At 27.1% G+C, this 144,179-nt stretch overlaps 6 protein-coding genes and 2 pseudogenes across 10 annotated transcripts; 5 read left to right on the top strand and 3 right to left on the bottom strand.

The window, feature by feature from the left end:
* Positions 1–40,044: 40,044 nt before the first annotated feature.
* On the top strand, positions 40,045–41,378 carry LOC132924569 (inhibitor of growth protein 4-like). Of its 3 annotated transcripts, none has more exons than XM_060988951.1 (5): positions 40,045–40,196; positions 40,252–40,490; positions 40,553–40,661; positions 40,737–40,939; positions 41,113–41,378. In XM_060988951.1, exons 1-5 carry the CDS (start codon positions 40,160–40,162, stop codon positions 41,152–41,154), a joined length of 630 nt encoding a protein of 209 aa, XP_060844934.1. In that variant the 5' UTR covers positions 40,045–40,159; the 3' UTR covers positions 41,155–41,378. The 3 variants fall into 3 exon arrangements, with proteins under 3 accessions (XP_060844934.1, XP_060844933.1, XP_060844931.1); XM_060988950.1 differs by having other exon boundaries at positions 40,734–40,939; XM_060988948.1 differs by having other exon boundaries at positions 40,553–40,939.
* A 286-nt stretch (positions 41,379–41,664) lies between these two features.
* LOC132926862 (beta-1,3-galactosyltransferase 6-like) lies at positions 41,665–42,716 on the bottom strand (annotated as a pseudogene).
* A 7,706-nt stretch (positions 42,717–50,422) lies between these two features.
* LOC132926863 (inhibitor of growth protein 5-like) lies at positions 50,423–51,740 on the top strand. Of its 3 annotated transcripts, none has more exons than XM_060991276.1 (5): positions 50,423–50,557; positions 50,613–50,851; positions 50,914–51,022; positions 51,098–51,300; positions 51,480–51,740. In XM_060991276.1, the coding sequence occupies exons 1-5, from the start codon at positions 50,521–50,523 to the stop codon at positions 51,579–51,581; spliced, it is 690 nt and encodes a 229-aa protein (XP_060847259.1). In that variant the 5' UTR covers positions 50,423–50,520; the 3' UTR covers positions 51,582–51,740. The 3 variants fall into 3 exon arrangements, with proteins under 3 accessions (XP_060847259.1, XP_060847258.1, XP_060847257.1); XM_060991275.1 differs by having other exon boundaries at positions 51,095–51,300; XM_060991274.1 differs by having other exon boundaries at positions 50,914–51,300.
* Positions 51,741–51,836: 96 nt separating this feature from the next.
* Positions 51,837–52,906, bottom strand: LOC132926861 (beta-1,3-galactosyltransferase 6-like; annotated as a pseudogene).
* A 4,453-nt stretch (positions 52,907–57,359) lies between these two features.
* LOC132926865 (dynein light chain roadblock-type 2-like) lies at positions 57,360–62,384 on the top strand. The gene is made up of 4 exons (XM_060991277.1): positions 57,360–57,520; positions 57,617–57,736; positions 57,874–58,041; positions 61,780–62,384. Exons 2-4 carry the CDS (start codon positions 57,655–57,657, stop codon positions 61,830–61,832), a joined length of 303 nt encoding a protein of 100 aa, XP_060847260.1. The 5' UTR covers positions 57,360–57,520; positions 57,617–57,654; the 3' UTR covers positions 61,833–62,384.
* A 4,677-nt stretch (positions 62,385–67,061) lies between these two features.
* Positions 67,062–70,388, top strand: LOC132924099 (dynein light chain roadblock-type 2-like). Its single transcript, XM_060988200.1, has 3 exons — positions 67,062–67,152; positions 67,479–67,646; positions 70,312–70,388. Exons 1-3 carry the CDS (start codon positions 67,062–67,064, stop codon positions 70,386–70,388), a joined length of 336 nt encoding a protein of 111 aa, XP_060844183.1.
* A 2,837-nt stretch (positions 70,389–73,225) lies between these two features.
* LOC132924638 (uncharacterized) lies at positions 73,226–127,797 on the top strand. The gene is made up of 5 exons (XM_060989058.1): positions 73,226–73,846; positions 105,850–106,060; positions 116,663–117,287; positions 118,314–118,930; positions 124,975–127,797. The coding sequence occupies exons 1-5, from the start codon at positions 73,531–73,533 to the stop codon at positions 125,357–125,359; spliced, it is 2,154 nt and encodes a 717-aa protein (XP_060845041.1). The 5' UTR covers positions 73,226–73,530; the 3' UTR covers positions 125,360–127,797.
* A 9,045-nt stretch (positions 127,798–136,842) lies between these two features.
* Positions 136,843–142,373, bottom strand: LOC132924561 (E3 ubiquitin-protein ligase RNF185-like). Its single transcript, XM_060988939.1, has 6 exons — positions 141,998–142,373; positions 141,550–141,710; positions 139,383–139,517; positions 137,405–137,459; positions 137,214–137,328; positions 136,843–137,120 (listed from the first exon to the last, which is right to left on the bottom strand). Exons 2-6 carry the CDS (start codon positions 141,702–141,704, stop codon positions 137,029–137,031), a joined length of 552 nt encoding a protein of 183 aa, XP_060844922.1. The 5' UTR covers positions 141,705–141,710; positions 141,998–142,373; the 3' UTR covers positions 136,843–137,028.
* Positions 142,374–144,179: the final 1,806 nt, after the last annotated feature.

Here is a 144,179-nt window from a genome sequence, read left to right as displayed (position 1 = left end):
TATTAGCAGTATCTTCTATTCCATTATCAACGTAAGATGTTGTAACTTTCCCAAGTGATAGTAATGGTAATTCATGTCTCAGCACGCCTCGAGTGATCTGCTGTACTGCCATCTAAAAAAAAAGTAGTTAGGTTAATATGTATAATGGTTAAAGAAACAATTATAATGATAAGTAATAAAAGATAGTACAAATCTACCAAAATGTTTCGTTGAATTTGAATGTAAATTAAATGTAAGTAAAGAATACACTTGTACATTAACTTAAAATTGACGCTTTTCAACATGAAAAAAAATATGTGTTTGTTATACTTGTATAAATTATCTTGTATACCTATTTTTTATATTGTTTATGAAGTATCAGCATAAATGAATTATATGAATGTTAATAATGGAAAATAAGAATCATTGTCATAATCTAGTAGTCAAGGTTTCTAGACACTAACATGACAATTGAGAGTTTTATAAGCAGTTAAAAATACGACTTTGTAATATTTGTTTAAATTACCATGTAAAATCATGTTGTATTGTGTTTAAGAAGTATTAGCTTTAATGTAACATTTGAACGATAACAATGGAAAATTAGAATCATTTTCTTAATTTTAATGGTCAGGGTTTCATGACACTAACATTTTGTTACACCACTATTAATTGACTATCAATTACAATCAATATCCATTATTCGTACTTTGCATAAAACCATTATTATTATCAGTATCGTCTAGTCCATTTTCAGCGTAGGATGTTGTAACTTTCCCATGTGGTAGAAATGGTAAATCATGTCTTAAGTGATCTGCTGTACTGCCATCTAAGAAAAAAAAAAAAAAAAAAATAGTGAGTTAAATATGTATAACGGGGTGGAGGATAAAATGTCACTACTAGACACCATAAGGAGAACCAAAAATTCTATATAACAACTAGTACGTGGACGACAGTGAATAATTCAGAAATGGAAACAATCAAAACATAAACTATTGGACAAAATTCATTTTTATTACAAAATATTTGAAAACAATTTACAGTTGAAATTTAAATACAAATACCAATGTAAAATTGCAAAATATATGAAATATAAAAATTATAACAGATGATAAGAAATAATAATTATGATAAACCATAAAAGATAGTACAAATATACCAGAATGTTTTATAGAATTTAAACGTCTTATAAGTGTAACTAAAGAATACATTTGTACAACAACTGAAAATTGCTCCTTTTCAATATGAATTTGTATTATTCGTCAAAATTATATTTTATAGTTTTTATGGAGTAAAAATATCAGGTTAAGTGAAACATAAGAAAGTTGCAAATGATAAATTAGAATCGTTTTCTTAATCTAGTAGTCCAGGATCAAGACACTTACATGTGTCAACTTTGGCGTAAAATATGAACAATTCCTTTATAATATGAAAAATCTTTATTAAATGAACAACAACTACACGCAAAAGCTAAGTAAAAATAACGATCAGTCACGTTAAGCAGCCGTACGGTGAACGGCACACAACGGCGACGCACACGCCCTCTGTCGGTGTATACATTCAATAATTTAGTGTATTATAAGCAGTTTAAAATAGGAATTTGTAAGATTTGTCAAAATTATCGTATAAAAACATGTTTTTTAGTGTATTCTAAATAACAGGTTAAATGAAACATATCACAGATAATAATGGTAAATGAGAATCATTTTCTTAAACTATTGTTCAATCTTCTAAACATTAACTTAATATTTGAGTGTTTTATAAATATTTTATAATGATCATTTAAATATAGTAAAAATAAAAGATTTTTATAGCATAGGTAAATTTTAAGAATGAAAATTACAAGCTAAATGTGTTTACTAATATTTTATTCAGACATTTAACAAATCTCAATTGTTTAACTGCTATTAATTTACTTTCAACTATATTCAATACCCATTACACGTACATCGCAATAAAACCATTATTATTTTCAGTATCTTCTGGTCAGTTTTCAACATAGGATGTTGATACATTCACAAGTGGTAGAAATGTGGATTCATGTCTCAGCATGTCTTGAGTGATCTGTTGTACTTCCATCTGAAAAAGAGTATTCAGGTAAATATGTAAAATGGTTAGAAAATAACTTGAGAATACAGTGTTTTATAAGCAGTTATAAATATGAATTTGAAAAACGAGTCAAAATCATCATATAAAAACATGTTTTATAGTGATTATGAAGTGTCAGCTTAGTTGAAATATATGGAAGATAGTTATGGTAAATAAGAATTATTTATTTAATCTATGGGTCTGGGTTTCATGACACTAACATTTTGTTACACCACTATTAATTGACTATCAATTACAATCAATATCCATTATTCGTACTTTGCATAAAACCATTATTATTAGCAGTATCTTCTATTCCATTATCAACGTAAGATGTTGTAACTTTCCCAAGTGATAGTAATGGTAATTCATGTCTCAGCACGCCTCGAGTGATCTGCTGTACTGCCATCTAAAACAAAGTAGTTAGGTTAATATGTATAATGGTTAAAGAAACAATTATAATGATAAGTAATAAAAGATAGTACAAATCTACCAAAATGTTTCGTTGAATTTGAATGTAAATTAAATGTAAGTAAAGAATACACTTGTACATTAACTTAAAATTGACGCTTTTCAACATGAAAAAAAATATGTGTTTGTTATACTTGTATAAATTATCTTGTATACCTATTTTTTATATTGTTTATGAAGTATCAGCATAAATGAATTATATGAATGTTAATAATGGAAAATAAGAATCATTGTCATAATCTAGTAGTCAAGGTTTCTAGACACTAACATGACAATTGAGAGTTTTATAAGCAGTTAAAAATACGACTTTGTAATATTTGTTTAAATTACCATGTAAAATCATGTTGTATTGTGTTTAAGAAGTATTAGCTTTAATGTAACATTTGAACGATAACAATGGAAAATTAGAATCATTTTCTTAATTTTAATGGTCAGGGTTTCATGACACTAACATTTTGTTACACCACTATTAATTGACTATCAATTACAATCAATATCCATTATTCGTACTTTGCATAAAACCATTATTATTATCAGTATCGTCTAGTCCATTTTCAGCGTAGGATGTTGTAACTTTCCCATGTGGTAGAAATGGTAAATCATGTCTTAAGTGATCTGCTGTACTGCCATCTAAGAAAAAAAAAAAAAAAAAAAATAGTGAGTTAAATATGTATAACGGGGTGGAGGATAAAATGTCACTACTAGACACCATAAGGAGAACCAAAAATTCTATATAACAACTAGTACGTGGACGACAGTGAATAATTCAGAAATGGAAACAATCAAAACATAAACTATTGGACAAAATTCATTTTTATTACAAAATATTTGAAAACAATTTACAGTTGAAATTTAAATACAAATACCAATGTAAAATTGCAAAATATATGAAATATAAAAATTATAACAGATGATAAGAAATAATAATTATGATAAACCATAAAAGATAGTACAAATATACCAGAATGTTTTATAGAATTTAAACGTCTTATAAGTGTAACTAAAGAATACATTTGTACAACAACTGAAAATTGCTCCTTTTCAATATGAATTTGTATTATTCGTCAAAATTATATTTTATAGTTTTTATGGAGTAAAAATATCAGGTTAAGTGAAACATAAGAAAGTTGCAAATGATAAATTAGAATCGTTTTCTTAATCTAGTAGTCCAGGATCAAGACACTTACATGTGTCAACTTTGGCGTAAAATATGAACAATTCCTTTATAATATGAAAAATCTTTATTAAATGAACAACAACTACACGCAAAAGCTAAGTAAAAATAACGATCAGTCACGTTAAGCAGCCGTACGGTGAACGGCACACAACGGCGACGCACACGCCCTCTGTCGGTGTATACATTCAATAATTTAGTGTATTATAAGCAGTTTAAAATAGGAATTTGTAAGATTTGTCAAAATTATCGTATAAAAACATGTTTTTTAGTGTATTCTAAATAACAGGTTAAATAAAACATATCACAGATAATAATGGTAAATGAGAATCATTTTCTTAAACTATTGTTCAATCTTCTAAACATTAACTTAATATTTGAGTGTTTTATAAATATTTTATAATGATCATTTAAATATAGTAAAAATAAAAGATTTCTATAGCATAGGTAAATTTTAAGAATGAAAATTACAAGCTAAATGTGTTTACTAATATTTTATTCAGACATTTAACAAATCTCAATTGTTTAACTGCTATTAATTTACTTTCAACTATATTCAATACCCATTACACGTACATCGCAATAAAACCATTATTATTTTCAGTATCTTCTGGTCAGTTTTCAACATAGGATGTTGATACATTCACAAGTGGTAGAAATGTGGATTCATGTCTCAGCATGTCTTGAGTGATCTGTTGTACTTCCATCTGAAAAAGAGTATTCAGGTAAATATGTAAAATGGTTAGAAAATAACTTGAGAATACAGTGTTTTATAAGCAGTTATAAATATGAATTTGAAAAACGAGTCAAAATCATCATATAAAAACATGTTTTATAGTGATTATGAAGTGTCAGCTTAGTTGAAATATATGGAAGATAGTTATGGTAAATAAGAATTATTTATTTAATCTATGGGTCTGGGTTTCATGACACTAAATAAAAAATTCAATGTTTCATAAGCAGTTAAAAATATAAATTTAAAAAACGAGTCAAAATTATCATATAAAAACATGTTTTATAGTGTTTATGAACTATCAGTTTAAATGGCAAATATGGAAGTTAGTTATGGTCAATAAGAATCATTCACTTAATCTAATGGTCAGGGTTTCATGACACTAACATTTTGTTACACCACTATTAATTGACTATCAATTACAATCAATATCCATTATTCGTACTTTGCATAAAACCATTATTATTAGCAGTATCTTCTATTCCATTATCAACGTAAGATGTTGTAACTTTCCCAAGTGATAGTAATGGTAATTCATGTCTCAGCACGCCTCGAGTGATCTGCTGTACTGCCATCTAAAACAAAGTAGTTAGGTTAATATGTATAATGGTTAAAGAAACAATTATAATGATAAGTAATAAAAGATAGTACAAATCTACCAAAATGTTTCGTTGAATTTGAATGTAAATTAAATGTAAGTAAAGAATACACTTGTACATTAACTTAAAATTGACGCTTTTCAACATGAAAAAAAATATGTGTTTGTTATACTTGTATAAATTATCTTGTATACCTATTTTTTATATTGTTTATGAAGTATCAGCATAAATGAATTATATGAATGTTAATAATGGAAAATAAGAATCATTGTCATAATCTAGTAGTCAAGGTTTCTAGACACTAACATGACAATTGAGAGTTTTATAAGCAGTTAAAAATACGACTTTGTAATATTTGTTTAAATTACCATGTAAAATCATGTTGTATTGTGTTTAAGAAGTATTAGCTTTAATGTAACATTTGAACGATAACAATGGAAAATTAGAATCATTTTCTTAATTTTAATGGTCAGGGTTTCATGACACTAACATTTTGTTACACCACTATTAATTGACTATCAATTACAATCAATATCCATTATTCGTACTTTGCATAAAACCATTATTATTATCAGTATCGTCTAGTCCATTTTCAGCGTAGGATGTTGTAACTTTCCCATGTGGTAGAAATGGTAAATCATGTCTTAAGTGATCTGCTGTACTGCCATCTAAAAAAAAAAAAAAAAAAAAAAATAGTGAGTTAAATATGTATAACGGGGTGGAGGATAAAATGTCACTACTAGACACCATAAGGAGAACCAAAAATTCTATATAACAACTAGTACGTGGACGACAGTGAATAATTCAGAAATGGAAACAATCAAAACATAAACTATTGGACAAAATTCATTTTTATTACAAAATATTTGAAAACAATTTACAGTTGAAATTTAAATACAAATACCAATGTAAAATTGCAAAATATATGAAATATAAAAATTATAACAGATGATAAGAAATAATAATTATGATAAACCATAAAAGATAGTACAAATATACCAGAATGTTTTATAGAATTTAAACGTCTTATAAGTGTAACTAAAGAATACATTTGTACAACAACTGAAAATTGCTCCTTTTCAATATGAATTTGTATTATTCGTCAAAATTATATTTTATAGTTTTTATGGAGTAAAAATATCAGGTTAAGTGAAACATAAGAAAGTTGCAAATGATAAATTAGAATCGTTTTCTTAATCTAGTAGTCCAGGATCAAGACACTTACATGTGTCAACTTTGGCGTAAAATATGAACAATTCCTTTATAATATGAAAAATCTTTATTAAATGAACAACAACTACACGCAAAAGCTAAGTAAAAATAACGATCAGTCACGTTAAGCAGCCGTACGGTGAACGGCACACAACGGCGACGCACACGCCCTCTGTCGGTGTATACATTCAATAATTTAGTGTATTATAAGCAGTTTAAAATAGGAATTTGTAAGATTTGTCAAAATTATCGTATAAAAACATGTTTTTTAGTGTATTCTAAATAACAGGTTAAATGAAACATATCACAGATAATAATGGTAAATGAGAATCATTTTCTTAAACTATTGTTCAATCTTCTAAACATTAACTTAATATTTGAGTGTTTTATAAATATTTTATAATGATCATTTAAATATAGTAAAAATAAAAGATTTCTATAGCATAGGTAAATTTTAAGAATGAAAATTACAAGCTAAATGTGTTTACTAATATTTTATTCAGACATTTAACAAATCTCAATTGTTTAACTGCTATTAATTTACTTTCAACTATATTCAATACCCATTACACGTACATCGCAATAAAACCATTATTATTTTCAGTATCTTCTGGTCAGTTTTCAACATAGGATGTTGATACATTCACAAGTGGTAGAAATGTGGATTCATGTCTCAGCATGTCTTGAGTGATCTGTTGTACTTCCATCTGAAAAAGAGTATTCAGGTAAATATGTAAAATGGTTAGAAAATAACTTGAGAATACAGTGTTTTATAAGCAGTTATAAATATGAATTTGAAAAACGAGTCAAAATCATCATATAAAAACATGTTTTATAGTGATTATGAAGTGTCAGCTTAGTTGAAATATATGGAAGATAGTTATGGTAAATAAGAATTATTTATTTAATCTATGGGTCTGGGTTTCATGACACTAAATAAAAAATTCAATGTTTCATAAGCAGTTAAAAATATAAATTTAAAAAACGAGTCAAAATTATCATATAAAAACATGTTTTATAGTGTTTATGAACTATCAGTTTAAATGGCAAATATGGAAGTTAGTTATGGTCAATAAGAATCATTCACTTAATCTAATGGTCAGGGTTTCATGACACTAACATTTTGTTACACCACTATTAATTGACTATCAATTACAATCAATATCCATTATTCGTACTTTGCATAAAACCATTATTATTAGCAGTATCTTCTATTCCATTATCAACGTAAGATGTTGTAACTTTCCCAAGTGATAGTAATGGTAATTCATGTCTCAGCACGCCTCGAGTGATCTGCTGTACTGCCATCTAAAACAAAGTAGTTAGGTTAATATGTATAATGGTTAAAGAAACAATTATAATGATAAGTAATAAAAGATAGTACAAATCTACCAAAATGTTTCGTTGAATTTGAATGTAAATTAAATGTAAGTAAAGAATACACTTGTACATTAACTTAAAATTGACGCTTTTCAACATGAAAAAAAATATGTGTTTGTTATACTTGTATAAATTATCTTGTATACCTATTTTTTATATTGTTTATGAAGTATCAGCATAAATGAATTATATGAATGTTAATAATGGAAAATAAGAATCATTGTCATAATCTAGTAGTCAAGGTTTCTAGACACTAACATGACAATTGAGAGTTTTATAAGCAGTTAAAAATACGACTTTGTAATATTTGTTTAAATTACCATGTAAAATCATGTTGTATTGTGTTTAAGAAGTATTAGCTTTAATGTAACATTTGAACGATAACAATGGAAAATTAGAATCATTTTCTTAATTTTAATGGTCAGGGTTTCATGACACTAACATTTTGTTACACCACTATTAATTGACTATCAATTACAATCAATATCCATTATTCGTACTTTGCATAAAACCATTATTATTATCAGTATCGTCTAGTCCATTTTCAGCGTAGGATGTTGTAACTTTCCCATGTGGTAGAAATGGTAAATCATGTCTTAAGTGATCTGCTGTACTGCCATCTAAAAAAAAAAAAAAAAAAAAAAATAGTAAGTTAAATATGTATAACGGGGTGGAGGATAAAATGTCACTACTAGACACCATAAGGAGAACCAAAAATTCTATATAACAACTAGTACGTGGACGACAGTGAATAATTCAGAAATGGAAACAATCAAAACATAAACTATTGGACAAAATTCATTTTTATTACAAAATATTTGAAAACAATTTACAGTTGAAATTTAAATACAAATACCAATGTAAAATTGCAAAATATATGAAATATAAAAATTATAACAGATGATAAGAAATAATAATTATGATAAACCATAAAAGATAGTACAAATATACCAGAATGTTTTATAGAATTTAAACGTCTTATAAGTGTAACTAAAGAATACATTTGTACAACAACTGAAAATTGCTCCTTTTCAATATGAATTTGTATTATTCGTCAAAATTATATTTTATAGTTTTTATGGAGTAAAAATATCAGGTTAAGTGAAACATAAGAAAGTTGCAAATGATAAATTAGAATCGTTTTCTTAATCTAGTAGTCCAGGATCAAGACACTTACATGTGTCAACTTTGGCGTAAAATATGAACAATTCCTTTATAATATGAAAAATCTTTATTAAATGAACAACAACTACACGCAAAAGCTAAGTAAAAATAACGATCAGTCACGTTAAGCAGCCGTACGGTGAACGGCACACAACGGCGACGCACACGCCCTCTGTCGGTGTATACATTCAATAATTTAGTGTATTATAAGCAGTTTAAAATAGGAATTTGTAAGATTTGTCAAAATTATCGTATAAAAACATGTTTTTTAGTGTATTCTAAATAACAGGTTAAATGAAACATATCACAGATAATAATGGTAAATGAGAATCATTTTCTTAAACTATTGTTCAATCTTCTAAACATTAACTTAATATTTGAGTGTTTTATAAATATTTTATAATGATCATTTAAATATAGTAAAAATAAAAGATTTCTATAGCATAGGTAAATTTTAAGAATGAAAATTACAAGCTAAATGTGTTTACTAATATTTTATTCAGACATTTAACAAATCTCAATTGTTTAACTGCTATTAATTTACTTTCAACTATATTCAATACCCATTACACGTACATCGCAATAAAACCATTATTATTTTCAGTATCTTCTGGTCAGTTTTCAACATAGGATGTTGATACATTCACAAGTGGTAGAAATGTGGATTCATGTCTCAGCATGTCTTGAGTGATCTGTTGTACTTCCATCTGAAAAAGAGTATTCAGGTAAATATGTAAAATGGTTAGAAAATAACTTGAGAATACAGTGTTTTATAAGCAGTTATAAATATGAATTTGAAAAACGAGTCAAAATCATCATATAAAAACATGTTTTATAGTGATTATGAAGTGTCAGCTTAGTTGAAATATATGGAAGATAGTTATGGTAAATAAGAATTATTTATTTAATCTATGGGTCTGGGTTTCATGACACTAAATAAAAAATTCAATGTTTCATAAGCAGTTAAAAATATAAATTTAAAAAACGAGTCAAAATTATCATATAAAAACATGTTTTATAGTGTTTATGAACTATCAGTTTAAATGGCAAATATGGAAGTTAGTTATGGTCAATAAGAATCATTCACTTAATCTAATGGTCAGGGTTTCATGACACTAACATTTTGTTACACCACTATTAATTGACTATCAATTACAATCAATATCCATTATTCGTACTTTGCATAAAACCATTATTATTAGCAGTATCTTCTATTCCATTATCAACGTAAGATGTTGTAACTTTCCCAAGTGATAGTAATGGTAATTCATGTCTCAGCACGCCTCGAGTGATCTGCTGTACTGCCATCTAAAACAAAGTAGTTAGGTTAATATGTATAATGGTTAAAGAAACAATTATAATGATAAGTAATAAAAGATAGTACAAATCTACCAAAATGTTTCGTTGAATTTGAATGTAAATTAAATGTAAGTAAAGAATACACTTGTACATTAACTTAAAATTGACGCTTTTCAACATGAAAAAAAATATGTGTTTGTTATACTTGTATAAATTATCTTGTATACCTATTTTTTATATTGTTTATGAAGTATCAGCATAAATGAATTATATGAATGTTAATAATGGAAAATAAGAATCATTGTCATAATCTAGTAGTCAAGGTTTCTAGACACTAACATGACAATTGAGAGTTTTATAAGCAGTTAAAAATACGACTTTGTAATATTTGTTTAAATTACCATGTAAAATCATGTTGTATTGTGTTTAAGAAGTATTAGCTTTAATGTAACATTTGAACGATAACAATGGAAAATTAGAATCATTTTCTTAATTTTAATGGTCAGGGTTTCATGACACTAACATTTTGTTACACCACTATTAATTGACTATCAATTACAATCAATATCCATTATTCGTACTTTGCATAAAACCATTATTATTATCAGTATCGTCTAGTCCATTTTCAGCGTAGGATGTTGTAACTTTCCCATGTGGTAGAAATGGTAAATCATGTCTTAAGTGATCTGCTGTACTGCCATCTAAGAAAAAAAAAAAAAAAAAAAATAGTGAGTTAAATATGTATAACGGGGTGGAGGATAAAATGTCACTACTAGACACCATAAGGAGAACCAAAAATTCTATATAACAACTAGTACGTGGACGACAGTGAATAATTCAGAAATGGAAACAATCAAAACATAAACTATTGGACAAAATTCATTTTTATTACAAAATATTTGAAAACAATTTACAGTTGAAATTTAAATACAAATACCAATGTAAAATTGCAAAATATATGAAATATAAAAATTATAACAGATGATAAGAAATAATAATTATGATAAACCATAAAAGATAGTACAAATATACCAGAATGTTTTATAGAATTTAAACGTCTTATAAGTGTAACTAAAGAATACATTTGTACAACAACTGAAAATTGCTCCTTTTCAATATGAATTTGTATTATTCGTCAAAATTATATTTTATAGTTTTTATGGAGTAAAAATATCAGGTTAAGTGAAACATAAGAAAGTTGCAAATGATAAATTAGAATCGTTTTCTTAATCTAGTAGTCCAGGATCAAGACACTTACATGTGTCAACTTTGGCGTAAAATATGAACAATTCCTTTATAATATGAAAAATCTTTATTAAATGAACAACAACTACACGCAAAAGCTAAGTAAAAATAACGATCAGTCACGTTAAGCAGCCGTACGGTGAACGGCACACAACGGCGACGCACACGCCCTCTGTCGGTGTATACATTCAATAATTTAGTGTATTATAAGCAGTTTAAAATAGGAATTTGTAAGATTTGTCAAAATTATCGTATAAAAACATGTTTTTTAGTGTATTCTAAATAACAGGTTAAATGAAACATATCACAGATAATAATGGTAAATGAGAATCATTTTCTTAAACTATTGTTCAATCTTCTAAACATTAACTTAATATTTGAGTGTTTTATAAATATTTTATAATGATCATTTAAATATAGTAAAAATAAAAGATTTCTATAGCATAGGTAAATTTTAAGAATGAAAATTACAAGCTAAATGTGTTTACTAATATTTTATTCAGACATTTAACAAATCTCAATTGTTTAACTGCTATTAATTTACTTTCAACTATATTCAATACCCATTACACGTACATCGCAATAAAACCATTATTATTTTCAGTATCTTCTGGTCAGTTTTCAACATAGGATGTTGATACATTCACAAGTGGTAGAAATGTGGATTCATGTCTCAGCATGTCTTGAGTGATCTGTTGTACTTCCATCTGAAAAAGAGTATTCAGGTAAATATGTAAAATGGTTAGAAAATAACTTGAGAATACAGTGTTTTATAAGCAGTTATAAATATGAATTTGAAAAACGAGTCAAAATCATCATATAAAAACATGTTTTATAGTGATTATGAAGTGTCAGCTTAGTTGAAATATATGGAAGATAGTTATGGTAAATAAGAATTATTTATTTAATCTATGGGTCTGGGTTTCATGACACTAAATAAAAAATTCAATGTTTCATAAGCAGTTAAAAATATAAATTTAAAAAACGAGTCAAAATTATCATATAAAAACATGTTTTATAGTGTTTATGAACTATCAGTTTAAATGGCAAATATGGAAGTTAGTTATGGTCAATAAGAATCATTCACTTAATCTAATGGTCAGGGTTTCATGACACTAACATTTTGTTACACCACTATTAATTGACTATCAATTACAATCAATATCCATTATTCGTACTTTGCATAAAACCATTATTATTAGCAGTATCTTCTATTCCATTATCAACGTAAGATGTTGTAACTTTCCCAAGTGATAGTAATGGTAATTCATGTCTCAGCACGCCTCGAGTGATCTGCTGTACTGCCATCTAAAACAAAGTAGTTAGGTTAATATGTATAATGGTTAAAGAAACAATTATAATGATAAGTAATAAAAGATAGTACAAATCTACCAAAATGTTTCGTTGAATTTGAATGTAAATTAAATGTAAGTAAAGAATGCACTTGTACATTAACTTAAAATTGACGCTTTTCAACATGAAAAAAAATATGTGTTTGTTATACTTGTATAAATTATCTTGTATACCTATTTTTTATATTGTTTATGAAGTATCAGCATAAATGAATTATATGAATGTTAATAATGGAAAATAAGAATCATTGTCATAATCTAGTAGTCAAGGTTTCTAGACACTAACATGACAATTGAGAGTTTTATAAGCAGTTAAAAATACGACTTTGTAATATTTGTTTAAATTACCATGTAAAATCATGTTGTATTGTGTATAAGAAGTATTAGCTTTAATGTAACATTTGAACGATAACAATGGAAAATTAGAACCATTTTCTTAATTTTAATGGTCAGGGTTTCATGACACTAACATTTTGTTACACCACTATTAATTGACTATCAATTACAATCAATATCCATTATTCGTACTTTGCATAAAACCATTATTATTATCAGTATCGTCTAGTCCATTTTCAGCGTAGGATGTTGTAACTTTCCCATGTGGTAGAAATGGTAAATCATGTCTTAAGTGATCTGCTGTACTGCCATCTAAAAAAAAAAAAAAAAAAAAAAAAAAAAATAGTAAGTTAAATATGTATAACGGGGTGGAGGATAAAATGTCACTACTAGACACCATAAGGAGAACCAAAAATTCTATATAACAACTAGTACGTGGACGACAGTGAATAATTCAGAAATGGAAACAATCAAAACATAAACTATTGGACAAAATTCATTTTTATTACAAAATATTTGAAAACAATTTACAGTTGAAATTTAAATACAAATACCAATGTAAAATTGCAAAATATATGAAATATAAAAATTATAACAGATGATAAGAAATAATAATTATGATAAACCATAAAAGATAGTACAAATATACCAGAATGTTTTATAGAATTTAAACGTCTTATAAGTGTAACTAAAGAATACATTTGTACAACAACTGAAAATTGCTCCTTTTCAATATGAATTTGTATTATTCGTCAAAATTATATTTTATAGTTTTTATGGAGTAAAAATATCAGGTTAAGTGAAACATAAGAAAGTTGCAAATGATAAATTAGAATCGTTTTCTTAATCTAGTAGTCCAGGATCAAGACACTTACATGTGTCAACTTTGGCGTAAAATATGAACAATTCCTTTATAATATGAAAAATCTTTATTAAATGAACAACAACTACACGCAAAAGCTAAGTAAAAATAACGATCAGTCACGTTAAGCAGCCGTACGGTGAACGGCACACAACGGCGACGCACACGCCCTCTGTCGGTGTATACATTCAATAATTTAGTGTATTATAAGCAGTTTAAAATAGGAATTTGTAAGATTTGTCAAAATTATCGTATAAAAACATGTTTTTTAGTGTATTCTAAATAACAGGTTAAATGAAACATATCACAGATAATAATGGTAAATGAGAATCATTTTCTTAAACTATTGTTCAATCTTCTAAACATTAACTTAATATTTGAGTGTTTTATAAATATTTTATAATGATCATTTAAATATAGTAAAAATAAAAGATTTCTATAGCATAGGTAAATTTTAAGAATGAAAATTACAAGCTAAATGTGTTTACTAATATTTTATTCAGACATTTAACAAATCTCAATTGTTTAACTGCTATTAATTTACTTTCAACTATATTCAATACCCATTACACGTACATCGCAATAAAACCATTATTATTTTCAGTATCTTCTGGTCAGTTTTCAACATAGGATGTTGATACATTCACAAGTGGTAGAAATGTGGATTCATGTCTCAGCATGTCTTGAGTGATCTGTTGTACTTCCATCTGAAAAAGAGTATTCAGGTAAATATGTAAAATGGTTAGAAAATAACTTGAGAATACAGTGTTTTATAAGCAGTTATAAATATGAATTTGAAAAACGAGTCAAAATCATCATATAAAAACATGTTTTATAGTGATTATGAAGTGTCAGCTTAGTTGAAATATATGGAAGATAGTTATGGTAAATAAGAATTATTTATTTAATCTATGGGTCTGGGTTTCATGACACTAAATAAAAAATTCAATGTTTCATAAGCAGTTAAAAATATAAATTTAAAAAACGAGTCAAAATTAACATATAAAAACATGTTTTATAGTGTTTATGAACTATCAGTTTAAATGGCAAATATGGAAGTTAGTTATGGTCAATAAGAATCATTCACTTAATCTAATGGTCAGGGTTTCATGACACTAACATTTTGTTACACCACTATTAATTGACTATCAATTACAATCAATATCCATTATTCGTACTTTGCATAAAACCATTATTATTAGCAGTATCTTCTATTCCATTATCAACGTAAGATGTTGTAACTTTCCCAAGTGATAGTAATGGTAATTCATGTCTCAGCACGCCTCGAGTGATCTGCTGTACTGCCATCTAAAACAAAGTAGTTAGGTTAATATGTATAATGGTTAAAGAAACAATTATAATGATAAGTAATAAAAGATAGTACAAATCTACCAAAATGTTTCGTTGAATTTGAATGTAAATTAAATGTAAGTAAAGAATGCACTTGTACATTAACTTAAAATTGACGCTTTTCAACATGAAAAAAAATATGTGTTTGTTATACTTGTATAAATTATCTTGTATACCTATTTTTTATATTGTTTATGAAGTATCAGCATAAATGAATTATATGAATGTTAATAATGGAAAATAAGAATCATTGTCATAATCTAGTAGTCAAGGTTTCTAGACACTAACATGACAATTGAGAGTTTTATAAGCAGTTAAAAATACGACTTTGTAATATTTGTTTAAATTACCATGTAAAATCATGTTGTATTGTGTATAAGAAGTATTAGCTTTAATGTAACATTTGAACGATAACAATGGAAAATTAGAACCATTTTCTTAATTTTAATGGTCAGGGTTTCATGACACTAACATTTTGTTACACCACTATTAATTGACTATCAATTACAATCAATATCCATTATTCGTACTTTGCATAAAACCATTATTATTATCAGTATCGTCTAGTCCATTTTCAGCGTAGGATGTTGTAACTTTCCCATGTGGTAGAAATGGTAAATCATGTCTTAAGTGATCTGCTGTACTGCCATCTAAAAAAAAAAAAAAAAAAAAAAAAAAAAAAATAGTAAGTTAAATATGTATAACGGGGTGGAGGATAAAATGTCACTACTAGACACCATAAGGAGAACCAAAAATTCTATATAACAACTAGTATGTGGACGACAGTGAATAATTCAGAAATGGAAACAATCAAAACATAAACTATTGGACAAAATTCATTTTTATTACAAAATATTTGAAAACAATTTACAGTTGAAATTTAAATACAAATACCAATGTAAAATTGCAAAATATATGAAATATAAAAATTATAACAGATGATAAGAAATAATAATTATGATAAACCATAAAAGATAGTACAAATATACCAGAATGTTTTATAGAATTTAAACGTCTTATAAGTGTAACTAAAGAATACATTTGTACAACAACTGAAAATTGCTCCTTTTCAATATGAATTTGTATTATTCGTCAAAATTATATTTTATAGTTTTTATGGAGTAAAAATATCAGGTTAAGTGAAACATAAGAAAGTTGCAAATGATAAATTAGAATCGTTTTCTTAATCTAGTAGTCCAGGATCAAGACACTTACATGTGTCAACTTTGGCGTAAAATATGAACAATTCCTTTATAATATGAAAAATCTTTATTAAATGAACAACAACTACACGCAAAAGCTAAGTAAAAATAACGATCAGTCACGTTAAGCAGCCGTACGGTGAACGGCACACAACGGCGACGCACACGCCCTCTGTCGGTGTATACATTCAATAATTTAGTGTATTATAAGCAGTTTAAAATAGGAATTTGTAAGATTTGTCAAAATTATCGTATAAAAACATGTTTTTTAGTGTATTCTAAATAACAGGTTAAATGAAACATATCACAGATAATAATGGTAAATGAGAATCATTTTCTTAAACTATTGTTCAATCTTCTAAACATTAACTTAATATTTGAGTGTTTTATAAATATTTTATAATGATCATTTAAATATAGTAAAAATAAAAGATTTCTATAGCATAGGTAAATTTTAAGAATGAAAATTACAAGCTAAATGTGTTTACTAATATTTTATTCAGACATTTAACAAATCTCAATTGTTTAACTGCTATTAATTTACTTTCAACTATATTCAATACCCATTACACGTACATCGCAATAAAACCATTATTATTTTCAGTATCTTCTGGTCAGTTTTCAACATAGGATGTTGATACATTCACAAGTGGTAGAAATGTGGATTCATGTCTCAGCATGTCTTGAGTGATCTGTTGTACTTCCATCTGAAAAAGAGTATTCAGGTAAATATGTAAAATGGTTAGAAAATAACTTGAGAATACAGTGTTTTATAAGCAGTTATAAATATGAATTTGAAAAACGAGTCAAAATCATCATATAAAAACATGTTTTATAGTGATTATGAAGTGTCAGCTTAGTTGAAATATATGGAAGATAGTTATGGTAAATAAGAATTATTTATTTAATCTATGGGTCTGGGTTTCATGACACTAAATAAAAAATTCAATGTTTCATAAGCAGTTAAAAATATAAATTTAAAAAACGAGTCAAAATTATCATATAAAAACATGTTTTATAGTGTTTATGAACTATCAGTTTAAATGGCAAATATGGAAGTTAGTTATGGTCAATAAGAATCATTCACTTAATCTAATGGTCAGGGTTTCATGACACTAACATTTTGTTACACCACTATTAATTGACTATCAATTACAATCAATATCCATTATTCGTACTTTGCATAAAACCATTATTATTAGCAGTATCTTCTATTCCATTATCAACGTAAGATGTTGTAACTTTCCCAAGTGATAGTAATGGTAATTCATGTCTCAGCACGCCTCGAGTGATCTGCTGTACTGCCATCTAAAACAAAGTAGTTAGGTTAATATGTATAATGGTTAAAGAAACAATTATAATGATAAGTAATAAAAGATAGTACAAATCTACCAAAATGTTTCGTTGAATTTGAATGTAAATTAAATGTAAGTAAAGAATGCACTTGTACATTAACTTAAAATTGACGCTTTTCAACATGAAAAAAAATATGTGTTTGTTATACTTGTATAAATTATCTTGTATACCTATTTTTTATATTGTTTATGAAGTATCAGCATAAATGAATTATATGAATGTTAATAATGGAAAATAAGAATCATTGTCATAATCTAGTAGTCAAGGTTTCTAGACACTAACATGACAATTGAGAGTTTTATAAGCAGTTAAAAATACGACTTTGTAATATTTGTTTAAATTACCATGTAAAATCATGTTGTATTGTGTATAAGAAGTATTAGCTTTAATGTAACATTTGAACGATAACAATGGAAAATTAGAACCATTTTCTTAATTTTAATGGTCAGGGTTTCATGACACTAACATTTTGTTACACCACTATTAATTGACTATCAATTACAATCAATATCCATTATTCGTACTTTGCATAAAACCATTATTATTATCAGTATCGTCTAGTCCATTTTCAGCGTAGGATGTTGTAACTTTCCCATGTGGTAGAAATGGTAAATCATGTCTTAAGTGATCTGCTGTACTGCCATCTAAAAAAAAAAAAAAAAAAAAAAAAATAGTAAGTTAAATATGTATAACGGGGTGGAGGATAAAATGTCACTACTAGACACCATAAGGAGAACCAAAAATTCTATATAACAACTAGTACGTGGACGACAGTGAATAATTCAGAAATGGAAACAATCAAAACATAAACTATTGGACAAAATTCATTTTTATTACAAAATATTTGAAAACAATTTACAGTTGAAATTTAAATACAAATACCAATGTAAAATTGCAAAATATATGAAATATAAAAATTATAACAGATGATAAGAAATAATAATTATGATAAACCATAAAAGATAGTACAAATATACCAGAATGTTTTATAGAATTTAAACGTCTTATAAGTGTAACTAAAGAATACATTTGTACAACAACTGAAAATTGCTCCTTTTCAATATGAATTTGTATTATTCGTCAAAATTATATTTTATAGTTTTTATGGAGTAAAAATATCAGGTTAAGTGAAACATAAGAAAGTTGCAAATGATAAATTAGAATCGTTTTCTTAATCTAGTAGTCCAGGATCAAGACACTTACATGTGTCAACTTTGGCGTAAAATATGAACAATTCCTTTATAATATGAAAAATCTTTATTAAATGAACAACAACTACACGCAAAAGCTAAGTAAAAATAACGATCAGTCACGTTAAGCAGCCGTACGGTGAACGGCACACAACGGCGACGCACACGCCCTCTGTCGGTGTATACATTCAATAATTTAGTGTATTATAAGCAGTTTAAAATAGGAATTTGTAAGATTTGTCAAAATTATCGTATAAAAACATGTTTTTTAGTGTATTCTAAATAACAGGTTAAATGAAACATATCACAGATAATAATGGTAAATGAGAATCATTTTCTTAAACTATTGTTCAATCTTCTAAACATTAACTTAATATTTGAGTGTTTTATAAATATTTTATAATGATCATTTAAATATAGTAAAAATAAAAGATTTCTATAGCATAGGTAAATTTTAAGAATGAAAATTACAAGCTAAATGTGTTTACTAATATTTTATTCAGACATTTAACAAATCTCAATTGTTTAACTGCTATTAATTTACTTTCAACTATATTCAATACCCATTACACGTACATCGCAATAAAACCATTATTATTTTCAGTATCTTCTGGTCAGTTTTCAACATAGGATGTTGATACATTCACAAGTGGTAGAAATGTGGATTCATGTCTCAGCATGTCTTGAGTGATCTGTTGTACTTCCATCTGAAAAAGAGTATTCAGGTAAATATGTAAAATGGTTAGAAAATAACTTGAGAATACAGTGTTTTATAAGCAGTTATAAATATGAATTTGAAAAACGAGTCAAAATCATCATATAAAAACATGTTTTATAGTGATTATGAAGTGTCAGCTTAGTTGAAATATATGGAAGATAGTTATGGTAAATAAGAATTATTTATTTAATCTATGGGTCTGGGTTTCATGACACTAAATAAAAAATTCAATGTTTCATAAGCAGTTAAAAATATAAATTTAAAAAACGAGTCAAAATTAACATATAAAAACATGTTTTATAGTGTTTATGAACTATCAGTTTAAATGGCAAATATGGAAGTTAGTTATGGTCAATAAGAATCATTCACTTAATCTAATGGTCAGGGTTTCATGACACTAACATTTTGTTACACCACTATTAATTGACTATCAATTACAATCAATATCCATTATTCGTACTTTGCATAAAACCATTATTATTAGCAGTATCTTCTATTCCATTATCAACGTAAGATGTTGTAACTTTCCCAAGTGATAGTAATGGTAATTCATGTCTCAGCACGCCTCGAGTGATCTGCTGTACTGCCATCTAAAACAAAGTAGTTAGGTTAATATGTATAATGGTTAAAGAAACAATTATAATGATAAGTAATAAAAGATAGTACAAATCTACCAAAATGTTTCGTTGAATTTGAATGTAAATTAAATGTAAGTAAAGAATGCACTTGTACATTAACTTAAAATTGACGCTTTTCAACATGAAAAAAAAATATGTGTTTGTTATACTTGTATAAATTATCTTGTATACCTATTTTTTATATTGTTTATGAAGTATCAGCATAAATGAATTATATGAATGTTAATAATGGAAAATAAGAATCATTGTCATAATCTAGTAGTCAAGGTTTCTAGACACTAACATGACAATTGAGAGTTTTATAAGCAGTTAAAAATACGACTTTGTAATATTTGTTTAAATTACCATGTAAAAATCATGTTGTATTGTGTATAAGAAGTATTAGCTTTAATGTAACATTTGAACGATAACAATGGAAAATTAGAACCATTTTCTTAATTTTAATGGTCAGGGTTTCATGACACTAACATTTTGTTACACCACTATTAATTGACTATCAATTACAATCAATATCCATTATTCGTACTTTGCATAAAACCATTATTATTATCAGTATCGTCTAGTCCATTTTCAGCGTAGGATGTTGTAACTTTCCCATGTGGTAGAAATGGTAAATCATGTCTTAAGTGATCTGCTGTACTGCCATCTAAAAAAAAAAAAAAAAAAAAAAATAGTAAGTTAAATATGTATAACGGGGTGGAGGATAAAATGTCACTACTAGACACCATAAGGAGAACCAAAAATTCTATATAACAACTAGTACGTGGACGACAGTGAATAATTCAGAAATGGAAACAATCAAAACATAAACTATTGGACAAAATTCATTTTTATTACAAAATATTTGAAAACAATTTACAGTTGAAATTTAAATACAAATACCAATGTAAAATTGCAAAATATATGAAATATAAAAATTATAACAGATGATAAGAAATAATAATTATGATAAACCATAAAAGATAGTACAAATATACCAGAATGTTTTATAGAATTTAAACGTCTTATAAGTGTAACTAAAGAATACATTTGTACAACAACTGAAAATTGCTCCTTTTCAATATGAATTTGTATTATTCGTCAAAATTATATTTTATAGTTTTTATGGAGTAAAAATATCAGGTTAAGTGAAACATAAGAAAGTTGCAAATGATAAATTAGAATCGTTTTCTTAATCTAGTAGTCCAGGATCAAGACACTTACATGTGTCAACTTTGGCGTAAAATATGAACAATTCCTTTATAATATGAAAAATCTTTATTAAATGAACAACAACTACACGCAAAAGCTAAGTAAAAATAACGATCAGTCACGTTAAGCAGCCGTACGGTGAACGGCACACAACGGCGACGCACACGCCCTCTGTCGGTGTATACATTCAATAATTTAGTGTATTATAAGCAGTTTAAAATAGGAATTTGTAAGATTTGTCAAAATTATCGTATAAAAACATGTTTTTTAGTGTATTCTAAATAACAGGTTAAATGAAACATATCACAGATAATAATGGTAAATGAGAATCATTTTCTTAAACTATTGTTCAATCTTCTAAACATTAACTTAATATTTGAGTGTTTTATAAATATTTTATAATGATCATTTAAATATAGTAAAAATAAAAGATTTCTATAGCATAGGTAAATTTTAAGAATGAAAATTACAAGCTAAATGTGTTTACTAATATTTTATTCAGACATTTAACAAATCTCAATTGTTTAACTGCTATTAATTTACTTTCAACTATATTCAATACCCATTACACGTACATCGCAATAAAACCATTATTATTTTCAGTATCTTCTGGTCAGTTTTCAACATAGGATGTTGATACATTCACAAGTGGTAGAAATGTGGATTCATGTCTCAGCATGTCTTGAGTGATCTGTTGTACTTCCATCTGAAAAAGAGTATTCAGGTAAATATGTAAAATGGTTAGAAAATAACTTGAGAATACAGTGTTTTATAAGCAGTTATAAATATGAATTTGAAAAACGAGTCAAAATCATCATATAAAAACATGTTTTATAGTGATTATGAAGTGTCAGCTTAGTTGAAATATATGGAAGATAGTTATGGTAAATAAGAATTATTTATTTAATCTATGGGTCTGGGTTTCATGACACTAAATAAAAAATTCAATGTTTCATAAGCAGTTAAAAATATAAATTTAAAAAACGAGTCAAAATTAACATATAAAAACATGTTTTATAGTGTTTATGAACTATCAGTTTAAATGGCAAATATGGAAGTTAGTTATGGTCAATAAGAATCATTCACTTAATCTAATGGTCAGGGTTTCATGACACTAACATTTTGTTACACCACTATTAATTGACTATCAATTACAATCAATATCCATTATTCGTACTTTGCATAAAACCATTATTATTAGCAGTATCTTCTATTCCATTATCAACGTAAGATGTTGTAACTTTCCCAAGTGATAGTAATGGTAATTCATGTCTCAGCACGCCTCGAGTGATCTGCTGTACTGCCATCTAAAACAAAGTAGTTAGGTTAATATGTATAATGGTTAAAGAAACAATTATAATGATAAGTAATAAAAGATAGTACAAATCTACCAAAATGTTTCGTTGAATTTGAATGTAAATTAAATGTAAGTAAAGAATGCACTTGTACATTAACTTAAAATTGACGCTTTTCAACATGAAAAAAAATATGTGTTTGTTATACTTGTATAAATTATCTTGTATACCTATTTTTTATATTGTTTATGAAGTATCAGCATAAATGAATTATATGAATGTTAATAATGGAAAATAAGAATCATTGTCATAATCTAGTAGTCAAGGTTTCTAGACACTAACATGACAATTGAGAGTTTTATAAGCAGTTAAAAATACGACTTTGTAATATTTGTTTAAATTACCATGTAAAATCATGTTGTATTGTGTATAAGAAGTATTAGCTTTAATGTAACATTTGAACGATAACAATGGAAAATTAGAACCATTTTCTTAATTTTAATGGTCAGGGTTTCATGACACTAACATTTTGTTACACCACTATTAATTGACTATCAATTACAATCAATATCCATTATTCGTACTTTGCATAAAACCATTATTATTATCAGTATCGTCTAGTCCATTTTCAGCGTAGGATGTTGTAACTTTCCCATGTGGTAGAAATGGTAAATCATGTCTTAAGTGATCTGCTGTACTGCCATCTAAAAAAAAAAAAAAAAAAAAAAAAAAAAAAATAGTAAGTTAAATATGTATAACGGGGTGGAGGATAAAATGTCACTACTAGACACCATAAGGAGAACCAAAAATTCTATATAACAACTAGTATGTGGACGACAGTGAATAATTCAGAAATGGAAACAATCAAAACATAAACTATTGGACAAAATTCATTTTTATTACAAAATATTTGAAAACAATTTACAGTTGAAATTTAAATACAAATACCAATGTAAAATTGCAAAATATATGAAATATAAAAATTATAACAGATGATAAGAAATAATAATTATGATAAACCATAAAAGATAGTACAAATATACCAGAATGTTTTATAGAATTTAAACGTCTTATAAGTGTAACTAAAGAATACATTTGTACAACAACTGAAAATTGCTCCTTTTCAATATGAATTTGTATTATTCGTCAAAATTATATTTTATAGTTTTTATGGAGTAAAAATATCAGGTTAAGTGAAACATAAGAAAGTTGCAAATGATAAATTAGAATCGTTTTCTTAATCTAGTAGTCCAGGATCAAGACACTTACATGTGTCAACTTTGGCGTAAAATATGAACAATTCCTTTATAATATGAAAAATCTTTATTAAATGAACAACAACTACACGCAAAAGCTAAGTAAAAATAACGATCAGTCACGTTAAGCAGCCGTACGGTGAACGGCACACAACGGCGACGCACACGCCCTCTGTCGGTGTATACATTCAATAATTTAGTGTATTATAAGCAGTTTAAAATAGGAATTTGTAAGATTTGTCAAAATTATCGTATAAAAACATGTTTTTTAGTGTATTCTAAATAACAGGTTAAATGAAACATATCACAGATAATAATGGTAAATGAGAATCATTTTCTTAAACTATTGTTCAATCTTCTAAACATTAACTTAATATTTGAGTGTTTTATAAATATTTTATAATGATCATTTAAATATAGTAAAAATAAAAGATTTTTATAGCATAGGTAAATTTTAAGAATGAAAATTACAAGCTAAATGTGTTTACTAATATTTTATTCAGACATTTAACAAATCTCAATTGTTTAACTGCTATTAATTTACTTTCAACTATATTCAATACCCATTACACGTACATCGCAATAAAACCATTATTATTTTCAGTATCTTCTGGTCAGTTTTCAACATAGGATGTTGATACATTCACAAGTGGTAGAAATGTGGATTCATGTCTCAGCATGTCTTGAGTGATCTGTTGTACTTCCATCTGAAAAAGAGTATTCAGGTAAATATGTAAAATGGTTAGAAAATAACTTGAGAATACAGTGTTTTATAAGCAGTTATAAATATGAATTTGAAAAACGAGTCAAAATCATCATATAAAAACATGTTTTATAGTGATTATGAAGTGTCAGCTTAGTTGAAATATATGGAAGATAGTTATGGTAAATAAGAATTATTTATTTAATCTATGGGTCTGGGTTTCATGACACTAAATAAAAAATTCAATGTTTCATAAGCAGTTAAAAATATAAATTTAAAAAACGAGTCAAAATTAACATATAAAAACATGTTTTATAGTGTTTATGAACTATCAGTTTAAATGGCAAATATGGAAGTTAGTTATGGTCAATAAGAATCATTCACTTAATCTAATGGTCAGGGTTTCATGACACTAACATTTTGTTACACCACTATTAATTGACTATCAATTACAATCAATATCCATTATTCGTACTTTGCATAAAACCATTATTATTAGCAGTATCTTCTATTCCATTATCAACGTAAGATGTTGTAACTTTCCCAAGTGATAGTAATGGTAATTCATGTCTCAGCACGCCTCGAGTGATCTGCTGTACTGCCATCTAAAACAAAGTAGTTAGGTTAATATGTATAATGGTTAAAGAAACAATTATAATGATAAGTAATAAAAGATAGTACAAATCTACCAAAATGTTTCGTTGAATTTGAATGTAAATTAAATGTAAGTAAAGAATGCACTTGTACATTAACTTAAAATTGACGCTTTTCAACATGAAAAAAAATATGTGTTTGTTATACTTGTATAAATTATCTTGTATACCTATTTTTTATATTGTTTATGAAGTATCAGCATAAATGAATTATATGAATGTTAATAATGGAAAATAAGAATCATTGTCATAATCTAGTAGTCAAGGTTTGTAGACACTAACATGACAATTGAGAGTTTTATAAGCAGTTAAAAATACGACTTTGTAATATTTGTTTAAATTACCATGTAAAATCATGTTGTATTGTGTATAAGAAGTATTAGCTTTAATGTAACATTTGAACGATAACAATGGAAAATTAGAACCATTTTCTTAATTTTAATGGTCAGGGTTTCATGACACTAACATTTTGTTACACCACTATTAATTGACTATCAATTACAATCAATATCCATTATTCGTACTTTGCATAAAACCATTATTATTATCAGTATCGTCTAGTCCATTTTCAGCGTAGGATGTTGTAACTTTCCCATGTGGTAGAAATGGTAAATCATGTCTTAAGTGATCTGCTGTACTGCCATCTAAAAAAAAAAAAAAAAAAAAAAAAAAAAATAGTAAGTTAAATATGTATAACGGGGTGGAGGATAAAATGTCACTACTAGACACCATAAGGAGAACCAAAAATTCTATATAACAACTAGTACGTGGACGACAGTGAATAATTCAGAAATGGAAACAATCAAAACATAAACTATTGGACAAAATTCATTTTTATTACAAAATATTTGAAAACAATTTACAGTTGAAATTTAAATACAAATACCAATGTAAAATTGCAAAATATATGAAATATAAAAATTATAACAGATGATAAGAAATAATAATTATGATAAACCATAAAAGATAGTACAAATATACCAGAATGTTTTATAGAATTTAAACGTCTTATAAGTGTAACTAAAGAATACATTTGTACAACAACTGAAAATTGCTCCTTTTCAATATGAATTTGTATTATTCGTCAAAATTATATTTTATAGTTTTTATGGAGTAAAAATATCAGGTTAAGTGAAACATAAGAAAGTTGCAAATGATAAATTAGAATCGTTTTCTTAATCTAGTAGTCCAGGATCAAGACACTTACATGTGTCAACTTTGGCGTAAAATATGAACAATTCCTTTATAATATGAAAAATCTTTATTAAATGAACAACAACTACACGCAAAAGCTAAGTAAAAATAACGATCAGTCACGTTAAGCAGCCGTACGGTGAACGGCACACAACGGCGACGCACACGCCCTCTGTCGGTGTATACATTCAATAATTTAGTGTATTATAAGCAGTTTAAAATAGGAATTTGTAAGATTTGTCAAAATTATCGTATAAAAACATGTTTTTTAGTGTATTCTAAATATTAGGTTAAATGAAACATATCACAGATAATAATGGTAAATGAGAATCATTTTCTTAAACTATTGTTCAATCTTCTAAACATTAACTTAATATTTGAGTGTTTTATAAATATTTTATAATGATCATTTAAATATAGTAAAAATAAAAGATTTCTATAGCATAGGTAAATTTTAAGAATGAAAATTACAAGCTAAATGTGTTTACTAATATTTTATTCAGACATTTAACAAATCTCAATTGTTTAACTGCTATTAATTTACTTTCAACTATATTCAATACCCATTACACGTACATCGCAATAAAACCATTATTATTTTCAGTATCTTCTGGTCAGTTTTCAACATAGGATGTTGATACATTCACAAGTGGTAGAAATGTGGATTCATGTCTCAGCATGTCTTGAGTGATCTGTTGTACTTCCATCTGAAAAAGAGTATTCAGGTAAATATGTAAAATGGTTAGAAAATAACTTGAGAATACAGTGTTTTATAAGCAGTTATAAATATGAATTTGAAAAACGAGTCAAAATCATCATATAAAAACATGTTTTATAGTGATTATGAAGTGTCAGCTTAGTTGAAATATATGGAAGATAGTTATGGTAAATAAGAATTATTTATTTAATCTATGGGTCTGGGTTTCATGACACTAAATAAAAAATTCAATGTTTCATAAGCAGTTAAAAATATAAATTTAAAAAACGAGTCAAAATTAACATATAAAAACATGTTTTATAGTGTTTATGAACTATCAGTTTAAATGGCAAATATGGAAGTTAGTTATGGTCAATAAGAATCATTCACTTAATCTAATGGTCAGGGTTTCATGACACTAACATTTTGTTACACCACTATTAATTGACTATCAATTACAATCAATATCCATTATTCGTACTTTGCATAAAACCATTATTATTAGCAGTATCTTCTATTCCATTATCAACGTAAGATGTTGTAACTTTCCCAAGTGATAGTAATGGTAATTCATGTCTCAGCACGCCTCGAGTGATCTGCTGTACTGCCATCTAAAACAAAGTAGTTAGGTTAATATGTATAATGGTTAAAGAAACAATTATAATGATAAGTAATAAAAGATAGTACAAATCTACCAAAATGTTTCGTTGAATTTGAATGTAAATTAAATGTAAGTAAAGAATGCACTTGTACATTAACTTAAAATTGACGCTTTTCAACATGAAAAAAAATATGTGTTTGTTATACTTGTATAAATTATCTTGTATACCTATTTTTTATATTGTTTATGAAGTATCAGCATAAATGAATTATATGAATGTTAATAATGGAAAATAAGAATCATTGTCATAATCTAGTAGTCAAGGTTTCTAGACACTAACATGACAATTGAGAGTTTTATAAGCAGTTAAAAATACGACTTTGTAATATTTGTTTAAATTACCATGTAAAATCATGTTGTATTGTGTATAAGAAGTATTAGCTTTAATGTAACATTTGAACGATAACAATGGAAAATTAGAACCATTTTCTTAATTTTAATGGTCAGGGTTTCATGACACTAACATTTTGTTACACCACTATTAATTGACTATCAATTACAATCAATATCCATTATTCGTACTTTGCATAAAACCATTATTATTATCAGTATCGTCTAGTCCATTTTCAGCGTAGGATGTTGTAACTTTCCCATGTGGTAGAAATGGTAAATCATGTCTTAAGTGATCTGCTGTACTGCCATCTAAAAAAAAAAAAAAAAAAAAAAAAAAATAGTAAGTTAAATATGTATAACGGGGTGGAGGATAAAATGTCACTACTAGACACCATAAGGAGAACCAAAAATTCTATATAACAACTAGTATGTGGACGACAGTGAATAATTCAGAAATGGAAACAATCAAAACATAAACTATTGGACAAAATTCATTTTTATTACAAAATATTTGAAAACAATTTACAGTTGAAATTTAAATACAAATACCAATGTAAAATTGCAAAATATATGAAATATAAAAATTATAACAGATGATAAGAAATAATAATTATGATAAACCATAAAAGATAGTACAAATATACCAGAATGTTTTATAGAATTTAAACGTCTTATAAGTGTAACTAAAGAATACATTTGTACAACAACTGAAAATTGCTCCTTTTCAATATGAATTTGTATTATTCGTCAAAATTATATTTTATAGTTTTTATGGAGTAAAAATATCAGGTTAAGTGAAACATAAGAAAGTTGCAAATGATAAATTAGAATCGTTTTCTTAATCTAGTAGTCCAGGATCAAGACACTTACATGTGTCAACTTTGGCGTAAAATATGAACAATTCCTTTATAATATGAAAAATCTTTATTAAATGAACAACAACTACACGCAAAAGCTAAGTAAAAATAACGATCAGTCACGTTAAGCAGCCGTACGGTGAACGGCACACAACGGCGACGCACACGCCCTCTGTCGGTGTATACATTCAATAATTTAGTGTATTATAAGCAGTTTAAAATAGGAATTTGTAAGATTTGTCAAAATTATCGTATAAAAACATGTTTTTTAGTGTATTCTAAATAACAGGTTAAATGAAACATATCACAGATAATAATGGTAAATGAGAATCATTTTCTTAAACTATTGTTCAATCTTCTAAACATTAACTTAATATTTGAGTGTTTTATAAATATTTTATAATGATCATTTAAATATAGTAAAAATAAAAGATTTTTATAGCATAGGTAAATTTTAAGAATGAAAATTACAAGCTAAATGTGTTTACTAATATTTTATTCAGACATTTAACAAATCTCAATTGTTTAACTGCTATTAATTTACTTTCAACTATATTCAATACCCATTACACGTACATCGCAATAAAACCATTATTATTTTCAGTATCTTCTGGTCAGTTTTCAACATAGGATGTTGATACATTCACAAGTGGTAGAAATGTGGATTCATGTCTCAGCATGTCTTGAGTGATCTGTTGTACTTCCATCTGAAAAAGAGTATTCAGGTAAATATGTAAAATGGTTAGAAAATAACTTGAGAATACAGTGTTTTATAAGCAGTTATAAATATGAATTTGAAAAACGAGTCAAAATCATCATATAAAAACATGTTTTATAGTGATTATGAAGTGTCAGCTTAGTTGAAATATATGGAAGATAGTTATGGTAAATAAGAATTATTTATTTAATCTATGGGTCTGGGTTTCATGACACTAAATAAAAAATTCAATGTTTCATAAGCAGTTAAAAATATAAATTTAAAAAACGAGTCAAAATTAACATATAAAAACATGTTTTATAGTGTTTATGAACTATCAGTTTAAATGGCAAATATGGAAGTTAGTTATGGTCAATAAGAATCATTCACTTAATCTAATGGTCAGGGTTTCATGACACTAACATTTTGTTACACCACTATTAATTGACTATCAATTACAATCAATATCCATTATTCGTACTTTGCATAAAACCATTATTATTAGCAGTATCTTCTATTCCATTATCAACGTAAGATGTTGTAACTTTCCCAAGTGATAGTAATGGTAATTCATGTCTCAGCACGCCTCGAGTGATCTGCTGTACTGCCATCTAAAACAAAGTAGTTAGGTTAATATGTATAATGGTTAAAGAAACAATTATAATGATAAGTAATAAAAGATAGTACAAATCTACCAAAATGTTTCGTTGAATTTGAATGTAAATTAAATGTAAGTAAAGAATGCACTTGTACATTAACTTAAAATTGACGCTTTTCAACATGAAAAAAAATATGTGTTTGTTATACTTGTATAAATTATCTTGTATACCTATTTTTTATATTGTTTATGAAGTATCAGCATAAATGAATTATATGAATGTTAATAATGGAAAATAAGAATCATTGTCATAATCTAGTAGTCAAGGTTTCTAGACACTAACATGACAATTGAGAGTTTTATAAGCAGTTAAAAATACGACTTTGTAATATTTGTTTAAATTACCATGTAAAATCATGTTGTATTGTGTATAAGAAGTATTAGCTTTAATGTAACATTTGAACGATAACAATGGAAAATTAGAACCATTTTCTTAATTTTAATGGTCAGGGTTTCATGACACTAACATTTTGTTACACCACTATTAATTGACTATCAATTACAATCAATATCCATTATTCGTACTTTGCATAAAACCATTATTATTATCAGTATCGTCTAGTCCATTTTCAGCGTAGGATGTTGTAACTTTCCCATGTGGTAGAAATGGTAAATCATGTCTTAAGTGATCTGCTGTACTGCCATCTAAAAAAAAAAAAAAAAAAAAAAAAAAATAGTAAGTTAAATATGTATAACGGGGTGGAGGATAAAATGTCACTACTAGACACCATAAGGAGAACCAAAAATTCTATATAACAACTAGTACGTGGACGACAGTGAATAATTCAGAAATGGAAACAATCAAAACATAAACTATTGGACAAAATTCATTTTTATTACAAAATATTTGAAAACAATTTACAGTTGAAATTTAAATACAAATACCAATGTAAAATTGCAAAATATATGAAATATAAAAATTATAACAGATGATAAGAAATAATAATTATGATAAACCATAAAAGATAGTACAAATATACCAGAATGTTTTATAGAATTTAAACGTCTTATAAGTGTAACTAAAGAATACATTTGTACAACAACTGAAAATTGCTCCTTTTCAATATGAATTTGTATTATTCGTCAAAATTATATTTTATAGTTTTTATGGAGTAAAAATATCAGGTTAAGTGAAACATAAGAAAGTTGCAAATGATAAATTAGAATCGTTTTCTTAATCTAGTAGTCCAGGATCAAGACACTTACATGTGTCAACTTTGGCGTAAAATATGAACAATTCCTTTATAATATGAAAAATCTTTATTAAATGAACAACAACTACACGCAAAAGCTAAGTAAAAATAACGATCAGTCACGTTAAGCAGCCGTACGGTGAACGGCACACAACGGCGACGCACACGCCCTCTGTCGGTGTATACATTCAATAATTTAGTGTATTATAAGCAGTTTAAAATAGGAATTTGTAAGATTTGTCAAAATTATCGTATAAAAACATGTTTTTTAGTGTATTCTAAATAACAGGTTAAATGAAACATATCACAGATAATAATGGTAAATGAGAATCATTTTCTTAAACTATTGTTTAATCTTCTAAACATTAACTTAATATTTGAGTGTTTTATAAATATTTTATAATGATCATTTAAATATAGTAAAAATAAAAGATTTCTATAGCATAGGTAAATTTTAAGAATGAAAATTACAAGCTAAATGTGTTTACTAATATTTTATTCAGACATTTAACAAATCTGAATTGTTTAACTGCTATTAATTTACTTTCAACTATATTCAATACCCATTACACGTACATCGCAATAAAACCATTATTATTTTCAGTATCTTCTGGTCAGTTTTCAACATAGGATGTTGATACATTCACAAGTGGTAGAAATGTGGATTCATGTCTCAGCATGTCTTGAGTGATCTGTTGTACTTCCATCTGAAAAAGAGTATTCAGGTAAATATGTAAAATGGTTAGAAAATAACTTGAGAATACAGTGTTTTATAAGCAGTTATAAATATGAATTTGAAAAACGAGTCAAAATCATCATATAAAAACATGTTTTATAGTGATTATGAAGTGTCAGCTTAGTTGAAATATATGGAAGATAGTTATGGTAAATAAGAATTATTTATTTAATCTATGGGTCTGGGTTTCATGACACTAAATAAAAAATTCAATGTTTCATAAGCAGTTAAAAATATAAATTTAAAAAACGAGTCAAAATTAACATATAAAAACATGTTTTATAGTGTTTATGAACTATCAGTTTAAATGGCAAATATGGAAGTTAGTTATGGTCAATAAGAATCATTCACTTAATCTAATGGTCAGGGTTTCATGACACTAACATTTTGTTACACCACTATTAATTGACTATCAATTACAATCAATATCCATTATTCGTACTTTGCATAAAACCATTATTATTAGCAGTATCTTCTATTCCATTATCAACGTAAGATGTTGTAACTTTCCCAAGTGATAGTAATGGTAATTCATGTCTCAGCACGCCTCGAGTGATCTGCTGTACTGCCATCTAAAACAAAGTAGTTAGGTTAATATGTATAATGGTTAAAGAAACAATTATAATGATAAGTAATAAAAGATAGTACAAATCTACCAAAATGTTTCGTTGAATTTGAATGTAAATTAAATGTAAGTAAAGAATGCACTTGTACATTAACTTAAAATTGACGCTTTTCAACATGAAAAAAAATATGTGTTTGTTATACTTGTATAAATTATCTTGTATACCTATTTTTTATATTGTTTATGAAGTATCAGCATAAATGAATTATATGAATGTTAATAATGGAAAATAAGAATCATTGTCATAATCTAGTAGTCAAGGTTTCTAGACACTAACATGACAATTGAGAGTTTTATAAGCAGTTAAAAATACGACTTTGTAATATTTGTTTAAATTACCATGTAAAATCATGTTGTATTGTGTATAAGAAGTATTAGCTTTAATGTAACATTTGAACGATAACAATGGAAAATTAGAACCATTTTCTTAATTTTAATGGTCAGGGTTTCATGACACTAACATTTTGTTACACCACTATTAATTGACTATCAATTACAATCAATATCCATTATTCGTACTTTGCATAAAACCATTATTATTATCAGTATCGTCTAGTCCATTTTCAGCGTAGGATGTTGTAACTTTCCCATGTGGTAGAAATGGTAAATCATGTCTTAAGTGATCTGCTGTACTGCCATCTAAAAAAAAAAAAAAAAAAAAAAAAAAAAATAGTAAGTTAAATATGTATAACGGGGTGGAGGATAAAATGTCACTACTAGACACCATAAGGAGAACCAAAAATTCTATATAACAACTAGTACGTGGACGACAGTGAATAATTCAGAAATGGAAACAATCAAAACATAAACTATTGGACAAAATTCATTTTTATTACAAAATATTTGAAAACAATTTACAGTTGAAATTTAAATACAAATACCAATGTAAAATTGCAAAATATATGAAATATAAAAATTATAACAGATGATAAGAAATAATAATTATGATAAACCATAAAAGATAGTACAAATATACCAGAATGTTTTATAGAATTTAAACGTCTTATAAGTGTAACTAAAGAATACATTTGTACAACAACTGAAAATTGCTCCTTTTCAATATGAATTTGTATTATTCGTCAAAATTATATTTTATAGTTTTTATGGAGTAAAAATATCAGGTTAAGTGAAACATAAGAAAGTTGCAAATGATAAATTAGAATCGTTTTCTTAATCTAGTAGTCCAGGATCAAGACACTTACATGTGTCAACTTTGGCGTAAAATATGAACAATTCCTTTATAATATGAAAAATCTTTATTAAATGAACAACAACTACACGCAAAAGCTAAGTAAAAATAACGATCAGTCACGTTAAGCAGCCGTACGGTGAACGGCACACAACGGCGACGCACACGCCCTCTGTCGGTGTATACATTCAATAATTTAGTGTATTATAAGCAGTTTAAAATAGGAATTTGTAAGATTTGTCAAAATTATCGTATAAAAACATGTTTTTTAGTGTATTCTAAATAACAGGTTAAATGAAACATATCACAGATAATAATGGTAAATGAGAATCATTTTCTTAAACTATTGTTCAATCTTCTAAACATTAACTTAATATTTGAGTGTTTTATAAATATTTTATAATGATCATTTAAATATAGTAAAAATAAAAGATTTCTATAGCATAGGTAAATTTTAAGAATGAAAATTACAAGCTAAATGTGTTTACTAATATTTTATTCAGACATTTAACAAATCTCAATTGTTTAACTGCTATTAATTTACTTTCAACTATATTCAATACCCATTACACGTACATCGCAATAAAACCATTATTATTTTCAGTATCTTCTGGTCAGTTTTCAACATAGGATGTTGATACATTCACAAGTGGTAGAAATGTGGATTCATGTCTCAGCATGTCTTGAGTGATCTGTTGTACTTCCATCTGAAAAAGAGTATTCAGGTAAATATGTAAAATGGTTAGAAAATAACTTGAGAATACAGTGTTTTATAAGCAGTTATAAATATGAATTTGAAAAACGAGTCAAAATCATCATATAAAAACATGTTTTATAGTGATTATGAAGTGTCAGCTTAGTTGAAATATATGGAAGATAGTTATGGTAAATAAGAATTATTTATTTAATCTATGGGTCTGGGTTTCATGACACTAAATAAAAAATTCAATGTTTCATAAGCAGTTAAAAATATAAATTTAAAAAACGAGTCAAAATTATCATATAAAAACATGTTTTATAGTGTTTATGAACTATCAGTTTAAATGGCAAATATGGAAGTTAGTTATGGTCAATAAGAATCATTCACTTAATCTAATGGTCAGGGTTTCATGACACTAACATTTTGTTACACCACTATTAATTGACTATCAATTACAATCAATATCCATTATTCGTACTTTGCATAAAACCATTATTATTAGCAGTATCTTCTATTCCATTATCAACGTAAGATGTTGTAACTTTCCCAAGTGATAGTAATGGTAATTCATGTCTCAGCACGCCTCGAGTGATCTGCTGTACTGCCATCTAAAACAAAGTAGTTAGGTTAATATGTATAATGGTTAAAGAAACAATTATAATGATAAGTAATAAAAGATAGTACAAATCTACCAAAATGTTTCGTTGAATTTGAATGTAAATTAAATGTAAGTAAAGAATACACTTGTACATTAACTTAAAATTGACGCTTTTCAACATGAAAAAAAATATGTGTTTGTTATACTTGTATAAATTATCTTGTATACCTATTTTTTATATTGTTTATGAAGTATCAGCATAAATGAATTATATGAATGTTAATAATGGAAAATAAGAATCATTGTCATAATCTAGTAGTCAAGGTTTCTAGACACTAACATGACAATTGAGAGTTTTATAAGCAGTTAAAAATACGACTTTGTAATATTTGTTTAAATTACCATGTAAAATCATGTTGTATTGTGTTTAAGAAGTATTAGCTTTAATGTAACATTTGAACGATAACAATGGAAAATTAGAATCATTTTCTTAATTTTAATGGTCAGGGTTTCATGACACTAACATTTTGTTACACCACTATTAATTGACTATCAATTACAATCAATATCCATTATTCGTACTTTGCATAAAACCATTATTATTATCAGTATCGTCTAGTCCATTTTCAGCGTAGGATGTTGTAACTTTCCCATGTGGTAGAAATGGTAAATCATGTCTTAAGTGATCTGCTGTACTGCCATCTAAGAAAAAAAAAAAAAAAAAAAATAGTGAGTTAAATATGTATAACGGGGTGGAGGATAAAATGTCACTACTAGACACCATAAGGAGAACCAAAAATTCTATATAACAACTAGTACGTGGACGACAGTGAATAATTCAGAAATGGAAACAATCAAAACATAAACTATTGGACAAAATTCATTTTTATTACAAAATATTTGAAAACAATTTACAGTTGTAATTTAAATACAAATACCAATGTAAAATTGCAAAATATATGAAATATAAAAATTATAACAGATGATAAGAAATAATAATTATGATAAACCATAAAAGATAGTACAAATATACCAGAATGTTTTATAGAATTTAAACGTCTTATAAGTGTAACTAAAGAATACATTTGTACAACAACTGAAAATTGCTCCTTTTCAATATGAATTTGTATTATTCGTCAAAATTATATTTTATAGTTTTTATGGAGTAAAAATATCAGGTTAAGTGAAACATAAGAAAGTTGCAAATGATAAATTAGAATCGTTTTCTTAATCTAGTAGTCCAGGATCAAGACACTTACATGTGTCAACTTTGGCGTAAAATATGAACAATTCCTTTATAATATGAAAAATCTTTATTAAATGAACAACAACTACACGCAAAAGCTAAGTAAAAATAACGATCAGTCACGTTAAGCAGCCGTACGGTGAACGGCACACAACGGCGACGCACACGCCCTCTGTCGGTGTATACATTCAATAATTTAGTGTATTATAAGCAGTTTAAAATAGGAATTTGTAAGATTTGTCAAAATTATCGTATAAAAACATGTTTTTTAGTGTATTCTAAATAACAGGTTAAATGAAACATATCACAGATAATAATGGTAAATGAGAATCATTTTCTTAAACTATTGTTTAATCTTCTAAACATTAACTTAATATTTGAGTGTTTTATAAATATTTTATAATGATCATTTAAATATAGTAAAAATAAAAGATTTCTATAGCATAGGTAAATTTTAAGAATGAAAATTACAAGCTAAATGTGTTTACTAATATTTTATTCAGACATTTAACAAATCTGAATTGTTTAACTGCTATTAATTTACTTTCAACTATATTCAATACCCATTACACGTACATCGCAATAAAACCATTATTATTTTCAGTATCTTCTGGTCAGTTTTCAACATAGGATGTTGATACATTCACAAGTGGTAGAAATGTGGATTCATGTCTCAGCATGTCTTGAGTGATCTGTTGTACTTCCATCTGAAAAAGAGTATTCAGGTAAATATGTAAAATGGTTAGAAAATAACTTGAGAATACAGTGTTTTATAAGCAGTTATAAATATGAATTTGAAAAACGAGTCAAAATCATCATATAAAAACATGTTTTATAGTGATTATGAAGTGTCAGCTTAGTTGAAATATATGGAAGATAGTTATGGTAAATAAGAATTATTTATTTAATCTATGGGTCTGGGTTTCATGACACTAAATAAAAAATTCAATGTTTCATAAGCAGTTAAAAATATAAATTTAAAAAACGAGTCAAAATTATCATATAAAAACATGTTTTATAGTGTTTATGAACTATCAGTTTAAATGGCAAATATGGAAGTTAGTTATGGTCAATAAGAATCATTCACTTAATCTAATGGTCAGGGTTTCATGACACTAACATTTTGTTACACCACTATTAATTGACTATCAATTACAATCAATATCCATTATTCGTACTTTGCATAAAACCATTATTATTAGCAGTATCTTCTATTCCATTATCAACGTAAGATGTTGTAACTTTCCCAAGTGATAGTAATGGTAATTCATGTCTCAGCACGCCTCGAGTGATCTGCTGTACTGCCATCTAAAAAAAAAAAAAAAAAAAAATAGTAAGTTTTAACGGGGTTATAACGGGGTGGAGGATAAAATGTCACTACTAGACACCATAAGGAGAACCAAAAATTCTATATAACAACTAGTACGTGGACGACAGTGAATAATTCAGAAATGGAAACAATCAAAACATAAACTATTGGACAAAATTCATTTTTATTACAAAATATTTGAAAACAATTTACAGTTGAAATTTAAATACAAATACCAATGTAAAATTGCAAAATATATGAAATATAAAAATTATAACAGATGATAAGAAATAATAATTATGATAAACCATAAAAGATAGTACAAATATACCAGAAAGTTTTATAGAATTTAAACGTCTTATAAGTGTAACTAAAGAATACATTTGTACAACAACTGAAAATTGCTCCTTTTCAATATGAATTTGTATTATTCGTCAAAATTATATTTTATAGTTTTTATGGAGTAAAAATATCAGGTTAAGTGAAACATAAGAAAGTTGCAAATGATAAATTAGAATCGTTTTCTTAATCTAGTAGTCCAGGATCAAGACACTTACATGTGTCAACTTTTGGAAATATATGAAAGTTAGTAATGGTCAATAAGAATCATTTACTTAATCTAATGGTCTGGGTTTCATGACACTTACATGATAATTCAGTGGTTTAAAGGTGATTAAAAATATAAATTTAAAAAACGAGTTAAAATTATCATATAAAAACATGTTTTATAATGTTTATGAAATATCAGCTTAAACGACAAATATGGAAGTTGGGAATGGTCAATAAGAATCATTTACTTAATCTATGGGTCTGGGTTTCGTGACACTTACTTCATGTTACACTTAACTTATGTTGCTATCAAATACATTCAGTTACCATAACATGTACATTGCAAAAAAAACAATTATTATTTTCAGTATCTTATAGTCCATTTTCAACATAGGATGTTGATACATTCCCATTTGGTAGTAATGTGAAATCATGTCTCAGCATATCTTGAGTGATCTGCTATACTGCCATCTGAAAAAAAAATTACCTAGTTAAATATATATAATGATTGGATGATAAAATTTCTCTAATACACACTATGAAGAGAACGAAAATCTTAATATGACAACAAGAACATGGACAACACTGAATAATTAAAAAATGGAAACAATCAAATAAAAACTAACAGACACACTTCATTCATATTTCAAAATATTTGAAAGCAATTTACAGTTCTAACTTAAATACAGACATGAATATAAAAATACAAAAAGATATGAAATATAAACCTTTAACACATGATAAGAAATAATAATTATGATAAGCCATAATAGATAGTAAAAATCTACCAAAATGTTTTGTAGAATTTGAAAGTAAAATAATTGTAACTAATGAATACACTTGTACAAAAATTTAATATTGCTGCTTTTCAATATAGTATGACATCAAAAATATTTCTGATTTGTACATAATAGTATCAAATTATATTTGTTTAATACACCTATCCATGGTAACTAGAATCTAAATAATTTAAATAACTTTACTTTGGGTTATGGTTAAGTTGAATGCCTACTCGATTTCAAAATTTATATATCGAAACTGGCTAGTGTTCTCTTTGATATTTTAACACTTTGTTAAACATCACCTGTCCTTTCTATTTATATTGATATAAAAGTGTGAGCTCTGCCGGATCATGCCTTTTTAGTGCTTGTCGTATTATGTTATATTATATTATATGTATTTAACTATATTATATTAAACTTTAGTATATTATATTTTATTTAAAATGTATGACGAATTAAAATTGATTAATTAATTATTTAATTAAAATAAAAAATTATTATCAATGTGTTGAATGTTGGTGGAATTGTCGTTTTTGACTCGCTGTTGTGGTAGTACTGTTTCGGCTAGTAATTATTGGATTATTGCTAATGTAATCCTTGTAAATACTAAATTCTCGTTTGTTGTTGTTTACAAGTATCTTACACTTATTTTTTTCTTCAATAATTCTCAGCTGAATCATAAAATAACAAAAATGTCTTCTTCGCTTAACTTGGAGCACTATCTGGACAGTAAGTTTTTTTAAATTTTGCATTTAAACGAGATACTATTAGAACCATATTATAGGTTTAAAGAATCTTCCTGTTGAGTTACAACGAAACTTCACTCTGAAGCGAGATCTTGACTCCAGAGTACAAGAACTGATGCGTACCATTGACAAACTGTCAGACGATTATATCTCAAATGTCAAGGAATACACAGCAGATAAAAAACGCGAAATATTGACCATCATACGAGGTCTGTTTGACATAGCGAAAGGATATGCTGAAGATAAAGTTCAATTGTCTATACAATCTTATGAATTGGTATGTTGATTTTGAATTATTAACATTACCCTAAAAATGTTCTATTCTATTATACCTTACAGGTAGATAAACATGTTAGAAAATTTGATTCAGGTTTAGCACGCTTTGGAGATGAAATTCAAGACAAAGCCATTAGTGCTACAAGAAATATAGAAGAAAATTCACAAAAACGTAGGTGTTCTGCATTATGTCATATTATAATTCCAATGTATTTAGCTATTTCTTTATGTGTATTGCTTCCAGAAGGACATGAAAAGATTAATGACAACCCTACAAATAGTGTAACCAGCGTTACAGTAGAAACTAGTTCCCTTACTGGTGCATTAGTTGGTGCCGGAATTGCACACTCGGCTGAAGTATTAGATATGCCTGTCGATCCAAATGAACCGACGTATTGTTTATGCAAACAAGTACCTTATGGTGAAATGATTGGCTGTGATAATCCAGATGTAAGAATTTTAATTTATTAATTGTTTATGTATTTATTGTTTTTATTTTATATAAATATTTTATTAAAAACTTAAACCATTGAAAAAATAATAACATTTTTAATTTTTATTGTAAATATTGTGTTTCATTTTTTGTATCATATTTAATTAGTTGTGTACTTTTATTATTTTAGTGTCCTCTATTGAATGGTTCCACTTTGCATGTGTCAAATTAACTACCAAGCCTAAAGGAAAATGGTTCTGTCTTAAATGTATAACAGACAAGAAGAAAAAATAACACATATTAAAAATTATATAAGTTATTTTATTTTATTTATACATACATATAATGTATAATGTTATGTTAATTTTCTTACGGCATAAGAACAAATGATTGTAATTTGAAATATTGTCATGAATTGAAAACATATTAAGAATAAAATTTAATTTCAATATAAAATTTTTTTTTTTTTTTAAGCTTCGACAACTGAGGTCATTAGCTGTAGGTTGTGGTACTGTAGGGTTTGGAACTGTGGGGTTATGGAACACGTGTGTTTGTTTTGGCAGAATTTCGAATGGGGCGTCTGTAGGTTTCTGCCATGCCCCGGGGGTGGGGGATGGCGGATATAAAATTTGTATTGTTAATTTATTTATATTTTTTTTTTATTCAAAAATGAAAACAAACTCCAATTTTCAAATTTATTAAATTAATAATTACACCAGTATATTTATGTTGAAAAATGTATTTATGGAATTAAAGGCAAATTTCTGACACAACATTCAGATGGCATCACTGACCAGTTATACTCGTAAGAAGCCATGTTTTTGAACTCTCTATCACATAGTTTTCCAGTCTGAATAATGTTTGAGCAGTACATTCTCATCATTTCAGGACTACGTTTATGTGTTACTAAATAATCATTTTGACATCCACGACTATACCATTCTGTGTCAAATCGCCGGTCATGTTTTCTAGTAATATTTAATGGATTTAACAAAGCGCCAACCGAAACATCTAACATAAAACTGAAAAATAAAAATAGACAACAAGAATTAGGATTGTTAATCAATCATTTTAATAAAACCGTTATAATTGGTTAGCTATTACATAATGAATTTACTTAACTTAATATCAATATTTTCTTATTACTTTATATTTTATTATGCTACTATGATCAAAGCTTACCTTAGGTAATCTTGATTCTTCAATATTTAGATGAAAAGATCTTTGGATAAAACATAGCCTCCTCCCAATGCATATGGTAAATATCTACCACACGCTATCCAATCAGTTTCTTTAAATTTACCTCTTTTTTTAATGTTTGCATTACCATCAAAATATCTCCAGTAGAACCTTTTTTTTAGGCATATGTTCTAGATCATTGACTATTAATGGCATATTGACAAAAGAATCGTCATTAGACATCACATGTTCACAGATAATCAAAGTTTATATGATATACACTGGAAAATTATGCTATTATTTTATGAGTGAGTAGTTTATACTCATCCTTTTCATACCTCCAATAAGTCTTCATGAACCAGCTTTTCAGCATTTAAAGATTTGTCTTTTGATACAACAAAAAATGTTTTAAAGTCTCCTTTTGTTTGAGCCCATGTTTTATGTATAGCATCTCTACGATTTACATTTTTTACAGCTGATATGACAACTACAATTTGATGAAGTGTTTGGTTTTAATGTCATTGGATGCAAAACGAACAACGTTAATGTGCATCCTAGAGTGAATGAAAAACTTGCCAGGAAATAGTATGCAAGGCGTTTTTTATGCAGTAACATTTGATTCTAAAAAATGACAACTTAGAATATTTAACTAAAATCAACAAATATAAAAAATATTAAATAAAAAAACATTAAAACAAATAAAAATGAGGTGTTTCATAATATTGAGGTGTTTGACATAAATATTAAGTGACCAAAAATAATTAATATTAAGTATGTAAGAGTAATTAATAATTATGAGCACTGTGAAATGAATATTAAATAAATGGAAAAATTAAAATCTATTCTACTATCATGATAGGTAGTACTGTAGTAGGTACTATATAAATGTAATATCTACGAATGTTGAATACTTGCTTGTTTATCTATACTTGAATGCTCGTTATGCTCGAGAACTGTCATAATGTATTTATCACTGTTGTGACAAGAAACATTCTTCTTTAGTGTAATTGTGTATTTTTGTTTGAAACATTGAAACGCAAATGCTTTTTCTAGTAGAAAATATGTTCCCACCTTCGTCTATCAACTTTAAAAGAGGTATCTGGTAAGCGGGGATATTTTAGATCATAAGTAGACGTTTCTCAGTACTTTATAAAATAATCATTAGCAAAGTAGTTATATGCATATCAAAATCGCCAAAAAATTTAAAACTATTTTCTAGTTAGAATATTTTCTATTGAATACAAGATTTCTTATAGTAGTTCATACAATCATACTGAAACTATAATATCTAAAAAAAATATTCAGACAATTATTTTTATATAGTCATTTTAAATTAAAATTTAGACAAAATTACTTATTAAAAAGATAAATAACATTGTTAATTATTTTTATAATTAAAAACATTATTATTATTATATTATTATTATTTATACAATACGTAATGATGTTTTAAATTTATTTTTAAGGTATAAATAGATAATTATACTATGGATCTTATTTTTACTGTTTTACCTTTTATAGTACTTATAGTTGCAGATAGATATTATTCTTACATTTTGAATTACTTAAGTTCAAAGTTGATATAATATACTATAAAAATAATAAATGTTATTATAATATAATTAATAATTAATGAAATATTTTTGCAAAAAAGTATATCAACCTACAGGTTTACCATTGATTATAAATAGTACTATTTAGTTTTTATAGTCAATGGTTTTACTTATGGAAAAATTAATTACTTTAACAGCAATAGATATCATAGAATATGTATATATATGTGTGTATTATTGTAAATAATAAGTATTTATATTGTATATAACAACCATGTAGCTGCAAACATGAAAAAGATTAAAGACATACAAGATGTTTTAACTTAATATAATAACATTACTTTGGGTTATGGTTACATTAAAAACTAACAATGAAATAAACGTAGCAAAAATAAAAAGATTTTTATAGCTAAGGCAAGTTTTAAGAATGAAAATTACAAGCAAAAGGTGTTTACCAATCCTTCATTGAGATTTTTAACAAATTTCAATTCTTACATTACTATTAATTTACTATCAATTACATTCAATACCCATTACACGTACATTCAACATTGCATAGAAATATTATTATTTTCAGTATCTTCTAGTTCATTTTCAACGTACAATGTTGATACTTTCAAAAGTGGGATGAATGCCAAATCATGTCTAAGCATGCCTTGAGTGATCTGCTGTACTGGCATCTAAAACAAAATAGTCAGTTAAATATGTATAATGGTTGGAGAAATAATAAAAAATGATAAGCAATAAAAGGTAGTACAAATCTACAGAATATTTTGTTGAATTTGTATGTAACTAAATACTACACTTGTACATAAGGAGAACGAACATTTTTATATAACAACTAGTACGTGGACGACAGTGAATAATTCAGAAATGGAAACAATCAAAACATAAACTATTGGACAAAATTCATTTTTATTACAAAATATTTGAAAACAATTTACAGTTGAAATTTAAATACAAATACCAATGTAAAATTGCAAAAGATATGAAATATAAAAATTATAACAGATGATAAGAAATAATAATTATGATAAACCATAATAGATAGTACAAATATACCAGAATGTTTTATAGAATTTAAACGTCTTATAAGTGTAACTAAAGAATACATTTGTACAACAACTGAAAATTGCTCCTTTTCAATATGAATTTGTATTATTCGTCAAAATTATATTTTATAGTTTTTATGGAGTAAAAATATCAGGTTAAGTGAAACATAAGAAAGTTACAAATGATAAATTAGAATCGTTTTCTTAATCTAGTAGTCCAGGATCAAGACTCTTACATGTGTCAACTTTGGCGTAAAATATGAACAATTCCTTTATAATATGAAAAATCTTTATTAAATGAACAACAACTACACGCAAAAGCTAAGTAAAAATACGATTTTCAACTATTTTTGCACCCCGATTACAGGGTAAATAATGATCCTACGCATTTTTACCATAGTACCATTATAACTCGTCATAGCATTTATGAGTCAGCACTTAAATTTCGAAAAGATTGAACAAAAACTTAATTTCAAAAAATTCGGAAAATACGTAAAATCAGTGCTCAAAAAGTAAAAGAAAATCATAACTTCCCAACAAAACGTCCTATTTCTTCGGTTATGGTACCGTTCGATTTTTTACAATACTGTCTAAACAATGCGTAGAAAAAACTGCTCTAACCACCCAAAATATAAGTGTTCCGTGGCGCAAAGTACAAAAACTGCAAAATCCTAACTTCCGACGCTAAAAAAAGGGGTAAAAAAGGCTCCTACAGTGTCACCACACGACGCCGATTTTTATCACCGACCTACAAAAAACCGAACCTATGAATTCCAGTAACGTGGAACAAATACTAAACATTTTTTTATATATCCATGGGGGGAACAAGGAGCTATAGGACCCTCCGACCACCGAAAGAATTTATGTAAAACGACTTTAAACAAAACTTTCCGTGAAGAAACTATGCCTCTACATCAAAACCAGGCAGAGTAACACTCGATTAAAAGACTCAAATTTTGATCAGGATCCTCCAAAATACCAGAATCTTGAGTTACAGACACGTCGAACGACTACTGAGATTTTCCAAAAATATATTTGGGGGGGGGGGGGGGGGTCGAAGGTACCACAATTACGGGGGAATTTTTGGTGGGGCCTAACCATTGTCTAAGGACGTAACTTTTATAGCTGTAGAGACAATAGTTTTTACGTACGAATTTTTCAAAATCATTATACATCATATCATTGCCGCATGATTCTCGATGTGATTTGATGAAAAACTCCTTCTAAATAAACTATTTTTTATGCTGATGGCATAATTTCCAAACGTTGAAACATGAACAAACTTATGTAATAGATTTTAAATAAAACATTTATTGTATATGACGTTCATATTATAAAATAATGTTATACTTAACTATAGAGTATAGGGTTTTACTAAATATGAATGCCTTCCTAAAATTTAACAATTAATGCGAATATACAGTATACTAATAATAGTACTCATAGATAATAATAAAACACACTATAAAATTAAGAATATTTAAGCTTTTGAAAAGGTATTTAAAGTCTACCTATTGTAATTTTTACGTATAATAAGTAATGTAGTTGTTTTATTTACATCGAATATAATATGATTTTGACGTTTGCGAATACATTTCTTACAAATTGTACTAATAAGTCGTAATTGTTCACAGTTTTTTGTTGCTATTGTTAATTACAATTTAGAAAGTTCAGTATTATTATACCGTTTAGGGTAATGTTAAATTTTTATAACTGAAAAATATAATTATTTACTTCGAAACCAGATTTATTAAAGAAACTGTCTTAAGCAATGTTGAATATGCAGATATGCAATACCTAAGTAAATAAAATAAATATTTAAAAAAGTTTTGTATAGTATAACATAACTTTTTTAAAACTTCACATTCTACAACTGGTTATTTTAACACATGATATAAAATGTTGTTATTATGATAGTCATCTATAGATTTTGAGATTCAGCTTGGAATACTAACCTTTTTAATATTGGTCGTATCTTCTTGAAATCCTGGAGGTACAACGCAGTGACATCTCGAGATCAAATTTCTGTTCTAAAGAATGTTAAATTAAATTTTAAAATTAAGAAATTGCTAAAATCAAATTTCCCGCCAATTTTTTTTTTAAAACTTGTATTTAAATCACTATTTACCGTCTAAATAATTGAGTTGAAAAACTTTTACTAATTGGAAGATCATCTAGAGACGCATATGGGTCGATCCTTGAACATTTTATCTAGATGGGGCCAGCATTAAAGGATTTAGTTTTGGAGTTAGATTTTTGATAACGTAATAACTTATAATAGATTGAGTTTTATGATAAAATTTCATGAAAAAATCAGAATTTGGATGGACACTGTTACACAATTATAAATGAGTAGACAATTTTTATATATTATGCAATGGTTTGTGAGGAAAAATAGTAAATCGCGAAATATTGAACTTGTGGTAGGGTTGCCTATACAAAACACCTTCAAATCTGTATGCCAATACAATAAAATACATTATGCGCTCACTTTCACTATTTGAGGTATACAATATGATAAAATAAATTCTTTCATAGAGATAGAATAATAGAAGAATCAACCAATATTTTAAATTTCAAAAATAATTTAATTGTATAGAACTTGCCTATATAAACCCCTTTTATTGACGAAAGAAAGGATCTGACAACCTGGCTATAATGATTAAGCATTTGAATATATTATGATCACTAATATTATCAAAATTTAAACAAAAAATAGATCACAAATGTCCATAAAACTTTACCTCATAAGTCATATTTTTTATTATAAGTCTATATTTTGACATTTATCAAAATCACAAAAAAACCAACTATTTTTTAGTTAATAGTTGTCTTGCTTGTAATTTTAAGTTTTGAGAAATTTATACATGATTTTTCATAAGTAGTTGTAGTTTATAAGATTGAAATCATAAAATCTAAAAATGTACAAAGGCAATTAATGGTTAAACACATTTAAAGTTCAAATTCAGTCGAAATCACATAGCAAAATAAAGATGACTAATGATTTTCTTTTTTATAATTAAAAAATATTTGTAGGCATATAAAAGTTATAGAATATATAACTATATACTATATTTGATACATTTAACGGCCTTTACAAATCAAAAACCAATATTAAATTAACAAGTACACGCAAACGCTGATGTCGTCCCCACTGCGGCGACGCTCACGCCCTCTGTCGGTGTATACATTCAATAATTGATTGTTTTATAAGCAGTTTAAAATAGGAATTTTTAATATTTGTCAAAATTATCATATAAAAACATGTTTTTTAGTGTATTCAAAATAACAGGTAAAATGAAACATATTATGAAAGATAATAATGGTAAATCAGAATCATTTTTTTAAACTATTTTTCATGCATCTAAACATTAACTTAATATTTGAGTGGTGTTTTATAATGATTATTTAAATAAAGTAAAAAGTAAAAGATCTTTATAGCATAGGTAAATTTTAAGAATGAAAATTACAAGCTAAAGGTATTTACTAATATTTTATTCGGATATTTAACAAATTTCAATTGTTTAACAGCTACTAATTTACTATCAATTCTATTCAATAACCATTACACGCACATTGTATAAATACAATATTATTCTTAGTATCTTCGAGTCCATTTTCAGCATAGGATGTTGATATAGTCATAAGTGGTAGAAATGTGGAATCATGTCTCAGAATGCCTTGAGTGATCTGTTGTACTACCATCTGAAAAAATGTAGTCAGTTATATATGTTTAATGGTTAGAGAATAACTTGAGAATACTGTGTTTTATAAGCAGTTAAAAATATGAATTTAAAATACCATTCGAAATTATCATTTAAAAACATGTTTTATGGTGTTTATGAAGTATCAGCTTACATAATATATATGCAAGTTAGTAATGGTAAATAAGAATCATATACTTAACCTAATGGTCTGTGTTTCATGACACTAAATTGGGAATACAGTGTTTTATAAGCAGTTAAAAGTAAGTAGTTGTAGTTCATAAGATTGAAATCATAAAATCTAAAAATGTACAAAGACAATTAATGGCTAAACACATTTAAAGTTCAAATTCGGTCGAAATCAAATAGCAAAATAAAGATGACTAAAGATTTTTTATTTTATAATTAAAAAATATTCGCAGGCATATAAAAGATATAGTATATATTACTATATTTAATACATTTAATGGTATATACAAATGAATTTATTTTCTCGCAAAAATGAGTAACCAACTGCTGTACTTATGACATAATAAAATAAATTACTTTATTCATAATAATTCTATCAAATCTACTAAGTAGGCTGGTAGAATGTCTATTCAAAATTGATTTTCGTATATAATGATTGTATTTTATTGAATTTAAATATTACAATTACATTTAATACCCATTACATGTACATTGTATAAAATCTTTAATTTTATCGCAATCTTCTAGTCCATTTAAAATGTAAGATGTTGAAACTTTCCTAAGTAGCAAACATGTTAATTAATGTCTCAGCATGCCTTGAATGATCAGCTATACTGCAATCTGAAAAAATGTCAGTTAGAAATGTATAATGGTTAGAGAATAAGAGTCTCAGTATATCTTGAGTGATCTGCTATACTGCCATCTGAAAAAAAAAATTTGTCAGTTAAATATATATATAATGGTTGGATGATAAAATTTCTCTAATACACACTATGAAGAGAACGAAAATCTTAATATGACAACTAGAACATGGACAACACTGAATAATTAAAAAATGGAAACAATCAAATAAAAACTAACAGACACACTTCATTCATATTTCAAAATATTTGAAAGCAATTTACAGTTCAAACTTAAATACAGACATGAATATAAAAATACAAAAAGATATGAAATATAAACCACGGCTATAGATATCTATAGCCGTGATATAAACTTATAACACATGATAAGAAACAATAATTATGATAAGCCATAATAGATAGTAAAAATCTAACAAAATGTTTTGTAGAATTTAAAAGTAAAATAATTGTAACTAATGAATACACTTGTACAAAAATTTAATATTGCTGCTTTTCAATATAGTATGACATCAAAAATATTTCTGATTTGTACATAATAGTATCAAATTATAATTGTTTAATACATCTATGGTAACTAGATGATTTAAATAACATTACTTTGGGTTAAGGTTAAATTGAATGCTTACCTAATTTCAAAATTTATATATCGAAACTGGTCAAAGTGTTCCCTTAGACATTTTAACACTTTGTTAGCCTTCACCTGCCCTTTATATTTATATAGGTTTAAAAGCGTGAGGTCTGCCGGAACAAGTTCAAATATTTTTTCCAAAATTCGTGGTTTATCGGTCGACGGTACCGGGTCACGCAGTATTTACTCAATTTCAAAATTTATATTGTGAAACTGGTCAGTGTTCTCTTTGATATTTTAACACTTTGTTAAACATCACCTGTCCTTTCTATTTATATTGATATAAAAGTGTGAGCTCTGCCGGATCATGCCTTTTTAGTGCTTGTCGTATTATGTTATATTATATTATATGTATTTAACTATATTATATTAAACTTTAGTATATTATATTTTATTTAAAATGTATGACGAATTAAAATTAATTAATTAATTATTTAATTAAAATAAAAAATTATTATCAATGTGTTGAATGTTGGTGGAATTGTCGTTTTTGACTCGCTGTTGTGGTAGTACTGTTTCGGCTAGTAATTATTGGATTATTGCTAATGTAATCCTTGTAAATACTAAATTCCCGTTTGTTGTTGTTTACAAGTATCTTACACTTATTTTTTTCTTCAATAATTCTCAGCTGGATCATAAAATAACAAAAATGTCTTCTTCGCTTAACTTGGAGCACTATCTGGACAGTAAGTTTTTTTAAATTTTGCATTTAAATGAGGTACTATTAGAACCATATTTTAGATTTAAAGAATCTTCCTGTTGAGTTACAACGAAACTTCACTCTGATGCGAGATCTTGACTCCAGAGTACAAGAACTGATGCGTACCATTGACAAACTGTCAGACGATTATATGTCAAATGTCAAGGGATACACAGCAGATAAAAAACGCGAAATGATGACCATCATACAAAGTATGTTTGACAAAGCAAAAGGATATGCTGATGATAAAGTTCAATTGTCTATACAAACTTATGAATTGGTATGTTGATTTTGAATTATTAACATTACCCTAAAAATGTTCTATTCTATTATACCTTACAGGTAGATAAACATGTTAGAAAATTTGATTCAGGTTTAGCACGCTTTGGAGCTGAAATTCAAGACAGAGCCATTAGTGCTACAAGAAATATAGAAGAAAATTCACAAAAACGTAGGTGTTCTGCATTATATCATATTATAATTCCAATGTATTTAGCTATTTCTTTATGTGTATTGCTTCCAGAAGGACATGAAAAGATTAATGACAACCCTACAAATAGTGTAACCAGCGTTACAGTAGAAACTAGTTCCCTTACTGGTGCATTAGTTGGTGCCGGAATTGCACACTCGGCTGAAGTATTAGATATGCCTGTCGATCCAAATGAACCGACGTATTGTTTATGCAAACAAGTATCTTATGGTGAAATGATTGGCTGTGATAATCCAGATGTAAGAATTTTAATTTTAATTTATTAATTGTTTATGTATTTATTGTTTTTATTTTATACAAATATTTTATTAAAAACTTAAACCATTGAAAAAATAATAACATTCTTAATTTTTATTGTAAATATTGTGTTTCATTTTTTGTATCATATTTAATTAGTTGTGTACTTTTATTATTTTAGTGTCCTATTGAATGGTTCCACTTTGCATGTGTCAAATTAACTACCAAGCCTAAAGGAAAATGGTTCTGTCTTAAATGTATAACAGACAAGAAGAAAAAATAACACATATTATAAATGATATGTTTTTTTATTTTATTTATACATACATATAATGTATAATGTTATGTTAATTTTCTTACGGCATAAGAACAAATGATTGTAATTTGAAATATTGTCATGAATTGAAAACATAATAAGAATAAAATTTGTATTGTTAATTTATTTATATTTTTTTTTATTCAAAAATGAAAACAAACTCCAATTTTCAAATTTATTAAATTAATAATTACACCAGTCTTTTTATGTTGAAAAATGTATTTATGGAATTAAAGGCAAATTTCTGACACAACATTTAGATGGCTTCACTGACCAGTTATACTCTACTAGTAAGAAGCCATGTTTTTGAACCCTCTATCACATAGTTTTCCAGTCTGAATAATGTTTGAGCAGTACATTCTCATCATTTCAGGACTACGTTTATGTGTTACTAAATAATCATTTTGACATCCACGACTATACCATTCTGTGTCAAATCGCCGGTCATGTTTTCTAGTAATATTTAATGGATTTAACAAAGCGCCAACCGAAACATCTAACATAAAACTGAAAAATAAAAATAGACAACAAGAATTAGGATTGTTAATCAATCATTTTAATAAAACCGTTATAATTGGTTAGCTATTACATAATGAATTTACTTAACTTAATATCAATATTTTCATATTACTTTATATTTTATTATGCTACTGATCATAGTAGCATTATTATTAAGCTTACCTTAGGTAATCTCGATTCTTCACTATTTAGATGAAAAGATCTTTGGATAAAACATAGCCTCCTCCCAATGCATATGGTAAATATCTACCACACGCTATCCAATCAGTTTCTTTAAATTTACCTCTTTTTTTAATGTTTGCATTACCATCAAAATATCTCCAGTAGAACCTTTTTTTAGGCATATGTTCTAGATCATTGACTATTAATGGCATATTGACAAAAGAATCGTCATTAGACATCACATGTTCACAGATAATCAAAGTTTATATGATATACACTGGAAAATTATGCTATTATTTTACGAGTGAGTAGTTTATACTCATCCTTTTCATACCTCCAATAAGTCTTCATGAACCAGCTTTTCAGCATTTAAAGATTTGTCTTTTGATACAACAAAAAATGTTTTAAAGTCTCCTTTTGTTTGAGCCCATGTTTTATGTATAGCATCTCTACGATTTACATTTTTTACAGCTGATATGACAACTACAATTTGATGAAGTGTTTGGTTTTAATGTCATTGGATGCAAAACGAACAACGTTAATGTGCATCCTAGAGTGAATGAAAAACTTGCCAGGAAATAGTATGCAAGGCGTTTTTTATGCAGTAACATTTGATTCTAAAAAATGACAACTTAGAATATTTAACTAAAATCAACAAATATAAAAAATATTAAATAAAAAAACATTAAAACAAATAAAAATGAGGTGTTTCATAATATTGAGGTGTTTGACATAAATATTAAGTGACCAAAAATAATTAATATTAAGTATGTAAGAGTAATTAATAATTATGAGCACTGTGAAATGAATATTAAATAAATGGAAAAATTAAAATCTATTCTACTATCATGATAGGTAGTACTGTAGTAGGTACTATATAAATGTAATATCTACGAATGTTGAATACTTGCTTGTTTATCTATACTTGAATGCTCGTTATGCTCGAGAACTGTCATAATGTATTTATCACTGTTGTGACAAGAAACATTCTTCTTTAGTGTAATTGTGTATTTTTGTTTGAAACATTGAAACGCAAATGCTTTTTCTAGTAGAAAATATGTTCCCACCTTCGTCTATCAACTTTAAAAGAGGTATCTGGTAAGCGGGGATATTTTAGATCATAAGTAGACGTTTCTCAGTACTTTATAAAATAATCATTAGCAAAGTAGTTATATGCATATCAAAATCGCCAAAAAATTTAAAACTATTTTCTAGTTAGAATATTTTCTATTGAATACAAGATTTCTTATAGTAGTTCATACAATCATACTGAAACTATAATATCTAAAAAAAATATTCAGACAATTATTTTTATATAGTCATTTTAAATTAAAATTTAGACAAAATTACTTATTAAAAAGATAAATAACATTGTTAATTATTTTTATAATTAAAAACATTATTATTATTATATTATTATTATTTATACAATACGTAATGATGTTTTAAATTTATTTTTAAGGTATAAATAGATAATTATACTATGGATCTTATTTTTACTGTTTTACCTTTTATAGTACTTATAGTTGCAGATAGATATTATTCTTACATTTTGAATTACTTAAGTTCAAAGTTGATATAATATACTATAAAAATAATAAATGTTATTATAATATAATTAATAATTAATGAAATAAAACATGAAAAAGATTAAAGACATACAAGATGTTTTAACTTAATATAATAACATTACTTTGGGTTATGGTTACATTAAAAACTAACAATGAAATAAACGTAGTAAAAATAAAAAGATTTTTATAGCTAAGGCAAGTTTTAAGAATGAAAATTACAAGCAAAAGATGTTTACCAATCCTTCATTGAGATTTTTAACAAATTTCAATTCTTACATTACTATTAATTTACTATCAATTACATTCAATACCCATTACACGTACATTCAACATTGCATAGAAATATTATTATTTTCAGTATCTTCTAGTTCATTTTCAACGTACGATGTTGATACTTTCAAAAGTGGGATGAATGCCAAATCATGTCTAAGCATGCCATGAGTGATCTGCTGTACTGGCATCTAAAAAAAAATAGTCAGTTAAATATGTATAATGGTTGGAGAAATAATAAAAAATGATAAAAAATGTAAAGGTAGTACAAATCTACCAGAATATTTTGTTGAATTTGTATGTAACTAAACACTACACTTGTACAATAACTGAAAATTGCTGCTTTTCAATATGAAAAAAATATAAATTTGTAACATTTGTAAAAATTATCATATAAAACCATGTTTTTTAAGTGTTTATGAAATATCATGTAAAACGAGCTTATATGAGAGCTAATAATGGAAAATTAGAATCATTTTATTGATCTAGTATTCATGGTTTCTAGACATTAACTTTTTGTTACACTACTATTAATTTACTATGAATTACATTCAATACCTCTTACACGTACATTGCATAAAACCATTTTTATTATCAGTATATTCTAGTCCATTTTCAAAGTAGGATGTTGATACTTTCCCAATTGGTAGATATGTGAAATCATGTCTCAGCATGTCTTGAGTGATCTGCTGTACTGCCTTCTACAAAAAAAAATTAGTCAGTTAAATATGTATAATGGTTGGATGATAAAATTTCACTACTACACACCATAAGGAGAACGAAAATCTGTATATGACAACTACTAACTAGTACGTGGACAGGTGGCGGTTTTAGTTGTATTTTTTAGTGAGACGAGTTATGAATAACCCCTTCCCTATCATAACAAAAATTAAACAGTACGAATGGAATTTAAAAATATAAAAATAGTTATAATTTAATATAATTTCAATTATATATATACATAGTGAGATATTACAACAATAACAATTGATTGTTTATTTTTTTTGTTGAACGTGCTGCAATGCCCGTAGCTGCGGACTGAATATAATAGTAGATCTATTTTCAGTACGTAGTAACGTAGAGGCGATGAAAAACGAGCCTCACAATGATTATTGCATATGCGTAATTCTATTTAATTAAGCAGTCGCCTGCATTCGCGTACATACGCATTTGTGTGTAATTTTTGTACACAAGTACAAAATCAGAGGCTACGAAAACGGCGCCTCTCTGACATCATTGGAAATATACTGAAATATCGGAGTTCGTTTACGTACTAATTATTTCGTGCATTTCTTATAGGTTTATTGATATTTTTGATATTATACACAGAATGATAGGTACAATAATTGTACTTTTAATTAAATGATAAATTACCAGTTCTAAACTAACCTGTTTAGTGAATCATTAGAGCATAAGAATCATAATTTAACTATAATTTAAATATGTATAATGGATGAATAATAATATGAGAATACTATGTTTTATAAGCAGTTAAAAGTATGAATTTGTTATATTAGTCTAAATTATCATATAAAAGCATGTTTTATAGTTTTTATGAAGTATCAGCTTAATTTAAATAAATGGAAGTTAATAATGGTAAATAAGAATCATTTATATAATCAAATTGTCTGGGTTTCATGACACTAACATTTTGTTACGCAACTATTAAGTCATTAACAATTACATTCATTTACCATTCCACGCCCATTGCATAAAACCATATTATTATCGGTATCTTCTAGTCCATTTTCAACATAGGATGTTGTAACTTTCCAAATTTCTAGAAACGTGAATTCAAGTCTCCGCATACCTTGAGTGATCTGCGGTACTGCCATCTGTAAAAATTTTGTCAATTAAATATGTATAATGGTTGGAGAATAACATGAGAATACTATGTTTTATAAGCAGTTAAAAGTCAAGGTTTCATTACAATAACTTTTTGTTACAGTATTATTAATTTACTACCAATTACATTCAAAAACCATTACACGTACATTTCATAAAACTATTATTATTATCAGTATATTCTAGTTCATTTTCAACGTACGTTGTTGATACTTTCAAAAGTGGTATGAATTTCTATTCATTTCTCAGCTTCCTTTAAGTGATCTGCTGTACAGCCTTCTAAAAAAAATTAGTCAATTAAATATGTATTATGGTTGGAGGATAAAATGTCATTACTACACACATTAAGGAGAACGAAGATATTTATATGATAACTAGTACGTGGACAATACTGAATAATTCAGAAATGAAAACAATCAAAACAAAAACTAACAGAAAAACTTCATTCTTATTTTAAAATATTTGAAAGCAATTTACGGTTGAAACTGAAATACAAATACGAATGTTTAAAATTTTAAAAATTTAAAATAATTGTTATTTATCTTAAGTATTATAAAATGAAAAAATTATTATTAATAAATTATTCAAATTATACACATAAATGACAATTACTTTATATTTTTATTTTTTAACATTTTTGAAATTATATAGGTACACATGACAAATGGCAATTATCGACATTGTTAAATGCAGATGTCAGCTATACTTTAAGTTATGGTAGAGAAGTGTTACATAGATAAATGTAATGATTATATTTAATGATGTAAATCATAATAAAATAATGAATAATGTATGATGAATTTTGTTATAGGGGCTTTTTTCCCGAATACCGATATGATAAGAATAGATCTTATGCTATAAATGTGTTTTTACTTAATAAATAATAATGTATAATGTATATAATTATTATTATTAATAAAAAGTCTAAAACATATGTGATTTGTATTACCCCAAATGGTGTAGCTTAATTTTAGGCTATAGGTTATTGAAGAAATTTGATGATATATGATCATATTTGTACTTTATTAGTAAAAAGTTTCTACTTTTCTATGTTAAAGTGTACTACTTTTTTTTTATATAAATTAATTGTCATACATTGTTTCGTATTTGTACACCTGTTGTTTTAAGTTATGTTTTATATACTATAGTGTAGTGTAGTTGATAACTACTTTTGAGTTTTAATATTACGTAGGTACACTAATTATTTTTCTTGAATCTTGAATTATAATTGAAAAATAATTATGTTTATTAAAACTCCTTTTAAAATATGCATAGGCAATGAAATATACAGTATTGCGGTTACTTTCCTTATCAGAATTGATAAGTGACAAATCTACGGGAGCCTGCTAACTTCACGGATATAAAGTGTTATCGGAGTATCAAACTATTGACTGATAAATAATTCGACCATATCGTAGAAACTCCTTTTATAAATGAAAGTTAATGACATATTATAGTATTGTACAACACATTTAGACATTTTGCGTTCCGCTATTTTATTACATTATATATAGTGTAAACATTGCAATTACCTATTCTGTACGTGACGAATACTTTTATTCATAATTTCAATAGATTATTGATACTACAATACTTTTAGTTAAAACTATTAATCATTTTTCCGATTTTTCTTAGTTTGATCAAGAACAAACAAATTTATTTCAGCAATAAATATGGCCAGCGAAGTCGAAGATACTTTGAAACGCATCCAATCTCATCGTGGAGTAATCGGTACAATTGTAGTAAATAATGAAGGTTCGTATTCTTCAATCATTTTTACGCCTATTATTAGTATAATATTATTACACTTGTATTAAATATATGGTATAATATATATATATATATAATATATTTCTTTAAACATTTAATAATATGTATCTTAATTTTTTTAGGCATTCCTATTAAGTCGACTTTAGACAATTCAACTTCAGTTCAATATGCTGGATTGATACAGCAGTTGGCTGATAAAGCTAGAAGTGTTGTAAGAGATTTGGATCCGTCAAACGATTTGATGTTCTTGCGGATGCGTACTAAAAAACACGAGATAATGGTGGCACCAGGTAAATTTCATCTATTAAATCAATAATTAAATACATTTCATATCTCATTCATATATGTATAATTCTGTGTTTTATGAAACAATTATTTGCACTAAAATATTTAATAAAGGAGTATAGGATAATATTTCTTTACCTTATTTATGTTTTAATAATATAACTATCTCTAAAAATGACAATTTTTTGATATTAAATTTAAATAATATTATCATATTTAGTTATAAATTTATAATAGAAATATGAATCTGAAAAATGTATTATTTATTTTTATATTTGTACATAATTTTATTATTGACAGATTTAAGATTAGATTCTCTTAATTCGTAAATTGTTATGCAATTAATCTTCTATATTGTATAATTTAGAATATCCCCTTAGTAAATTAATTGCATATTAGTCATATTAATGTTATAAGTATAAGATTAGTAAAATATTTCAAGCTTCCATTTTTTTACATAAAAAAATGCGTTTTCTTTGATGGTTTATTTTTGAAATGGCTCTTAAAATGTTACTGAACAAGAACGATATATGTTACAAAGTTATACTTAAATAAAAAGATCTTAAACAAACTAGAAAAATGTTCAATGTATTCAAAATTCTTTAAGTTATAACAATTTATACTTTTAAGTTGTAGAAGTGTCTTAATAAATTATGTATATTGTGTATATATAGACATTACACACAATTTAAAGTGACAAATAGGATTGGGATTTTATAGCACTTAAATTTCATAAATATATGATAACATTATTATTTCAAATATTGTTAAAAATAAGCAACAAAAATTAAAAAAATATATATAAAAAAATAAACAGACATTTTTAAGTTAATACTTAACCAAAGTTAAACATTGAAACTGAAAAATTCAAAATGACGAATGCTGTTGCCTACATTGTGTCAACGTAACCCATTTAGTCTACTACTCTACTATATAATATATATAATTTATATAGACTATAAATTTGATTGAAAATAATCTAAAAACACATTACTTACATTACTTTATTTATAAAAAATGATCAAATTTGTTTAAAAGTTGCTAAAAGTGATTAATCATTTCCAAAAGTCCAAAAAAATTTGCATAATATGCAAAATTTAATTTTTAATTTTTAGTTCTACAAATTATGAAATAAATCTTAAGCTTTCTCTACTATTTCTAAGCACCTTTAAAAAATATGCAAATACTATTAAGATCCCTACCCTGATGACCAACAAAGAATTTCATTAATGAGAGTATAGTATTCTTGTTAAAACAAAATAATTAAATCTAGTTAAAAACATTATTTAAAAGCATTTTTTTGAAAATTATTTATTCATTATATTAAATAAAAACATGACATTAGTATAGGACAATTTATTTAAATGCTTATTATTTTTTGAAAAAAAAATAAAATAGATTGCAGTCAAAAAAACTATTATGTTATTAATGTATATATTCCTAATAAATTGTCTATATTTATAGATGTATTTTTGAAAATTATTAAAAAGTTTATGAATAATGGTAAGAAGTTAATTGTTACATATATCTAATACTTGATACAAAGAATTTTAAAACAACAACTTAATACCATTAAGTACAAATTACTTATAATTTTTTAAATATTAATTATCATTAAAATTTATCAAATTCTATGTAAGCATATTTCATAAATAAATGTTTTGATCAAAATTGTTTTCAATAAAATAACTTTTTTTCGAAAATTAGAATTATATAAACATATCATGAAGTAAAATAAAATATCAGTAAAAACAAAAAACATTTTTTTCTTCAAAATATTAGCAAACTAATGTAATATTTAATAAAATGTGTAATTAATTTATTAGTTTATCTTTGTATAGTAATACATTGTTTGGCTCAACGGTTCTAAAATACATGGCTCTTTAACAAATTTTGTGTAACTTGCACTAAAACTGATTTGTACATTCTAAAATCAAACATTCTACATTTTTAGAGTAAATAAAAAATAAATTTTTTTTGTGATTTTATTAAATTCAGTATTATTTATGTATTTAATTTTATTATTATTATATCTTTTAATTATTGTCATTTAAAATGTTACTATGAACTACACATTTTTATACCCGTAGAAAAAAAAAAACGGTCAACAAAGACTCTTTTATAGACATTTTTTGACAAATAGTGTGCAAATTTAAATTAAGAGGACGTCTCACTCGCATTTGTGGTCTCCGTCTTACACTCGTACGACATAGTAAATTTTCATTCACTAGTTTTAATATATAGTATATAATATATAATATAGAATTATAGAGTGAATTGACCTATTATCAAACTTTTAGGTAAGAACATTATCTGTGTTCTCTCGTTGGATTTTTAGGATATTTTAATTTTTAGGTGAGTTATGAGTATGAAAAATATTAAATATTTGAAAATGCTCATAATTCACTTAAAAATTAAAATATCATAAAAAATCAAAGAGAGAACACAGATAATATTCTTACCTAAAAGTTTGATAATTGGTCAATTAACTCTAATATTAAAACTAAAAGCACACTATTGAAACTGGTGAATGAAAATGTATTATGTCGTACGTGTGTAAGACAGAAACAACACACACGGGTGCGATGTCCTCTTAATTGCCACCCACAAGTAATTTTCAAAATTAATATTTGGCCCTTTCCAAAATCTTTATTGAAGACTGCTGGCTTATTTTCTGAATTTATAACTTTAATGTAACATACATAATAGTAATATTTAACCTTTCTTAACCTTAAAACAATTGAAAAACGTAGCTTGCGATTAGATTTATACCTTACATATAAGCTCTTCACAGGAAAATGTAAATGTCCTGAGTTCTTAAGTTGTTTCACTTTCCATACCTCTATTCGTAACATCCGGCCTAAAAATATATTTTTTCTAATCACATAAGTTACTATAATTATTCAAGCAACAGAATTATGAAAATTATAAATAAATTAAACATTGATCTATTCATATCACTTCAACTTATTTAAAATGTATTTTAATTGCATACTTATTAGTCATAACTATAAATATATCATTAATTGTATTCTGTATTTCATTTTTTTTTTCTTTTAATTATTATAACTGATTAACCGAACAATTATTGTTATTATCTAATGATTGTAATTGGGCCCATTCAAAGCTCTGCCCCCCTGCGCACCCTCCCCCCAATTTGAGCACTGATGCACATACATTTACCAAAAAATTCTTGGGGGGGGGGTCTGAAGCCCACCCAAGTTCTCCCCTTAGTTACGCCTATACCAAATACCACATGCAGCCAGTGTTTGAATTGGGAAAAATTAGAAAAGAGATGCAAGAGTGTAAAAATAATTTACATACCTCTTGAGTATTTAAATAATGTCTTATTGATTAAAGTACAATTAGAGAGGTACACATAAATACTTCTAAAAAGAAGAGGAACTCTGTTCCTTTGTGATTTTCCTCAATTCAAACACTGCTTTAGTCCCTAACCTGCTAGTGGATTGCAATCCATGGTAGATTACATACAACAAGATAGCTTTAAATAAGTACTTGTTAAGTTGTGATGCATAATAATTTTAAATTAATAAAAAAGTATTTTTTAATATTGTGTAATACATTTTAAGTTAATATTTTAGTATACATGTAAACTAATAATATATACATAGACAAAAAATATTGTAATATACTATTATACTAACATTTATTACAATTAAATACAATTTTAAGTAAATAATTATATGAGCTGATATTAAATTATTTGTAAATTGTTGTTTCAGATAAAGATTTCATAATGATCGTAATTCAAAATCCAACAGAAGCACAGTCATAAGAGAACAATTTTTTAATAATATAACAAACAATAAAATGCACTTAAATTTAATTTTAAATATTATCCAAAAATAGTAATTTGTAAATATTTATTAGTTAATTACAAATATTATTGTACATACTAAATATTGATTTTTATAATTTTATATAACACATACACAAGCTTTTTTTTTATTGTTACTCATCAGTTTTTTTTCAATTTTCAATTTATCTGCAAGTATAGTAAATTATTGCAATTTAAAAATGCTCCTAACTAAGTTAAAAATTCAAGTATCATAAAAATACAGATAATATTCTTTCCTTTAAGCTTAATAATAATCCTCACTGCTCTAACAACACAAAGTGTGTTCTAGTGACCTGCAAATTTGCTATGTTGTACCTTTTTAAGACAGAGACAACACATGCGAGTATTGTATCTTCTTATCAAAGCACAGCAGAAAACAAGGACACTGTTTGATGATGTGTCTTTTTTTCATGTTTTGTATTATTAAAAATGTTCTTTAATATTAAAAGTATTTTGCTTATTTTTGGTATTATATTGTCCATACATTTATTTTATGTCTTTAATTTATTTTGTGGTGGACGGTAGTTTAGCCGGGATATTGTAGTCATGCTTTAGCCAGTGTTGATTTCAAACCTCCTGTCCTAGGGCCTAGAGGGTATGCCATAGGAGTAAATAATAAAGAGAAGTAAAAATATTGTTCACATTTTGCCCTGGGGGCATAAACGCAATTTGAGTTTTTAATTTTGGAGGTGGGGCTATTATAATTTGCATGCATGTAGTATGTGTATGCTCCCAGAGATATATAAAGGTGGAAGGGAATAGGGAATATATACGAACCATTTGGGGGGAAGGGCTACGAAAAAATTGCACTTATGACTAGAGGGGAAGTAATATTACCCCTACCCTGTAATAATTACTGGTTTTAACCTAGTAGGGTAACGGTGGATGCATTGATAGAGAATCTAGATCAGTGATGCCTAACCCGCGGCCCGCGAACTGCGAAGGTAATCTGTGTGGCTCGTCACAAATTTATAAATAAAACAAAATATTCTAAAAAAAGTAAAATTATATTTATTTATTTTGTAATAGTAATAATAATAATAATAAAATAAAAAAAAATGTTTAATGTGACATTTCAACTAGTGATTGCTTTATTAATAATGAAAAATCTGGTTCAAAGTTGTTCCAATCCTCATAGTTGAATGTAGGTGTTCAAGTCGCTATCTATAAACTGATTTTATCCGTTTCATTCATAGAAATAAATAAATAATTGTTCACAATTAATATTCTTCGAGTCAAATACAGTTGTCATTTTCATTATAACATTTCTTAAAGCAAATAAATCTTTGTGTGAAAGTTGAGAATAAAATGTTAAAATATAATTTTTTTCATTTTTTGATATAATGATAATTGTATGTGCCTACAGTGTATACCTCAATTCGTGATCTTTTCAATAGTCAATAAAAGATAAGATATACGACATATATATTGTATACTTATTATGTAAAACAAAATTATATTATTACTAATTAGATTAAGATTAGGATTATTTGTACTTTTATATTTGGTGGCCTGCTTACTGCTTAGAGATGATTGTTTACCAAAGTGGCACGTCAAATAAAAAAAGTTGGGCATCACTGATCTAGATCAAGTATCTTAATACTTTTGTAGTATATGAATTAATCAGCAAAATATAATTGCCTCTATGAAAGCAACAAATAAAACATTGTTTTATTTTAACACTAAAATAGTAATTTAGTATGTTAATATAAAACTAGGTATTGTTTATAAGTTATAACTGTTTGTATCCATTGTAGTTAATAGTCAAACTCTTCAAGTTTAATAAATATAACAGTGTTTTTCAACCTTTGTATTATGGCAACACACTATTAAAATTTTTTATACTTTGTGACACACAATAAAAAAAAAATAAGAATAATACCTATTAATTTTTCTAAATATAGTGTCAACAAGGTTCGTACATTTAATATTAATTATTAGTACTTCCCGCTACACGTTTGGACTTACCCGACGAAACACCGGTTGAGAAACACTGAAATATAACATAATACTACAACATGTACTGATGTACTGAGGAGTATGGACTAATTAAGATTTTATTTAAAAATTATTTTAATATTTTAGTTACAATCAATTTAAGTTTACATTAAATTCAGACTAGCAGTTAACAATAGTATAGTTTTTATAATAATTTAAATTAATATCAAATTAGGTATATTATAATTTTATATGATAAAAAAAATATGTAATAACTATAATAAGTACTCATTTATAATACACCTATTCATGATTAATTGGTTTAATAAATTAATTACTGAATTGTTTAAGTACAACTTGTAAGGTCTAAAATAAATAAAAATATTAATTGTATAGTAATATTGATTGTTCATTTTCTAAAGCGTTTTTGTAGTATTAGTAAACTGTGTAATAAATAACATAGAAATCGGGAGAAAAATACAAACTTATGATTAATTTTCTTTTATATTATGATAACGTAGAAATAATTACTCATAATTTCAGTAAATTATCTAGATCCCTTATACTTAAAATTTGAAAAATGGTTGAACAATTTATGAATAAAAACATTATAATTTAATAAATTAAATAGGCTAATGCCTATTTGGACCGTAGGTAGGTAGTTAACATTTTTATTCGTTTTTATAAGTGTTTAAAATTCAAATTTTTACAAATTTCATGAAAATATCATTTAAATTATTTTATAGTTAAAAATAAATAAACATTTAAATTAAATACATTCGGCCTAAAAATGTAATTCAAAATTCATTATCAGTTGTTTATATACTACAATTAAAATAACAAAAAATTACATAAAGCCAGAAGTAATTAAAAAAAAATTAGAAAAAACCAGTTTTCAAAAAAATTGATTTTCTTATTTTTATACAATTCAATAAATAACTGTAGATACCTACTTGAAAGTAACACCAAATTTTTTTTATTAATATTTTCTCAGTATGATTAAAAATATTTTGACTTTTGTTATGCTATTTATAAGTATGAGATAATTTTAATTTTTTTTACAAGTTTTTCCAATAATTGTGACAGTCAAAAAAAAATTTAAAAAGGAAAACAAGATTCCTTATACGTTGTTTTAGATAAAATTTAAAAAAATTTAACCGTAATTTCACATTTTTTTTTTTATTATGTGTACCTGCAGTTTAAATTTTAACTATATTGAATATTCACCCATAAAATAAACATGTTTCTCATCAAACGTAGATAATAGATACTTTACATTTTCACTTAATTTTTATAGTAGTATTTTTTATTTTTCAAAATAATTTATCTTTTTTTGAGCAATTTATAAACATTTTTAATTTTTTTAGCTTATTTTTCGATACATATCGATTAAAACAATTTATTCGGTTGTTATAATGCTTTATTGTTCAGTATATTACGTAATATATTGTTATTAAATGTTATTATAATTATCTAAAAATAATAAAAGTTACATAGACATGAAATTTTTTATAAATATTTAAAATTCGAACTTTAAAAACATACGAGTATTTGGTATAATTATGAAAATTTAAAAATGATTTTATAATTAATAATGAATAAAATGCTCAATATTTGTAGGTAAGTCTTTAAAATGTAATACAAGGTTTCTCATAAGTCATAAGTAGTTAATATTAATTATTATAACCAAAATATATTAAAACCAATAAAACCTAATTGATTTTTATTGTGATTTAATGTTTAAATTTAGATGAAATTAACATTTAAGCCAAGAATAAGAATTTTAGTTATTTTTTGTTGTAAAACTAAAATATTTTTCACTGGGATTAGAAACTTTGAATCTATATCACTATATTACATATTGTGTATGATAAAATTTTTCAAATACAATGTTTTCTGCAAAAATTAATTCAATCGTCAGTATTATTAATATTGGTAATATTACTAAATACTATAATAATAGTAAAATAAATAACTGTAATAAAAATATAGAAATAAATATATTATCATAAAATGGACATGAGTAGTACTCCGAATAAATTTTTAATACTTCTGTTTGTAAATACTCCAATTAATACCAAGTATTTAGAATACTTTTCCAGTATTTTATTCCTGTTAAATAAGTTTTTAGTCCTTTTTGACAATTATGTGCCTATACGGATTATGAATTAAACTTAAAAGTTAAAATCAATGCGATTTTCGTATATAGAGTAGGTAAGTACGAGTATAATTTATTATAAAAATATAGTATACCTACTTATAATAAATGTTTTATTATTATTAAATGCCAAATATTTAGGTGTTATGCAAACAATTTACTTGATTAATTTTTCTTCGGTTAAAAATAAAAAAAAATTGAATACCTACAATATTATACATTTATTTTTATTGTAAAACTGGATCTTAGCGACATAAATATTTTAAAAATATAAAGGTAGGTAAGCTGTAATAATTAATATTCGTTATGGTAAAGAAAAAATTGAAGTGATGGCATATGTCAATATTATATAATATTACGATAAATAACTTACGCAAAAAAATATGCAGAAAAAACTAGGAATTTGGTTTGAATGATTTTCATTTTAAAAACAGATTTTGTGTGATTATCATTTTATTAAATTTAATAGATTTTGAATATATATTTTTTCAGTTGTGGTATAAACTATAAATGAATAATAATTTGATATTTTTTTATCACGATACTATATAATAGTTTTTGAAATATTAAAAGTTACTTTTATTAAAATCTATTAAACTTGTTTAACCATCACAATCCGTTTTCAGAATTTAAGTCCGTGAAATCAAATTTTTTCAGTTAAATACTTAAGTCATGGCTTTTAGGTTTAAATACCATTTTTATTTATTAGCCGGGTGTTTAAAAAACATTCAACTACTATTTGCATATTTCAATTTGATATAACACTAATAAATACTCGTTGTTTTACTACTAAACAAGCACATATCGGTCAGTAAAAATCAAAATAATTGCCTATACATAACTCCTTAAAAATACGCAAAAAAATAATATAATATTAATATGATGTTTGGCGTAGATATTATATTATACTATATGTAATCATAGAAACAACTTGTATAGTTTGACTAATATTTTCAGTCTAATGAATTAGAAAGTTTTGAATGATAACCATACTTATTAAATTATAAGTGTAGCTTATTCTCTTTTTAAAATTTGAACAATAATTATATAAATTTATCTAACTATACAAAATGAATGATGTTCATCATGAATTTGAAGAAACTGTGAAACGTATCCAATATCACAACGGAGTTGATGGTGTTATTGTCGTAAATAATAATGGTGTGTATTCTTTAGCGATGTCTAAGTGTCTTATTATAGTTGTGATAATTGTGATCACAGGCTTATTAACTTATTAATACTCATGAGTCATGATTCAATAATTAGCGTTTATGACATACAATCTTTCGTTCTTAACTTATGATTTGTTTGAATGTGTCCTATATGTTTGTAGGCAAGTGCCTACACCTTTTTTTTGAGGGGGGGTAGTTAAGGTTGTACATTTTCATATTTATATAACAAGAAGAGTTGACTTCGGAGAGAACCCATAAAATTCCTTGTGTACACGCCTGTATAGTGTATGTTTGACACGGATTATAATTTTATAGGTGATCTCATAACTTCAACTCTAGACATGAGATCGTCTGTTAGCTACTCTGAAATAATGTCAGATTTGGCTGAAAACGCGAAAAGGTTTGTCAGAAACTTGGATCCGACCAACGAGTTAACGGTTTTACGAATGGGTTCTAAAAGACGAGAAGTACTGGTGGCGCCTGGTAAATTTCGTTTAAGCATATTTTTTTAGTCAAATAATACTTCGAGTATACTTTAAAATGTACAAATGCGTAGTTATCCTCTTATTTTTTAGGATTATCTTCATCACCACTGTAGAAATTTAAGGATAATATTAATTTTTAAGATAGATTAACATTTGTTATTTGTTCATAACTTGTATTGTTGCCTTAGTTACTAAACAACTTATTCTTTATGAAATTAAATACTATTTTACTATAATTATCAAATATTGTATATAATATATTCTGTATTGTATATTGTATAATACATAATACTATATAATACACAATACTATCATTTATGAGATTAGATGGCAGTAACCGCTATAATAGTCCAGTCAAATTAGCAAAAAGTTCGGAACTAATTCCACGAAAGCTGGATTTTGGTTTTTTTTTAGTTTATATCTTACTTATAAACATATTAAAAGTCCTGACACCTACCCCTTTTGCGTAGCCGTCGTCCACCCCTCTTCAAAGAGTGGTGCGCCCCTTTCACTATTTTCGCTTATAGCTCGTCAGATTTTCAAGTTACAATAAAAATATCTATTACCAAAATTAAAGACCATAAAATGTTCTATCACAATACATTATTTTATTTGACATACATATTTATAAAATTGAAATATAAAAAAAAGTTAATTATGAAATAGCTATATTAATTACAATAATATTTAAAATAATTACAAAAATTGAAAATTATACATATATATATATATATATTTATATGATGTGTTTCTGACTGCAACAAACACATATAATGTTATTGTAGTAATTGTTGGAGGTTTCTTATTGCATCGCGTTGTATGGCCTTCAACTTTGACGTGTGCCAATATGTCAATATCATACAAAATTACGTAAGCTACGTAAAAAATGGATCTAACTGCATATAGGTAGTTGTATTTGATGGATACACTGATACACAAATAAGGAATTAAATATTAAAAATTCAGAAATGCAGCGACGAAAACATATGTATACGAGTGTCGAGTACAAACATAATTTTTGAAGAGTCAATGGCTGTACTAACAGCTCAAGAAAAATTGTTATTTAACACCGAGAATAAAATAAGGCTTATAACAATGTTGACCGAAAAGTTTTTAACTTCGGGTATTCTTGTTCAGCAAGCCGAAGATGACGTAGATTTACTTATTGTCAATACAGCTGTACGAAACACCGACGATAATATACAAGTAGTGTTCATAGGAGAGGATATTGATTTACTTATACTGTTATTAACATTAAGTCCTTCAAAAAACACAATAATATTTGAAAAACCGGGTAGAGGAAAAATAGAAACCAGATCTTATGCTGTTGGAAATCTACAAGAACATTTTAAAAATGAGATTCAATATTTTATGTTTATCTATGTGATTGGTCGATTGGTGGATGTGATACTACTTCGTCATTATCCCAGAAAGGTAAAATAAAACACCTGAAAACAGTTCAAAAACACCCGGAATTATACGATTCATTATTAATATTTAATAATGAATCTTCATCGCCCGAAGAAATTTAACGTGTCAGAGAAAAATATCTTTTAACATTATATAAAGCTCCAGCCCACATTAAATCTTTGAATAAATTAAGAGATGATGTTTTTCAAAAAACCGCCGCTTCCAACAAAAAACAAGTTCAACTAGCTAGACTTCTACCTACTATCGATGCGGCAAGAGAACATTTATACACAGAGTTTTTCTTTTGAAAGTGATTAGTTGTGCCTACACAAAAACATGTAAACACAATTGTAGTTGTCGAAAAGCAGGATTGCTATGTTCAGTTATATGTAAGTATTGTCAAGGAGGTTCGTGTTTAAATCAGCAACCGATTACAGATGATGAAGAAGAAGAAAATATTGAAGACAATTCTGATGACAGATATTTAATTGAGAATCAAAAAGAAGAAACCAACACACCAACAATAAAAAAAATAGACCCGCATAATTTAATTAATAAGGTACAGTATGATTTTATTAATTCAATACATATTATAATTTAATAATTAAAAATGAAAATATTAAGTATATTAATTAATTTTGTTTCAGGACCTATAAACCAACACCATTTAAAACATTTAATTTCATAGCTTATTGTCTGAAAAAAAAATTAATGTATAATTTTCAATTTTTGTAATTATTTTAATTATTATTGTAATTAATATAGCTATTTCATAATTAACTTTTTTTTATATTTCAATTTTATAAATATGTATGTCAAATAAAATAATGTATTGTTATAGTAAATTGTATGGTCTTTAATTTTGGTAATAGTTATTTTTATTGTAACTTGAAAATCTGACGAGTTATAAGCAAAAACAGTGAAAGGGGCGCTCCACAGTCTACCCTCTGAAGAGGGGTGGGGGGCTACGCATAAGAGGTAGGTGTCAAGACTTTTAGTATGTTTATAAGTAAGGTATGAACTATTCATATATTACAATTCACCTTTCGTTGAATTAGTTCCGAACTTTGTCGATTTTTGGTCTAATTTGACTGACTATATAATTTTATTAATACGAGTAGCTATAGAACAAATTTGGATTTTGATTATAAATTAATATTTAAAATGTTAAATACATTGTATAACAAAACAACATTAATTAACTATAATTTAAATAAAGGAGATAATATAATGTTAAATTAATTTTTTTTCAGGTAAAGATTTCGTAATGATCGTTCTTCAGAAACAAAATCATAAATCTATAATGAAAAGTATAATTAACTCTTTATAATGCGTTTATATATTGCTTTGAATAAAACAAAAATGGAATATTTTGTAAATATAAATTAGTTATATTATACTTATTCGACTATACTATACGGATTACACGTAAAATTGTTAAAGTATTGATTTTTTATGATTGCATGGAAAAATTTTTATTGGTAGCCTAATGGCTTATTTATAACATGGTTTTTTTTCTATTCATCTTGGTGACATTCATTTTTTTTTCGTTCTTCATTCTTATATAAAACCAGTTTGTCATATATTATTTTCCCATTAGTACCAAACACTCTTCCACTTTTGAGTATATACCTTATAAACTGGCCTACTTAGTACTTTGTTCATGAATATTTGCATTGCGTGCGTGTTGTGTTATGCCTTATATATAGGTAAGATACACACGAGACGCCGACACAAAACTAAATACAAGATACCACATAGTCGAGTCAATCGTCAATGGATAACAGTAGATAGGTATAAACACATATATATATATTATATACTGATCTGCTATAGCTTCTGGTAGTTTATTATTATTTATGAATAATAAATGACCCAGACAGATACAAATTGCATTTTGATTTACAAATATACATCACCTTAGGTTACAATAATGACGTGCACGATAATATTTTTATACAGAGAACATAATATATATGTACCTATAATAGTACCTACCTACCTATAATCTAATAATGATACGTTATTATGGAACGTATAACAACACAGATAATATAAATATAATTGTACCTGTATTAAGAACGATATAGGATATAATACGTGTAGTGCATTCATATTTCATTGTATATATTACGTATAATATAGATTTAGATTCTTGTTTGTGTCAACAGTTTAAAATTCGAATTGGTGGACTATTAGTTTGAGACAAAAATGTCGCTATAAACTATAAAGTACAAAATAGAAAAAGTTTCTGAGCCGAACTCACTAAAAATATGATGTATATTATTTATATTGATTGTAGAAGGTACTATAACAGATTTTTAAAATGGGTAATATAGCATTATCACTTAGGTATAAATACCCATATATTATGCGATTAGAATGACGTTTGGTTTGAACCAGTTGTATTCAAATTGTAAGTTACTTCTATTTTATAATGTATTTGAAATATCGATACCTCTACCTACTTATTATAATTACATAGGTATACTTAAACAAGTTTGATAGGAATGAAATGTATGTTTTTACCTCTTGTTTTTTTAATCTAAGTAAAATTTAGTAATACCAATACATATTTAAAATACAAAATTGTTCTGAATGAATGGGAAAGCAATGGAACGTATTCGTAAATAATACTACCGTCACTAAGTTGGGAAAATCATTTAAAAAAAGATTTCAGCAGTCAATCGTGTATTCGAGTAATCAATTTGTCTGCTGTAAATGTTTAATAAAAGATACATTTTAAACATAAATTATTGAAGTTTAATTCCGAGACATTTGGCTATCCCTACACATTTAATCTGGACACCGTAACTCTGTACATTAAAAACCGGGACGTTTGGAAATTGGCAACCTTACCAATACATCGTATTACCTACATTATTACCACGGTATAATATACTAAACATATATTATATTAGTAAATAAATAAATGAATAAACATTTTGATAATTTTTTCACTTAGAAACGTCTATTCTAACATTTCTTTTTGATATTGTATAGCAATCCAATTTCGGGAGAAAAGTTCGTAAAAGAATAGCATGATCTTGGAAAAATGTATATATTACGAATTGAATAATTATTAATATTTTTAAAAATGTCACTAAATAAAGTTTGTTTGTTGTTGTTGCCAAATACTTGGCATGTTATATATTGTATATAGATAAATAAATAAACTGTAATAAATTAACGTATTAAGAAATTTTAATGGTTTGTAGGTGAGGGGGTTAATGATTAATAGCAAGTAAGCCACGAGTGCCTACCAATATCGTTGAAGTTGAACATTACTATATATTGGAAAGGTTACGGGAAAAATTTGACAATCATCTCACCATTGGTCACATATTATATTATAAATTTATAATATTAATAATGTATTATATTTGATTCAAATTCGTTGGTCTGCATGTACGGTGCGCGGGCGTTAATGTTTCCGAGAGGCCAATATCGTATATATTCGTGCTGATAAATGTCGGTATACCTATTATTGAAACTGTACATATAGCCGCAGCGGCATCGTAGTGGCGTTGAAACGTATTTCCCGATATTTATTAGGGACACATCGCATATACCTCTAAACATAACGTTTTGGTCATTAATTTCGAACGAGAAGACGGCGGAGAGACACTGCGATACTGTATATTTTAATGTCGTCGACACTTATACCTACCCACCTATATACGCGATACGCGTACAATATTTGTTCGTAAATCTATATGTATATTTATGTTATATTCACAGGTGAGATGGGTAATGCGATAATAGTGGAAATGAAATAATTTGTTACCTATTATTTACGATTCGCAGTAACGGGGTTTCTATTAGGTCATTCGCTCGCGTTTCCCGCGGTCCGCGGCTGCAGCGAGGTGTCGACGCAGTCGTTATTATTATTTGTTTGTGCGAAGCTAATAACACGTCTATTATTTCGACAACTGGCATAGTAATATTAAATATAATAATGATAATAAAAATAAATAAATATATATAACATTAAACGCGAAATACGAATAATAATAATAATAATATATAATCGTCGCGCAGAGAAGAGAGACGGCGGCGGCGGAGGCGGCTCGCCTGCCAGCGGTTCTTCTCTCCCGCTCTCGACTCCCGGAAACCGCCGCCGCCGCGACCACGTGCCCGCGGACCACAGTCGATCGCACTCGTGACTCTTCCGACGCGTCAGTCTCATTCGGCTCTCCGCGGCACCGACGTCGCGACCTCCACACCCCAATCACGCGCACGCCGCACCGCGAGCTATACCCACGTCGCATCACAACATCAAAACACGACACGACCGCGTCTTAAATAGTATTCGATTTCGCGGCGCGCAAAACGGCGCACGCTACACAATATTATCGTTTTGCAATACACACGTTTATATACTGTAAACGGGCGATCGCGTCGACACCCTCAAACGCGCCGGAAAGAACTACTGCTGCTGCTGCTGCTACCGCGACTTTAATCGCGACGTCATGCACCCGCTGCACCCGCGGCGACTCGCCCCGCTGTCGGCGGCACTGTCGCTGCTGGTCGTCTCGGCCGTGTTGGCGGGTCGCGCTCGCCCGGCCGCCGCGCTCAAGTGCGACGGCGGCGACGTCAGCTTCGAACTGCTCACCGGGTACGCGGCCAGTCCGGCGGCCAAGCACGCGATGCGCGAACAGTTGGCCCTGTTCACGTTGCCGCAGTGCATAGACGCCTGCAGGTCGGACGACCAATGCGCCGCCGTCACGTACGAGACCGGCGCCTGCGTGTCGTACGCCGCGGTGCCACAGAAGAACGCCAACTCGGGTACGTCATCGGATACCTAAAATACCTATATTAGATTATTACACTGTCGTTGTGGTGGATATTATTATGTATTTTACTGTCCGGGCGAGTAAGTCAATCCAAGCCTGGATTAAGGGATCGAGTCGCAATGAGACGTGAACTTTTTTTAGTGGCTTCTATAATATGTCATATGAATAAAAACTGTATTTATTTATTTAAAAAAAAAAAAATTAACATTTGGAAAATAAAATACTCGATATCTCTAAATAGCCTTCTTGATAGGATTTAAAATTATTTTCATTGTAAAATGAGAAATCATTTGATACAAACGTCTGATACAAAAATGTGTTTTAGAAAAAGTTTACAAAGTAAATTAATAATTATATAGCTTATTTTTAATGATTTATGAATATAAAAAAAACAACAATCATAGACAATATTATTTTTATCAATTCATATGGGGCTCTCAATAAGCTTAATCTGGACTTGGGTATATCAGTATATATATGGATTATACGGTTAAGCGCGAACGTGTATATTAATCGTAATATCACAATGTCATAGGGACAGGGAATTAATTGTCCAACAGTTTGTGAATGAGATACGATAAAATAAAATTAAAATAAAATAATTACCCGTCAAAAATAAAGATATATATAACATGTATTTTTTACATATAATTTTACATTTTATCGATCTATTTAGATAATTTTTGAAAAACGCTAATTACAATGACATAGGGCTCATTATAATATTATTATGTGCACGTAACCGTGGCGTAAAAATAATATTGTAAAAATTACAATATATACTCACTCTTCATCTATAACATTACCATATTGTAGCTTTTGCGCACTACATAAGTAATGTATATTTTTTACCGGGAAGCTGAATAATTATTACTTGGGCATAATCTAGCGGTTTTAATTTAAGTAAAAACAAATAATTTTGTACCTTTGGTAATTTCATGAAAGACATCTGCAATGTTTAAAACATAAAAAAATAAAAATCGGGAACTTGCTTTTGCTGTATATACCTACTTAATATAGGTTATTATGGGTATTGTGTGCAGACGACTTGTGTGGACTTCATGGATTTTTTTCTTAATTCATTGATCAATCATTATTGTACTCGAATAACAGTTGTAAAGGGAAGCCGTTTAAACTTACATTTTTAAGGATATTTTATTATTTATTTATAAATTATTTTACTATTAGAATAATTAGATAGTAGTTTATTTTTCTATTATGGCAAATGGTTTAACTTAATTTATTCCAAGTATAAACCGCATACCTATATTTTATAATTCATATAATTTCACCAACTGTTATTAATTTATAAGACATAAAATACCAAGCACCGACGTATTATGATGTGTGAATAGTTTCGTATTATTTATAGCTTAAACCTTAAAATCAATCTATTTTGATAATTCTCTTGTATGTTATACATAAATAATTTTTTATATATTCAATTCTTGTTAATTCAAATCTTCAATAATTCGATGCTCTCGTGGTAGGTAATTCAAAGTAAATGATCGATACATGAAAAATCTTGCAATAATTCGAAGAAAAATTAAATTTGGTGTACACAAATAGTAATTAGGTGAACTAGTCGCACTAACAAGCAAAAATTCGAAGTTATTTCTTTCACTCAATTTTAGTCTAAACTCAGCCATATTGGAAATTTAAAGTTGTTTTCGTGATTAATCATGCAGACAAAGACCAAAGTATACATTCATATCGCCAAATAATTAACTATTATAAACTTAGCTTTGTTTTTAAAAACTAATTGTTTGTTATATTTTAAATTTCTTAGTAAGCAGTATGGAAAGGCTAGCTATAGGCAAGTTTGACTAACTTTTAAGTTTAAAAAAAACCCGTATATAAATTAAAACTTAAAATATTTTTTCATATATAAAAATTGTATTAATTGACCAAACAATTGTATTTAAATACAATTTGATACATAATTGGAAAATTAGTTGATTTTAAGACTTTAAGTAGGTCAATTAAATACACAAAACCTACATATACATATACATTTTTTTACCTATATCAAACAGCGCAAATATTTTTGTTTCAAAATAACATAAACCTACCTTTCAGCTCTCGGAAAAAGAAGGTGAAAAATATTCCTTCAGAACGGTAATTAGATCATATTGTATAGTCACGATTTCTTCAGTTAAGGTTCAACTTGTTCACCCCGTTTAATGGTTCTTATAAAGTTATTATCAATTTGCGAGTCGTTAAGACTGGTTATGCTTCCATATAAAACCCGCGCACACTTATGATACAAATACTTTGTATTTTAATTGAATATGATAAATACTCGCTGCACGGACGGCCGCACCAAGTGTCGGATATCAGTAATAATAATATTCAGACAGAATTCCCGTACTGATGAGAAATAAATGTATCCACAAAATGCATTTATGTATTTTATATTAAACTATATAAATGTTAAATGTAGGTATATATAATATGGTGAGAATAAATTGCTACAAAGATACCGATATGATTTTAAATTTAAGAAAATAAATAAAGGCTCGAAAAAGTTAATTAATTGTAAGTCTTAAATTAAGATATTAACAGTATTTATGAATATATAATTCTACGAACCGTTCACGATTATTATTATATTAATGTATTAATTTATTACACTTAAAAATAATTTCGGTCATGAAACGGAATATTATTACCCATTTATATTTGACCGTTTATCTTGACAATTGAAAATTATCAAAATTACTACAATTTCAATTATTCATTTACATGGTACCTATAAATAGGTATAGGTAGGCGTATAAGAAAAAAATTCGTAGGTACTATGAAACACGTATTAACTATTAAATAAAACCATGTTTTTTGTTTTTAAGCATGATTATTATATGTTTTTCTCGTTATTGAATTTGTGAATTTCGTTTGGAATTACGTTTTCTGACATTAATGTTATAAGAATTTACACGCGACGCCAGTTAAATAAAAGGTACTTTTTCTTTCATAGTGATGTACAAATTATTATCTGAATTACTCGTCGTGTGCACAGAATGCGAGTGAGCGTAATTTCAAGAAACTATATATACATAAACTTTTACACGTCGCTTAGTACCGTCCTTCTCGTAGCTAATGAGCCCTCTGCAGTAGTTAACCTTAACGCTCGTATAGAGTTTTCCGTAATAATAATATCGCCATCAAACCCGTAGAATCTCATGTGCTATTGCTATAATATTTATGATGATATTATAATCATACAAGATGCGTTTATATTATTTACTCAATCTCTTTTATGTACCCGGATTTTATGCAAATTTGTTTAACGATTTCGAACCGTAGGTAAACTATCCTACCGTTATTGTGGTTATTATAGCGTAACATCTGCGTAATTATTATGTTATATATACCTATACACGGGCTATACGATCTGCTGCTGTTTGTGACATTGTCTCGTACACGGCTCCACATCGAAACGACGACGTATAAAATGATAATATTATATAGGCGGCACCAACCTATACGTACTTATATACAAACATATTAATAACTGGACACCGGTTGCGGTAAGTATATAGCTGAGCGTAAATAATAAACCTAAGAATATTTCCTACTGCTGCCCGTTATTATAATATTATATACTTAATATTATTACTAATTATTATTATTATTATTATTGTATAGAATATTAGAATTTGTGTAAAAACTTGTTTTGCTGATAAAACGACAACCGCGTTTGGGCGCTATGCATAATGCATGTTAAGATGGTCCGTCGTAGTCATTCGTCCCTAATTTCCTATAATAATGTTCTCGTATAACGGAACGTAAAAAATAGGTAATCATGGGCGCGACAGTTTTCAGCGACCGGACAACCGTGTCAGATCCTAACCTAACCTAACCGGACGACGAAAATCAACGATTAATTTATAATAGTTGTACAGGTTATTAGTTATATTATAATATGAAAACACGATGACCTGCAATATGAATATAGGTAATGGGTAATTTGTCATTTGGACTGTATTTAAAGGGAACGGAGCAGGTACACGAGTAGCACATTATGCCCGATAATGGCAAAGTTAGCTATATAATTTTAAGAAATGTTATGTATATTTTTAAAATTTGAATGTAGAAATATGTAAATATTATTATATACTGCAACGCTTTATTTATATATCCAATTAATCTATAAAATATAAATTATAAAAAGGCTTAGTTTGTGAGTTAGGCCATCAATTTATCATCAATAATTGACCTATTTTTGTAATTATACAGAGAGAATTCTGTTTTTGCCAAATCCCCCCTTAAATGACGTTACTGTAATACTGTATAGGTACCTATATTTATACTATTTATAGGTTTAGCTATAAAGTATTAAACCAAACAGTATGTGAGGTATCATCAGATGATGACATTTCTAACACTGGTTAGTTTAAAGTTTTAATGGAAAAAACGTGTAACTGAATAAATTATATAATGAGTGCCCACGAACGAAATTTTTTGTTGTTATACCGATTTAATATGCGAACGCGCAGTATGAATATATGATTATATTTCGCGTGGTGCCTTGGTATATCGCTCCAAAATTATTTATGTATTATATATTATATATCATAGGATATAGGTATATTGTGAGCCGTGAGCCACAAGATCTATAATTATAGATCGAAATCACCATAAAATTCGTTTGTACTTCATAACCCACGTGTAAAATTTAAAAGAGCAATCCTAAGAGGAAATAGGAAGTAAACAGTTAAAAAAAATCACCTGCACTTGAAATTAAAATTGTATTCATAATTTTAAATTAAAAATTCGTAATCATATATTTTTTTTAAATTTTATGTTTTAATCATGCGCCTTAATTAAATTATTGTTAAAATCAAATTTAAGATAAATGCTTATCACGGTTTCTATAGTTTTTTTACGAAAAACAAAAGAACAATTTAAATTGTTAATATACCTCTAAGCAGTAGATCATATAATGATTCTTATTCTTCTTGGTATTGTGTTTAATATAAATCGTATAGGTTTACACTACGAAAAAATACATATTTTAACCTCTGACCATAGCTGCCACCACTATATTGTGCATATTATATACTATTTTCTGTTGACTACTATATATAATTTATGATTTTAATTTAATGTCGTAAACTATGGTAAAACTAAACTTTATACAATTGATATAATAATTCCTATAGGTATACAATATTCTTATAAAATAAATAACCTACCGCAGTACCACGTGATGTCGCAGGGGTCACGTCACGTTGGACTTAAATGGCTTGACTGTTTGAGTGCCCTGGGTCGCCGGCGAGTATAACAAAATATTATTAATGTACTAGGTATATTATATTATTTATATGCATTAAGAAAATGACTTTCATTCATATACGTATATATATATTTACCTTATATACAGATATTCTTTAATCAGGCCAATGACTATATTTTCTACACTTGTCTCACGTTTAACTGTCGTCTTATATTATTATTATCGTTGTAAGCATTCATCCCCGAACAATAGAACGGATGGACATTCGTGTATAGATATCACGAGTCACGAGGTCCGCGCATAGCTCCATGATTTCTTTATTAATTTATCATTAACGACTCGTTCGGGCATAGCCCATTCATGCAACCTATATAAAGTATAATACATACATTATAAACATAATATATTAATAAACAATATAGGCTTACGGCGATCCGTACAAATTGTGGCTCGAGTGCGACATTATAATTTCATTTTTCGCGGCAAGATACAATTTATTAATAAAAGACTGTTAGTATTTCTTTATAAAATTAAAACTGTATGGTGATCATATCATTAGTTTAAATGATGTAAGTTATGGTTTTAAAATGTTTAGTCGAACGTGGTATATAACAAGTCACAATATGAGAATGGGGATAAGACACATCATTGATGTACAAATGTCAAATATACAATATGAAATTGGTATAAAATATTTAAGTACTTCAAAAATATTCAAAATTGTAAATAATACGTATATTATGAAAATCAAATTCAAATTAAAGCATTTTAAAACATTTTGCAATTATGTTTTATACACCTCATGTTTTTGACTTGTCCACATTACACGAACTCCAATATGTTATCTAATTTTTGATAGGCCTATAGTTACTTATCAAGGGGTCTACACAAAAATCGCGTGACATATTTATAATCTATATTCAATGTTTAAGTTTAATAATTAAGTAATTGTTGATGAAACGAACTTTTTTCACTGAGGTAAAATTTATGACCGTAATAATCTCAATCTCCAAAGATTTTTATGCCAGTAGTTACGATACGTTGTTATTTCGGTATTACTATAATTAGGTGTTTTTTTTTTATGCAAAAAAGGACAAGTTGAAATCTACATGTGATTGAATATCTTCATCGATGAAGAAGTCGGTATAAGTGTGTTCATAAGTAAACCAGTCAACTATATTCTATAGTTTGAAACAATCAAATGTATACGTGTAGGTGTATTACTATGTTGTAATAATTAGTAGATACCTTATAACAGTTATAACCAGTAGGTGGTAATACTAAAAAATATAATATTATAACGCATGTAACACATAAATAAAAATAAGTGTAATGCATTTTATTAATATAGTATGTATATTATATATATATAAACACAAATAACATACTTGCACATCAACGTGTAAAGTACATAAAAAGGACACCGTAAAATAATTATTACTAAAAATTTGAATAATTAAAATAATGAATTGAAAAATGTATGATCTAAATATATATTCTGACATTATTGTAGGAAATAGGTGTAGTGTGTTGGTACAGTGCACAATATTATATGCGTTGAAAAACGTATAAAATAGGGTTAGGGTATATATATATATATATATATAGGTCTAATATAGTAAGTACATTCATGTATACGTTTGATACACTATAATTATATTAGAATGATAATTTAAATAGAATACAATTAGAAAAATGATTCGTATTTAATGTCAATTGGATAAAGAAAAAAACTTTAATCATTATTTCTATAATCATATTTTAATTTTTTTCTTTAAAATATTTTCGATCAGTTAAAAAACTTGAAAATGAATACAATGTTCTTCATAAGTTGCAAATAATAGAATTTTAAAAAAAATTGAGTGTAAATCTACATTAATTTTGTATGAGCATTTGAAGTTAAAATTTTGAGAAAATTCGTTAAGGTCTCATAAATTTATAGATTATTTCATAGTTATAAAACCATATATTTTTTTTATTTATACTAATTAAGGTTTGAAAATTTAACGCGATGTTATTTATAATATTTGAATACAAGAATTTTAAAGTTAAGTGGAATTTCCACAAATGTTTTATGGGTGTTTGATGAAGATACGTCTTTTGACAATATTGGCTATTAATTATATATTATTATTCACGTGTGAAATAATGATACGACTTTAAGATTTTTGATATTATTCGTAGAAACTTAAATCATTCTATTGTTACTTAAATTATCATTTTCTATATTCAATGAAATTTTCAAATTATTTTAAGACGAATTTTAAGCTATTTTTAGATATTTAGATTATTTTTCTTAAATATTAATAAAATTGTTTAGGTTCCGCCAAATAATCAATCTATTTAATATAAGATCTCTCACAAATTATTTGTATATGAACAGCAATTAAAAAATACACGGTCACGTTTTTTTTGTAAACTTCAATAATAATTTTACATTAAAAAATATGATAGATTTGATATTAACATTCAAATCGGCTTTCAATATACGTTATTTATCAATGTAAATGTATGCTATATCATAAATGCTATACAACTCTATATTTTGTAATATTAATTAATAATAAAACACGTGCTTAGAATAGTTAACTATAGATATTATCATTAATTGATAATAATTAATAAGTAGTAGGTAACTAATAATAAAATAATGTTATTTCGGATACCAGTTTGTTATTTTATAATTATTTTAAAAGCGTGTTTTTTTTTTATAGAATTTAGAATCTTGTTTACTCATTTTTCAAAGCTACTTTTCGTACCTAAGACACGTCTAAACGTTTTATTACCGTCAAAACCGAGTTCGCTGATGTTATCATCATAACATATTTCACGTTTTTGTTCGGACGAAATGAATTCTTCAGAATGGAAATTGCCTACATTTTTATTTCATTATTTGATTAATATAAACGCGGGGATAAACTAAATTTAGATCGCATATCTTTGATATTATATTAATATTATAGTATAATTATGATGATAATAAATTAAAAAACAATAACTGATTAATAATTATGAAGAATAAAATTGAGGATTTGAATGATCGGATGAAAGAACGTTATTAATTATATTTTACATAAATACTAAATTATTTGAGTAAATATGAAAATGTAATAAATCAAAAATGTAAATTAGCGTCTATAAGAACATATTCTCAGAATCGTAATATATTTATCTAAATGGGTAATCACATAATTTATAATTTATTGTGGTTGGCTTATAAACTATAGACAATTAATTACTATATGTATAACTATAAAGTTTTCTTTAAGAAACGATTTATAATATAAATTTAACTGTCCTAATATTTGACAAATAACTACTGATGATAATTATGTAATTAAATTAAATTTCATTGAATAGTTAATAGGTACTTAAATATTAAAAAAATGTATTTTTTTTCATGCGATCAAATTAGTGCCATGGTAATAGTATTTGCTATTTTAGTGTTACTTGATTAACTGCATGTCCACTATTTCATTAAGACATTCATCATATTGTGCTTGGTTTTATTAAAAATATTAACTTACTTACCTATTTAAATTTTACTCTTCTACATTAAATTTTTTATTTCATACTCATTTTAGGCATTTAGCATCTACTATATGATTTATGAAATAATATTTTCGTGGTGAAGTTATTTGTCCTATCTGTGGCTTAATGTTCGAGTCTTTACACTATTATTTATTATTTTTATTAATATCAATTGTGTCAATTATTTTGTTCCAAGTTGGACAAAATTGTTTCGATATAATTATGATTTTGAGACTTTATTAAATTAATTAAAAAATAACTAACTTTTTAACTAGATAATGTCTCCTTGTTCGATTATTATACTATATTAATAATATATATATATACGGTTATACATATAACGATTAGGACTTCATATTATATATAAGTACATAATATGCACCTTTCGGTAAACACTACTGCATCATAACAATATGTATATTGGATAAATGATAAATAATAAACGTATCACTTATTTTATTATTTGTTGAAGTACGGTACCTACATTATTATAACTTATAAGATATATTTATAGTGTGCAGTACGAGTTTAAATATATAAGTACATATTAGTTCAAATTTTGTAAACAAATATTTCCTATAACTTTGATCTCTTCTTTTCTTCAACACCGTACCAATAAATGTTGATAAATAAAATTTATTCCGAGATAATTATAAATAGGTAGATATGGAAAATAGGAAATTTTATGTCTATTGGCTTAAATCAACTTAATATTTAGATTTAAAGGTGTCACAATAACACTTAAATATTATGTACTATTTACTATTTAGGTGAAGTTGTATTTAGAGTTTAGACTACCTCACTACCTATAATCTTATAGTTTCGACATAATTTATAAATTATAATAAAGAAAAACAGTTATTCAAAGAAAATAATTCTTTTTAAGATAATCTTATTTTTTTTGAATTAGCAAATAGCAACATCAAAAAAATAGAAATTAAAAACAATATTTCAGAGTAAACGTTCTATTTTTACGGTTAAATGATTTTTCGTTTGGTTTTTTATCAATAACTATACTGTGTCGTTGTTACTCATAGTTGTTTTTTGTTCTTCACGTGAAACCTTTTTCTACATAATTTTGTTATAACTCAACAACTAACAAAATAATTACAGACAATTACGTCTTCGTCGTGAGACCACTTGTAGCATCTAGTAACATCAGCTGTTACTTTTAATTAAAATGCCAATGCAATTGCCTACATCAAACTCTTCAAAAACGAGTTGTGTCTTCAAAAAATAATGATATTGTTATACACACTCTTACAGACCCTATATATCATAATTTATTATTATATTACTATACATTAGTGAATATATCCATGTACGATATTCTGATATTCTAGATACACGGCGCCTATGTATAATGGTTATTAACACAAACATATTTTTCGCGTTTTTTTTTTTTGTATCAATTAATGTATTTTTAAAAAAACCATTGAACCGTAACTGTTAATTGTTGATTATTCATTGTTATATTAATGAAACTCGTATGTTTGGAACATAGCTAACTGTAATAGTGTAATCTTTTTAAAATAGTTAACCCAATTATAATATACATGTATACAAATGAGCATACACAATAACAATTAAGTATCAACCATGTACATAGGTATACGAAATATTTTTAAATTAAAGTATACCTATATACTATATAAGACGGCTGGGCCGAGCCAGGGGATATATGCTTCCGTGTAATAGTGTATTCGAACTGTACCTAATCAATAAACACATAATATTGGTTTACTGCTACTTTCGCGTGCGTACCTATATGTAATAAACGGAAACATAATGTGCGGCAAGTAGACGGAAAAGCAAACGCGGTTCTTCCTCGGCAAACGACGATGACGACGGATGCGGTTTGAAGTGCATTAATAATTTCATTCCGGACAGGTTTCTGAGTAAACATTCTATTATAGTATTAAAATAACAATAGCGACGTGTGCACATGTGCCGCGCACCGAACGACGGCAGTACAATGAAAAAAAATATGTAAATAATAATCGGACGGTAAACGTCCAACAAATCGAAATATCACGTTATTCCGTTATTGGGCCAAATCATGCGGTGCATTTTCCCCATCAAATTATTATCATCCCATATAGACCCATAGGCACTATATATAATATATTATATGATGCACGCGTACATATATAGGCGCCTATGCCTGTATATATATATCTGGGTGGCCAATATGTATGTATATAGTGTCACGATGCACCCATAATATAGACTTACTATATTGGTACTTCATTTAAACGGCGACCGTTACAATACTGAATAAGTATCTCTTATAACGTGCACCTATTAGGTATAATGTTATACATATATATTTTAAATCATTTTAATGTATAAATTACTACGACCGAATAACACATATTGTATATTTCCGAAACGTTTTCACGCACATGAAGTACCAATATAATATATAGGAACTTCTTAGTTCTACAAATAACTCACAGTCGTTTTAAAATAGCATAAGCAAATGTCATAAATTATTGAGAATAAAAAACAGGTTGTCTCGTAAAAATATTTATATTTAATATTACTTATTCGTATCTAAGTAGGTACCACTTTACATTTTTCATTGCTGAAAATTGAAATGATAAAATCACAAAAATTAAATATTATTGTTCATGATGGAAACTATTGAGTACTGAAACTATACATATGCCATTGTTTATACCGACCTTTTTTATTTCACTCAATTAAAATGTTTATAAAACTTTCTTCTGTTTTTAATAGGTAAAAATAAAGTTATAAAAGGTATACCCGGCGGAGATTACGAGTGTTTTGCGATACACGATAACCGACTATTATTAATTTTTGGGCTTTCCTCCGTTAATATAAATAATTAAAAACAAAATTTACTTTATGATGATTGATTTGACTTTTTCTGCAATGTATCACTTCACCTCCCTCCCACAGCAGGTTAAGAATCACTGACTACATGTATAGATGCCATATGCGATTGCAAGGGGTGGTAGACGCCAGACGATAGTCAGAATAAACACGGTAATCTATACTCTGTGAATATTTTTGTTTTAGGTGTACAAGATTATACATTTGATGGCTATTATAAGTTTTAGGTAGTACAAGTACTTGAAGAACTTTAAATAAAAGTGATATGTATATATTATTGACACCTACTCAATTAATCGTCAACGTTAGATTTGGAGAAATATGTATCAGATTTAAATTAAAATATATCTCTGGTATACCTACATAGAAATGAGATTATGGTCAGTGATAACAATATTTTACTATAGTTTATACTTGATATCTATTATAACATTGAACACAAATATAATATTAAATTTTATTTTTACGTGACATTGAAGTGAATACCTTGGAATTTGGATACAAATAAATACAAATAACTTTGTTATAAAATATGTGCATTTGATATGGTAAATATAATATAGTGACTAGTATGATGATAGATGATTAAAAATATATTACCCCTTACCCTCCTCCTGGATAGTTATTCAAGTAACCAAAGCGAGTCTTATAACCGAATGAATCTTATGGGCAAAGTGGAAAAAAAAAACAAAAATTTTAATTACATATTTATAAATTTTATTTAATTACATACTTTTCTTTTCTTTTAATCTACTATAATACACATAATAATAAACATATTACTTATTAGTAAACGAATGAAAAAATTAAAATTATTTTATTATAAAAATTATTACATATATATTAATAAAAAAAAAAAATTGTGAATGTACATATTTATTATTTATGAAAAAAATTTATTAATTTTGGTTTGATTCGAATTATATGTTCTAATATTCCGGAAATATAGGTACTACTCGTACTCATATTGTATTTTTATTTATTGCGACAAAATTTGTTGTACATATACATATTATAAAGCATGAATCAAAACTTAACGATAAGAAATATGTCATTTTTGAAAACCAATTTATTTCTAAATTTTAACCAGAAATGTTTATTTTCTACCATTTTTCTTTTTACGATGTTTGAGTCTTATAAATGATGTGGTGAGTTTTATAATCGAATTTTTTTATAATGTATTTCGTATTTGGATACAATCGGACCATTCTAGATGATCTCGAGTCTAATAATAAGCGAGTCTTATAAGCGGCATCCACTGCATATAAATTTTGAATGCTTGGTACTTACCTATCTATTGTGTATGACTATCTTGTTGATATAGTGCTGCACTGCTGCCACGCGCTTATACTATAGCTGATAATTTCTGGTGTTCTTCAGCGTAATTATACAAGGTAGTCCGGTTAAGACGTAGAAGTATTAATATATTTTAACACAGTTATTATTTTAACCTCCAGAATCTCGCACAGAAAATAATCTATTTCTTTTTTTGTGAAATTCTGTACACGAAAATAATCGATTGATCTTCGCTCGTTATTTTTGTGTATAAATTATGAAAATAATCTTGTTTAAATGGAGCGGAAAATCCATTTATTCGGTTCGATTAAAATTTAAAATAGCCTAGCGGGTCCAAGCGATAAATAAACAAATCATATAAGTACATAAAAAAATATTTGTTTATTATGTTTACATCAGAATAACTATTAAATATATTACGTGCTAATCGTATTTTTTATAACTTTTTATATGAACGTACTTACATATTATGTATAAGTATAAAATAAAATTTATGAATTATAATAACTTGTCCTATTTCGACAGATCGTATCGTAGTCTTCTTTTCTTGAATATTCAATATTTCTATTCTTTTGATCTCAATTAATTTAATCGTTTAATCGAAAAAACCTATACATTTATTTATTTTTGTTATTATTATTATTACGGTTTTTGATTATACAATACGAGTGATGTATTAAACACCTCCGCAAATCGGGTCAATTAATCTTACTCGAACTCTCCATTAGCCGACACGCATTAATAGCATATGTCGGTATACGTCATATTATTATAATATCAAGATCGAAACTATAATAATATAATAACCGTACCTCTATTGTACTTAACCGTATGGACTACCATTAAAAAAAAAATATAAATCTATGAATTCTGTTTTTTTCACTGAAATCCTAAACATTTTGTATTAAACATCTTGTATATGATACGAGTATTATGTGGTGTTATAAACACATAGTCCGTACCCGTGTAGTCACTTGTAATTAGATAAATATTAGGTATATAGATTAATAATATGTATTATTAAGATTTATTTATATTCGATTAATATACTGGTACGACAATTATCGCACAGACGTAGGTAAACTACAAAATAAATATGTAACACCACAAATAAATAAATAAAATAAACTGTTGTTTTTCAGTGTTTTCATCATTAATTATTTTATTTACGATTTAAATGTATATTTTTTTAAAGTGCTTAAACAAACAGTTAAATCCTACGATAGAAATTCTATAGTAAATTATAATGAATAAATTAGTAATAATGTAGAAGCGGGGGTGGGTTTCAGTGGTCCCCATTTTGAATGGACTCAAGCTATAATTTATTTTATTTTTTTAGAGTAAAAATTGTTACGTACGCATATATGATGTATCCAGTAAAATATTGTAATATTAAACACATAACGAAAAAGTACACAACTAATAAGGCAATTAATAACACAAACATAAGGGAAAATTGTATTGTTATCACCTGTCATTGTGTAACTTTAGTGAAACGTTTAAACCCAAAAAAACGAACTGTCTAGAAAATATGTCCTTCAAAATGAAACGGGTCGCTTTGAATATCAAATATTATTATTAAATTACCATAATCCCGCCATCACAGTCACCACATGACTATAGCCATCACTCTTCTTGATAAGATTATATTATATAAGGGGGTTCATCTGAACAGCTCCTCTTCAGATGGTTGGAGATATCGGAGGCGTTTAGAGGCAGGTCGTAAAACTACGCACAATCTCAAAATATCAGTTCTTATAATATTCACTTAACAAATTGTATGTAAATAAATTGTAATTGAAATTTTGTTTTAAAAGTGTTAATTTAATGAAGATATATTATTGCTGTACAAACAATAACTAATATACCGAATAAAATACTAACTAAATATAACTCATAAGTGTTAATTTTCACGTTGATAATATTATATCGCGAACTGTTAGGACGAACAAAATGATTTTAGCCATAAATCTTAGAAAAAACAAAATAAATTACTGGTGTCCAATTGTTATCAAAAAATCCAATTGGATGTTTGTTTAGTAGATTCTGAGCCAAACGATAAATGTAAGTATTGCTCTTTAGTATTTACACTTTTACAATGATGCATGTTGTTTTTTGTTCTATCTTTTTTATCTGAAGATACTTTAATTTGTATAGTTGAAAAAATACAATAACCTTTAACTTTGACCAACGGAGGAAGGTTTCTGGTAACAAATTGAATCTAGGCTATAACATTTTGGTACTTGAGGTTCAACTGGTTCAAGCCAATTTTTGTACCATTTTTGACAAATTTGATTTTTTTATCTTTTAAAATGTATAACTGTAAATACTTCAAATTTTCATTAAATATCATTAAATAATTTATTGATATTCATCATTAAAATTTGAAAATTTAATAAAAGGTTCCTCATAAATTGTTCTTATTGAAATAAAAAAAAAATTGAGCGCTATCATAATTTTTCGTTGTATGATAATATTATTGAATGTTTTATAACGAATTAAAACAATATAAACGATTATTTTAATATTATTCAAAAAATGTTGATCATAGAAACTTGACCACTGTTGTTTACTGCGCAGATTTTGTTTTATATTTGTGTCTAAAACTCTGAAGACACCTTTTTTAATAGAAAAAAAATACTATGAATGCCTATGATCATCAAATTTGATGAAGATTGCTGATAGTAAATTTGATTTAATTGGTACTTTTAGAAGATTAAAATTCAAAATTCTTAGTAGGTACTTTTTAAAATAATCCGGGAGAAATACCAATATTTGTTACCAAATAAATATTATTATTAAAATAACTGTTTGTTAACTTAGGTTAACAAAAAATTAGACAGTTTTCAACTTATTTTTTTAAATATGGATAAAAAATGTTTTGCCCTGTCAAACAACATAAACGTTTAATACAAGGTTCTTTTTAAGTCATTGATAATAGAATTAAACAAAAAAGGCGACCACTATTTCACAAATATTTTTATATAAGCGTTTGAAATTTAAATTATGACGACATATTTACGTGTAAAAACGATTTCCTTATTTTGTTGTAATTTAAAAATTATACTTTGACTCTTTTTATAATATTCATAGACATTTAAAATGTATTTTTATATATTATTTTGATAAAACATTGTTTGGTAAAAAGGCTTAGAAGTTAAATTCAAAGTTCCTTATAATTTTTTTTCTAAGCTATTTAAAAATATTAAAGATACATTGCCACGGGGGTTTTTTTTTTTATAGACAATTGAAGTTTAAAATAGTGACGAAATAAGATATTTCAATGATGAATAACATAAAATAAAATAACAATTTTAATAACCAACCTGTCCTGTTGTAATTCTAAAATATTATTTGTTTAGGCTTGGAACTTTTACATATTTTATATATAATACACAATGAAATTTAGATTAATTTTAATTTATCGCTTATTTATTTCACAAACATATTCATACCGTTCTATAATTATAACTTAAACAAATTTAATGCACGTCACTAATAAAAAAAACCGGATTAAAAAATGTAATAACATATAGTATTTATGAATATTTTTTATTACCTCTCGTTTAATTTACTTCTGATCCTACCCCCTTACAACCCATTACATCATATGTTTATGTGATTTTTTTCTTATTTATCATCGCCCATTGAATTTTTTTCATATTAGATATTTATTTTGTTATTTTAAAGAAGCACGAACATTACTATATATAGCTTCGTCCGTCAATGTATTCTTTTATTTTGATTTGATCGCATTCCTATCGTGTAGGGAAATATAATGTATTAATTAGCCTATTTAGATATTATATAGGTATTACTGCAGTAGTGCAGTGATAAACATTTATACCTTTTGTTTATATACGCGGTTAACCTAATCTATACGCACGCACAGGAAATGAATAGAAAAAATGTTTAGAAATGCGGTCGTTATTATAATGTTAACCGATCACGGGCTGTATATAATATATACAATAATATATAGCATACTGCATGATGCCTATCTAGGAATCATACTATAGCAGTTCATTTCCAGTAAATAACTTTCTTTCAATAAATTTTCAAAAATGTTTGCAAAAACTAGTCGCAGACTATTAGTATTATTATTTATTAGACAATATATAGGTAATATCGATAGTACAGTAATTGCCGCTAATTTGACTCACAGTTAACGGACTCATTTGCCCATTGGGCAATAGGCCTGCCCTGTATGTATATGTACTTAAAATACTAAAGAGGAAAAAAGCGTCTATTTCACTCATCACACTATAGTTAATGGGGTCAATGTATATTTTTAAGAGCATATTTCAATGTTTTTTAGTCCATTTTCCCGAGTTTATCGCATGTATATTAACGATTAACACGATTTCTTTGACTCATCACATCAAAAAGTACTTAAGTTTTTGAAAACGTATTTTTTTATATATGAACGTAAGTCATTAGTCATTATATTTAAAAAATATCTATTTTTATCGTTACAAATTTTAATGTTATTTTTTATTTATGAATGACAACATAAGGTACCTTTGAAATTAATAACAATGAATATAATAAAATTTAATTTTTTATGTCATATTTAGTATATATTTTTATTTTTAGACCTTTCGCCTTATTGACTCGTTCGGTTAACAGACTTAAATAATTTCTGGTCCCAAAAGGAGTCGCGGCGACCAATATAATATTATGTATAATGTATTTATAATCAATTCTATCATGTACCTATATTATTTTAATATAGAAGAGAATGGCTTATATGTAATTATAGTATAGTTACTTTATATTATTTTCAATAATAAGATTTACAAATAAAAGTTGCAGATGAGTATAAACACAGCGGGTCACCCTGTATAAATTACAATTATAATAATTATATATGCATACTCGTATGTGGGCGGTATACATCCATGGACTTTCTAGATGCCTTTCAATACTTTTATTGCACAAACAGTACGACACGCGACCGCTACAAATTCTTATAGGATAAAATCGACCGCGCACGCAATTCCGACATTGACAGGAACCCGCGAACACGTGCTAGCTGTATGGTACTATACATATATATAATAATTAACTTCCTTCTATCCTAACACAGTAACACACATACACACACATAGACATAAAATACATACATATATTTAATGTACGTATATTTTTTTTATGATCTCTTAAAGTCTTAAACCGTCCCATAGCTTGTGGTCATGATGCGCTAAACGTCTGTTTAAACGTATTATAATAATACACCAGTGCAGTTTACAGGTCTATCATTTTATATTATTAACCTTTTCCCGTTTTATATATATATACTGTGTAATAGTCAGTGAGTAAAGAGAACTGATAAAATCCGTAAAGATATTTCTTTTTTCTAATTGAGTTTTGAATATGACCTGAATTACTATTTTTATTATACCTTTCGATGGGAATTCAAAAAATTAAAAATAACGCCAAGTGTTTCGATTTAATTAAGATAATTACCGTTTACGATAATTTAAAAAAAAAAAATTAAAATAATAATTATATAATTATATTGTTAGCATATTACAAAAACGGTTCATTTTCGTTCAAATATTATTCTGGAATCGATAAATCACGTTTTGATCTAATAACGCAGTTAAGTCCACTTATTGTTTGTCAAAAAACTAATGTAATTAGGTCTCGGCCGATAAATCGTTTTTAGCGCGGTAATATAGTTTTGTAAAAAAATATGTGTTTTTGTGAGAAATGACAATAATAATGTAACAAGTTTGTTGGTCTCGATCTGACGGTTTATTAGTTATATACAGGTACCTATATACACGAGTATTTTACTCATAATCATCATAGGCACTCTTCATTGTTTGCACAATACTATATGTCAATTGTGACTGTGTTACATTTTTTTTTTTTTACTATTAATTTTATATATATGTAGTATTATATACCTCATCAGTAATCGCGCAGTTCGCCGCTGAAGAATGTGCATCATATTTCTATTCAAAACGCGATTTCGAATCGTCATCGCGGCAGCAAAAGGTTTAAAAAATAATTTTCGGGTGACACAGTTACGATGGAATTTTTTACTCATATTACACTCAGACAATGGACTCTGTATACGACACACGCACCAACATCATGTGTGCATCGCGGCACGTTAAAAAAATATCGAAAATCACTGCACGTTGCAGATGATCGTTTTCGTATATGTATACTTATATCAATGTACAGTTTTGTCGTAAACGAGCACAGCGATATAGGTGCAGACTACAGACACGCAAGCTCTAACGCGTCGTGCATTATTACCTATAAATGTCTAAAAACATATTATATAATATATTTAATATATATATATATTAATTATATGATATTATACATATATGTAGGAGGATTCTAAAGCATTGGCCAATCATAATGCTCACCCCCATTTTTCTTTAGTTATTATACTTATTAATTTATTTAAATTCTGTTTTTTGTGAATTTTAAATATGGTATAGGTATTTCAGAAAAATATTTTCAATAATTAAGATTTTTATACCAGTTAATTAGTATATTCTTTGGTGATATAAACTTTTTATTTTAAAATAAAAATCACTCCTTTTGTTGAGAATTGTTAATCAGATGATCATTTTGAAAGTGTTGATGATGTATAATGTATGGTAATAAATCATAATTTGAACGAGATTTTGAGATATTAAAATGTAATGTATTAAAGATATAAAAATAGTCCTTAAAAATTGTTTTTCAAAAATTTAAAAATGTGTAATATTTAATTTAATCTTTATACTAAACTTAACTTTTACAAATTATAAAATGTTTATAGATTATACTGACATTAAGTATAGGTAATTGCTATTATTTTAAAATCATAATATTATATTTTAGACATAGTATTATAACTCTATAGTCCTTACACAAAGTTAAATAATACTAAACTACTCTTTTGAATTTAAATTTAGATACGTCAGAAGTCATCTGTAGTTTAATAATTCACAAGAAAAAAAGGAAATTCACATTTTTAAAAAACAAATTTGGTGTCGCTACAGGATACTCCTTAAATAATATAAAACATCTATGGATTTGAAAATAATATGGAAACTACTATGTTTAAAATTTCCAGAAATTAAAATTTTAGTATTATAGTAAAAAATGTTGATGAGCCGTAAGCATACTATAGGTTAATCACTCTGTATTACTGTTATACTGTTATTATTAATATAAATTTATTTAGGTTGTTTATGCGTATATTAATGATAATGTACAAGCGTATTCGGCAGCCGCGTTGGATACTAATAAATAATTATGCGCCAAAACGCTTTAATTATTTAACTACGTTTCGCACGGTGCATAATATAATGAATTATAATTTATTAATTTATAATGTATTATATCGGTACATTATATTTTATATACCATTGTCTATCTATGTCAATTGTCGATCAATCGATTTCGCCACAGGATTTCGTCGATATAGTTTTTTAACGAACGTCTTCACTCACATTAGGTACCGACAAAGCCCGATTTCACGACCATTGGATAAATCTAGATTTTATTAGTTAATGCAAGGATTAACACTGTATAACGTTAAAACTTATAAAACGTTTTTAAATCAATGTATACTCGCATTTTACTGATTAGTCATTTATTGGTAAAAAATAAAAATACAATTACCCGTAGAAACCGTTATTTTAACGAAGCCATGTATAAATATAGCAAATGTTTAGATTACTAATCGCACTTGGTAAAAGATTAAAAGCATCAGGCTTTTATTAAAAAAAGTAAGTACGGTATATGTACCTAAAATATATAGAATAACGAATATAATATAATATTATTATGAATGATTCTGTAAAAGCATTATTAGTTATTGATCAATGATTTACAACGGAAAAAATATGATTTTTACTAATAATCAAAAACTAAGTTATACCTATATTAAATTTAATGTATACATTTGTTTATTTATGTTGAATTTTTTTTTTTTTGAAAATTGTATTATATATGTTATTAAAACAAATTACTGATTTTTACAAAACATCAACACATTTTTAGTTAAATCCAGAATAAAACCAAGCTTTTTAGTTTTTACCGAGTAAGATAAGTAAAACCTAGCTTTTCCTATAGTGAATTTGTGGCTTTGTTGGTAAGTGCCAATAGTAGTAACACACTTGTATACACGACACGATGACGTGATGTGTATCTACGTTTTCATTCTTTTGTTCTCATTGCAATCTACACATAATATCTTATCGATCTAACCGTACAAATCTTCATCATGCCTATATGTATACACAAAATCGTATTTAAGTAAAACAAATCAAATTACAATAATGGCGTTAACGGTAAACCAATTATTCCAGGCTAGTGTTACAGAAATAATATATTAAATACCTGCCCAGGTAGTAGGTAATCATATAACCGTGATGTATATAAGGCATAACTTAAACGTTTCATGTTTCGTTGTGCAGTGCTTTAGATTTTAAATATTTGATGAATTATTCATATATGCTTGTGAAAACTTGCACGTATTTTTTGTTAAGGTGTATACCTACTATGTGGGAAAAACATTTCGTGTGTACACCGCTGAACAGTGTTGTTATTCAGAACATTGTAATCGTTCATATATATATATATTATTCCAGTGAGATTCGTTCGTTTTTATTTTATTTTATGTCCAGCATACGGCACAATAACACTGTATATACGCGTGTATATTATATTATTTTGTACGTGAACGTCTTACAGGCTTATGTCTCTCTCTGTGTTTGTCCACCGTACGCATCACCGCCGCTAGCCTATATTAAAAAATATACCTATACCTATATACTCGTAATATTACCTGTCACCGTCTCCCGCAGTCCTACCTATAAACCTCAAGACACCACACATCAACACATATTATTTGAATGGGTATCTACAAAACGGAAGTCAATAAATACAACTCATATAATATTTACACTGATTATTAGTGTTGGTTAAATAGATTTTTTTTAAAACACTAGTACAAACCTTTTATTTTTAAATTCTGAGAGGAGCGACGAACGAATGATTTTTATTTTTGTGCTTGGTGACACTTTTTGTGATAGAAAAATGCTCTGATCGTCGACTTTGATTTAGGTCTCTGGTAGAAAATTGGATCTATATTTTGTACTTTTGGAAAGTTAAAGTTGAAAATTATCGTTAGTTTTTAAAATAATTTGGGAAAACAAACAAAATAAAAAAATACTAAAATCTGTGAAGATTTTAATATTACCTATTAATAATATAATTGTTTGATAACTTTGCCGGTTATAAAAAAGATACAGTATGATTTATTTTGTTTTTTTTCTATAGATGTTGACACAAAAATTAAATCAACTTACCGTAATATATACATGAATAGCAAAATAAATTACTTCTATAGCGATATAAAAATATATGTTTTTAAATATATTTAGTAAAATAGGCGACCGCGACTTCTTTCAGAACCAGATTTTTGATGTAATTATTATATATCATTGAGTTCAAATTTAATACATACATTACAACTGCCATTTACTGAATTACGAGGTATAATCTATACTTACTGTACATCAGAATGGTTATTCCCCTATTTTAAATTGGATTTTATTTAACTAATATGAAATACTGTAAATAATTTATTGCGTTTCTCGTTAATACATCTATATTGTAAAATTATCCGAAATAATCATTAAAAAATATTAATAAAAAAAAAGGTATTGACATGGATAGACAAGACTGTGAGACACCTGAAATATTAGTAAAACGTATAAAACGTAAGTTATATTATACTTAGGTAAACAGTTAGTCTGCAGTAAATACGAACTTTAGTGATACGACTTTTAATGCTAATTATCTATGTAAAAAAACTACAATTTTTCATTACCTACATTATTTGCGCGTACGTATTTTGTGGTGTATAATTATAATTACTGTTGGTTATATAATTTAGGTATTATCATTTAGAAACCACAGGAGGGCCTTGGCTTTGATAATCATAACATAATATATTTTGCATAAACATTTTTATGCTATACAAATTAGGTAATTTTGTATAATTTTAATGAAGTAATGACTAAATATTTTTTAATCGTTTGGCCATAAAGGGTACCACATATATACGAAATTTTAGTTTTCCTTAAAATGTATACTGATTGTATGCTTATAAATATGAATAATAATGAAATATGAAATATTTAGGATCTAGTGCATTATTATTTATTCTATATCAGATCCTCATAGATAATAAATTGATGGGGTTATTATGTCCGAAAGCACTCAAAGAGAACGCTTGTTATCAATAAGGTTTTGAAATTTAAGCAGTGATCACGGAATCAAGGTATACAATAATCGAATAATCACACATCTCAACACTTATTATGTGCTTATAGAATCTTATCAATAGTCTCATATACTCCAAACACATACGCCCAATCTTGTTATCTGGCGCAACAATAATTAACTTTTATACTAATACCATTGTGATATCTATATTACGTATAGTGTTCTTTTCCGTAGTCTCTGCGGTGTACAGCGAGGTATACGACCTAGGCATGGCCCGTCGGTATCTTTTATTATCTGCGTACCCCTTTCCCTTCTCACGCCCAGCACGGCTTATGGAATTGACCAGTTTAATAAATATAATTTCCATTTCGATGTATATGTGTATATTACAGGTGCGCGTGCTGTGGACGGTGCAGTGCATTCGATCTGCGCCGAAACCATAATATCACAGCATCCCGTGTCTGATAAACGTATATAATATAATACACCTGTATACAATACCTGCGAGCATTACGTGCATTGCACGATAATTAGTCTTTGAGTCTAAAAACGCGATGAAAACGTGCAGAGGACCGCTGGGCTGACCTAAGACAAACGCACGAGAAACCATCGCGTTAACGGTGTAGTGTATAACGCGCGTGTGTTTTCTAAAATATTATATTCTTGTGGCCGAAAGGGCGTTCAAGTCCATTATATGTACATATATATATATAAACGCCACGCGGGGTCTGTTAAGATATATAATAATATTATAACAATATAGTCCACTGCTGCTGCTGTTGCAAGTACGGTTTGTATATAGGTAAACACGAATTTATATTGTATATGTATATATATATATAAATAGAAAAAAAACCTAGACAAAGAGAGAGATGGACGGAGAAGAAGAAGAAAAACCTTCATTGTACACGGTGCGTTATTCAAATAAGATCCGATTCAGTTAAAATGTTAAAAAAAAACAACGTGACAGATGTTGCCGTAAAAAGTGGGTCACGATGATGGTCGATGGACACTGCGGGCAGCGGTAATGTTGATTATATATATATATTATTGAGACGGGATATTGTGTATATAGGTACTGTGAAAATTCGTGATTGTATCATTACCGCCGCCGCGTGCAATCGTCAATGAATTCGTAATTTTTTTCCACGTCGCGTAAACTGCAGAGGTGGTCCACGCGCTTCACCTGCAGCAGTAGCAGCAGCGTTATTAATAAAGAAATAATATAAAACAGGTATCTACGCATTTATCGTGTAAGGGGGTCCATTTTTAGTCCACGATCGTGTTTCCAAAACGTTTAAACTGTTTTGAAATTTTTTTTTTACTTAATTTGATGTTATTCCAAAGCAGAATATTTTTCAAAGCATTTATTTCGATATTTTCGAATATTTAAGAAGCTGTAAGTATTTAAAGCTTTAATATAGGTTCGGAGTATAGAGCAGCACTGCAGGAGTACCCTGTAAAATGGTGGTCCACTACAACTTTGTTCATCAAAACATTAAATGCTACAAATTAGTCATTCAAAAAAAGTAAAAATACTTAAAAAAAATTGTAAATTTAAAATAATATTTTAAAAAAAGTTAAAACTTTCGAAATAATGCATTAGGTATGTAGATATTGTAGATATACAATAAATGTATCAACAATCAACAATCAGCATTAATATTAATCGCTATCTAGTGATCGGTACAGACTACAGAAGGGGTTTTTATTTGGTGAACTCACCTTAGAAATGTGTGTGTATACATAGACTGACAAATAACAAAAATAACAATAACGGCTAATTAATCATATATATTAATTGTACAAAACCGATTGATCTACAGTGTGCCAATGTAGACTATTATTATGTCACTAGAATGATAACGATAACGAGATTAAGTTAATATAATAATATGGAAATCTCATGTATTTTATATTGTTCTAAATTATTAATATTTCTATCGTATGTTATACACAATATGAGCAGCGTCGTAGCCAGACAATTTTTATAAATTGGTTTATTATTGCATGTTTGTACTTTAAATTTATGTTAAATTATGATATATTATTAAGCAAAATGAAATAACAAAATATATATACATGCATCCAAAATTATACTAATGACAAAATGTATACGATATTTCTCTGTGTCTTGGTTGCACGTAGGAAGTTTAGTACCCAAGTGTCCAAAGTGATATAATATCATAGTAAATGCGTAAATAAACGGCCTATTTGCCTAAAATGTTTTTCGCAATTTTCCACGAGACTCGTATACTAATACATATGTATAATAACGCGATCATGCACATGCGCCTACATTCGCAGTAGACCATTAATTATTATATGGACCGATATTATAGGCGCATACAATATATATATATAATAATATCATAATAGTTGGTGCCGAGTATATTGTCATCTGAATGCGACGTCGCGGTCGTCGAAGTCTATGAGAATTTTCCATTATTCAGCACAAACAAATAAAAAAGGGAAATTTATAACGTGACAGTTTTCTATTGCGTATATATCGGTAGATACGTACACATCGGATGTACACTACAATCATATACACGATAAAACCTCGTATTTGAATATTATAATGTGTATAGGTACCTACGCACATTATAGTCATTACTCATTATCAGTTGTCAAGTGATGTTTTCCAGACGGCTATATGGCTGGTCACATGCATATTATACTGTATACTCTGTTAGCACGCGATCGAACACGTTTTCTATACCTAAACAATATTATAATGTTATTGCGTTGTATTTATTGTACAGCGTAAATAGTTACTATCGGGTAGGTACAATAAATTATAATAAACATGCGGTCGGTAAATCATTATTGCTATATACGCGTATAACAGATATTATATAAAAGACCGCGAAAATCTGAGAACATAATATTATAGGACTTAGCACTATATCCCTACCTAGCTTTATAAGTATTTAATGTAACAGACATATAATTACCGTTCGACGATACCCGCGAATAAGGAACCCGGTGATCTATATGATTATATTATTATTTGTGCAGCGGGCAACGTCACAGCTGACTTCCGAGTGCAAATAACGGAGACCCGTTGATTCCGCCGCAAACCCGCAACACGAGTGCCTATACATAGTTATTTAAAATAACCAATCGATTCTGCCAGCTACCAAATATTATGATCTGTGATCATCCGTAATGATGGTTACCTACTCTTTAATTTTATTAATTAATTAAAACATGTATATAACTTAATTATGAATCACTATATATTATTATACCTAATCGTGTAATAATAATATGATATTACACGATTACAATATTATTTATTACGCATGCTCACTTTTTTTTTTCAATAATACTACTATTATTTAAATTCTGATTTTTGAAACATTTAAATTCCCTTAAATAACATATTTTTAAAATCTTAAGAACTAGGTTGGGTTAGGTTACCATCGTTACGTTTATTCTGTATTTTTGTCAAGTCATTTTTAAGGGTTATCATTTTTAATATAAATATTTTAGTAACTAAGAAACTACTCGTTCGGATTTTGAATTAGATAAATGTTGATATATAGGTATATTAAAAAAATAAAACTATTTACTAAATAGTTTACAGTGAAAAGTGAGGTTCTTATAGAAGTTTATATCCCACAGAACACTCTTAAAATACTACAAAAATTTCGAAATATGGTATATTTAAAAATTCTAAAAATAAAAATTTGAATATATATTAATTATCAAGGAAAATAATGAAGACAACCATATGCTTGGTGTATCCTCTTGCGTGTTTTATATATACGTATTAACTACTAATTTATGAATTTTAAAAACGTTCTGTTGAATCACTCAGTTTAACTATACCTATAGTTAACTAGATATAAGTAATAAGTATATAATATACAATTATAGTACTATATAGGCTATATATTCAACCAATATAGCGTCTATGCCAATTTAAAACTGATTTTTAAAATTATGACTTGTAGTTTTTTTCGGGAAGTTCGTATATTTCCCTATACTTTCCTGGTCTACATCTACCAATGTATAGTTTGACATTTTCTCAGTAAGAAAAACTGAAAAACGGTATAGCAATCTTGAGTATTACATATTAAATTTATGACTTCGATTTGGTAATTGACGAATTGTTGATTAATTATTTGCACAGCCTTCAGAGGCGAAATCGATATAATTTTTCCTTCAATAACAAAAAAAAGGTCTGACCGAATCGACGAAATCCTCGAATAATTACTACTAAAGGTTAAAAGGTACATACGCCGCAGTGCATAAATATTCCATCGATTTTTAAGTACGATAATTTAACGACTAATGAAATTCGATAAAAAAAATAAAAAATAAAATAAACAACTGTGTTTTCAATAGATTTCAAGACCAATACGAAAGTCCGGTTTAAATATAATGGTAGGTACACATATATTATAATAAACGATATTGATCTATGAATTACGGTACTGTGTATAAAGAAAAAAAAAGGCCGCACTTGTAGCATGTTTATACATGTATGTGATTACGGTGTATCCATATGCAAATTACCCGCGTCGGATTTCAGAGTAGTAGAAATTATTATAAAAATAACGCGGTACCGTGTAGTTAACGAGGTTTCTATGGTAACCCGCAAATGTATTTATATACATTTTAAGACGTTTTACGTTGCTCCGGTATCTGCTGTGGATTTAATATAGTTATAATGAAAAAATAATAATAATAATGTAAACATCCCGGCAGAGTATGCCAAACGCATTTAATGTTATACAGGCGAATACAGATTATAGACATGGACGATAGTATAGGTAGCAATAAATAGCAATTTGCATAATGCATTCTGGCATCTAAATGTAGAAAGTTTTTTTTTATTATTGTTCATTAATGTAGTGATTATGAAAAGAAATCAATTACTTCATTTAGGTACCAACTTCTATCTACACCTATCTCATTTTAATTTTTAATGAAAATGCAAATAAATTATTATGTAGGTATATATAGGTGCGTTTATGTAGTAATATAATTATTGTATGATGATTGATGGCTTATAATATTTTATTATACATGGACACAATACTTTGATTTGTATTATGCATGCATCGGAATTGAAGTAAATACTTATTTATAATATAGGTACTATAATATAAAGGCACGTACACAAAAAAATGTACAATAATCAATATTACATATATTTTTTGGGGGGGAGGTATAAGTGTATAACCCCTAATGCGGTATGTTGGTTATCTACCAAACTAAAGAAAAAACACATAAGATTATTAATTTACATACTTATAATAAATCATAGTTGCTATAATGTAATTACTAATTAGAAATATAAAACGCATTAATAAATTAAAATGTTTTAAATAAAATTGATTTAGCTATAGAGCCTATACATAGTAACTACGATGTACAGCAAGCTTGTATAATATCAATATCCCATACAAGTATATAAATATATAATCTCATTCTATATTATGCTATATTCGCTTTCACAATAATGTCAAATTTATCAAGTATAATATACCTAACCTTGACGTGATGACATGTGACAAGCGATGGCTACCGAAGAGTGTATAAAACATACAAAGGACAGATTTAATAAAATAGATATTCATGTCCCATTTCGATTTACCCAAGCGTATAAATTATACTATGAATAATTAAGCTGTAACGGATTAAACTGTAGCCGTGGTTAATATAAATGATAAATAATAAATAGTAAATTAATATTTTGAAAAAGTATTTGAAAGACGCCTAAAAAGAACGCTCGCCAATATAAATACCAAATACCAATTATTATAAAAACATATAAAATATTTGTTTATTATCGAAGTATGAAATTTTCCCTTCTGACCTTTATGCCTATAATTTTCTGGTCGATAATATTGTTCTAAATATTTTTACGAGCAAACATCAAATATAAATTAAATTAAAAATAAAATAATTGTAATAAAATATTATTTATGATAATTTATAAAAAATATTATTATACATATATATGGACATTGCGGTAGGTAACTTAATAATAATTGTTCCTATGCTTTATCAAAATAATTATGATCGATTATTTACTATTACATAGTGCCATATTATTAAATATATTACACAGCAGTTAAGGTTATTGGTGCTGGCTAGTGGCTAATATACATAAAGGAAAACTATCTACCTGATACATGTGATGTTATAATCACACACATTATACAATATGTAATAAAGTATATGATTTGAATATCTGTCGTAAAATAGTCATCGTGATTTTAGTTAAAAAAATAAAATGTGTGCAGGATAATGAAAAGCACTTTTCTTTCTTTCTTTTTTTATTTTTATTAAAATAAACAGTGTATGTAAACGGTATTTCATTTTTGTAGGAAATTTCCATCCACAAGATCAAGCATTTTTTATGTAAACATCGTGTACTTTATCCTAGCTGGTTTAATATTGTTCATCAGACATTTCTAATTACAAAAATAATAATTGAAAAACAAGAATAGAACAGTTATTAAATAAACTAAAAAATATAATATACATAGAAGTAGGTACTATTTTTTTAAGCGTTTTCCAATATTTTCTTTTTTTAATCAATTAACCGTGCGGTGTCTATATACGTATTACGCGTGCCCTATGCGGTTCATATTGTTAATATGTATATGTGGATGATATATATATAAATATAAATTACACGGTGACACGACTCCTGGCAGTCAATATTATAGAAGGCATAGAACGTAATTTGGGTTATGTACCGAAGATTTTATAAATCGAGCCCTACTCGTAGCATTACAATATTATTATGTATAGCAAAAGAAGAAGAAAAAAAATTAAAAAGTGACATTAAAAATATTTATAAAAATATAGAGCGCGAAATTATAGCGTTTTAATTTTTAACGTAATTAATGGTGACTATACTATATAAGTATATATTTATCATTGAATTGTATAAACATACAGTTATTGGATCAATTTGCTCCGGTTAACAGTTAAAGTGGCATGAATTATACGCACTTAAACTTCTGTTCGAGCGATAAAATAGCTATGTATACAATTCCACAGTGGTGACTGTCTAATTAATTAATGGATTCGGTACAAGTCTGTGCTATTAATTTGTCGTCTCCGATGCACACCGCGAAATGCATTATCCGTGTAAAGGTATATAACAATAAAATACTGTAAAGAGTTGTTTTGTTTCCATCTGTTTCATTGTTTCAATATCGAATTTTAAAATTTGGCCGGACAATTTAGTTGGTCAAACGTGTGAATTGTTTCACTTCGCAGCTGTATATATATATATATATATATATATATATATATATATATATATATAGGTGCGCATTTTTCGTAGGTATTTCAATTGTTTCATCTGAGAATTATTTGTGGGACTCGTCTATATACCAACGCATAATATTTTCACGATCGATCCTTTATAGTTTTCATTTTTTCTCCGTATCTTAGGTAAATGGAATAAGTATAAAATATTATATCATTCATGTCCATTGTACCTAACTATTTTTATAATTTATTTAATAACCGGACTATCGGAACTGATATATATATATAATATAAAAAAAAAATATATAGATTGTTATTCAATTATTATTTATTATTGTTCTACATTTTCATCATAAGCTAGTAGCTATATATAATATATAAAGTTCAAACAAAACATAATTTTTATCAAAATAATAATAAATTTGCGAAAGAAAAAAAGGTTTACAATCGATATAACTCGTGTACACATTTTACCAATTATTAGAATATTTTATAAGCCAAAACATATGTATCCTATATCCTGATATAAACCTATCTACTATAACTACATAATATTGTTTTATATCTCTACTTTTATATCAGTCAATTGCCAACAAAATATAATAATACTACTTTAAATATAACTGTAAACGGCTTCATATACTTATAAATTATGGTATTTTTTGTATTGTTGCTTGGTTTAAGTGGTTTAACACAATTTTAAAAAGTACTCTTTCGGAAATAATAAAGAGTAGGTACTTATTAGTCATTTTTTTTTATAAATTGTATTAGGGTACATACTAGATTCGAAGACATAAATTTCCACAAGACGATACATCGATTTATCACTTTGATAAATCTAAAATCTATAAGTAATAGGTATTATTGTGAAAGTTATATTATACATTGAGTATTGCATTATATTATTACCAGAGCTAAGCATTGTTTTATTTAGGTATTTACTACTTAGTTAAGTTTCGCTGCCCAAATTATAAAATTTTCTGACGAGTTTATATTTAAAACCTTTAATTTCTAATACGTCGTTTATTATTTACCCTATCATTTATTAGTTTATTACGCAGATATTGTATATATAAGCGAATCGTAATAATTCGTATAGCTTAAGTATATACTTATATAGTTTATAGTGTAAAAAAGTAAAATTTAGTAATGACGGGGAAAAGTGCTTAATTTATAATGGATACAAGTATCGATTAATTAGAATTATTAAATTAAATGAATAATACCTTTTATTAATAATAGTTGGAGCTATTGAAAAATTAAAATTAAATTTTCGCTTATAATAAACACAGAGTGGAGAAAATATAAAGATTTACGTTCAAATAGACAATTTAAATCAAGTTCAAATTTCTAATGGTCATTTTAAGGTAAAAAGGTACCCGTATTCAATGGGCTAAAAAGTGGGCTCAAATCGCACCAATGCTCTATAATAGTTTTATGGGTAAAAATACCCATGCTATCAGCTTAAGCGAAATTGACCATTAGGTGTATATTTTAATAAAAAAAAAACATTGATTTCATGAATGCAAATGAAAAAATTGATTGTAAATCACAATTTAATGTTTAAATTTCAGATTTTCCATTGAAACGATCGCATTACCCAACACACACCGCAACAGTCGCTCGGAAAATATGTGTCCGGAAACCGAAGTCGTGTAATCAACGGTCGTGGAGTTTCGATACAATTCACGGGGAACTGAAAGTTACTTCCAAACAACATTTCAAAGCTATTACACGGTCTGGTTGTATGGACAAGTGTTTAAATGAGAAGAGCTTCCAATGCAGGCAAGTCTAGTTAACTATTATAATAATATATACTTTGTAGGTCATAATATCCATGTTTTATATACACACACGACACACATGTATTATACGCGTGTTTTTGTAATTTAATGGTTAAAAATCTTTTCCTTGGAATTTTCTTTTTATAAAATATTATACGTCTGAATTTTTTTTTAAATGCATTAAAAATAATATACATAATATTTACCTACTTAGCAGCATTTTATTATAATATGTACATTATTATAAGGCAATTAAAATAATTTATTCAAATTATAAATTGCTTTGTTGATATAACTTCTATTATAAGGTGGAATATTAAATAAATAACAATCAAGTACGAATTTAATATATAATATTACTTATATGCATAATAAATTTAAATTATGAAGTCTAATTTTTTTTTACATATAAACTGAAATATAGACAATTAAAAATTATCATACTAAAGACTTATAGATTCTTAGTTTTTACAAAACGGAAATGTAATAAAAAAGTAACTATAGGTACTTATAGGCACTATCTACATAGTATATATCTGCACATACATGGTCATAATAATAATATGGTCTCTTGAGAACATTTCGTTGCAATAGGTATAGCAATTTTCTTACATTTATGTACATTATTATAGTCCATAGGAATACGTTATGTAAACCGTATAATAACATAAATCTACGGTACGTTTGTTCGGTTATAAATAAAATCAAAGAATATTTCATATGAACAAGGATTTGTGAAAATATGAACGGTTTGATGAGAATAACCGATTTTTAGAAAAAAACGTATGCAACATATATTTTTATCAATAGATTATGCACACAGACATCGCGGTTGGTTCTTCATATGATAATATAAATATCTGTGTTATGTACGGTCATAAACGGTTACACGATTACGTTTCTATATAGTTATATATATTATTAAACATAATGGCTTATACCATTGATTTACGTATAGGGAACGCGGGGTTATACCTGTAGAAATATTTGATTATTTGTTTTCTGTTTTACTATACTCCAGTGGGATTGTCTTAATTTAAAAATGAAGGTGAATACCTTAGAGCATTTATTTTATGTAATGCCTACTAAAGGTAACCCTTTTACCTCGATTTACAAAAGCATATAGTTGGTAACTGTCAAGAAACAAATTTAAATTATTTTGATTTTTTTTAAAAAACAATTTTTTCAAAAACATGAAATAGCTATTTATTTATAGAGTAACTTGATATTGAAACAACATTTTGAAATTTTTTAAGTTTTAAATGAATCATAATAATTAATTATTTAAAAAAAATAGCAAATTGTAAAGTATTATGATTTTCGTAATCTATTAAAAAGTGTAAAAACCGTATTATTTTATAATTGTATGTTAAAAATTACAATCATCTACATTTAACAGTTTATTACCAAATAAATCCAAAGTAAATACATTATATTCATCTTGCTACATATGATTATTGATTAATCAAAAACTGTTTGAATACTGTTATATTGGTATTTATAATCAATGATCCCGAATTTATTTATAAATGATATTGATTTTTTTTTCAAGAAATATAAAAAAATATTTATTTACCTAATTAATCTCCATATAGGCACATCCATAGTTCTAAATAAAAAAATAACTCATGTCTGGTTCAAATTCTAACGGATGCTTGAGCTTAAGGCACTATGTAGTGTTCGTGGTGGTTATGGAGATGACTATACAATATTATATAGGTAATTCGATGTATGTATCGATATGGTCCAATGGTCTAAACAAATAATAAAACAAGAGGATAATGTCATTGTATAAATAATTATGTATATTTTATATATACCGTGGTTAAGACTAGCTGGCGTTAAAAAAAAATACACGCACATAGGTACGAGTAAGTGCATCGAATATATCTCATGGGATAGTCTCGGTTAAAAAGAACATCATTCCGCGGTATAATATTATAATTATGTTACATATATACGACGTATACCTATATAATATCCAACGCGAAACAATATAAACTTGACGGCCGATCGGCGTGATACGTATAACGGCGAGTGGGTAATGGTTACCGGCCCATATACCTATACAATGGTAAGTTTAAAATCATTAGAGCACGGTCATTATAATATACATACGTATACCATGTGCGCATGTTTAGACAAGTATGCATGTATATGCACGTGCGGCGTTTATTCCTTGTCAAGTGAACCTAAGGTCGTCCGCGGTCAATGCGTGTGTCGTATACCCATACGCGTATTTAATATTATAATGTATAGATAATAGACGCGCCTATAAGACCTATTACCATAAGTGTAACTATAGTCCTTTAAGTCAGGGGGGCCTAAATTCCTAAAAATGTTTTATAGCGAACATTTTTTAATCTGATTATTATTTATTGTTTCTATTGGTTTTTACAACTGATTTGAATGATAATTCGTTTATATGAAACATTATATTTTGTTATTTTGTAGGCAAAAATAAAGTTAATACTAATATGTTTATATGCACATACATTTACCCAAAAATTCTAGAGAGGGGCTGAAGCCCACCCAAGTCTCCCCCTAGTTACGCCTATGCCTATTACCTACAGCCGCTCATCGCTATCACAAACCATTTCGCTGGAAAACTCTCCTGGGGATGCAACCCTTGGGAAAAAAATAATATTATATTTATGGAGTTTTATTGGAGATCATCGATTGCGTCTCAAAATTAGAAAAACGAAATTCTTCACGCCTCACCGTTTTATGTTCTAATTGCATCCTATTGTAAAGTATAGGCAAGTATATAGACACTGTTTAAAATATTATGGAGACTTGTACAATATGATATCGGTAAATTAATTAAATCAAAAACTGTACATATAATATATCAACACTTTTGTTATGTATATTGCAGTTAAAATTAATGTAAGTTGACCAATACTGATAATATTAAAAAATATATGTATAGTATTTTAGAACAGTTGTAACAAATAACAATACTATTGAAATGAAAACAAAAAAATAAACGATGCCAAAAATCATATTTATTTTTATTTATCGAATTTCAAAAATTGGATTACAATCGCCGATCGACATGAAGCTATATATTATAAATTACGTATTTTCACCGATATCCATTCTCGTGATTATTATTTGTACCTTATACGATAACATAATAATTTTGTCAACAAATTTATTTAATTTAAAATTAAAATTAAATAAATATGTATATTCTATATACGTATAATGTATATTGTATATATTATGTAAATATTAATATGAATTAATACGGAATAATTGAAATCGATAAAAAAAACAGGATAAATAGCGTCCTGAAAGAAGTTGTTCAGAATCTGTACATATCAACCCAAATCAATTAAATATAGAACTAAAAAATTGAAAGATAGTATATTGTAATCATAGGCGTAACTAGGAGGGGGCTCGGGTGGGCTCTAGCCCCCCTAGAATTTTTGTGTAAATGTACGTGCTTATAAAGATATTAGTATTAACTTTATTTTTACCTACAATATACAAAAATATAATGTTTCATATAAACGAATAATCATTCAAGTCAGTTGAAAACACCAATAGAAACAATAAATAATAGGTAATTTAATTTAAAGAAATTTGCTATAAAATTTTTTAGTAGCAACCTAACCCCTCCTAATTTAAAAGACTAGTTACGCCTATTAATATGATTATAACCTATTATATGATTGTAATACATAAAAATTTTATTAAAAAAAAAAATGATAATAATTTCATATTATTTTATATTTCTATACATGATATGCAAATACAAATACTGCACAGTGTACGTTAAATATAATTAATAATTATTAACTATCAATGTAAAATAATATGGTAGAATCAGCTAAAGAAAAAAATACAAACGTAAATTAATTAACACGAACGATCATAAAAAAATAATTTCAACTTCAGTAGTTGCCAAAAATTTGGTCTAAAATATGGAAATATCATAATTATTCTCACTTTTGAATAACGTTTTTAAAATACGAATGGGTCAGCGTAATAAAACACATTATTTTAATAATATTATAAGGTCAGATCGACGGCACATTATATTCTAGTTTTTAAAGATAACTGTGATTTTCCACTGCTTACAAGTTCCACAGCTGGTTAATAAATTAAACAAAATGAATAAAATTGTTTGTATTTTTCTTGTATTTATATATATTATACTATATTATACTTAAATATGTGTGGTACATCATAGATTTGCATTTTAATTACATAAAATTCCGTAACTAAATATATTTTGGTACTGGTGCTTCTAAAAAATATTTTTATTGCACTTCTGCGTCCTAATAAAAAGATGATTATTATTTATTTTTTTAAAAATACCTACACGCAGTATAGTTCAAGATGTATCCCAGCTTAGAATTACCCGCAATAAACTGCATAGCACCCAAAATTCCCACAAATATTTTTTCAATTAATGTTAACTCTGATTATATTTTAAGCTCAACATATTTTATAACTTTATATTTCAATTTTTCTTTTTATTTGGTTCTTAAATACTTATCATATCAATGCACATTATTAATTATTATTAAGTAACATTTCCGATTTGACTTGCTTATTATTTATAATATTTAATAACGTAGGTATAGTATATACAAATAGTATTATTTAGAGAGCGGATTTTTAGGTCCTTAAAAGTTGAAATATAATACTACTATGCTCTAAAAAAAATAAAAACCTTAAAATATTAAAAACTAATAAAATATGCATGGTACTTTTTTTAAATTGTTTTATTATGCTTGTGTATTATTTTTTGGTTAATTTGGTTTCAATATTAGGTTTCTGGTAAACAATTTTGTTAAACTGACCAAATCATAGTCCACGAGGACCATAACTATGATCAAGATACCAATGTAATTAGTAATTAAAAATAATCAAGATAAAAAAAACAATAAATCTCAATGTTTCAAATAAGTTATTCAATAACGTTTTCCATAATTTTTTTTTGTAATTCAAATTATTTTTTTTTTGTGTTAAGATAATCCAATCTCAGAAATGAACAATTACAACTTCTTTTTAGATAATAATACAATATGTTCTAAAATATGAAAAATTAGTTAAAATTTATTCTCTAAACCCAAAAATATATAAAGTAAAATATTTTCAACGAATTTTGCAATTTGATAAATCATCTGTGCTATAGTATAATGTATGTGAAAACCTACATATTCACATATCTAGTACAGTACTAGTAGTACTTTAAATACTTATATATTGTATCTGATAGTACAATTATTGTTAATATTAGTAAATAATAGTTAATATAGTTAATATAAGTAAAATATTTATACTAATTACTCAATAACGGTAAATATTATAATATTTTATTTTTTTTTTATCGATTTTATCATCGACGGTTTTCAATGACACAATATATAACTTTATAATCCTCGGTCTTTCACGATATTATTATTGTTAGGCATTTATATTACATGGACCTGGGTCTGGTCGCACATGCCGCCCACATGCCACTCGAACAATTTACTCAGAATTACTACTCGGATGTAAGCAAATCTGAAACCCAATGAGCTGTGATGGCGACGAAGACGATAATAAAAAAATAATAATAACTGCAGGCTATATTATACAGCCTTGTTCGGGACAGTCCACGGCTACAGCATCCTGCCCGCCACAGTTAAGCCCGACGATCCGTGACGTCTTGACTTCTCTCGGGTATATACTCTGATTGACATGTCAGTCAATAACCCGCTGTACTATAATGTATATAGGTACACAATACACACTTTGCGGTCTATGACGGAGAATCGTATGGAAATGCATTCAACGCAGACCAGACCGCGGCTATAGGCAGAGACGGAATATTTGGGCGTTAAAGGTTTCATTGTGTACCTACCCTACGTGCATATATATTAACTTTAAAACGGATGTGTACGACAAATGATTATATAATGATCACATTTATACAGACAGCTGAACCGAATAATTTGTCAAGTCATCGTTCTTATGGAGAACAATAATTGAACTATATACATAATTTGTAAATATATTATACTGCCAGCAAACACGTACCATTATAACAATTTGATATACATATATATAAATAGGTATTATAATTTACAGATGTACCAGCAGATATGCCTATTATTTATCTATTATTGTAGGTAACTGTTGTAATAATGAAATTGAAATTAAAACTTTTCTCATTGGAGGAGCGCACGGAAGTACTAGCAGAGAGCTCAAAAATGTATTAGCTCGTAATTTACTATCTTAAATATTTCTTCATTGAATAATTTAGAAAACTTTTTTACTTGACAGGATCATAGTTATACACTTATATAGTACGTTATATGTTATATCTATATTGCAAAAATTTTATTATATGCGACATATTTGGACAACCAATTCACTGCGGAACGTTCATTCATTGTAATATTTGCGTATTTTCGAATAAAATATTGTATTGGCAGGTGTAGATATAACAATACCGTTTTCATAGAGTGTAGGCATGGGGAGACTCATTTTTCTAGAGGTGGAAAACATATATATGTGAAATCAACAATCATGACGAAGTTTTCAATAAAAAATAAAAAAATTACTTAAACAATAACTAATTATTACCCGTATAATACGATCGAGTATAAACTCACAAATCATGGTTAATATAAAAAACTTAATATATTGATACATAAATTAGGAGTGTCATGTATAAATTGTATTTGAAAGTGTATGCGTGTAGTGCAGAAATTCTAAATACCTCTTATAGTACGAATTTGTTTATTTGTTTAGACCATATTTACAAATATCTATATAGTATTCTATACATTTTAGTACGTGTATTTAACATGTGTCTATTGAGTATTTAGTTTTTTGGGGATGTCTTAAACTCTCCCCACTAAAATAATAATTTTAGTTATAGGAGAGGTATGACGTCCTGTACGTCCTACGTATTTTTAATCAATTTCATAGGTGACTTCTAGTAATTCCTCTCTATACAGTATGGCCTATTTTCGCTCCTAATATTATGATTTCAAATGTCGAAAATAACTACCTATAATAATAAACACTTATCAGAACTACAGATGACGGCCAGTTATAAGATTCCACGTTGTATAAATGCCGATGGTTTTTAATATACCTAATTGCAACTACCTTATACGATGAACGCCTTTCGAATGCTTATTTCGCCATATTTTGTCTTTACTTGCAATCCATCTTAAGCGCATATCAGGTAGCTGTAAAAATTACGATAAAAATTATTAAAAAGCAACTAGTGATTTAAATCGTCGGCCGGATCGATCAACTTTGACGTGGTGCGATGATCGACCGTCACGCGATGATAACAGTAACCGCGAACCGGTCGTCACGCGACGATATCATGATAACAATATGTATAGATACCTAACCGCGAGTCGTCTCACTTCGCACAAACGCCGTTTTCGATTCACCTACCATAATATTATTGTTATTTGTTATTATTATTATTTAACTTTGTATTTAACATGATAATATTATACTTAACACAAGTGACTAGGTACCTATACATATAATTGTGACGTATCCCGTATTGTTGTACATATCCGCGATTTTCTTAGAATTCATAACCTTGCAAAGATCTAAAGGAAATTGTTTGTTTTTTCGCGTTGTTCCGATACTTAACAGTTAACAATATGTACCTATACTTGTACTATCATTACCAATCTATAGTATACATCAATTTATCATGGGTGGATAGTTATTATACATAGAGCATCGTTACGGACGTTACGGTGAAAAATAATTTCAGTGTATTTTCAGTGTAATTTATCGGGATAAAAGCTCCCAAACGTTCAATTGTTTATTTTATGATTTGAATTGTAAGAGAGATACGTCTATAAAAATGTCAATATTATAGTATTATACAATAGTGTAAAAAAAAAAAAAAAATAATTATAATTAGATGGGTATTACGTACCCATTTAAATATGCATTTATATCTCTAATTTACGTATAAATGTATTTAATAGTAAAATTGTATTATTTTATTGAATACATATAGACAGTAAGCTATATTTACAATGTATAATAGTATTATAACTTATTAGTATTGCGAGATGCATTGTATGCATATTCTATATTATAGGAATTAGTAACAATAATAACGTAGGTAATCATCAACGATAAAAATCAGAGTGATATTATGAAACAAAGACATTATTTTCATATTATATAGATAAACCTTCGGGAGGGTTTTTAAATAATAGCTACTAGAATGTTAATAAATATAGCTCATTATTTATAAGCTAAAGCAAACAATATTTAACATTATTTAATATTTTAAAGATATTTTTTAATATATGTCATTATAAATAATAAAACTCTAATACTTGATAACATGGCCTAAGTAAAGATGGAATTTAGTTGTATAAATATAAACCTGAAATAAAATATATAATAGAGATGTCAAAATGTTTTTAAAGCATAATGACAAATTGACAAATCAAGTTTATGAACTGAAATTCTAAATAGCTAAATATATATATATTATATTTATATTGTATTGCAGTCTGAACCAATAACACATATTGAATTGTATGAATATGACACTAAAATTATAGTACTTATATAACAGAAACTATATTCTAAATGAATAAACATTAACTTTTTTTTTTTTTATCCTAAATAGGTTTTTATAAATTTACATATAAATGCATGTAGAAGTAAGTTGCAGTACTAATCACCTGATAAATATATACAGATTCGTGTAGTTAATAGTTATACGTATATTAAATAAGTAAAAATCTTAAATCGATATTAATTTCTTACCATCTTATATCATATTTTATTTGGACACTACTTATTAAGTCGTGCTGTGGATTTTCAAATAAAATCAAAGATAATTAGTTTCCGGTTTGTGTTGTGTCTCGTGATCAGTTGATAATAGTATAAAATAATATACGCCGACACAACACGTGCGAGATAAATAGAAAATAGAATGACCTAAATTCATAATGTTTATGTACCCTAGGTACAATAACAATATTATGTTTATCGTAATAATTATTGTTTTCTAAATTAATTCTTTTTATCGCATTTTAATGTATGAACTCAATTGTACCACTTTTGTTGATGTTTTAAGTGGCCGTAAGAATTTAGAATTTTAAGTATCCATCTTGAAAAGATAATAACTATGAATAATTGATATACTGTTCGTTCATCTGCTATTATTTAAATTGCTGTGAAGTTTATACTCCTATGTGGGATTTTTTTTTTTTAAATAATAGCTACCTAGCAAGCAGTATGTAAATAAAATATAAATACAATTTATATAAACATTAGCAAACACAATATTTAAAAAAATATTTTTATAGTTAATTATAAATATTAAAATAATAAAACGCTAATATTTAATAATATGAAACTATATAGTATATACTTAATAGTTAATAATTGAATTGTTTAAAAATAAATATTTATGTAAGATATATTATATAGATTTAACTATAAGTACCTATTGAAGTTAAAATATAATAAAAGAAATATTTATCAAATATGAATTGCAATTTGAAATAGATATTAAATGTATAAATATAATAAATTAATTTTTATAATGCAGTTTGTACTCAATACTTCACATCAAATTGTCCTAATTTGTGTTTTCATAATTTATTATAACAGTTTCAACGAATAAATTATTTTATTTATTAAAATTGTGTTAGCCTACACGTTTAAAGTATATTCCAATACGTTTTAAAAACTATTTTTAAAGTAATATTTATTACCATATTCCGTGTACTATATACACTTATAAAAAAACAAATTTGCATTTTAATATAATATATCTATGCTTGGCTATTGGCTACTTCAGCTAAGTTATATTATAACAATATTCATCGAAAATCGTTAGTTATGTTAAATTTTATTTAAGTGCAATTGATACATAATGCAAGCCGCTGCTAAGAGCCAGGACTAACTTTTTACGTTTAATATGTAATTTATAGTATTCGGAATACTTTTTCACTTTTGTGGTCAAAATGGCGTTAAAAACCACTGGGTCACTTAACATATAATTTTATGAATACAAATAAACAAAATATTTAATTTAAATTATAAAATATTTAGCGCTATTTCGTGTATTTTTTGCATTAATATTTAGGTTTTATTTTGTTTGAAAATTTTAAGCTTGATATTAGCTTGAATTATTCCAATACTTTACAAATACTGTTCTTGAAAGTATTTATTTTTTTTAAAATACGATAAAAAACAAATTTTTATTTTAAATATCTATAAAAATAGTCGAAGAGGCTAACTGGTACATTGAAACGCGTTATTAAATTTCATTTTATTAAAACGCAATAGGGTTAACTTTTTCATCTAACGCGTATACTTTTAAAGTATTCGAAATACTTTTGCGCGGAGTAGAATACATTGGGAATGCGCCATTAAAATCGAACTAGTTGTAGTATAATTATTCGAATACTTTACTCTGCACGCAAATATACAGTCGTATAGGTTGATATGTGCTTACGTATAGCATGATAATATACTACCTTCGTATATATATATATATATAACAGTGCAGTGTATGCGTGTCATTTGCAATAATAAACAAACGCTGACTGACGTTGTCGTTATGTCCGATCGGACGTGCTCGCAGGTCCGTCAACTTCAACAAGGAGACCGGCGACTGTTACTTGAACGACGTGGACCAGTTCACCGTGTCCGGGCGCCCGCCGATCAGCAACCGGTCGGCCGACGTCGTGGACTACATGGAGTCCAACTGCGTGGTCGAGCAACCGAAGATGTGCGACTTCGCCGAGGTCGGCGGTAAGCTGCTGAGGACGGTGGACGCCATCTACGAGAACGTCGCCACCGCGGACCGGTGCAAGGAGATCTGCCTGTCGTCCAAGGAGTTCCAGTGCCGTTCGTTCGACTACAACGAGACGGGCGTGAACGTGTGCCGCGTCTCGCACCACAGCACGTCCAGCCTGTCGCAGCAGCAGCTGGACCACCGCCCTTACCTGACGGTGGCCGGTGCCACCACTTACCAGATGTCGTCGTGCTTCAGCGTGAAGATCGACTGCCGCGGCGCGGACATGGTCGCGTCTGTGCATACCAACCGGCTGTTCGACGGCAAGGTGTACGCCAAGAACCGGCCGAATTCTTGCGTCAATGACGTGAAGAGCACGCTGGACTTCGACTTGAGGTTGGACTACCACAGCCCGAACTGCGACGTCCGGCAGGACCAACCCGGCAAGTTTTTCACCGAAATCATTATCCAGGTAAGGATATTATTCGTATTATAAATGACTGCAGCGGGGTGCAAATTCACCGACCGTGGTGCTATATTATTCCCTCCCCCACGCTATTTTTTCCTTTGATAATGCGTTAATTTGAATTTAGATTTTTGGAATTTTTAAATAGCTATTTATGGACCGTGTTTTGTATTATTTACATTTTTTATCTTACCGTTTAAGAAATGCATTGTGGCGATACAAAATTTGTTTTTTCAAATAAAAATTATCTTTTTTCTTGCAAATTATTAAGTATAGTTGCGGTATAAATTTTGATGCATTTAAATCGAATTTTTAACGAATATATTTTGCTGAGTATACATTAACTTTGTGTACTAAAAAGATTAAGTCTAATATAATGTGTCAGCTTCCACTTCTAAGAATATTTTATGAAATATTTATGTTACTATATGTAATTTTATGCAATGTAGGTTCAATTTTAAGTAATTTTTGACAAAATTGTCAAATACAATATTATGTTTTTATATTTGTACTAACTTTTAACTTATAAGCCAACAATATAGAATAACGTAAATAGGTTCATTCATAATAAGTAGCCCACAATGATTCTAAATTGAAAATTTAACTGTGCATAAGAAATAATAATTTATGTAATGTTTCAAGTATTTACAATTGATATTTTTTGAATTACCTACATAAAAATAACTGAAATCGTTAACTTTTGTTTAAATACATCTAATTTCGTCGAATTTAAACTTCAAATGCCTATAAAAATGAATAAGGATTAGTTTTACAGATATAAGTGTAAAACCATTTGCTCGATTACGGGTGGGTGTCGGTAAAATACTATCTCAAAGCGCGACGTAAAACGTTTTACGAACAAATTTTCGCTAGAATCGATAAATTTCCATTAAAAATTGATTTTTTCCAACGGAATTTCGTCATGATTTGACATTATCCATATTTTTGGTGAATTTACCTGTTACTGGTAAATCGTACACGGTAAATTTAAGGGACTCGTATCACTAACTGTTTCTGTATTAACGCCCGTAGCACCACGATCAGATCGTCACGGGCCAGGACATTGGGCTGTCGGTGCGGTGTTCGTACGACCTACAAAATCGGAGCGTGGGCCAGGGAATTGAGCTGGCGATGGCACCGGCCGTGGAATCCGATGACGACGTGGAGTCGGACGCGGCCGACAAAAACGGCGGCGGAGTCAGTGGCAACGGCGTAGAAGAAACGGCGTTTGTAATCTCACCCACAGTGATGATGAGGATCACGAACCGGGCGGGTGGTGATATACACGCTGCGCAGGTGGGTGACCCGCTCAGCCTCCGATTCCACATACTCGACGACCGTTCGCCGTACGAGATATTCGTCCGGGAGCTGATCGCCCTGGACGGCGTGGACACCAGCGAGATACTGCTCATCGATGCCGACGGTTGTCCCACGGATCCGGCGATCATGGGACCGATATCGGCCGTAGACACGGGTGGTGGCGGCACCGTCAAGATACTGGAGGCGCCGTTCGACGCATTCAAGTTCCCCACGTCCGACATCGTTCAGTTCAAGGCACTGGTCACGCCATGTTTGCCAAAGTGCGAGCCCATCAACTGCAACGTGGTGGGCCACAACGGGGCGGTCCGTCGGGCCGACTCCTTTGGAAGGTACATATGTTATAAATTATAAGTATATTATTAACTTATAATATACTTAAAACAATAAGATTATAAAAAAATATTAAAATATGCGCTTTTATAGAATTATTATATACAGGATGTCTCACGGGGATCTGTCAAATGAAATAATGAAATAACTTTTGCTCTAATCAATAATTTTTTTTAAATTTATTTTAAATATAAGTCATGTAGACACTTGCACTACATTTTTAGTTTACATTTTTTATTTTTTAATACCGAAAAAACAACTTAAAAATTGATTAAAAAAATGTCAAAAATATTCAAAATAACTAATTTGTAAATCTGATTTAAAAAAAAATTTAGATGGTAAAAACATTTATTTAAGTCCAGTGGTTGATTGTTTACAATTTTTTTAAATATCAATATTCTTATTAGGTAAATTACGATCTAGTTTATGTCAGAAACATTATAATTTCAAAAAATATAATTTTTTTTTAAAATATTTTATATAAACATTTTTAAATAGGTGCATGTTAAAATATAACTATTTTTTTTATTTTTTACATAAACTAGATCGTAATTTACTTAACGAGAATATTGATGTTTAAAAAAATTGTAAAAAATTAGCCATTGGACTTAAATAAATGTTTTTACCATCTAAATTTTTTTTAAATTAGATTCACAAATTGGCTATTTTCGAATATTTTTTATCAATTTTTTAGTTTTTTATTTTCAGTATTAAAAAATAAAATATAAAAAATGTATACTAAAAATGTAGCGCAAGTATCTATGAATTATATTTAAAAGAATTTTTTTTTAAATATTGATTAGAACAAAAGTGATTTCATTTGTCAGATCTCCGTGGGACACCCCGTATTTTATACTCTAAAAAACATTAAAATAAATGCACTAATATTTTCAAGTTATATTCTCTGTAGTTCTGTACAACGATATCAGTAGGCAATAATTATATTAATATTTATAACTTGAATTGATAATTAGAAATGAAGGTTTACAGTTGTGATCTGCAATGTACGATGGAACGCATATGAAGATGTGTGTGAGTTCACCATCCTATTTCCTATATAGTCTAAAAATGTAAATATTCAACATAAAACATTTTAAAATTAGAAAATAAACATATAGATAAATGTTTTTTTTTATAGAATTTTAAAAATTAGAATAACAATAAGCATAACACTTATAAAATATGACCCATATATTAAAATTTTTGAAATATGCAAAAATATTCGAGGTAACATTTCTAGTAGAAAATTGTATTGACATTTGAGATGTCAAAAGTAAATGTTTCCCAGTGTTTTCAAAAGAATATAGGAAAACAAAAAGCGGAAAAGTAGGTAACAGCTCAGCTGTACAATAGGAGTTAAATGTATCTAGTCATTGGACGTCAATGGATGTGTTGTATTTGAATTCAATGATAAATCATCGCATAAAAAAACCTAATATTCTTAACGGAGACGTTCTGTCGGTCTAATACAATAACAATATATTGATGTTAGGTATTTACTATAATAGTAATTTATTTTATTATTTATACGGTATACGTATTAACTAACTATAAATAGGCAATATTATAATATAATCAAACTAAATATTTTGAAAATGTAATTTTGTATATAAAATATACTAATATACGAAAAAACAAAGCTTTAAATCAAAATTGGATCAATATTGAGTTTCAATATTCATGAAAATTGTTAAAAATCTTCTAAAAAATCCAATGTCATGTCAAAATATAGAATTTATTTTAACAATAAAAAAATGTATATCTAAATTAAAAAGATAAAATCGATATTTTATATAAAAATAATAATCGTTTTTTAATTTTTAAATACAAATAATTAATATAAAATTTAAAAAAATTGAATGTAAATTTTAAATTCAATAATACTGCTCACCAGAATAATAAGTCCCAACTCATAAAATATTAATGAATAATTAACATTTCGTTTCTTTAGGCTTTTTTTATTGTCGCGTGTAATATCACGTTTCACGTACGTATAATAGCTTATAGGTAAATCAAAATTAAAATCGTAAACATGGGTGATAATGTGATATTTTAAATAGAAATCGATATTTTACAACGAAAAAAATTTATAATATTATAAAATCAATGTATTATTTTAAATTAATTTTAGTTTTTCCTTAAGCAAGATTGAAAAAAAATCAAAAAAATTTTATTGCAAAAGTTTGAAAAAGTTTCAAATTCCCACGAACAATATATATGTTTAAATCAAAATGACTTAAATCGTTATACTTAATTTGATTATATTGAATTCTTTATGAGTTATAACTTAATGAGAAACCTTGTATTAAATTTTCTAGCTTTAGCTATAAAAATTGAAAACTGTATAAACTTTTAACTACAAAATAATTTGTAAATTTTCACAATTTTGACTAATTTTGTCAACATTGTAACTTCAAATTGTTATAAAAAAAAAAATCATGCTTATCTTTATTATTTTTAAATTGCTGTCTATAATAAAACTTATGACATAATGAGAAACTTGATAATAAATTTTCAACATTTTTAACTCGATCAAAATTATATTTGTCATCATTCATACACTCTATATACTATATAGAGAAAAAACCAAAACATGTAAAATGTTTATAAATAAATCAAAATATTTTGAAAATTTTAATATAACATACACAAGTTGCTTATATAAATATTTAGTGAAAATTTCAAAAATTTATACTTTGATTTATTTTGGAGTTTAAAAAACAAAATTAATTAATTATTATAGTATTGTGTAAAAGTTCCTGTTTTTCGATTTTCCTGATTATTTTATAAAACACTGGATATTTTCAATTTTGTTCTCTCAGAAATATTACTAGGTCCAATTTTCTACATATGTGTATACAAAAATTACAAACATATCTATACAAGGGAAAAAAATATAATTGTAAAATCAATATATTCATCGTTCGACTCAGAATCTAAAATACGATAAAAAAAAAATCAGGAATATTAAATTATTATTTTTATTATTATTATTCCAACTAAATTGATTATGTCTTTTGTTGTAATTCTAAATTAAATAATCATAATTACTTAAAAGTTAAAACAAAGTTGTTTATATAGATATGTATTTTTAAAATAAAAAACATTTTAAATATTTTAGAAATGTATAGTATATATTGTTATTATTATACACTTTTGAAATTTTATTACTATTAGTTAAAATTTAATAAAATATTCCTCAAACATGTTTCTTGTAGCTTTTAAAAAATATCAAAAATAATTATTAAGATTTTTTTTCATAAACTTTGAATTTCAAATTCTGTCTTCAAAATATCGAATTATTTTGTTGACAAACCATCTCAGCTCACAATCGCTTCTCTCCGTGTCCAATAATTTATTATTGAAATCTTGAATACCTACACATTTTACATTATAGTGACCTACTCAATGACGAGGTCCCCTCCCACACGGTTTCTGTACAGCTCAATGACTTACTCGGTTTTTAACACCGTAGTACATATTTATAAAATCAAATGTCATTATGAGGAGCCTTATTATTATTACTATTTTCCGACCCATTTATTCGCAGCCCTATATTCAATTTAATTTACTCCTATATTTTCTCTAACGGATATTCTCAGATGGGTCCACTGCTCCAGATAGGCGCTATAGGTATACATTGTTGTATTACAATTGCGCAACGACATACAGTACAGTTATCGAATTTAAATAATAAAATTAAATAAATCACGTCGATATTTGAAGACACTAATGCCGGTGTCGTTGTTAATTCAACATAATTACAGATAATACGATGATATTATTATATTATATAATATAATTATAGTACTCGACAAACGTTCCTGAATAACACGTATAATACCGTTGACAGTTTTTTTTTGTATTATTTATTATTTATTACATTAATAGTTTGATCAAATTACACAAATTTAGTATTTTACCATAATATAAAGGCGCTATTCTACGTCTACTGTGTTCGTGTAATCGTATGAAACCGATATTACCCGATTAGTCTTAATGTTATCGACCAACTGATACTATTGATTACCGTCAAGTTGTAACATCGTAATATATAAACTATAGAATAGACTATAGAGTATAGACACCAGACAGTATAGTTTATATAACTCAACGAGTTGTAATATTTTCCAATTCTATATCGACGTGTGATTACAGCGTTTACCAATATTCTATGTAAAACAATTGTGATTAGTATATTTATATATATATATAAAACAATAATGTTTACCAAACCCGAATTACCAAAATGACGAATTATGTCACACGTAGGTAAAACAATTATTTTTATGTAGAATAAAAATAAATATATACTCATTGTTTACTGTTTAGTCAATAATCGCTCTACTAGATTATTAGTAAAGTAATTATTATTATTTTTTTTTAATAACCCGTCAAATATAATATACATGTTAGATATCTAGTATCTACAAGGCCGTTCCGAAGGGGTGACGTGGGTGACGTGGTCATGTGGATCACCCCCTCAGATTTTCATATTTTAATTTAGTCGAAAAAATCGTAATACCTCTCCAATAAACATAAAATTACTCGAATTAAAAGTAATTTAAATTTCAAAACAGTTTAAAATTATAGGCATTTTTCAAATACTTTTACAAAAATAGTATTATTAACCAAATTATCTACAATAAGTGTCTCTTAAATATTTTATCATGTGCTTATTTAAAACAAAATACAATTTGTATTTAGCATATCAAATAAATACCTTCTGTTTTGATAACTATATCTAATATTATTATGAATTTGTGTTATTTAAGGGGCAACATTTAGGCAATTGTTAATCTTGTAGACGGTCTGTATATAGGTCTGTGATGTTGCTATGTGTTAATCGTTATAGATTATTAATGTGATGCTTAGTGTGTGGTATATTTGTACAAATATTTTTGGACTACATTCTTCTCGATTTTTATTTTCGGACGGCCCTCAGTACCTACTACCTACCACATAACATATTTTGCTATTGTACACCGTGTATTGTAAAATTAGGCCGGTAAGTCGGTAATAATGCTCTCTTGAACTTTAAAAAAGTATGTTTTTAAATATTTTAATTAAACACTAATCGATCTTCTATCCTCCATTGAGAAAAAATTAGACATTGGTTTTTAAGACTTTTAGAAACATAAAATATACACGGTTGTGTACGAGGTAGGAGGAATTACCATACTAGTTATTAAATTATAACATTAGGTATACAATTTAGGTATTTATTTTACAATATACACAAATTAAGCATTTCATAATAAAAATGTGTGTACATTATGCGATTATTTACATTGGCTGGGAGTGTCTAGCACCATCAAATATTTTGTCAACATCTCCGCCGCAAAAATAAGATTAGTTGTGTAATTAACTTATACTAGGCAGTGTATTAATTAATTTAATACAATGAACAAATATTGCTATCGACTGGCTAGACGGCAATTAGTGCATGACATAAAAACGATTTTTCAACTTATTATCAGTGTTGTATATTATTAAAAAAGATATTGTAATAGATCAATAGTAAAAACTGAAGATTTTACTGATACATTTAAAAATCTGAAAAAAGCAAAATATTGCTATATTGTTATACTCACTTTTTGGCTGTTATTAATCTTTTATTAAAGTACCTAATAGATTATCGATATTATTATAAATGTTGCGAATCGAGGAAAAAAGTAATGTGTATCGTAAGCTTACTATATAATTTTAATGCTTTCAAAATGTAAAGTCTAATTATACTTTTTATACGTAGACACTATAGACACACCGTCATTAAATATTTTTAAAATATAATTTCTCGAAGATTATTCTGTGAATGGTATAATATATACATTAAATAATTTTTTTGTTGGTATAACGGGCTGCGCATAAAGTATATAAACGAAACGAAATTTAGTACTCTTATTTTTTAGTCAGCCCAATAAAACAGTAAAACCATCACTGCAGGTCTATATAATATGTATATAATAATACGGTACATCCTATTTTAAGCACTGATTTTTTCGCTAGATTTTAATCGATCGCGTTCTTTTTTTCCCCTCAGGCGGCGCCGCAGACGTAGCGTCGGCGGCGGCAACCAGACCGAAGAAGTGGTCTTCCAGGAGATCCGCATCGAGGACAAGTTCAAATTCGAAGCTCAACGGGGCGATCCCGGTCACGAGATCAACTTCTCCGGCAGCAGTGGCACCGTCACCTCCACCAACGCCGCGGGCGACCATCAGAACACATACTGGAACACGTACGCGTTCGCCCTGGTGCTGGTCGCGTTCGTCGTGCTCCAGCTGTTCGTCATATTCGTGTGTTGGCTGTGCGTGACGTACAGGTCGCGGGGAAACCGCGAGGACGCCTCCATTTACGAGTCGGCCATCAGCGAGTACGCTTCCACCGTCCGGACACCGATATCCTGGGACAACAGTTATTATAAATGATTTTCGGCCGTTGGACCTAACCGAATTACCGATTATACGGTATATCATACAGTCGCACTGTATCGCATATATGTATATTATTATGTATTATATAAATAGGTAAAGCGTATGCCACCGGTGACTGTGTCTCGGGCAGTCGAAACCACCGGAAACTCATCCACACATAGGTTACGCAATATTATTATGTCACATATCGATGTAAAATATTAAATTAAATCGCACCAGCAGATCCTATTAGATGTATTAGTAGAGCCGGCGGTGATCGGACTGTGCACCATGGGCAGTGACGAGATCAACACCGCACGGCAACGGCATAATACGTAATTCGTCGTCTATATTATATACATTATAATATACTATGCATTAGGTATATCACAAATTGTTGTATATTATAATATTACTGTGGTTATTATATTTTGGAATTTTCTCGGTGGTTGATATCTGATACGGATATATATACCCGCACGCTTTATTACGAGTATATATTATCACAATATGAATAATAATAATTCATACAGATTAAGATTTTTTTATCACTTGATGGGCGTGATTATTGTGCTTATTCTCCCACTTGACTGCCCCCCCTTGCAGAATATACGCGGGAAAAAAATTTCATGACTCCCTCTCGACACTACGATATCAAATTTTTTTCATATTTTTCTAATTCAATATTCAAAAATAAACATAATATGAGTAAGAAGGCGTTTTGCACGTCTCGTACGAACGTAGGAAATTTTGTATTTGGTTTTGAATTAGTATTTAAATATTATTCAATTTTATTAAAAAGCGTTCTCTTAAGTAGTTAAATAGATTTTCGAGTTACTTTTATCTGAGTTATTATTATTTATTTGAAAATAATAAACTGCAGTAGTCGTGTGTACAGGGATGAGTACTTTATCCGTGTAAGTGTTATTTATTCCATTTTTTAATAATGCAAAATTTTTATTACTATCGTAATAATATTATTAGGTAGTTATCTTAATAATTTCATTAAAAACTTAAAAAAAACCCTCTGAGTTCTGAATTATTTATTTTTACTTATTTTGTAACACCATTGCAGATATTAGCTACCTACAAAATATTATATAGGTTTCTATTTTGGACTAAATTGAAATTTTTTCGTAAGTATGAGTACGAGTAGGATAAAAGTAGTTCTTAATAATATTGCTCGAGATAATTTTTATAATATATATTAGGCATTTGCATGATAAATGCCTGGCATACTGTACTAAACCCACCTAATATATTAACTAAAAACTATTTGATAAATATTGTTGAAATATTCGCAAACGATAAAGCTGAGTTCTAGTTTCATTTTATACTTTTATAAGACTATAATATACTTATTTACTATGTATTAAACTAGGTATAATTATATATAACTTTTTTAAATAAATTTATATGTTTTATGAAATAAATTCACAAACAATAGTTTAATCTAATCTCCAAAATATTAGGTTTAGGCTTATTATATTTATTATAATTACGTAAACAATACTCAGTTAATTTATTGATTTTTATCTAATATAAAATATACTTGTAATAATAATACAATCTACATAATATCTATAGTTCACTTATAAATTGTCATAAGACATAAACGGATATCATTTAAGATAAAATTGTGAAATAATGGATAATTCAATACGCAAATACGTATGAAACTAGTCAATAAATTATTCATAAAAAATAGTTAGTGAAAATCATCAGATCAACATTTATATAAACTATACTATGACAATCTATAATATTAAATGTTTTATAAAATCCTTTAAAACAATCTAGTAGGGTTTTTATTATTTATTTTATTGTACTTAACTATTAATAATTATTGATTTTGTATTATACAGAATTATTTTTTTGAAATATTTAAATAAGATTCAAGTAATAAATGGTAACACTTATTTTATAGTTTTATGAAACTTAATATTATAGAACTCAGTTTTAACGTAGAAATGCTTTTATTATTGTCAAAATTAACTACTACTAAATCTAATTTATAGTTAGTCCTAGTTATAGGTATGCATGTATAATTTATTTATTCATTTATTTATGTATTAAGAACAATTATCGATGTCTATAGAATTGTAAAGTATCTATTTAAATGGGTAGGTATCTATATTATTAAATAATAATGAACTTTGTATGGTTCGTGGTACCTAAATTGGTTAAATATTTAAGGGTGATAACTGATAATAATTGAATATGGTGCTTAGTTTATAACAAGTTTTATTATATTAATTATCAATGTTTATAAATGATAATAATTTAATTAATTTAGCTATTTTATTGTATTTATCATATAAACTTAAACGGTTGTATGTTAAAATATAAAGTAGAGGATGACATACATTTTTTGATGTATAAATAAATTTATAAAACAGGTACTTAGGCTTTTCTATATGTCGTTTGTATAATAATAAAAGATATAATTACAATTTTATTAAAAATATTATTGTCTTGTCATTTTTATATTTTAATCGTTTTTAACTTACAATGATCTTCATCATCGCATAGTTTTGTAAATTAGTCTCAATGTGGTTATGTTTGATCAAAAAATACATTTCACAGAATTATTTTTTTTTCCTCGTAAAACCAACATAACCGAACCATTTATTTTTAATATATTATAATTTATAAGCAACATTTCACTATTTATCAGGTAATTAAAAAATACGGAACCATAACAACTTCCCTTAATAATAAAGAAGTATATGTTCTCAATAAAAGTTTAAAGAAGAAAAGTATTGAGAGTTTCTCAAATAAAACGGCATAATATATATCAATTCAATTCAGTAGGGTTGACTAATGGTATTTTTTCAAACATTTAAGTTTGGTTTATGTTTTATGTAAATTAATACTAAATTTAGACATTTTACTCAATTCGTTTAACGATATGTTTTAATTATGTAATTTGAATTGAACGATAAGTTATAATTCCTTTGTACGTTTAATTAAATATCTTTAATTTGTTGACGTAACTCGTAACTCAATGGCAGATATTACGTTTGAAAGTTTGAATCTATTATTCCCCTTTGTGCAGCTATTATTATTTCACATATTCAACATATTGTGTTAGTGTCAAAATTTAATAAATTGTTGGAATAACAGATTTAATAATGTGTTTATTTGTTCGTTAATATAATTTCTTGCTTCTACTATAATATATAAATTGATTATAGTTTTGTTTACTGTGGTTGCCATTCGATTATAATATTATAGTATGCCTGGTGGCTGGTTTATTAAGTTGTACTTACATTTGGTTGGCTTTCTTGAATGTATTAGAAGTTGCTTTTAGTATTATACTAGTCTGTTTTCTACTATTTTCAATCAATTATTTTAACTAGTGTCTGTCTTTGACTAACTTTTCAATATTTTTATGATAACTATTATAGGTCACTGCGTCAAAATGGACTGATTATTAGATTCTCTAATAATTACATGAACCAGTTGTTTCCACGCAGTCTTAGCATATATCTATACGTGTTTCTATTGAGTTGTTGTTAACCTATCTTTTTTTGAAATATCGTCTCCTTACCTAATTTAGTACGTTTGTTGTGATCCAGTTGTGGAGCACAGTCGACAAGGGACAAATCAAATGAATTATTTCATGGTTTAATTTAACTATTAATCGTAGTTTATTTAACTTGGTTAGTATTTAACTCTTTTAAACACTCAGAGTAACGTTACAACTTAAGACAATTACTTCAGCATGAGTACCGTCAACTAGTCGTCATACAGAAATAGTGTGTTTAGGTTGCTCGTAGAGCGCCCTTATATATTAGACACCAGCCGGATCTTACTGTCTATTACAAGGTCTCCTTTAAGTATTCATCCTATTACTTTAACATAAGCCCTCGTTTTGTGGGGTAGGTGTTGCAACGTATTCAATGCGTAATACACATCTGTACGCGAGATCGTACATGTTGCAGCTATCGTAACGCCCACATAAACATACTGGATTTATATAGGTACATATATTGGTCAGTTGGATTTACATGGAACTCGTGTTTTAACACGGGATTCTGTTGTTCTATGAAGCTCTCAATGATAATTTTCTTATCTCTTGGGGTTCATCACATTTTCCATTTTCTTTCTTTTTTTTAAAAACACGTATATACGTATATTATAACATTGTTACGTCCCGACTTAGGTCTACTCGTACATCAACGTAGGAATGAAAACTTGTCTTGTGTTCGTTAAATCTTTATTATACGTTAAACTTGATACAAAAATACAATTATATGTGAACATAAGGTGTTGGTGAGTAGTATTACGACCTGACTCCAAATACTGATACATTAGACTGTGAGTAGTGTTACGACCTGCCTCTGAATGTTTCTGAACGTGTGAACATATCTAAATGTTCAAATTAAATAGTATATATTGTTTTATTGATATCCGTCCTGGCCTGCACATGATTGTGTTAATAATATGAGCTAATATGCTCCCATAGGCACACAGGGTTTTAATACATGTTCGCCGTACGGGTCTGTTCGGTTCACGTGAAGTTCATTGTTTATCACCCTTTTGAGTTGCTCTATGAAGCTTTCGAATAATATTCTTTTACCTTGTGGTGCTTGGTACATTTTTTTAACTTTTTTTTTACTGAAATAAAATTTTTTAATTATAACTTTGTTACTTCAACAGTTCAACCCTAGGAACTACTATTCTATGATTAAAATACCTACGTTTATTTACATATATTTTAAATAAATTATATATTACTATTATCCCTAATACTGTGCTTAATATTATAATGATTTTTGTATGCGTACCACTTGTCGTCTGTAGTGAGGTCTTGTCCTTTTCCTCTTGTATGACGTTTTCTAATTCGTCGATAGTTTTAGAAAAATCGCTTATACTCCCCACTGCTTGTCGATAAGGTATTTCGTCATTTAATATTTCCTTTTCTTCCTGGTAATCAAGTGTATGCGATTTGTCAATCGGTATTGATAACTTCTTTCCGTCTAACAAATTAAAGTTATTAATAAGCTTCACTATTGAACTTTGATGGGTTAACAAGTTATTTAATTTTGTACTGTTAATAACGGAATCTTTACGCTAGTTGACATGTCTACTGGAGAAAGGAAGTCGAGATACTGAGTTGACTTCAAGTGTCTGTTAGGTGTCAACACTACATGAGGTGTATGAGCCCTATAGTATCGTCTATAATGAGTTTACCCACTCCCTTTAATTGTATATTTCCTATACATTGTTTCCCTGATCACAATAGTGACTGTTATGTCGTCCAACGTGCATATTATATAAATCCATTTATTATTATACTTAAACTTATGATATATGCTACGGGTCATTTCTAAATATTTTAAAGAGCAGGTTCTCGGAACTGTGGTTGGCTTCATGAATAATTAAATTTCACATGATGGTAGCCCCGCTGACCCTAGTCGAAGTGGATGTGTCCAGGCACGTAGTCAGAAAATATTCACTAGGTGGGCCAATGTTAGATGGGCCCCCTACCTTTTTATATTATAAAGAGGTAGTTATCAGAATATCATTACTATAAATATATAAGTATATAACCTAATAATACCATAGTTTATCATTATGCTAATTATTAATAAGTGTAATAAAAAAAAAAAATTGATAAAAATACATAAATATAAATCAAATACAAATAATGCTTTTGATAATCATAATAATTAATAATAATAAAATTCAAATATTCAATATATAGACATAATCTTTAAATTAAATACAATTAATATAATTTATGTTCTAATATAACAGTATTTTTCTATTTTTATGTTTAATAGAGAATCTATTAACAAATTCATCCTAGGTCCAAACTTTTGGCAATTTTTTTTTCTATACAAATACTTAACAAACTGACGAGTCGGTCATTTGACATACAATTTCGCATATAATTTTTTAATCTTCTTAGACATGAAAAAGTCCTTTCACATGCTAGTATACTAGTATACAGTATTAGGCTTTAAATAGCAATTATTTCCTAATCAATCGTTGACGATATTATGACTTATAAAAATAAATTATCACCGATTCTTGGTAGCAACAAAATTTAAATGCAATACAATATACATATTTTATTTCAGAAATGGACATGGATTGAATTTAGTTACGTAACTTATTTTAGATTCTAATCAAAACCCGATATATTTGGTTTTATTTGTGCAATATTTAGACAATATTAAAAATTCCATTAAAATTAATAGCCACTGTATAATAATGGGCCCCTCTGAATACTTTGGATGGGCCGGCCTACGGCCGGACACATAATAGGGTGGGCCAGGCACACCCTGGCCCCCCCTTAGCTACGTGCCTGGATGTGTCTCCGGACACAATGTCATGCTTATCAAAACTTTGCAACTAATCAAGTTTTTTATTAATCTAATGGTGCAATATTATATTTTAATCTATATTAGTAAAAATAAATATTTATGCTTATTTTTATTCATTAACTGATATTGTATTATTATCACACCCAATGTCAGCATCGCTAATAACCTGTCTATCACGATCCGTTTATAACCTAAGAACTCATACAACACCGTACACAGCCCAATCGTCACAGTTTTATAATACCGTATAATATATATAACGCTTGATAAGTGGTTCTTTATTATGATTACTAACAGATCCGGGTGCAAGGAATTATCCGGGTTTTTCGACATTTCGTGTAATTCGTTATTCATTAAACGTTTTAGCTTTTCCAAAAATGTTTCGATTGTGCCTTGGTTAACTTGCGTGGAAATGCTTTATGCCTTTTTTCTTTTAAAAAAAGATATGCATATTTATTTTTATAACGTGGTTACTTCCTGGTTGGGAATTATTATTACTTGTTTTATTTCTCAGCAACAAGAATACTGGACCCCACTAAGACTCGGTTTCTATTTCTATTTCCACATATTTTAAATAATTTATATGTCATCATAATTCATGTACACATAATAAAATATAATGACGTGTAATATTAGTAATACTGATTATTGTACTTTTTTTTATGACGTAGGTAATTTGTATTTTATATTGCTAACCTAATCGTTGTTTAATCTTTTTTATCTGTTCTAAATAATCTAAATAAATAATTGACGTATACAAATTTATGTTTTATTTTGTATTAAGGAAATAAAGTATTATTTTATTTTTATTTTGGTATGGGGGTTTTTTTAATATAATAAATGATTATCATTAATTACAATAATTATTACAATTAATCGTATATTCGTGTACTTTGCTACATAAATATATACATTTTTATATTTTGAACTTTTATTTTTACATTTGTGTTTTAAATATCAATTCAATCATTATTAAGTATAGGTATTTTATCTATGAACAGCTTATTTGAATGAGTACTATCTTCTGCAATGCAATATATTAAACTGAGTGAAAAAATTGTAAGTAATAATTTATACTTCATATTATTTACAATTTATTATTGGTATTGAGTGCAGAGTATTAAATATAAATATAAAATAACATCGATATTTATTTCTACAATTCTGTTATTCAATATTCTATTGTGAATTAATATACTATATTCGTTAATTTTATACAGTAATTCTGAGTTTTTCCTGATTGTTTATCCATTTTCCAGTGTCTCCCTACCAATATATTAACTACCTATGAACACTAGGTACTGCCGTACTGGACACGACCAGGAAGACTTTATAATATGACCGTTCTATCCACAGAGTATAATATTTTATTTTCATTGTTTCATTCAAATACGTAAAGGTAACAGATAAAACTGAAAACTTATGAATCTTAGCGTTTAAACTTTAACCACAGATAAGACAATATCTCATGATTTAACTGTCTATACTCGTCACTTTACTCTGATATTGTAAATATTTTTCCTGCTTTCTCTAATGATAGGTACCTATATAATTTTTTTAACTAAAATTTTGTAATTTAGAATAGTACAATAATTGTATTTTTTTTCTATAATTTAGTTTCCAATTTAAACTAAATATTATTACAACTGATAAAATACAGATAATAAAGCAAATAAAACAAAGTAATAATGAATTATAATATTGTAATGAGTAATGACTAATGACTAATGAGATACAGTGAAATGTCAATTATCCATGTAAATTGGGACCAAAAGCAGAGGGGGGGGTACGAATAATCAAACAATGAATAAAAAATATACAATAAACATGAATTTAAATGTAGTATATAATTAAAAATAAATATAAAACTAATGTGCTGTAGATAAAATGTTTAAGTATAATATAAGATAATTACATATGTACTGTTAAAAGTATTGGATAAAATTAATTTAAAATTCAAAAACATAAAATAAACATACATTTTCTTTTTAAAGCCCATATTACGGATAATAAACGCTCCACTGTAATAATATATTATCAAACTCCTATAGCAGTATAGCTAGATTATGATGATTTAACTATTTAATTGTTATAGTTATAAAAATAATTTTAAGGTTTATAATAAAAGATAATTAGTTAAATTGTATTAAATTGAAAAATTTATATTTACTTTCAGACTATTTTAGTTTTTAAAGTTTAAGTAACAAAATATGTACATTTTGTTATTTTCATCCCATCCAAGCAGCAAAATTTTTTAATTGCAGACTCTAGTAAATAAAAATCAGCCTTGCGTTATACAGCAATGTTAAAATAATAAAAAAAATAAATATATTATGGATAAATTTATATTAAAAATGAATGTGCTCAATTGGAATTTGGGCAGAGTATTCCGACTAGTGGCATAGTTCTTAGATAATTAACTTGATGTCATCATTTGGTATATACCTCAAGACACTGAAGTATAATAATTTTATGTGTTGGTAGATTGAATTCTTTTATACAATTAGTTAGCTATAACTACAAGTTTAATACATTAGAAAGTAGGCATTTGTCAAAATAAAATATACTCTTGTATTTGTGTTTACTCAAATAAAGTATTATTAAATTACATTTTTACTTTTAAAGTTTCTTAAAAAATAATTTCATCGTCTTACCATCATAGTTGGTTGGACTGAAATTTAGTTATTATAAACAATTCTTTTGATATTTGATCTCATAAAGTAAAATATGTTAATATTGTCAACAGCTAAATTTACAAGTGTGAAATAAATAACAAATATTCAATGAATATAATGATAAATATAAGATATTTCACCAAGTATGTTTATTACTACTTTACTTTATAATCATTTCCAAATGTTGATACATGGTAATTTTAAGTAAGGTTAAAAATTAACCATATTTATAGCATTTTATACCATTTAAAGAGTTTCAAGTAGCAACCAAGCTTTTAAATGAAAACAATTTTTTTTTAACTGGAAATTCTTAGTGAAAATGTTGATATGTATAAATTAGTCAAAATCAATATTAATATGCTTAAAAATTTAATTTAAAAAATATAATTTTCATTTGAGTAAAATATATTTTATTACCATAGGAAACTCTTTAAAGGTAAAAAAAAATGTAAATAATTGAAATATATTACAGGTATTTAAAAATTTCAAAAATCAAAATTTAAATAAATGCATAATTAAAGAGAAAAATAGAAGTGAGCATGCATGCTTAATAAATCATGGATATTACAAACATAAAATTATAAGATTACGAACTTACTTAAAACAATATATAAAACCTGGAAATGGTTTAATGAATTTTGCAATTCTCTACATATTAAACAGTTATTCTGTAACTATCAGAAAAACGAACTGTGTGAAATGTTTCCTAGAATTTCAAGAATAAAATTTATAATTTATTATAAAAGTATGAGCACACAATAATTATAAGAATAATTGAATAATACTTAATAAAATGAGTTAAGGAAGCCTGTAAAAAGAAGCTACATTGACATAATTTTGTATGGTTGGTTCAACTATGTAATTCAATGTTCCGTGTTTAAATGTAAAATGTGTACAACTTATGTATAGTAAATACTATTAACACTAAATATTATGTTTAGATAAGTATACTTGAAAAAATTATATAGATATTAATGAATCAACAGTTACTTTGATTTATAACATATATTTTATTTAGAAATAACCAATTGTCATGGCATTAACAATTTCTAAAGAATGCATAGTAATAATATTTATAATAATTGTTCTTGAAAATAATAATTATCAATAGCATAGGGTTATAAAATATAACAAGTGTTTTGTTAACCTAAGATTAAACTATAAATATTTTCGAAAACATTTTACATGACTTTTAGTATTTACAAATCAATGTAAACATTTTACTATTTTTTATTATTATAAACTTATTAGGCAATATATTTTTTGGAGTACTTAAAAATATAGAAAACAAATTTTGGTTGAGTATCCTATGTAATGAAAATATTTATAACTTACAAGAGCGAAGTGAAATTGAACAGGAATACCTCGCAAAATGTTAGCCTATTACTTCAGTTATCTAAACTTCAATTATTATTAAAATAAATAAATACATTTCTGAACTTTGATTTATGTAATATAACATCGAATTCCAAATAACAATTTGCTTCAGACTATGAAATTAAAAATGTCATCATTCAAAGCAGTACAAAAGTTTAAATTATTATGATAAAAATTGTAAAAAAAAATACAATATTTTCAATAATGTTGCTTTGTAACGACATAAAATTATATGATATAAAGATTATTACATCAATAATAGATTTTTAAAATATTGAAGTCATTGAATATGTTAAATGAATCATCTGGTATACATACTAAAAATATTAAATTAGATAACTGATAATCAACTTACACACCTTTAATTAACAACCTACTCAGTTTCTAACAGTAAAAAAAAACCAGCCAAAAATAATTAATATTCTTAATATTTTAATACTCATGATTAAATGTTAAGTTACTAAGTAAATCGTTATACCCATTGCTTATGTAATATGTTTTACTAACATAATATAACAGCTAAATTTATTTCCAAAAGAATAATCTAAATACTTTATACTTAGCTGTTTTTAATACTAGGATAAATTTACATATTATCAACTTTAAAAGTATGAATATTCTGAATAGAATTTATAACGTCTTCGAAAAATTGAATTAAAAATTTAAAAAAAAAGACAAAATAAAAAAAAAAAAAATGAATACAAAGTAGGTATTGGCTGTGGGTTATATCTTAAAATGGATAGGCTGAACACAATAATTAAAAAAAAAAAACAAATATGTTTTAACATAGGCATTCATAAAGAATTATATTTTAATTAAGTTGAAAAAAACCATCATATTAATCATAATTATAAATAATACAATAATCATAAATACATAGTTAGGCTATGAAATTTAATATAATTGTTTCAGTTATTATAAATAATACAATAATAAATTAATATTTGTAAATTTGGCATGAATTTATAACTAAAAAACAGAACTATTGAATTATTGTTAGTTTTATAAATATTCTTAATAAATTCATAGACAAAATATTTGTCAAACTGTTAAAAAGTTAATATTATAGTTTAAGTTTTTTATATCATAAAAAACATAACTAACACTATTAGTTAAAAATTTTAGACTCGGCGCCATACAATAAAAATTGAAGTATATTTGAAACTTATATAGCCAATAAAGTGAATAAAAATAATATATAAAATTAAGCCCTCATGTAGTGCTTATTGTAGTTAAATGAATGGTAAAATAATAATAATAATTAAAATTAAAAAAAACGTACTCTTAGAATAAATTATGCCACCATTAGCCAAATAATACATATTACTGCAATCCATAAGAAAAGTTTTGATAAGTATTGATCATCTTGATGTAGTTGATTAGCAACTGGAATTTATTAAATATACAAATAAATTCAATTTAACTAATTTAATTCGTTATTGAAACTAAAACATAAAAATATAACTATTATGAACTTACCTTCTTGCGGACGATCAGTAACATTAAGTGATGTTGAAAATCCAAAAGGAAATGATCCTATTCCAAACGATAAATGGAAACCTTGGCTATCACCAAAAAAAAAACTCGAGAAAGCCTAAAATGATTAAAATTAATTTTACATGAACATTAGAAAAAAAAATGATGCTATTCATTGTTAGATGATATCTTACAGAACTAGGTTCAAGTTCAGTTCTTTGACCAGCAGGCCTAGGTGGCACTTTATTTCTGAAACATAAAAATATATTTAATAATGAACACTAAGTTATTAGTTAGAATTATTTACAAATTATGATAAATAATATATATAATGTATATATATGTAAAAAATTCTATTGTGAATGAGTTTATTATAATTGCTTAAAATAGTAAGAATTAATCTGTATTAAAAATGCAATGAAAATTATTTTTGATAGGTAGTTCTTAAAATATAGCATATTACTGTTTCAAGTACTGAAAATAACAAAAAAATTAAATATTTTGAAGTAATTGGGATATAAATATATAATGTATAGGGCCCGGATTCCAATGCAAAATGCATCATTTTTTGATTAATCCTAGACAATGCTTTCCAAGTTTATAATTTGATTCATGTAACAGAGACTTCAAAGGTGAAATTTTTATTTTGCATTTTTTTGCTTTTTTTTGCATATTTCAATATTTTTTCATTTTTAGAACATATTTTAGCTTTTTTCGGTCATTTTTTCGTTTTTAATGCATATTTGTATAATATATAGACATATAGTATTTATACATTTTACTGCCAAAGATTAAATATACTAGCAGTATTAAATCTCTGATACAATATTCTTTACTCTATGGATACAACTTAATAATCTAAATATAGGTAATTCAAAATGGAGTAAAATACGATAATGTTTTATTGTTTGTCAGCGACGCAGCTCCATACATGGTTAAAGCTGGTAAAAATATAAAAGCTCTGTACTTAAAAATGGAACACGTCACATGCCTCGCACACGGTCTACACAGGGTAGCTGAAGAAGTACGAGAGCATTTTCCTAAAGTGGATGCATTGATATCAAATGTAAAGAAAATTTTTTTAAAAGCACCTTCTAGAGTTCTAAAGTTTAAATGTATGGGCCCAACTATTCCTTTACCACCTCAACCAATACTGACACGTTGGGGTACTTGGTTAGAAGCGTCGGTATACTACTGTGAATATTTTCAATTTATTAAAACAGTTATTGATGGATTTGAAGAAAACGATGCCATAGCTATCAAAAAAGCGCAACATTTAATGGCAGACAAAGAAATTGAAGCTAACTTGATATTCATAAAATCCAACTATGGAAATATACCAAGCTGTATAACACGCCTTGAAGCATCAGATATACCTCTAGTTGAGGCAATTGGTATCGTAAATAATGCCAAAACTTGTATTTTAAATAATACAAGCAGTTATGGAGAAGCAATAAAAAAAAAATTAGAAGTTGTTTTAAATAAAAATAATGGTTATACTGTAATGGAAACGATTTCAAGTATTTTAGAAGGTAACGAAACCGCTCTAAAAAACATACCAGGAGAATTAACACCAGATGACATTTGTCATTTTAAATATGCTCCTATAACATCAGTGGACGTCGAACGAAGTTTTTCAACATATAAAAATATTCTTTCGGACAACAGAAGATCGTTGGTGTTTGAAAATATTAAACAATATATTATTGTTCAATGCAATGCTGAACATTTTATAGGTAAAATAGCTTAACGTAGAATTTAACATAATCTTAAGTGTATATTTTGGTATGTTTAGAATGAATAATATTTCCCCTAAAACGGCCAAAACATGCGTGTCAACATCATATCAGTCAATATTTCAAATTTTCAGTTTTTTTTTAATAAAATAATTATTATGTCATTTATAAATTACAATTTGTATAAAAAAATATATATGGCATTTTTAAGGTCATTTTTGTGGTAAATTGTATTTTTTAAGTGCATTTTTAAGGTCATTTTTGTGGTAAAATGCATTTTTTAAGGGCATTTTTGGCTATTTTTTAGAGCATATCTGTATGGTTTTAAGTGCATTTAAATCCGGGCCCTAATAATGTATAATAATTTTATAAATATTTTTAGTGGATATATTTATTTTCAATGATTTGGAACATAATCATTTGCATTTCAATTTACCTGGGATCTTCTTGTTTAGAATTTCCATGTCCATAAATTGGTATTATTTTATCTTTATTTAATGCAGCTTTACATACGGGGCATAATACTTGATGACTTGATAGAGTTACTATCCATTGATGCAAACATGGCCAGCTGTAACATATTTTAGGTTTTAATGAAATCATCATTTTATTAAATTATACAGCAATAGTAATTAGTAATTTACTAATTATTAGGTATACCTAATAATAATAGTTAATAAATCAGCAAAAATATGAATGTATACTCTGTCTCAAAGAGAATAATCACTTTTGCACACACCAATTGACTGCTCTGGCAGAGGCGAGGCTAAATTCTCCTCGCCTAATAAGCAGACATTTCCCAAAAACAATATATAAACATATATGACTAAAATTTCTAGTTAGTAATATTATTATACTTAATTTGGGAACCACCCAATAGTATGAGTTATTAGTAGAAGCATGAAAATCGGTCGGTCAACCGATTATTCTCTTTTAAGACAGTGTAAAATTAATTAGATTTTCTAAGTTTTAGCAATTATATTAGCAGAATGTATATGAAGATATTTTAGCAATTCTTTACAATTGGTAATTGTTTTTAGTTTAAAAATATAAATAAACAATCTAACTAATAAATACCTAATTAAATGTTTTGTAATTATACTTCATAAAATATTTTATATTTTTCTATTTACCTATTCATACACATTAAAGATAATAAATAATAATTATTAGGTATTTTTGGGAAATAAGTTCAATCTGTTATAAATCATAATGGACAATATCTTAAGAGAATGTCACACCCACACATGTTGTCTCTGTCTTTCAAACGTACAACATAGTAAAAACACTCCACATGGGCAAGAACCACCAAAGGGATGTAGTCCAAATTAAACAAACCAATTTTTACACTATAAAAAGGAAAACTTTGGTTGTACAACATCGTTTTTAATTTTTTGATATCACTAATACAAAAAAGTTTTTATTGTTTCAAAATTCATTATATTTGTGTTTTTCAAACTTATCAACTTTTTTTGTAGTTCTGATATCGAAATAATTAAAACGATGTTACACAGTCCAAAATTTCCTCTTTCTAATGTGAAAATTTTGTTGTTTAATTTGGATTACAGCCCTAGAGGTTCTTGCTGCATAGAACGGAGACAATCCATGCAGGTGTGGCGTCCTCTTAATAAATAAGATGAAATAGATACTATTTTTATATCACTATATCGATTATATTATGATCAATATTATTCTAGTGACTGCAGGTGACAGTTGTTCTTATTGGTTCAATTGTTTTTCTAATCAATACTTTTTTTTTAATATGATTAAAACTATAAAAATTAGTTTTAAATAAATCTTTTTAATGAATATAAATTTTTATTTTTTTAATAAATACTTTGACAAAACTAACAAAATAAATAATTAAATAGTTTGATTTTTTTATCACATAAAATCTACGCCCTAAATAACTAATAATGATTCATGATTTTGATTATATTATTTCAACATCAAATAGTAAACAATCATACATACATGTAGGTAATATACAAATATGTATAAACTAGAGATCAGCACGGGCCATTATTTTTCAGCCTGATCCGGCCTAAAACTTAAACTTATAAACTGTCGCCATCCAGGCCCGATCCGTATTTTTTTTTTAAGTCTAACCTAATCAGGCCCATTTGTAATTTTTATTTCAAAGTCCAACCCAACCATGCCCATTTAAAAATAAAAATATACATAAAATTTATTTCCTTTCAGTATTGATATAATAGACAATAACATTTAATTAAGACAATAAATATATTAAATTTTATTAAAATTAAAATATATTTTTAAACCTGCTAATTTCTTATTAACTAATATAATAATAGAATAGAATTAAAATAATAATAAACTTATAATAATTATATTTTCTTTTTATAAAAAAACTATCAGTGAGCGAGTAGTGGTGTAAAAAAATTATTTATATAATTTAAATTAAAAACCTATCGCATAGTGTTACCAATTAAATTAATTAATTTTATTTTTGATCGACCCGGCCCGATGAATAATATTACGATCTTGTCCATAACTAACCTGTAATATTTAAATCATGGCCTGGCCCATGCTTAACTAATAAATTTACTTGTTATTAGTTTTGATTTGGCAATGATACTAACCAAAATAAATGACCACAGACACTGACAACAGCATCCTTTGCATTATCCAAGCATATGTTACATTCAAATATGTTATTCTGTTCATCTTTATTATCGTTTTCTTCATTGTTCGTGTTTTCTCGCGAAGAATCAGACTCGTTGGTAATGGTAGCCATCGTGCCCTGACACGTTCAAAAACAAACAATTGATATAAAAAAATAATAATATTGTAAAATCAAGCTAATGTAATATTTTATACTGAAAACACACAAATAGCTCAAGCACTAAAAAAACAGATTAGACTTCGAACAATTTTTTCAAAGGTATGATTATTGTGTTTGTGATTTACATACACAACATGTATAACTATGGTTTCGATTAAATACCTAAACCACACCTACGCACATCATGACGTTCTACGTGATCAACAGAGATTGATAATCTTATGTTGTTTTTATTTTAGACTTACGAATTACGGCTAGAAGAATGTTTGAGAAATTGCACAGAACGTCTCACGTTCTACACTGTTTTCAATGACAATGGGTAAAATATGGTTTACGCGGGATATGAACTCCGGTCTCCGACAACGGCGAGAACACACTAGTGACTCTCTAGTTAGTAGTTATGACCAAATAAAAAGAAAAAAAATATATTTTGTAGTATTTGATACTATGATAGTGGCTACTGCGGTAGGAACCAATGGGCAATCATATATACCAGCCCGCAACCACCAGCCGCGCTCTGCGATTCTACCGCGATTAAAGATTGCTAACCAAAAAATAATGACATTTCAACCATAATAACACACTACCACAAAATAAATTGTAGTATTGCACCTTTCACTGAGGGAAAAAAGCGGGTTGTCTTTGTATCGCCATACACCATATACACATTATACACTTGAGTAGAAAAAAAAAACCGTTTATATCAGTATATACAAATCATGGTGGAAGAAAATTATACGCGTTCAAAATGCTTGGAATAAACAATTTACGTACGTGCCGTATAGCATCCAAGGTGAGAAGGTCTCATTATAATTTACAATTCTCATGCTGGGTTGCATCTTGCATGAAGGTCTGTTAAACGTTTAACGAGCCGTTAGCGCGCTAACGAATGATTAAAATTTTATTCAATAAAATTAATAATTTTATTGGGCCGTTAAAATATAGGTTACCAGCTCATTAAACTAATGGGCCGATTTCGGCTCTTTAAATTTTAATCATTCGATAAGCCTACGGTTATCACGTGTACGTATCAGTAGTACATCGTCACCATCACAGACCTTATACTAATGGACGGTATAAGGACGTCTATGGCCACCATAAATATAGTATTTTTTTGTGATAAGTTTTAACTTCTACATAAGTCTTAGTATCATGTTTAATACCAATATATTTTTATTGAACGGTTTGTGCAACCCAAACACGTCTGTAAAAATATTTAACAGTTCAATAAAATTATTCATTAAATAAATTTAAAGTTCAGTTTCATGCAACCCGGCATTAATATCTTTAAAATATAAATTAATAATGTTTTAATAATCTATTTGTATCATCTACTTGATTAGCTGCAAGGGCGTATTTGAGAGTGGCGAAGAGGGCATTCGCCCCCCCTCCCATAGCTCTTATTTTTTCTACATAATACATTAATTAATAATTTATTTAAAAAATTTTCCGTTTGATAAAGATCGTAAATCGTAATGATATCATATTAAACATAATAATAATTGTATGCCTATTTAGGTAATCAACTGTAAATTATTTTTAGTTAATTGGATAGAAATCATTTCGCTATAGTTTTTTATTTAATAAATTTATTTTGATTTGATTTGACTTTTCTACCCTCGTGAAAATATACTTGTACACAAACATATTTCCCCCGTTCATGCGGAACACCTAGTCCAAAAAAATACTTTTTGAGAATCAACTAGGAAACTTTTGAATGGACTTAGTTGATATTTTCAATTGTTAATTAATCATCTTTAAATAATATTGGACTTAGTTGAATACAGCATATTGTAGATATTTTTTAATTTAATTCTAAATAACAATAAGCTGAATTTTAAATCAACTGATTTTTGGAATTGATGTGTTTATATGATCAGTGATGATATATTTTTGTAGTTTTATTTTTTAATCTTTAAACACTGTTTATTAATAACACAAGATTTTAACAATTTAAAATCTAAATGTTGCATCATAATTTATTCATTTGTGGTCTTAAAATTTAAAAAAAAAACCTGTAAGTGGACATCCTTCGATTCTACTGAGTTGAAACATAATCCACAATATGGCTGTGGTTATTGACACCAATATTATTAAATACAAAATAAGACTTTTCTTATTATGTACAGATATTGGTTGTATTAACCAATACATTGTTCAAGTTTAAACTATGAAAATGTGGAAATATTAATTATAAACTGTTTCGGTATAGATATTATCAATATGTATATTATTATTTAATTGATAATACAAAAAAATATTTTAAAATATAATTTTTGTATTAATATATACATGTAATTCTTGTGGACAAAAAATATTTGTATCAGATTATTTTAATATTTTTCAAATCATAAAATAGGTTTGAATGAAAAGAATTCATCTAATTAATCATCTATTACAAAAATTATATTTTTAAAACATAAAAAA

Source organism: Rhopalosiphum padi, chromosome 3 (assembly GCF_020882245.1).
Source record: "Rhopalosiphum padi isolate XX-2018 chromosome 3, ASM2088224v1, whole genome shotgun sequence".
Classification (NCBI taxonomy): domain Eukaryota; kingdom Metazoa; phylum Arthropoda; class Insecta; order Hemiptera; family Aphididae; genus Rhopalosiphum; species Rhopalosiphum padi.
Note: the sequence above shows the minus strand (reverse complement) of the source record. Positions and strands in the feature narration are given on the sequence as shown.

Coding starts and splice junctions, on each gene's coding strand:
- LOC132924561 (XM_060988939.1), bottom strand. CDS start 141,704: ATGGCTACCATTACCAACGAGTCTGATTCTTCGCGAGAAAACACGAAC. Junction 137,329..137,404: donor CTGAACTTGAACCTAGTTCT/GTAAGATATCAT, acceptor TAATCATTTTAG/GCTTTCTCGAGTTTTTTTTT. Junction 137,121..137,213: donor TACTGATCGTCCGCAAGAAG/GTAAGTTCATAA, acceptor AATAAATTCCAG/TTGCTAATCAACTACATCAA.
- LOC132924099 (XM_060988200.1), top strand. CDS start 67,062: ATGAATGATGTTCATCATGAATTTGAAGAAACTGTGAAACGTATCCAA. Junction 67,153..67,478: donor TATTGTCGTAAATAATAATG/GTGTGTATTCTT, acceptor ATAATTTTATAG/GTGATCTCATAACTTCAACT. Junction 67,647..70,311: donor AGAAGTACTGGTGGCGCCTG/GTAAATTTCGTT, acceptor ATTTTTTTTCAG/GTAAAGATTTCGTAATGATC.
- LOC132926865 (XM_060991277.1), top strand. CDS start 57,655: ATGGCCAGCGAAGTCGAAGATACTTTGAAACGCATCCAATCTCATCGT. Junction 57,737..57,873: donor AATTGTAGTAAATAATGAAG/GTTCGTATTCTT, acceptor TAATTTTTTTAG/GCATTCCTATTAAGTCGACT. Junction 58,042..61,779: donor CGAGATAATGGTGGCACCAG/GTAAATTTCATC, acceptor TTGTTGTTTCAG/ATAAAGATTTCATAATGATC.
- LOC132924638 (XM_060989058.1), top strand. CDS start 73,531: ATGCACCCGCTGCACCCGCGGCGACTCGCCCCGCTGTCGGCGGCACTG. Junction 73,847..105,849: donor ACAGAAGAACGCCAACTCGG/GTACGTCATCGG, acceptor TTTAAATTTCAG/ATTTTCCATTGAAACGATCG. Junction 118,931..124,974: donor CGGGCCGACTCCTTTGGAAG/GTACATATGTTA, acceptor TTTTCCCCTCAG/GCGGCGCCGCAGACGTAGCG.
- LOC132924569 (XM_060988948.1), top strand. CDS start 40,160: ATGTCTTCTTCGCTTAACTTGGAGCACTATCTGGACA. Junction 40,197..40,251: donor CTTGGAGCACTATCTGGACA/GTAAGTTTTTTT, acceptor ACCATATTATAG/GTTTAAAGAATCTTCCTGTT. Junction 40,491..40,552: donor CTATACAATCTTATGAATTG/GTATGTTGATTT, acceptor TATACCTTACAG/GTAGATAAACATGTTAGAAA.
- LOC132926863 (XM_060991274.1), top strand. CDS start 50,521: ATGTCTTCTTCGCTTAACTTGGAGCACTATCTGGACA. Junction 50,852..50,913: donor CTATACAAACTTATGAATTG/GTATGTTGATTT, acceptor TATACCTTACAG/GTAGATAAACATGTTAGAAA. Junction 51,301..51,479: donor TTGGCTGTGATAATCCAGAT/GTAAGAATTTTA, acceptor TTATTATTTTAG/TGTCCTATTGAATGGTTCCA.